The sequence below is a fragment of the Marmota flaviventris genome, chromosome 9, assembly GCF_047511675.1.
Source record: "Marmota flaviventris isolate mMarFla1 chromosome 9, mMarFla1.hap1, whole genome shotgun sequence".
Taxonomy (NCBI): domain Eukaryota; kingdom Metazoa; phylum Chordata; class Mammalia; order Rodentia; family Sciuridae; genus Marmota; species Marmota flaviventris.
Window position 1 is genome coordinate 70,820,383 of NC_092506.1, and position 144,179 is coordinate 70,964,561.

At 35.7% G+C, this 144,179-nt stretch overlaps 3 protein-coding genes, 1 long non-coding RNA gene and 1 pseudogene across 7 annotated transcripts; 2 read left to right on the forward strand and 3 right to left on the reverse strand.

Moving 5' to 3' along the window:
- Positions 1–10,648: 10,648 nt before the first annotated feature.
- On the forward strand, positions 10,649–36,677 carry Pcf11 (PCF11 cleavage and polyadenylation factor subunit). Of its 2 annotated transcripts, none has more exons than XM_027942539.3 (16): positions 10,649–11,147; positions 14,837–14,962; positions 16,791–16,979; positions 17,290–17,484; positions 18,533–19,650; positions 20,045–20,225; positions 20,329–20,812; positions 21,373–22,931; positions 24,597–24,696; positions 27,953–28,072; positions 29,006–29,111; positions 31,929–32,112; positions 32,684–32,839; positions 33,496–33,588; positions 34,135–34,170; positions 35,564–36,677. In XM_027942539.3, exons 1-16 carry the CDS (start codon positions 10,956–10,958, stop codon positions 35,777–35,779), a joined length of 5,055 nt encoding a protein of 1,684 aa, XP_027798340.2. In that variant the 5' UTR covers positions 10,649–10,955; the 3' UTR covers positions 35,780–36,677. The 2 variants fall into 2 exon arrangements, with proteins under 2 accessions (XP_027798340.2, XP_027798341.2); XM_027942540.3 differs by having other exon boundaries at positions 20,329–20,419.
- Positions 34,289–43,244, reverse strand: LOC114098525 (uncharacterized). 2 transcript variants are annotated; one of them, XR_011708583.1, is made up of 3 exons: positions 43,061–43,244; positions 41,488–41,600; positions 34,289–39,583 (listed from the first exon to the last, which is right to left on the reverse strand). It is a non-coding gene; the product is annotated as an uncharacterized lncRNA (long non-coding RNA). The 2 variants fall into 2 exon arrangements; XR_003583749.2 differs by lacking the exon at positions 34,289–39,583 and having other exon boundaries at positions 41,483–41,600.
- Positions 43,245–43,272: 28 nt separating this feature from the next.
- Positions 43,273–109,649, forward strand: Ankrd42 (ankyrin repeat domain 42). Its single transcript, XM_071616978.1, has 13 exons — positions 43,273–43,292; positions 43,324–44,267; positions 54,392–54,555; positions 56,087–56,194; positions 61,911–62,030; positions 63,355–63,490; positions 80,467–80,667; positions 85,085–85,210; positions 87,924–88,029; positions 92,386–92,561; positions 103,273–103,399; positions 105,778–105,922; positions 109,511–109,649. The coding sequence occupies exons 1-13, from the start codon at positions 43,273–43,275 to the stop codon at positions 109,595–109,597; spliced, it is 2,460 nt and encodes an 819-aa protein (XP_071473079.1). The 3' UTR covers positions 109,598–109,649.
- A 5,577-nt stretch (positions 109,650–115,226) lies between these two features.
- Positions 115,227–133,240, reverse strand: Ccdc90b (coiled-coil domain containing 90B). 2 transcript variants are annotated; one of them, XM_027942644.3, is made up of 9 exons: positions 132,741–133,240; positions 128,639–128,758; positions 127,439–127,542; positions 123,858–123,959; positions 123,282–123,323; positions 123,126–123,197; positions 122,966–123,019; positions 121,441–121,555; positions 115,227–115,798 (listed from the first exon to the last, which is right to left on the reverse strand). In XM_027942644.3, exons 1-9 carry the CDS (start codon positions 132,838–132,840, stop codon positions 115,737–115,739), a joined length of 771 nt encoding a protein of 256 aa, XP_027798445.1. In that variant the 5' UTR covers positions 132,841–133,240; the 3' UTR covers positions 115,227–115,736. The 2 variants fall into 2 exon arrangements, with proteins under 2 accessions (XP_027798445.1, XP_027798446.2); XM_027942645.2 differs by lacking the exon at positions 132,741–133,240 and adding an exon at positions 132,666–132,739.
- A 5,157-nt stretch (positions 133,241–138,397) lies between these two features.
- LOC114098410 (zinc finger Ran-binding domain-containing protein 2 pseudogene) lies at positions 138,398–139,337 on the reverse strand (annotated as a pseudogene).
- Between the last annotated feature and the right edge of the window lie 4,842 nt (positions 139,338–144,179).

Consider the following 144,179-nt stretch of genomic DNA (forward strand, 5'->3'; position numbering starts at 1 on the left):
CTTAGGGCCTGACTAAATTGCTGATGCCGGCTTTGAACTTGTGATCCTCCTGTCCCAAACTAGGATTACAGATGTGTGCCACCACACCCGGCTAACTTTGAGGCATTTTAAATGCTTGATCTCATAAGAAAAATGTTTTCAAGTTCTTCTTTTAAATATGGCAATAATATTTATAAATAGTAAAATTATTTTTTTAAGTCTAAAATCAATTACTACATTACAGTTTCTAATTTTATTTTTTTCAAGAGAGTGTTTTTCTATGTTGCCCAGGGTGGTCCTGAAATCCCGGGCTCAAGCAATGCTCCTGTTTCAGTTTCCCAAGTACTTGGGATCTGGGGTTATAGTGTTCTTCCTATGACATATAGATTTACTCAAGGAAATCACAGTTACCAGCTCACTGAATGAGATAGTTTATGGACCAGAGGGTTTTTATCTTTGGCTGCAGATAACGCTTTTTTTTTTTTGTACCAAGGATTGAACTCAGGGGCACTCAACCACTGAGCCACATCCCTATCCCTATTTTGTATTTTATTTAGAGACAAGGTCTCACTGAATTGCTTAGCAATTCACTTTTGCTGAGGATGGCTTTGAACTCACGATCCTCCTGTCTCAGCCTCCTGAGGCACATACACTGATAACTGGGAATTGTAAGGTTAACTGCTAGATTCTTTTATATTATTAAAATTATAAGTGGTGCTTTTTAACACTGATTAATATTCAATTTATTTAAATAACAACACTCATCTCAAATACAACTAGTGTTTTTTAAGCATATTATAAAAGGTATAACAGATTATCTAAGGCATGGTGTTAATAATTGTGGTTCATAAGTAGCAAATTCTTAGAGACTTTGATTGTTGAGGCCTTGATTTGTAACAGGAAGAGTAAAAAACATTTCAAGAATAGTACAGATAAGACCATAGAAACTTACAATCAAAACAACCTCTTTTTAAAATGAAGTGGAAGATAAGAAATCCAGGCTCTTTTGAGATCATAGGACAGCTGTTTTTTTTTTTTTTTTTTTTCTGGATTACAAGACTATTTTTAAGATAAGTGTATGTATTTGTTTATAGAAACCCCTCTGAACTGTTCTAGCTGATGAAGGTGAATAACACGTCACAGTTCTAAAAGAGGATTCATTCATAAACTGTTGGCAAAAAAATAAAATATGCACTGACTGAAAGAAAATGAAACAATAGTTCCTCTGAAGAAAAGATTTACTTAAGAACTAGAATGTATGTGTTGCCTACTCTGGCCAAGAACCCTGACTGGCACCACTATCTTGTTCCTTTCTCCTCCAAATAAGATTCTTAAAACATGAAATATGCACATTTTCTTCCTATACACATATAGATTTACACATTTTCTCCATTAACTAATGCAAGGAATCCATAGTTACCAGCTTGTCGAATGAGGTTCTTTATGGACCAGAGTTTTTATCTTTGGCTGCATATACACATAGTCATTATTCTGTTAAAAAACACATTTAGCTCTCTTTAAATGCTGTGAAAGATCGAATCATTGTTACCAATGCTTCATGACCTTCCTGTACTAGAATTCTATATCTTTGTCCTTTTCATATAACTCCCCAGAGGAGGCAGAAGACATCTCCCTTCCTTCCAACTAATGATGTGTTTGGCCTTGTAACTTGTTTTGACCAATGAGATATGGGCCAAACTAGCAAAGGTGCCAGTTCCAGGCCAAGACCTCAAGGGGCATCTTAATTTTCTGCTTACTCCCTTGGACTCTGGTGACCCTTCATGAGAATAACTTGTCCCAGGTAGCCACTGGTCCAAGGAGAATGAGGAAATATGTGGAGCACCTTGACCCTAATCACCAGCTGGACTCAAGCCCAACAGATTCCAGCCAAGCCTAGAAGAGCCACAGCCAACCACAGAGCCAGGAGAGATGAAATAAAACTTGTCGCTATAAGCTCCCGGAAGTTTAAAGTTGATAAAGAGCAAAAACTTTTCAAGCCAATAGTTAGCATTAAACCTTTTTTAAAGGTTTATGCTGATGTAGCTTTATAAAATCTTGTAATTAACTTCAGATTTCTTCAGTTGACTGTTTAAGTAGCTAATCTACTACAGCCTGATTGAATTAAACATTATTTTTTAGATTCATGTTTGCCTATCTTCACAATTGTTATGATCATTTTAATAAAAATATTTGAAGTAACTGCAATAATCGGATGTTTGGATTTTGTGTATTTCATCTTAAGGCAGTTTAAGGCAGTGTGTGCATTCAGAATAAAGATTTTTCAGCTTTTTAACATTTTTGTATAGTTAAAAAGCATTTTTAAAATAAAGATTTTTATCTCAGATAGAAAGACCCCATGTATAATTTATTGAACATCTTCCAGGCATGCATATGTGGAAAGCATGCATATATGTGTGTGTTGTAAGTGTGTGTGATACACATACAAAACATATACTTTTTTTAAAAAACAAATTTAATTTGATTAATTAATATTTTCATAAGGTAGAAAGATTCTTTTGTTTTTGTTTTTGTTTTGGTAGTAGGGATTTATCCCAGGAGCACTTTACCACTGAGCTACATCCCCAGCCCTTTTTATTTTTATTTTGAGAGAGGCTCTGTCTAAGCTGCTTAAGGCCTTGCAAAGTTGCTGAGGCTGGCTTTGAACTTGCAATTCTCCTGCCTCAGCCTCCCAAATCACTGGTATTACAGGTCTGTGCTACTGCAACTGACTTCAAAAGGTAGACAGTTTGAAAGGCAAGAAAGGGAATGAAAATATTTCTTCTTACCTTATTTACAGGTTGCCTGGTCCAGAGTTCATTGTTACCAATTTTTTGGATTTTTTGTTTTATATATTCTTCCAATGATATTATATTTATATAAAAATACATATTTATACATGTATGTAGCCTTTATCCTGATTTTTAAGAAACTAATGTAGTGCTAGAATACTATGCGCAGGGTCTGTACCTTAATTTTATTTTATTTTTTCACTTAATAAATCTTGAAGATTATTCAAGAGCAGCACAAAAAGATCTACCTCATTCTTTCAAAAAAGACACAAATAATACCCTGCTTGCAATACAGTTCTCAAAGTGACAGGGGTCTTGATGTCACAATTATTTTTGTAATAATGCTAAGATTTTATTTTTTTCCTTTTCACTTCTTTCACTGGAGTGGAATTTCCCAGAGGCTATGTGACCTGTGTTGTTGTAGCAGAGTAAACACAGAAGCAGACCTGAGAATCCAGCTGTCTATGAGGCCAGACAGTAAAGTGGTTTGCAAAAATATAAATAATGTTACTTTTTCACTTATTTTCTTGTGTTTTGGAAAATATAATTATTATTTCAAAAAAGTGTTATTTATATTAACATCTGAAAGATTTGTTTTTTAAATGGATAAAAATTTTTATAATTTCCAAAATAATCAATATTGACAAATGTAGTTCACATAAACTAAGCCTATTAGGATTCTCAATTTTTTTTTTTTTTAGTGTAAACTGGTCTTGAAACTAGTCTTGATAACTGCTGTTCAATTATATAGATTTGTCATGACTTAATTTGTCATCTACAAATTGACATTTACATTGTTTTCAATTTGTTGTAACTTGAAACCATACTGAAATCAAGAACCTTCTATGCACTTTATTTCCCACATTTGAGTAAACGTGTTTGGTGTTAGAAATGGAGTTGCTTGGTAAGGTCTCTCAAAAGCATATAGCATCATGTTCCATCCTTGAAAAAACCTTACGGGGTAAGAGTTGTCATTATTTCCTTTTTTTTTTAATATTTACTTTTTAGTTGTAGTTGGACACAATATCTTCATTTTATTAATTTTTATGTGGTGCTGAGGATCGAACCCAGGGCCTCACATGTGCTAGGTGAGTGCTCTACCGCTGAGCCACAATCCCAGCCCCTCATTATTTCCTTCTTACATGAGAAAACAGAAGCTTACAGAAGTTAAAATTCCTAAGAGTCATGATGCTAAGCAGTTGCTACAATGACAGAGTGAGATGGTTTATCAAACTCCATGCTTTGAACCACTATTCTGAGTTATGGTTTCTCCCTGCGAGTATATTCTCTTCCGTTTAATTCATTTATCTGATAACAGGCTCTATTCTTGCCTTGGCCTAGCTTATTTTCTGGCATAAAATAGTCCTGGAATAAGGTAGATGAATTGGTCCTCCTGAACAAAAGTCAGAACCAGAAAATAAGACTCTATTTTTATTCTTAAGTAATAATAATAATAATAATAATTATAATTATTATTATTATTATTATTATTTGGTATTGGGGAGTGAACACAGGGGCACTTGATCACTGAGCCACATTCCCAGCCCTTTTTTATGCTTTATTTAGAGATAGGGTCTCACTAAGTTACTTAGGGTCTCACTAATTGCGGAGACTGGCTTTGAATTCACAATCTTCCTGCTTCAGTCTTCCAAGCTGCTGGGATTATAGGCATGCACCATCACACCCAACAATGAACTAATTCTTAATTACTTAAGTAATTAAAAATTAAATTTGTTTTTAAAGAGATTATATATGTATTGTATACATATGTGTGTGTATGTGTATGCTTGCTTGATTTTATATATATATTACATTTATGCTTTCCACATGCCTGGAAGATGCTCAGTAAGTTATATATAGGGCCTTTCTATTCTGAGATGATCTCATTATTTTAAAAGCTTTTTTAACAATATAAAAGCATGTAAACTTAGGAAATTCTTAAGTTCTTATTTTGGCTCACAAGAATTTCAGCCACCAAACAATTTGAGAAATGAATTCTAGAATATAATGCAGTTAAACAATTTTCATTTTTCAGAATAAACTTTCTAACCAAATTGTGTGTCAAAATATCACATTTGACAAACAAAAATAATAAAAACAAAAATAACAATTAAAACCATGTCAGTCATATAAAATGAACTCAATAACCTTGAAAAAAATAACTAGAAAACAATAAAGTAACATGTTATGATGTATATGCACTTAAAAAAATACTTTTTAGTTATCAATGGGCCTTTATTTTCCATATGTGGTGCTGGGGATTGAACCCAGTGCCTCACACATGCTAGGCAAGTGCTGTACCATTGAGCTTCAACTCTAGCCCTGTATATATACTTTTTTTTTAACCCATGAAACTTATACTGCACACTTCTCTTAGCCAAGCAAGGTTAGTTTTCACTTAGGCACACACAAAAAAGACAAACCTAAGTATTTTTCAAGAAATCTAATATAATTTTTACTAAACCTGACATAGTAATAATTTTTTTTTGATACAAAAATGTGGCCACTACTCCTTAAAAATCTTTCCAAAGACTCCAATCTACTACATGATAAAGCTTTAAAAGAGGTCACTTGTGATAGGCTAATCTCATCCTTTCTCCTACACATCTTTTGATCTGCTTTGAAATACTCGTAGATCTCTGATACCTTCTTTAAATTGGTTTTTTGAATAGGCAGAAACACAGTGAAACCAATGAATGAAACCTCACTTATATGGGTCACATGTTTTGTATTTGTAACTTTGTTATCTTTTTCTTAAAGATCTTCTAAATTGTATGTACTTTGGGCCCCCAAAACTCAGGTCCTCCTCTATTTTTGTACCCGGAATTCCCTTTTCTTCTTTTATCTAGTTATTCCTATTCACTGCTTTGAAACTTGTGAACTGTCAATTCTTCAAGAAAGGTGTCCTGAACCATACCCAGTCTGATTTAGATGCCTATTTCATGCTCCCAGTCTATACACTGTTATCATGACTCTTGTCACACTGCAGCAATTATTGGTTTAATTGCTTAGCTAACCCATGAGCTCCTCAGAGCATAGTCCAGCTGAATGAATGATAAACAGCAACAGCTTTTTACCCCAAGCACATTTTTAGATTCTCTTTCTCTCCAAATACATATTTTTTCCAGAAAACAATATAAAATAACATGCTTTTTATATAATTTGTTATGAAATATTCTGGAAGTTAGTTCTATTAGTTTGGTTTTTCTATTCCCTATTTCTATGAGGGAGAGAGAAACTGAGCAGATAATATATATTATTATACAATATAAAATGTCTGTTATAAAATTATATTTTGTAATATAATTATGTATTATATTTATATAATTTGTTATATAAATATAATAATAGAGGCTTTCTGTTAGTATTCATTTGCTGTTTATATTTAGAAGGAAGACAATGGCTCAGCTAAACAAATGGGAGCAAAACTTAATATATAGAAATGTTTTGAGTTAAGTTATATTTTCCTGTAAACAAGTGAAAAGATTGTTGGCAAAATGCCATTTTTAAGCTTTACAACTTTGAACTGGTTTCACAGTATTTGAACTGTGAGCCAGACTCCCTTCCTGATAATCTCTCCTTAAACTTCATAACAATAAGTTCAGCTTTTGCCCTAGCTTCTCAACTAATGCTGTATTGACCTATTTGAGTTGGTGGGATATAACAGTGGACAAGCAAGATGAGATCAAAATCAAAAGGTCAGCAAATATAAATACTACATATCTACTACATGCCAGTTTTAGAGCTTTGTTTATGGCCAATACTAGAATAGCTTCTTTCTTAGTTATCCTTTTAAGCCACGAACTTTAAAAACAAATGCTTTAATTGTATAGCATTAGGACTATTCATGAAAGGATGTTCATGTGCATGAAAGGATATCCATGATAGCTTGAGTTTAAAGAGCAGGTTATTTTCTCTCTCTCTCTCCTATCTATCTATACACACACATATGTATGTATATATATGTATGTATGTCTATAAAATCATATAATTTATAATCTCTCCATATATACCCTTTTTTGTATGTGTGTGTGTGGAATTAGGGATGGAATCCAGGGGCATTCACCACTGAGCCATATCCTCAGCCCTTTTTATTTTGAGACCAGGTCTTGCTAAGTTATCCCAGCTGGCCTCAAACTTGTGATCCTCCTGCCTTAGCATCCAGAGTTGTTGGGATTACAGGTGTGCACCACCATCACACCTGACATACTCCCATTTTTTTGGTACTAAGGATTGAGCAGGAGAGGTACTCAACCACTGAGCCACATCCTCAGCCCATTTTTAATATTTTGTTTGGAGACAGAGTCTCACTGAGTTGGTAAGTGCCTCGCTAAGTTGTATATCCCCATTAAAAAAAAATAAGATGTGCAAATTGCATTTGTGTGTATGTTCATTAAAAAGGCATGGAAGAGCTGGGTGTGGTGGTACACACCTATCATCCCATCATCCCAGCCACTGAGGAGGCTGAGGCAGGAGGATTGTGAGTTCAAAGTCTTTAGTAAGGCCCTAAGTAACTTAGCAAGACCCTGTCTCAAAATAAAATATAAAATGGATGTATTTCAGTGGGTAAGCACCCCTGGGTTTGATCTGTAGTACCAAAAAAAAAAAAAAAAAAAAAAAAAAGCATGGAAGAATGCATAATTAAATTGTGAACTGTGGTTACCTTGTCTGCTAAGTGTAGAGAGGGATTTTTCAGTTTTTAATTTATATACTCGTAGTTTGAATTCCTCTTCTTTTTTTAAATTTTTATGTGTAGTTGGCCACAATGCCTTTATTTTATTCGCTTATTTTTATGTGGTGCTGAGGATCGAAACCAGGGCCTCTCCAGTGCTAGGCAAGCACTCTACCCCGCTGAGCCACAATCCCAGCCCCAGTTGTTTGAATTCTTTAGAATAAGCTTGAATTATTTTTGTGGTTATAAAACATAAACAATGAATAATGTTTAAATGGATAAAGGACTTGTACATGTTTTCAACAAGTATATATACATATTTATGTAATATATAAATGTTATCCCTACATATTTTTCTCACAGTCAGGATTCACATGTTAAAGGAGAAATTCTACTTGCAGGTAGTGCTAGATAACTATTTGTTTTTTAAAAGGATTGCTTTTAATTCTTATTCCCTTATTTCCTTTCTACTTTCTATGTTTAATATACACATTTCAGTCTTTCTGATGACATCGCAAATTTACATCAGAAGAGTGCATGATTGCCCAGAACAGAGGTTTTGTGAGGAATTAACTTCTCTTGTAAACATTCTGTGAAACAAGGGAAGGGTGTAGTTATTTTGCTCAAAAACAATGGAAAGTCTTTGTATTCTGTGGAAACACAATAATCAGTGGGCTTGATTTTTTAAATGCTTCTGGATATTATTCCATGGGATTATTATTGGACTATTAATTTCATCAAGGCAGGGCCAAGAGGGTTATCATGTTCACCAATGCACCTAGCATAGAGATAGGCAGATAACTGGGGCTTAATGTTGATGGCAAGTCAATCAATTGTATATCCTGATTAAAGAATTGACACTGAAAACCCATAGGAGAGGTTTTATGCATTCATTTGTAGATTTGTGTTTTCTTCATATTTAAAGAAAAAACACTGCTGTTGCAGTATAACAAACAATATGATTGCTAGTCACTTGAAGTTTTCCATATGCTTTGTGGGTATATAGGTTTGACAATTTATTTATTTATTTATTTATTTTTTAACTCATCTGCATTTATTACTGTTTAAAGCAGAATGTTGACTTGGGCACTACATATTTCCATTCACAAGCCTTACTGAGTTACTTTTTGAACAGCTTTGTAATACACCCAAGGGAGGTTTAAGCTTTGTCTCTTGAAATACTTTTCTTTGGAAAACAAGCCCTGTAGAGTTCCTCCCAGCCAGTTGTTTGTTTCACATACTTGGTTCTAGAGGACTAGTACATGCACAGTGGGTAACTACGGGGGATCCTAATGAGATGAAACTCAAGCCATGGCTTGAGGTTTGACAATTTATATATGAAGATATATTAATTGCTTACTCTGTGTATAACATGAGAGGGATACAATAGAAACTAAATCGGAGCTTCAAAAATGTTTAATTTTTTAGAAGTTCATTTGATGTTAAAAGGGTATAAAAAAATGAAAGGAAGATTTTAAAAGTTTAGTGACTAATTTGCATTTGACATTGCAAGGAAAGCTATCAAACTATTTTACTCAGGCTGTTTTCCTCCTGAAATATAGAAACTTCAAAATTTATTTAATTTTAACAATGTCCATTATAACTACATATCAATACTAACACAGGATGCAATTATTGAGATAATAAATAAACATTCAGCAGTATTTCTTAGCTTCTAATGGAAGACAAGCTCTCCTCCCCAGGTTTTACTTCTCACTCATATAATATCATACTAGAAACAAATGAAAGGCTGCAGGTTGGTGCACGTAATTCCAACCACTGAGGCAGGAGGATTGTGAAGTTCCAGGCCAGTCTCAGCATGTTAGTGAGATCCTATCTCAAACTAAAAGGCAAAAAGGACTGACTGGGGATTTAGTTCAGAGGTAAAGCTCCCCTGGGCTTAATCCCCAGTACCAACAAAACAAAACAACAAAATGGAAAACAAAAGTTAAAACTTAACCTGGTTGTATACTTTAATTACGTGCTGTTTTGTATATATCAGTCATATCTCAATAATGCTGCCAAAAAAGGGAAAGAAATGAAAAATGCTACTTTTTAGGGACAAATAAAGATCAAGTTTCTTCTGGGTTGCAACAAAGTATCTCCACAGTGCGTAATACTACAAGGGTAATGGTTATTATTAATTTATGTAATTAATAATCTTTTTAGCTTATATTTAGGCTAATATGTTTATTGAAAAAAAACTACATTTAGCTTATTGTTTTATGCCGCAGCTCCACCGTAGAACCATTTGAATGCTTTGTGTGTTTTGAAAACACGATTGAATCCTAGTCTTCAAATAGATTTTAGAAAACTGAGAAAAGATTCTCGGAAGTTGAATATGTACTGGCGCAATGTATACACATTTTTCTATGTGCACCAAATAAGGCTATTTTTCAGTGTAGAAGATTCAGCAGAACAGTTATTAGGCTCCGGGTTGGGTGTGGCTGTTGTGATACCGTTCCTAGAGATCTGACTGGGCTCTCCAACGATCTCCAAACCTCTAGGGAAAATGCTTTCACAAGCAACCTCTAAATTAAGGCATTTTTTTTTTTCCTGGGGATTTATCTCCAGCATGCAGACGTAGGTGTTTTTGTGAGTGTGGGAAGCTGTGGGCTCTCTAGTGACTCTTCCCTTGGTTCCGGGGTAAACTGGCCCTCCCTCTTCTTAGTTCGCGCTGGGACAGAAGGCCCGGCGTGGGACCCGCCCAGGCACTCGGAGCACCTGAGACGAAGGAGACAAGCGGGTGTGAAGGCCCAAGGGCTTAGCTCCCCCAGCGTCTCCCCGGGCCGGGGCTGTCTGGACAGGCGGGAGGGAGGATGATTGACTGAGCCTCTCAGAGGCTGCGGGACCGCAGGGAGGGACGGAAAAGCGAAGGCTGAGCTTTCATCTTAAACTGGTTGGGTTGGTCCTCCGGAACTGCCTTCCCCAGCCCTATTGGCTTCTCGGAATGGGTTGTTATGGTAACAAATGACCGAACAATCCCTTATGAATCAGCCAATCAGAAGCGGGGTCTTTTCCACCGCACCTCCGAGCAGTAGGCGTTGCGAAAGCCCCGACCCGGGCCGGAGAAGAAGGCGGTGCTAGAACGTCCTGCGGAAGGGACGGGGGCGGGGATTGTGACGTTTCCGGGCGAGCCAATCACTTTTGGTTTTATCAACGGCCCCGCCCTTTTACCGCACATTTCCCCTCCCCTAGTTCATTTCGCACGACGCAGCGGTTGGGAACAGAGACATTTTCGGAGCTGGAGCCGCCACTGCCGCCGCCATTTTGTGTCTGTGGAGAAAGAAGCTTCTGTGGCGGCTGGAAGTGGACGGAGATCACCCGTGAGACGGCGGCGTTTCATACCCGAGGTTTCCCCTGTGTCGTCCCCCAACCCCCCTCCGCGGTCAGCATGTGTTGAAGCCGGAGCCGCGAGAGACCCGGGGAGAGGAAGAGGAGTCGGAAGGGAGGCGGGGTACCGAGAGCGGCTTCAGCTTCAGCTGCGGCGGACCTCGGAGGGGGGCCGCGGCGCAATGTCAGAGCAGACGCCGGCCGAGGCCGGTGCTGCGGGGGCCCGGGAGGACGCCTGTCGGGATTATCAGTCATCGCTCGAAGACCTGACCTTCAATAGCAAACCGCACATCAATATGCTGACCATTCTAGCCGAGGAGAACCTGCCCTTCGCCAAGGAGATCGTCTCTCTCATCGAGGCCCAAACCGCCAAGGTTTTTATACACCCCGCAGCCTCCTATTCTTCTAATACTCCCTGATTTTAGTGTCAGCCTCATCCCAGGTCTCGCTTCCATCCAAAGGGGGACGGTGTTCCTCCTCTCCAACCCCCCCCCTCCCAACTCAGGCTCGGTCCTTGGCCCAGGCTTCGAGCGTGGGCCTCTGGAGGGGAGGGAGTGGGGAGGGTAAGGGTGGAGCCCCGTTTCCGCTTACCAGCTCCCGTTTAGGCCACCGCATTGTATACCCCGACACGCACACGCTGTGAATAGAGCCCTTTCGGGTGGGGGAGACTTTAAAGGCAGTTTGTGGCTTGGGGAACTAAGAGTTAAAGCAAATGATTCTAAGCCCCTGGGAAGGTGGGGAGTGGCTCTCCCGTTTTCCCCCAGTACCCTTTTGGGTAATTGTGCTCTGTGGGTTGGAAGGAGGTGAAGGGGGACCTGGGAGCGAGCTGTTGGTGGGTGGGTATAGGGCATTGGCCCCGAGTGGAGCAGCGGCCTGTTAGGAGCCCAACATGGCGCCTGAAAAGCACATGATGCGAAAGGGAAGAGAGGAGAATCCATTCCCTGCCAGCCAGGCAGCTGCTCACACCCGTCAGCCCCATTTTGGGGTGGGGGCGGCTAGATCAAACTTTATTCTCTTATCGGAGGGTCTAATTTACCCCCAAATATGGGAAATTGGGCTGAGGGTGGGGTTTGGGTGGAGGGGGGGAGAGATCTTATCCAACCTGTAGGTGGAGAACTGGCCCAGTGGGTACAGGCACTTGTAGTTTCTCTGAAAAGTTCAGTCCCTCCTCCTCTTCCTTTTCTCTTTTTTTCTCCCTTCACTGATAATGAAGGCGTGCTTTTCTTTACCCCTTGACAGAAGTGGTCCTCTGCCACCTTATATTTCCCTGTAGTCTTCCTCTTCTGTGGATTCATGTGGGAGCGATATGTCATTTAAGTTACTGTTAAACTTAGTTAATTATGAGTTTTAATAGCTTCCCAGTACTACTTTTTAAGTTATTTTTCAAGCTTGTATTTACGGTTTAGTTTTTTCTAGTTGTTAGTGTTTGCAATGATCCAGGATGAGCCTCCTTTTAGCAGAGTGAACCCCTTTTAAAAGGCCACTTTAACAACAACCACCTATATATTGTTTAGAGACGGTTTCTGTCTAGTGTAAAACTGAGTGGTCTGACTAATAAATGGTTTTGAAATGTGTGACTGGTATTATAAAATTTGTGAATAAAACATATAAAATATGTATTTGTCTTTTTTATTTACCTTTGTAAGGTGTAGAATTTGTTTCCAAGACTTATTTTTATCTATGTGGTTGTGTGTTTTAAACAAAAGTCTTTAAGTGACTTGGGTTCATTCTTCTTTAGGTTCCATCCACTCTTTTGGGTAAATCTGTTCACAAGATACACGGTTTCAGGCGGTCCTTTCATAACCTTAATTTGAAGTGGAAAAAAAAGCAAGTTTTTTTTTTTTTTTTTAACTTTTTAAGGACTCAACAAGTTTATTCTGTTCACTTTGACAGTTGTACAAGTTTTCATTCACCTTTTCTGTGAATGTCTGAGACAGCTATTGTTCTTTTTTTTAAAATGTGAGATTTAGAGGGAAAACTTCGTTCCTATATTCAACATCCTTTTTATTGATACCACAAACATTTTGGACATAAAAAGTTAATTTTTGCCCTTTTGAAGGCTTAAACTTGACAATGACTTTAAAAAAAGCACTACTCATTTTTCAGAAAATACAATTTTTTAAATCTAATTACCTCGTATTTTGGGCATTAATATTTCACAGCACCTAATATTTAGCAGCTTAGGCTGTCACTCAAAAGAACAGTTTCCTTGCTGTTTTTAATGGATCCAGAAGAACTTCGAGAGCTGAAAACTAAATGCTGAATGTAGTGACCACATAAAACTTGTATTAGTGTATTCGCTACACAGAGAGGTGAAAATAGATGGACTGTTTGCTGGTAAAAAGCTGAATTTTTTTTGGGCACACATTTCCTGGTTATTTTTGTAAAGCCAGACCAAGGAAAAGACGCCAAAGTCACTTTGGGGAAACTATCTTAATATGGGTTGGGATTGAGGGTGGTGGGAGGGTTTTGTCATTTGGTAGCAAACTGGCTTGGTTTTGTGTTTCTGGAGGTGAATGTTTGTGTCCTTATTCTTTAGTATCAGCATTACTGAACTTAAGGATTCACACCTAATTTGACTCCCCCAAAGGTAGCAGTAGTGAAAAAGAATATTACATATAGGGACTTCACTTGTACAATAAAAAATTGGCTTACTGAACAGATTTTGGTGTGAAGAGAACCTATTTATCTTCATAAGTACAATAATGACTTAAATGGTGTAAAACAAGACATGATAAGGTAAAGACACAGCAATAAAGCATTTGACGTGTCAGTACTTGTTTGCCCACATGCAGTGGCCTTGTGAACCCTTTTATTAGATAGCACCTTAAAAGAAATTTGTCATACAGAGTTACTCAAAGGTTTCTTTAGCCAACTTTGGGTTGTAAAGGTATTATCAGAAGCAAGAGCATTTCCACACACTTGTATGGGCAATTGGTTTTGTGAAAAGTATGATAGCTTTGTGTACTACAGAACTGCCCTAGCTACAGGTAGCTATGGGTAAGTGGTGTTGAGTGTTAAGATTCCTATACACGGGGTGGGTAAATGGGGATAACCTAAGTTTTGTCTTTGGATTTTAAAATCATGGATGCTCCTGTGGAGTCAGAGTTTAACACTTAGTTTATATGGTATATCTTAATGCTCCTCAACAAGTCTGTGAACCTGCTGATGCTTTCTGGAAGCTTGCTGTGCCTTCTAAAAGCCAGTGGTGGGTAGGCGTTGCAGTTGAACTCTTGGGCAACATTACATTGGAAAGGGCTACCTTTATCAGCATCACCACACTGGCTCTGCACAGATTTAGAGCCCCTGGTTTGTGCATGTCAGAGGAAAAAATATTTCGACGTCGAGTTCATGCTGTGAAGAAAATCTTCAGGACAAATCCAGGTTTCCAGAGTCAAGTTCAACCTGATTTACATGACTCAGCGGCTGCTCCTTCCAGTTTTTCTTGTATCAGTAGAACAAAATTGCAACTTCCTGCATGTTCATGTGCAAGTTTAAGTGACTTGCCATTAACTTCATGTGTGAAGTGTATTTAGTTTCTTTGTTCATTTGGATTATAGATAAGTAATCCTAATGATTTTACAGGTAACAAAAACTGCATAGACTTTAACATATAAAATATGCCTATGAAATTAGAGTTTCTACCAGAGGACTTTGTTAAATCTAGGCACACCATTATAAGTTAATACGGGTCCCAAAGCTGACACTTAAATTACAGAAAATAATTTTCCCCCTTTTTACTTCTCCCCCTTTAATTGTCACTTAAAACAGTCTTTTTTGCCACATGTACCTGAAATTCCATTGAGTGTTAAATGAGTACTAGAGATGTTTTTTTTTTTCTTCCTGATAATTCTGAGCTTTTGTGTGCCCAATTAAAGACCATTGTAAGAGATGAGACTTGATTGAACACCTTAATTTCAAAAAGGTTAATATATCGATTCAAAAGTGTTTAGTGCCAACAAAAATAGAGGTCTGTATTTTAGGTTTAAAAACTCACTTTTAAAAGTATTATTTGGTGACAATTCATTATACTAAACTTCTCAGTTTCTTTTTATTACCTCAGGCTCCTTCCTCAGAGAAGCTTCCTGTTATGTACCTTATGGATTCTATCGTGAAAAACGTTGGAAGAGAGTATCTCACTGCCTTTACTAAAAATCTAGTTGCAACATTTATTTGTGTGTTTGAAAAGGTATATATGCATTTAGAAACATTTGCTTTTTTTGAAAAAAAAAAAATGTGTTCCTGATTAAATAAATACCTGGCTTGTGTTGGGTTTTCTTGGGTGGTAAAATGTTTTATTGGACATTGATTTTCAAGTACTGTTTTAAAGAAAGTGGCTAAAACTGATGTTTTATGTTAGATCTTTAAAACAGATCTTACAGTTTTATATTATCCAAGAATAGTGTTTTTATTCACCTTTAGAAATAGGCTTTTTAGAGAAATTGAGCATTGTTCCATTTGAAGATCTGTTTCATCACTATAGGAAAAAAGATTAAAACTGTCAATTACTTCGAATTTCATTGTTTAAATTTCTAGTGTTAGAGGAGAAAAAGCACAATCTTCTACTGTCTCAATCTGTGATTGATTGGTGAAACCTCTGATATATTTCTTTTTCCTAGGAATGTTTCTTCTTTTGTTACTTTGTTCAAGTATTTTTGTGAATGTTGTAGGTATGTGTGAATGGTGGACAAGTTAATTAGGTTATTTTGGAAATATCCACCTCCTTAGTGTGTAGAATTAGAAGAAAGGCTTGCTAGTTTCTATAGCTAAAGATTGTAAATTTCTTACATAACATGTATCTGGTTGTTTGGTAATACAGTATTACCTTAAGGAAGATGAGGAGGTTGCCCAGCTAATTCTCTGGCTGCTAGACTTTATCTTTCACACTGAGCAAAAGGGCACTTATAAGATATTTAGGCTTAACGATTGTTTCCTAACAAATAATTGGTGGCAGTTCTATTTTAGTAGATGCACCTGTTGTATCTGGACACATCTACGGTTGTCAGATTTGTAGAATTAGTTTTTTTTTCTTTGAAAAATATTAGATACTACTTATTAGGAAATGTGTAGCTCCTACTTGAATAAATTTTTTAAGTTGTTAAAGAAGAAATGGTATATAGAGAAGTAATTTGGAAAGTAATTTAATGCTATATTTTCAGATAGCATTAAAAAGTGTGTTAATAGTCTATTTGTAGAACTTGGCTAGATACTTCTTAACTGAGGCTTTAGTCCTAAGAAGCGGCCAAATTCTGGTTTCAGTTTCAGTATATTCAAATTATTTGTGTATTTGGTAGCATATCTTTACTGAATTTAAGTGGGGATCAACTACAGTTGATGAAAATGACCTTATAGTAAATGGCGTTAACTGAAGACATGAATGCAGTTAAGGCTTTATTTCCTAAAGTTAAAAATTGTTTTCCCAAGTACTAGGTTTCTCTCATGACTAGTTTTTAAAAAATTGTTAATGCCCATCATACATGTGAATAGATAGTTATAAACTAAAGCTTATCAGTGTTTAAGATTTGTGAATTTAAATTAAATTAGGGTGCATTTCATACTATGAATAGTTTTTCATAGCTACCAAACATGTATTGCATTAGATTGGTTAGTGAGAGTTTTGTCTTGATTTTTAACTTTGTACTGCTATGTGAAAAATTTAAGCCATCAGGTAAACCATTTTCTAGTTGTTCTATATATTTCTCCAGAGTTAATAGGAATATTATTCCTAACCCTAAAATGTGAAGACTTTTGTACTTCCAGAAATATAAAAATGTATCTAATTTGCTTGCATGAAGGCTAGGTAATGATGACTGATTTTTCTAATTATTTTTAAAGGATAAATTTATTAACTACATTTGCAAACCAAATGTACCTTTAATAAATTACTGTTCTATATATTTACAAATGGACAGTATGGTTCTGTATGTGAAGCAAAACAGACTTATGTAGCTTTCTACTTAATATATGAAATATTCTATAGTAACTTAACAAGCCATAGAATTGTTCTGTTGTTCTAGGTGGATGAAAATACTAGAAAAAGTTTATTTAAGTTACGTTCCACATGGGATGAAATATTCCCTTTGAAGAAACTTTATGCCCTGGATGTCAGAGTCAATTCATTAGATCCTGCTTGGCCTATTAAACCTCTACCCCCTAATGTGAATACATCTAGCATCCATGTGAATCCCAAATTTTTAAATAAATCGGTAAGTTTTAGTGTGAATGGTATATACTATTAACTACCAAATATTAACTTTAAAACTTGCCAGAAAGCAAAAATATAATATTTTGTGCTAAATCAGTTTGAAAAGTAATAGTATATAATTAAAATTTTATTTAAAAAAATGCATTCACCTATTTAGTTACTATGTAACTAAACAGCTTTCTGTGTGCTTTTAAACATGATTGACTTCATGATTATGGTAGTATTAAGAATTAAACTGGTAGTTTTTAGTCAATCCTTAGCTTCCTTTTTAGATATGATATGTTTTCTTAACAAAGTATTTTTTCTTTTAGCCTGAGGAGCCTTCAACACCTGGCACAGTGGTCAGTTCCCCCAGCATCTCCACTCCTCCGATTGTTCCTGATATACAAAAGAATCTTACTCAAGAACAACTAATAAGGCAGCAGTTACTGGCAAAGCAAAAACAGTTGTTAGAACTTCAGCAGAAAAAGCTGGAGCTTGAGTTAGAGCAAGCTAAGGCACAACTGGTAAGTACAGAAGATTTGGCATTTTAAGTAATTTAAACCTGTCATCCAAAAGGGAAATAATTTTGATTTGAATTGTATCAGCATGTTATTTTATTGATATTGTGTTTTCCCACTTAGTTTGCAAATTATGGTGTATTTATTAGACCAAATTTTTATATCCTTATTGGAAAACACACGTTTATAAGCTGTATTGTATTCTCCAAATTGTTTTATCTTAGATTGCTGTCTTATAAGGTAGCACTTTAGTTTTTTTAACCATTATATAAATATGGATATAATATTTGCAGTCTCAAGATTGTAGGTGTACTGCGGTGAATGTTTTTGCATAGTTTTGCATAGAGTTTCATTGAAATAATTAGGCTTCAAAAAGCCTACAAAAGAAAGGCTATCAAAATTTAAAGAGAAGAATGTATTTTCATGCATGAATGACCTTACACTAAGCTGTTTTACTTATTTGAGAATCAAGAGGTATAGGAAGACAGAATTTTGCAAGATCATTAACAGTGTTGTTCTGGGAGAAACTAAATTTCATGACAGAATATAATGACTGACATAGAATTTAATTTAGTAGTTTTTAGGCATAATCTATTTTAGAATCCTGAGTAGTCAGGAAGAGGGAGGTTTTTTTTTTTTTTTTTTAAGAGAGAATTTTTTTTAATATTTATTTTTTAGTTTTCGGCAGACACAACATCTTTGTTTGTATGTGGTGCTGAGGATCGAACCTGGGCCGCATGCATGCCAGGCGAGTGTGCTACTGCTTGAGCCACATCCCTAGCCCCGAAAGGGAGGTTTTTTATTTTTTTTGGCAAAAATGATGATGTCTCCTTATCTAGGTATTATAAAGCCATAAAAGAAAGGACTCATGAGAGGTAGTGAATCACCTATATATATGGGCTTTCTTTTCATTATATATATATACTAGAAATGCCTAATATAAATATGGCATCAAGTAAATAAGTTTGGAATATAAGAATTCTTCATAATGTCAGGAAATTGAAATAACGTGTGTGTTTATAGTATAAACATGAACATTTATTTTGTATTTCAGGCAGTTTCTCTTAGTGTTCAGCAGGAGACATCCAACTTGGGTCCTGGATCAGCACCATCCAAGTTACATGTTTCACAGATTCCCCCTATGGCAGTTAAAGCCCCCCATCAGGTTCCTGTGCAACCTGAGAAAAACCGTCCATGTCCATCCTTACAAATTCAGGATTTGAAAGGAACAAACCGGGATCCTCGTCTTAACAGGATGAGCCAACATTCTTCTCATGGAAAAGATCAGAGTCACAGGAAGGAATTCCTAATGAACACATTGAACCAGTCTGATATTAAGACAAGTAAAACTGTACCCTCTGAAAAACTAAATTCATCCAAACAAGAAAAAAGTAAATCAGGTGAAAAAATAACCAAGAAAGAACTTGACCAATTAGATTCTAAATCTAAATCTAAATCTAAATCACCATCACCTCTGAAAAACAAATTATCTCACACGAAAGACTTGAAAAATCAAGAATCTGAAAGTGTGAGATTGTCAGATATGAACAAGAGAGATCCAAGATTAAAAAAACATCTTCAAGATAAGACTGATGGCAAAGATGATGATGTGAAAGAGAAGAGAAAAACAGTAGAAAAAAAGGATAAAGATGAGCACATGAAATCATCTGAACACAGACTGATTGGAAGTAGAAATAAAATCATAAATGGCATTGTACAGAAACAGGATACAATAACAGAAGAATTGGAAAAACAGGGGATAAAACCAGGGAGATCGAGTAATAGAAAGCGTTCACGATCAAGATCACCCAAGTCTCGGTCACCAATTATACATTCCCCAAAGAGAAGAGATAGGCGGTCACCCAAACGAAGGCAGAGAAGTATGTCTCCAACTTCAACACCTAAAGCTGGTAAGATTCGTCAATCTGGAATTAAGCAGTCACATATGGAAGAATTTACACCACCTTCCAGGGAAGAAAGAAATGCTAAGAGAAGTACTAAACAGGATGTTCGAGATCCAAGGCGAATGAAAAAGACTGAAGAGGAACGACCACAAGAAACTGCAAATCAACATTCTACAAAGTCAGGCTCTGAGCCAAAGGAGAATATAGAAAATTGGCAAAGTTCTAAGTCTGCCAAAAGATGGAAATCTGGTTGGGAAGAAAATAAAAGGTATGATGTTAACATTTTTGATCAAGTACAATAATATATGTATTTTAAAGATAGTATTAATGAAAAATTAGGAAATGATTATTAAATGTTAAGATTAGTGCTTTTATTTTTTTCATTTAATTGTTAACAGTGCTACAGTTTAAATACAATCAATTATTCCTATTTTACAGATAAGGAAACTGAAGTTCAGAAAGGTTTATAAATTCACCTAAGGCTACAGTCCAGGGCATGCAAGAATCAGAATTCATACCTGAATTTTCTTGACTTGTTTTTACTTTTCATGGTTACTTATGTATCTATTTAACTGAGTCATTTGGAAAGGATTGTTAAATATGGTCTTGAGTATTAAAAAACAAACTAACTTGGAAGTAACACAGTGCTTTTATGGTTTCAGTTTACAACAGGGTGATGAACATAGTAAATCTCCTCATCTAAGGCATAGGGAGAGCTGGTCAAGCACTAAAGGAATCTTGTCACCTCGAGCCCCAAAGCAGCAGCATCGATTAAGTGTAGATGCCAATCTTCAGATTCCTAAAGAGTTAACTCTTGCAAGCAAAAGAGAATTGCTTCAAAAGGTAGTTACTATGGTTAATCCCTTGTAGTCATTATTCTGTTTTGTACTTAATAAGTAGTTTTTATATTTAAATTATTTAATTTGCTCTTATCATCCCTATGCAGACGAGTGAACGTTTAGCATCTGGTGAAATTACACAGGATGAGTTCCTTGTTGTTGTGCATCAAATTCGACAGCTTTTTCAGTATCAAGAAGGTAAACATAGATGCAGTGTACGGGATAGTCCTACAGAAGAAAATAAAGGTGGATTAAAAAAGAAACCTCTCTTATCTGATGCTGAATTAACCTACTATGAACATAAAGCAAAACTGAAAAGGACACAGGTTCAGCATTCATTTCCAAGACTTGATCTCTTAGATCCTGATATTTTTGACTACCCTTTGACTGATGCCTTGTTGTCTGGAATAGAATGTGAGCCATCCAAAAGTAAACATGCAAGTAGGAATAGTGGAGCACAGTTTGACAGAAAAGAACAATTTAGTGAAAGAGCAAGACGTCTTTCTCCTATATCTGGGAGTCGTACTTATGCTGAGAATCTTTCACCCCATGAGGGCCGGAGAAGACATGACGAGCAAGTCTCTGCTAAAGGTAGAAAAAGTTAAATCAGATTATGCCTATTGAATCACACAGCAGTGAAGGGAAAATGAACAAGCTAAGTGGGGATGGATTTTATTACTGTTCAGACTACCTTTTTTTGTTTGTCTGTGTGTCTGTTTTGTTCCCTTCCCTCCAACCCCCATATGAAAAGGGAAGGGGAAGGGAGTTAGTATTTATAAGGCCAGTTGTGTATTAGGGATTTCACTAGGTTCTTTATATATGTAATTTGATTTAATACAACAACCTGATAAAATATATATTATCCCCATTTCAGATAAGAAACAATGGAGAGGTTAAATAACTTGCACTCAAAGTCAAATAATAAGTTGATAAGGTGGGGATTTTTTTTTTTAATCCATGTGTGTTTGAATATAGAGGGCATCCTCTTACCTGTATTGCTTGATGCTATCTTGTCTCTTCCCGCCCCTCTAATATAGTGAGATAGATCTTATGTCTTTGGATAAACATTTACATGAATAAAAAAGAAGACTTTTAAGGTAATTTAATGTAAACTCAAATTTAGTGAAAATTCTTTTTTTTTTTTTTAAAAGGTGTGCGAGAAGAGCAGAGATCGCCATTCAATGATCGTTTTCCACTTAAGCGACCTAGATATGAAGATTCAGATAAACCATTTGTAGATAGCCCAGCATCAAGATTTGTTGGCCTTGATACAAATCAGCGGCTTACTGCTTTAGCTGAAGACAGACCATTATTTGATGGACCTAGTAGGCCATCAGTAACAAGAGATGGCCCAACCAAGATGATTTTTGAAGGACCTAATAAATTAAGCCCTAGAATTGATGGACCTCCTACACCAGGTTCTCTTCGGTTTGATGGGTCACCAGGACAAATGGGGGGAGGAGGCCCTTTGAGATTTGAAGGACCACAAGGTCAGTTAGGAGGTGGGTGTCCTTTGAGATTTGAAGGTCCTCCAGGACCAGTAGGGACACCTCTGAGGTTTGAGGGGCCAATTGGTCAAGCAGGAGGAGGTGGTTTTCGGTTTGAGGGTTCCCCCGGTCTAAGGTTTGAGGGATCTGCAGGTGGTTTGCGATTTGAAGGACCAGGGGGTCAGCCTGTGGGTGGTCTCAGATTTGAAGGACATCGTGGTCAACCTATGGGTGGTCTTAGGTTTGAGGGACCTCATGGTCAGCCTGTGGGTGGTCTTAGATTTGATAATCCCCGTGGTCAACCTGTAGGTGGACTTAGATTTGAGGGGGGTCATGGTCCATCAGGAGCTGCCATTAGATTTGATGGACCTCATGGTCAGCCAGGAGGTGGGATCAGATTTGAGGGGCCTTTGCTACAGCAAGGAGTTGGAATGAGGTTTGAGGGCCCCCATGGTCAGTCAGTAGCTGGTCTGAGATTTGAAGGACAACATAATCAACTTGGTGGAAACCTCAGATTTGAGGGTCCACATGGTCAACCAGGGGTTGGGATCAGGTTTGAAGGACCTTTAGTCCAGCAAGGTGGTGGAATGAGGTTTGAGGGTCCTTCGGTACCAGGAGGTGGCTTGAGAATTGAAGGGCCTCTGGGTCAAGGTGGTCCAAGATTTGAAGGTCATGCTTTAAGGTTTGATGGTCAGCCAGGTCAGCCATCACTCTTGCCAAGATTTGATGGATTGCATGGTCAGCCAGGTCCTAGATTTGAAAGAACTCCTGGTCAGCCAGGCCCACAGAGGTTTGATGGACCACCTGGACAGCAGGTTCAACCAAGATTTGATGGTATACCTCAAAGATTTGATGGTCCACAACACCAGCAAGCATCAAGGTTTGATATTCCTCTCGGTCTACAAGGCACACGATTTGACAATCATCCTTCACAAAGGCTTGAATCTTTCAATCAGACTGGTCCATATAATGATCCACCTGGTAGTGCTTTTAATGCCCCATCCCAGGGACTACAATTCCAAAGACATGAACAAATGTTTGATTCACCTCAAGGACCAAATTTTAATGGACCACATGGCCCTGGAAACCAGAGTTTCTCAACTCCCCTTAACAGAGCTTCTGGACACTATTTTGATGAAAAGAATCTTCAGAGTTCTCAATTCGGAAACTTTGGCAATTTACCTGCACCATTATCAGTAGGAAATATTCAGGCATCTCAACAGGTGAGTCTGTTGTTACTCTAAAATTATGTGGTGTGTAGATAAGTCAACTATTTTTAATATTTCTAGGGTTTGTGGAAGTCCTTCAGGACATAGTTTATTGTGTAGAGTGAAATGAAGTTCTTAATTTACTTCATTTACACTAGGGATGAGTGTCTTCCAGGGATATTTGCAACTTATATCCAAAACTGATTTTAGCTCTTTCTTCCTGCTCCAGGGAAATATCTGTCTTTCTCCTTTTTCCATTTTCATCCTTTTCTCTCTGCTTTCATACACACATGCTGTTTTTTGTTGATTTCTGTTTTGTTTTTTGCTTCAAAGCTTTGAAGTATTATGTTTTATAGACCTCTGTTACATTGAACAACTGTTGAACCCTGTTATGCTATAAAGTAACTATAGAGCTGATTTCTTAGATTTTTTTGGCCAAGAACTTCCTTAAATAAGAAAATGAAATTGTCCGCATTTTTACAGTGTATACAATCTCTTCATTTTCTCTTCCTGTGTTCACCGTCTTTCCATTCACTCCAGTCAGATAACAATTGCTTGATATTAAATAATAACACAGCAAACTTGCTATCTGTTTTTCAGATATACTCTAGTTACCTAAACATATAGTCATTCATTAATGCTCATTCATATTTATTCTGCATACATTTAAAAATGCATATTGAAATAATTTTAAAGCAATATGTTTACAATTTGTGATGAATTCAATTGAAAATTTAATGACTGTTCCTTGCTTGCTGAAGTTCTCCTGGACTAAATTTACTTTATACTGGGTGCTGACGCTTTACTAGGACAAATTCATTTCATAGTAGTAAGACTATTTAGAAGAAAATGAAAAATAAGAAAAATCTTAAAAGCACATTATGAACTTATTGATAGAAAGTAGTCTCCTGTTTATATATCCAGTTATTTGGAATCTATTCTTATATGTTCTTAAAGAAATGGTAGTGTTATTGACAGATACTCTAAAATGGGACTTAATTTAGTTTTGTTTCTATGTTATATAGAATTGGTGGTTTTTTATTATCTTTACAACACTGAAAATTCACATGGATACTGACAAGGCTTATAAATGGGTATTTATTTTATGTAGTAGCAAGAATTTGAAGTCCTGCCTCCCTATGATCTACAAACTAGTATGCAAGTACAATACCTGTTTCAAAACAGGTCTCATTTTTAATTTTTTGGGATGCTGGGGATTAAACCCAGTGCCTTGCATATGGTAGGCAAGCAGTCAACCTCTGAGCCATAATCCCATCCCTGACTAACATTCCCTTTGACATCTTTTATGATCTGCTTTCTACTCCAGTTATAAACCTTATTCCAAAATGATGACCATGAAGGATAATAACCTGGAGTTCAGATTGGTAATTAAAGGCAGGCTTTGGACTGTGGAAAGAAGTCAAGGGTTTGGAGTTTTGGCCTCAGCTTTGCCAAGTAGCCCCATGATTGTATACAAGTTTTATTGTTGTATGCCAGTTCTTCTATTTGTAAATAAGGGAAACCTTCCCCAAGGTAAAGTGACTTGTGTAAGGACACAGGGCTAGTTGATATCTAATATTTGTATGGTATCTTAAACTTTTCAAGTAAGTTTCAACTTATTCTCAGTTCCTTATAACTGTGAGAGATGTAAGAGAAGATACTGTTTCTTTTGTCTTAAAGGTTATGACTGGTGTTGCTCAGCCAGTAGCATTTGGCCAAGGACAACAATTTTTACCAGTTCATCCACAAAATCCTGGAGCATTTGTTCAGAATCCTTCAGGTAGGTACTTTCTGAACTCTGTTTTTTTAAAAGACAATCGTTGTTTTGTTAAATGGCTAATTTTGTCAGTTTCAGAAAATGGCATTGTTGAGAGGGCATATTAAATTTAGAGAGATTTAAATCTGGCTGAAATGTTTTTGTTCCCTTTCTGAGTTTATTAACATTGTTGATGTGTATCCATGTTGACCTTATTTACAGCTAGAGATGGTTAGCCTGGACTTGTAGAACAGAAAAAAGAGGGTAGAAGTGGAATGTTTGTGTTAACATAGAGTAAAATAAATGACAAACCTCAGAAGTCTCAATTATTTGAGCTATTTTATATATATATATATATATATATATATATATATATATATATATATATATATTTATTTATTTATTTATTTTTATTATTATTTTTGGTACTGGGAATGTGCTTAAACCATTAAGCCACATCCCCAGCCCTTTTTTATATTTTATTTAGAGACAGATTCCCTGAGTTACTTAGGGTCTTGCTAAGTTGCTGAGGCTGGTTTTGAACTTGCATTCCTCCTACCTCATCTTCTTGATCTGTTGGAATTTGATATTTTGAGTTGTTTTGTGTGTATACATGGATTATGATTCAGGTGAACATTTATTAAGCGAATACTGGGGAACTCTTATAAAATTGATTCATTCATATTTTTGTGGGCACTAAACTAGAAAAACTGATTTCTTAGCCAGGTCTGTTGTTACACATTTTTGTTGTTGGTGAGTCACAACTAACAATGGATAAAAAGAGTTTTTAAATTTTTTTGAATTTTAGTTTTAATATGTGGTAAATATATAAATTATGGTGACTTGTAACATAACTGCAAAGTTAATGTGTTGAGATCTAACCCAACCAAATAGTAATGACATTTGTTTTAATTTCTAAATAATTTAAAAAAGCTATTTTCAGAAACATACTTTATCATAGTATTCAATTATTCAGTTTACAAATTTAAGGTATTTTCCAAAACTTAAGAAGAAAACTGGGGAAGTTGTAGCCAAGCTCTCTTATGCATTAGTTCGTAAATTGTGCCACTTAAATTCATTTTATTGATATGAAAGCCTTTTGATTTTAATTTCTAGATGAACAATTAGGATTAATTTATATATATATTTTTGTCATCACTTTAATGAAAAGGGAAGGAAAGGATTGGATTTTAAATTTAGAAGACCAGGGTTAGAATCTCTACCCTGACACTTTATAAGTGAACAGGGTATAAGCAAATATCCTGTTTTTCATTTTTTTTTCATCTCTGAACAGGAGATGGTAGTGTTATTTGCCTGGGATATTTTTTTTAAGAGAATCAAGTGAGGTAGTATATGTAAAAGTACTTTGTAACTTTTTAAGTTCTCTATTAATGTGTTTTCCTCTATAAACCAGTTTTCCTCGTTGAGTAGGGATGTCTTGTATTGGGTTAGTGGCATGAGATAGTATACAAAGACTGAATTTTCTTCTTTTACAAGGTTGGGCTATATGTGTGTTTTTGTATGTGTGTGCGCACAGAGTATAGCAGTATCACAGAGGAAATCAGATTTGATTCCCCTGGGTTGAGAGTATTGGATGAGATGTTAGGAATGTTTTTCAAGTGTGCTTATTCTTTTTTTTTTTTTAATATATATATATATATATTTTACCTTTATTCTACTTATTCATTTGTATGTGGGCTGAGGATCCAACCCAGGACCTCACATGTGCTAGGCAAGCACTCTATCACTGACCTCCAGCCTCAGCCCCACAAGTGTGCTTATTCTTATAAGAGATGTGACTAGTATTCAGTGAGCTATCTTCAGCTTCTCTGAAGGTTCCTTCTCTGATTTGAAAGTGAAAACAACACTTTCCTAATGGTTACTCCTTGTTCATTTATTCATTGAAACATAAATTGATCATTTGCTGATGCTGGGTATTGTGCTAGGAGGAATTTAATAAGGTTTCATCCTTCAAAGAGCTTTTTAGTGTAGTAGATAATTATTGATTTTTTTTTTCTTAAATAATGTGTATGGTGCCAAATATTCCAGGGACTTAGAAATATTTAATTCATTGGATCCTTATAACAGCTGTAGGTAGGAACTATTATTAACAGGGGAAATTGATGCAAAGATAAGAAACTTGATCATGTCCCCAACTGAAAGTGGTATTTCTAACTTTCTGGCAAGGGGATCTGACAACATAATTTGTTCATGCTCTTGATCACTAAATGGAATGTAAATGTTAAACTAGTTGCGAAATGCTATTGTAATTGATTAACTACTGGGATTGATTTATTCATTCATGCATTCAGATATTTAATTTGAAGATATTAGCCTACTGTGATAAATGTACAGCATTATAAAGGTTAAGGGTAGGGATTGTGTGTATTGTGGACACAAATAGAATTTCTGCTGGCTGTTAAGAGGAACATTTAGTGGTTCAGAACAGTTTTTTGGAGGTGTAGGCAGATGTATAATAGTGACAAACACATTTTATTTTCCCATTTTTGCAGTGCTGAAACTCAGTGCCTTGAGCATGCTAAGCACTACCACTGAGCTACAACCATAGCTTATTTTTATAGTTAAAGAATCACAATTTTTATCAGAATAGTGCTTAGCAAAATATGGGATCAGATTGAGTTTGAGGAGAATTTTGTTATGCTTGTCTCTTTGATTCAAATTATCAAAGCTGTAATAAGCCTGACACTGTTTAGCAAAATCCTGAACTGCTTTGCAAAATTAAGCACAGGCCATAGGGGCAGTTGTATTCTGAGCTAGATGGTCATCTCCTTGCATCAGTTCCTCTGGGGAGCAATGGGGTCAGGAGTACTTCCACTTTGGCCTTGGGTTATTTTTCCCTCCTAGAAATCTTTGCATGAGATGTTATACTACTTCACCTATACAAAACAACTTTTCTCAACGTGGTTATAATTAGATTAGAACATTAGAAAGGTTAAAAATCGGACCTACCTATGGCACTGTTTTGCATAGGAGATTGAGGCTTTTGGTTCTCTCTACACACTTTTTCTTGGTATCAATTAGATAAAAGTGGGTAGTACTGTTTTTTTTAAAGATAACATATGTTTAATAGTATTCTAGAATATTTTTTGTTGGTGATGATTTGTCAACTTAAATGAAAAATTAACTTGAGCTTTTGAAGTAATAGATCCAAGAATAAGATTTTTTGTTGGTAGAACATCTTGAAGAAAACTTAGAAAAATGCTTAGTAATGTAATGCATCTTTAAGTTCTTTTACTTTAAGAATGTTATTTTTTCAAAGGCGCTCTTCCTAAGGCATATCCTGATAATCATCTCAGTCAGGTGGATGTTAATGAATTATTTTCAAAACTGCTAAAAACAGGAATTCTCAAATTGTCCCAGCCTGATTCAGCTACAACACGTAAGTGTGATTTTATTCTTTATGTACTAAGCTTCATTTAGTTACAGAGATGTGTTATTTGATATAACAATATTATACATGTCCTTATAGTTGAATTCTCAAGCATACCTTGTATTTATTTTAAATTAGCAATTTTATTTCAGAATTTCTTTTCATTCCATTGACTTTATAAATCTCATTTTATTTTTCATTATATTGGGGTTTGAACCCAGGGTTGCTCTACCACTGAGTGGTTTTTTTTTAAAATATCTTTATTTTACTTATTTATTGTTATGTGGTGCTGAGGATTAAACACAAGACCTTGCACATGCTAGGCAAGCACTCTATCGCTGAGCTACAGTCCCAGCCCCACTGAGTGATATTTTTAAAAATTAGTTTGACACAGCTTCACACTATTTCCCAGACTGGCCTCAAATTTGCAATCCTTTTGCCCAGCTTCCCAAGTAGCTGGGATTATAGCTGGGATTACAGTGTGCCACTGTATTCATCACTACTTTTATTTTAAAAAAAAATATTTTTAAAAATCGGATACAATTGGTTTATTATGACAATTAAAAAAATTGTCTAAGATTGAAAGGTTACTATATGGTGGACATTTATTTTAGTTAACATTCCTGCAGATGTCATATATAGTTTTAAATTAGTTATTCTCCATCAGTGTTGAATGTAAATTGATTTAGAATTTGAATATAAATTGAATATTTATGAAATAGAATTTCAAGAATTGAAAGTATACTAAGTTCTTGGCCAAATTTGAATATAAATTGAATATTGATGAAATAGAATTTCAAGAAGGTATACTAAGTTCCTTGGCCAGATCAAAGCACTGAATAGTTGGGTTTCACTGTATGCTTATGACATTATAATGTTCCTCTGTGAAGAACATATATGAGTAAATGATATTCAGAAATTTGTATCTTTTCTCAATTGAAGAAGTAAACGAAGTTGTTGCTCAGCCTCCCCCTGAAGAAGAAGAAGATCAAAATGAAGATCAAGATGTTCCAGATCTCACTAATTTTACAATTGAAGAATTGAAACAGTACGTAATCTAATTTTCCTTAAAAGAGACAATGACTCTAATAACAGTATATGTTATTTCATTATTACTATATTATTTTCATTTTATTACATTTTACTGTTCTAAATTTTAGAAAGCTCCCTCATATCCACCTGTTTTTTGGAATATGGTAAACTATATAATGTAATCTTATCTTTAGGAAGCCTGTTTTTAAATCCCCTTTAAAAAAGTCTGTGCTGTGCAGGTATTTAGGTCAAAAGGCCACCACAACATTTCCATTTTTTAAATGTTTGGTGTAGAAAATATAAATAAAAGGTATTAATAATTCATGTTTTCCTTTTTTTTATTGGTACTAGGGATTGAACTTAGGGGTGCTTAAACCACTGAGTCGTATGCCTACCCCCGCCTTTTTTTTTTTAAGTATTTTTTAGTTGTACTTAGACACTATACCTTTATTTTATTTATTTTTATGTGGTGCTGAGGATTGAACCCAGGGTCTCACATGTGCTAGGTGAGTGCTCTACCGCTGAGTCACAACCCCAGCCTGCCTTTTTTCTTTTAAGACAGGGTCTCGCTAAGTTGTTGAGGACCTTGCTTAGTTGCAGAGGCTGGCTTTGAACTTGTAGTCCTCCTGCCTCAGCCTTCCAAGCTGTTGGGATTACAGATTTGCACCACAATGCTTGGCTCATGTTTTCCTTTTTGTCTTAATAATTTTTTCTGGATTCTTACACTATGGAATTTCAGAAATTTAGGTCTTTATAGCTCAATCTTATAAGAAATGTTATGGTCATTGTGAAAATGTAGGAAATACAGGTAGCCCTAAGTATCTGCAGGTTCCACAACTGTGGATTCAACCACTTTAAGAAGATGGGTTGGTTCTGAATATGTACAAATGTTTCTCTTGTCATTATTTACTAATTAGTTTGTATAAGAACTACTTACATAGCATTGTGTTACGTATCATAAGTAATCTAGACATGATTTAAAATATACAGGAGGATGTGTAGGTTATTAATACTGTGCCATATCTTTAAATAAATTTGTTATCTTTATTTTTTAATTATTTTTGGTACCTGGGGATTGAACTCAAGGGCACTCAACCACTGAGCCATATCCTCAGCCCTATTTTGTATTTTATTTAGAGACAGGGTCTCACTGAGTTGCTTAATGCCTTGCTTTTGCTGAGGCTGGCTTTGAACTTGTATTCCTCCTGCCTGAAGCCTCCTGAGCCACTGGGATTACAGGTGTGCACCAGTGTGCCTGGTGATATGATATATAAAAATTTAAAGCTATTTTCTAGTAAATGAATTCATTATATTCTTTTATCAGAAAAACAGCTAACAGGTTTACCGTTTTAAAAATCAATATTTTGTAGTTAAAGGCTTAAAAGATGGCATCCCTTTTCCTGCTACTATTCTTCATCTAGCTCTGTCCTTTAAAGGCAACTTTTTTCACTCAAACTTTTTTTTTTTAAACAAATGCATCAAAGTTCTTTTATATATATATAAATTTTTTTTTTTTAGGTGTAGATGGACACAACACAATGCCTTCATTTTTATGTGGTGCTGAGGATCGAACCCGGGTCCCTCCTGTGCTAGGCGAGTGCTCTACTGCTGAGCCACAATCCCAGCCCCTTTACTCAAACTTTTAACATATTTTTTCTATCATTTATATCTTGATTTCATAATATATGCTTTTTTTCCTCCTTCCTTCCTTCCTTGGTGCAAGAGACTTAATCCAGGGGCGCCTAATCACTGAGCCACATCCTTTGCCCTTTTTATTATTTTGATACAGGTTTTGCAAAGTTGCTGAGGCTGACTTTAATTTGTAATTCTCCCAAGTTGCTGGGATTATAGGTGCGCACCACCACACTTGGTTGCTTTTTGATTTATTATGTTTAGATGAACTGTAAAATTCTTAAAAGTAAAGATTTGGCTAGCTCTTACTTTTTTTTTTTTGAAGTATAAGGTCTTGTTATGTTGCCCAGGATTGCCCCAAACACTTGGGCTCAAACCATCATCTTGCAATAGTTTCTTGAGTAACTAGGACAACAAGCATGTTAGTGTACTTGGTTAGCTAGCTCTTTTATTGTCCTACTAATTCCCTCCATGTAATTATGAAATTGTTTTTCATTAAATTGTCATTCAGTGTTAATAGTATGACTTAAGTAATTTTTCTAGAATGCATTCTAGTTTTCTAGAATGCAAAGTATCCGTTATCCGTATTCTAAATTTTGCTTTCTTTTTCATTTGGAGTTAATAACTGCTCTCTGTTTTGTATTTTCTCTTACTTGTTCTGTGTACTTATTACTTCTCAAATAGGGAGTCTAGAATTTAAAAAATGGATTATAATAAATTTTCTACAGATCTTATAATTTTTAGTTAGCTATCTATTGTTATATAGATGGCTGTTTCACTGTTCTTTAAATCAGTGAAGCAGTTGAATTATTCAGAACTCCAAATACCTATTGGGGTGAAATCTAACTATTCTGCAGTATCTACTTTGATATTAACTCCAAACTGAGAATCAGCCAGCCACTATGATCTCATTAGCTAGCATAAGATCATTCTATTTTTAGCTAAAAGGAGGTAAGTAACTGGGACAAGGCCATCAATAAGTTTACCTAGGCTCCATGTTCCATTATTCATCAAAGTTTAGGTAAAGTGAGCCAGTGATACTAGTAGGTAAGAGTATTGATGTCTGGATATTAACTGTTTCAGCCAGCCTTCTTGGTTTCACCCTTGTTAAAATATGGCAAACTGAAGTTATTTGTAATTGATTTTGTTCTTTTAGCCATTGAGATATGTTATCGTAAAGAATTTTTCTTTTTCAAAACAGACGTTATGACAGTGTTATAAACCGACTGTACACTGGTATTCAGTGTTACTCTTGTGGAATGAGGTTTACAACATCACAGACAGATGTATATGCAGATCACTTGGACTGGCACTATCGGCAAAATAGAACTGAGAAGGATGTTAGTAGAAAAGTCACTCATAGACGTTGGTACTACAGTTTAACGGTAAGTAATTCATATGCCTCCGAACTTTCTTTTAGGCTTCAGTTTTTGGATATTCTGAATAAACTTCGACACCTAGAATATAAGCAATTGTTTACATAAAGTTATTTTGGAGAGTATTTGCTTTTTGTTGAGTTTTGAATAGTATACAAACCTGTTCCAGGTTTAAAATTCCAAGGTACAGTGAATGAATTATTTTTGTGAAAAACTGTATATGAACTTTTTCTTGTTTAAATTAGTTGTAACTTTAGGGCTCATGGAAAATAACATTAAGATACATACATGTGTATATAATTTTGTTTGTGGTGTTAGGGATTAAACACAGGGCAGTCATGCATGCTAGGTTTTGTGCTTCATTACTGAGGTATACCGCTAGTCCTAACATTAAAATCTTGGTTGTTCATCAGTTGTTGTTACATGTTGTCCATTAGTTATGGGGCTCAGTGAGAAGATATAATATTTAAACAATATTGTAGAAAAATACACCTTTACCTTTAAGTGGCATTATATTGAAGATAAGCAGTAAAAGTTTAGGAACAAATGAAATATTCTTTTTAAATCAACTCATTTTAAGGACTGGATAGAATTTGAGGAAATAGCTGATCTGGAAGAACGTGCAAAGAGCCAGTTTTTTGAAAAGGTGCATGAAGAAGTTGTGCTCAAAACTCAGGAGGCTGCTAAAGAAAAGGAATTTCAAAGTGTACCTGCTGGACCAGCTGGAGCAGTTGAGGTCAGAGAACAATGTTTAAATTTTATCCTTCACTTCTTTTAATAATCATAAACATATCAATTTATTTATATCCTTCTAATGATTTTAATATTTCTTATAAGCTCTATCATTCTATTGTGAAATGTTAACTGTTTTCAGAATATTTAAAACTTTTTTATATGTTGGACATTGTTAAACTTTTAACAACATTCTAAGTTTCTTAAAAATATATATTTCGGGGGCTGGGGATGTGGCTCAAGCGGTAGCGCGCTCGCCTGGCATGCGTGCGGCCCGGGTTCGATCCTCAGCACCACGTACAAACAAAGATGTTGTGTCCGCCGAAAAACTAAAAATAAATAAATAAATTCTCTCTCTCTCTCTCCTTCTCCTCTCTCTTTAAAAAAAAAAAAAAAAAAAAAAAAATATATATATATATATATATATATATATATATATATATATTTCTTTAATGGGATTAAATGTTCTATTATGTAAATTTTATTTATTTTTTTAAATATATTTTTTAAAATTTGTAGTTGGACACAATACCTTTATTGTATTTATTTTTATGTGGTGCTGAGGATCGAACCCAGTTCGCAATTTCTTGCTAGGTGCCAGCTCTACTGCTAAGCCATAACCCCAACCCCTAAATTTTATTTTTTATGATTCTATTTTAGAGTTGTGAAATCTGTCAAGAACAGTTTGAACAATACTGGGATGAAGAAGAGGAGGAATGGCACTTAAAAAATGCTATCAGAGTAGATGGAAAGGTAAAATTTCAGTACTTTATAAGGAATGTTAAAGTTATATTTTTTGTTGGAGTAGCTCAACACTCTGAAAGAAGATTCTTAATCGATTATTTTTGGATTTTGGTCAATAAAAAAGGCACTGACCTTTAGAGTCATAGAATGTTTGAGTTTGGAAGGATCTTAGCAATCATCTGGATGCTTATATAGCAAATGTCATAATTACTGCAAGACTCAATACTAGGTCTTCTAAACCTACTTAGTTATCTTTCTGCCTAATTATGCTATTATGATTCTGAATTTATATTTCACTATCAAATTGTTATTGCCATGAAACCAACCCATGTTATAGTAGGTACTTAAATGTAGAAGGCAAGTTTAAAGAGAAATCAAGTTTTTCATATTCCTCTAAAATTCCGTAAGGGTAAGGATAATTTGGTTCATTAAACATTGTTCTTTCAAAAGAACATCACCTTCTGGTTTAAATTTTAAGAGAGAAATCATTTTAGAATAGTCCATTAGAAATGAATATGCATGAAATATTTATTTACCATTTTCTTTTTGTTTTAGATATATCATCCATCATGTTATGAAGATTATCAAAATGTAAGTTTTTTCTCGATTCTGTATTTGTTCTTATTTACATCAATAAATTTTAATTTTCAGTTATTTTTTGCATCAGAAAAAGTAGTTAATCTTTTTTTTTTTTTTTTTTTTAAGAGAGAGAGAGAGAGAGAGAATTTTTTAATATTTATTTTTTAGTTCTCGGCGGACATAACATCTTTTGTATGTGGTGCTGAGGATCGAACCCGGGCCGCACGCATGCCAAGCGAGCACGCTACCGCTTGAGCCACATCCCCAGCCCCAAAAGTAATCTTACTGAGCTATTTATTTTTAAAATTTTTATTATTTTTTGGTACCAGGGATTGAACTCAGGGGCACTTAACCCTGAGGCACATTCCCCAGCCCTTTTTATTTTTTGAGAATGGTTTTCAGTAAGTTGCCGAAACTGGCTTTGAACCTGTGATCTTCTTGCATTAGCCTGCTGAGCTGCTGGTGGTATTACAGGTTCTCACGCTACGCCTGGTGCTGTTTAATTTTGATGCAGCAGTTAGGTTGGTCACCAAATATTGGTGTTCTATAGGATCTAACATTAGTATATCATCTGTTATATATAATTTGAAATTATGAAATATTTTTATTAATCCTTGTAATTTACTTGAATCTTGATGTCTTTTACTAGCCCCAAGGAAATGTGGAAATCTAAAGAGAAGGCTCATGATGCAAATAGCATTCATGACTATGGGAAGCATTTACTTTTTTTTTTTTATATATTCCTTTTAGCCATCTGATATTAAATGATCAAATCTTAAAAAATTGACACCAGTCGGGTGGTCTTAAGTTTAAATTGTTATATTTGTGGCTTGACCATTTTTGTAACCAAATGATGGCACACATTGTCAAATTTGTTTAAATCACCATAATATTAGTTTCCTAGGATTTTTGAAGGTGTGTGAGATTCTCAATTGCCAAGTGTCATAGTATAATGCCTATATTCCCAGCTCCTTTGAAGGCTGAAGTAGGAGGGTTGAGAGTTCAAGGCCAGCCTGGTCAATTTAGCAAGACCCCCTGTCTCAACAACAAAAAAAATCCCCCATATCCTCAAGTGTTTATAGTCACAAAAATCCCAGAGTATTTGTATAAGGGACTACCATCTTTATAAGGGTTAAAGACAAAAACATGTCTAATCAACTTCTTTTGGCTATATATTTGATAACAGATCAGCTGTTACTGGACAGCTCATTGCTAAATACGTATTGAATATTCAGTGTTTTTAGTATTTGGCTGCCTTTGCATGTCTTGTGGGGAAGGGGGGAGGTATTTTAGTTGCTTTTTGTTATGTGTGTTCCTTTGCCCATACAAAGGTCTTATAAAACTGTGATTTAACGTGATAATTTTGAACTTTCATCAGTACTTATAGGGCTTTTTCATTTTGTAGACATCTTCATTTGATTGTACACCGTCTCCCAGCAAGACACCAGTTGAAAACCCTTTGAACATTATGTTGAACATTGTAAAAAATGAATTGCAAGAACCTTGTGAAAGTCCCAAAGTTAAGGAAGAGCGAATTGATACTCCACCAGCTTGTACAGAGGAGAGCATAGCAACACCTACTGAAATTAAAACAGAAAATGATACAGTCGAGTCAGTTTAAATAAAATGAGAAAGGTATGGTTTTCTTTTTTAAAAAAAAGCTGCTGTTGGATCTAGAAGGTGAAGAATTTTTTATGTATATATAGACATATATCTATATAAATTGTCTAGCTGAGGCAGGGCCTTCAGCTATAATTTGGTTAATAAATACATTTTAGTATTTGCATTTCCTACTGCCTGCACAGTTTCAGGTGCTTGTTGTGTGAAAGTTCTGTAGATGTGTGCAAATTTAACAAAATGAAATTGTATGTGTAAAAATGTACGATTTTCACTTGTGAAACTGTAAATTATAAATAAAAATATTTTTGCTATCCATGGAGTGTAATATTTATGCACACCATCAAATAAAGACAGTGTTTCTGTACTTTTTATTGGGTAAAAATGGAAATGAACAGCAACCTCAGCATAAAGATTTTTTTCCTAATAGCTTCCCATGATTATAGCAGCAAAGTCTGAAGTTAATTTTATCCTTCAAAAGGGGATTGAGAGCACTGTAGGACTTTTCTCAAATAGAAAAGCCAGATTTGAAAAAATTTTAAAAACAATAGGACATATTTGCCTACATATATATAGGTATGTATCTCCCAACTATAGAAAACCACCCAGATGTCCATTTTTGGAAAGTATCCAATGACACGACTTTTGTTCTTGGACATTGATGCCATCAAGAAATTAACAAATATATTTAAGTACTAAACATGATTTTTTTAAAGATATTTTTCAAATTGTCAAATGATTTAATGCAGATGAACATATTTCTATTTTAAGTTACAGGGGAATCTGTAAGAATGCTCATTTGCAACATGGTTAACCTTTTTCCTTTGTTGGTTTTGATTGAATTAGATGGATACCATGAGATGTTAATATTCATACATGTAATAAATAGAATGATGAAGAAATTTCTGGTTTGTATTTCTTTATTTCTTGAGTGAGTTTTTGGAATGTGCTTGCTTTTTTCTTATGTCTTTTTCATCACTTGTTTTTTAAAAACATATGCGCGGTACCTGCTATGAGCCAGGTACTCTGAGACATGAGATGAGTACCTCCTGCCATTTATTCGGAGGAGATAGGTATAAAACACTGAAACATATTTGTTTATTGAGGTCTTACTATGTGGTAGGCACTGGCAGACTTTCTATAAGTAATTTCTTTGATACTTAAAACTATGCTACATGATAGATGATATTTCCATTTTATAGATAAAATTCAGCTACTCACTTCAGATGTTATACAAAATTTGAACCTGCCTTTGTCTTATTCCAGTACTAATGCAATAAAAATAAAAAACACAAGATAAATGCTAAGATAGAAGTAGGCATACCAAATCACCTGGAGGTGGGTTAAGGAATACTTTACAAAGATGGTAATATGTGAGCTTCAAGGATAACTAAAAGTGAAAGCCATATTGATAGGAAGGATATCTTTTGGAGAATTAATAGCAGATGTAAAGGATTCAAATGGGCCATGTGTTCTAAAAAATTGATTTTCATGACTAAAACCTGGTAATTTTCAAATAGATGATGAACTTTTTTGGACATGCAGCCATTATACATGTTAAACAAAGTGATATATTTCAGTATACATGAATGCTGCAATGGAAGAATTTTGGAGGTCTGTGAATTAAAAAATGTAGGCTGAATTTTCTGTTATACATTTTTCTGGAGACACTGCATAGGTTTAATCAAACACTTACAGGTATGGAGTGTTCAAAAGGAAGGTGATATTCAAACCTATCAGCATACCAAGTGTATCCATAAGAGAGAGAAGAGGGCCAAGGACAATTCCTTGGGAAATAAAAAGCTGGCAGCTGGGAAGATAAGGGAAAAAAAGTGCTGAAGAAAGAAGGCAAATATTCATGTCAGCAGCTCAACTCACATTAGCCAAGCTATGGAACAATGTAGGTGTCCCTCAACAGATGAATGGGTAAAGAAAATGTGGTATATACACACAATGGAATATTATTCAGCCATAAAGAAGAATGAAATTAAGGCATTTGCTGGTAAATGGGTAGATCTTATTTCATGCTAAGAGAAATAAGACAATCCCCCCCAAAACCAAGGGCCAATTGTTCTGATTTATGGATGCTAAACCACAACAAGGGAGGGTGGGGAGGGGAAGAATATAGAAGCCCACTGGATTAGACAAAGGGAAACAAGGAAAAGGGACTAGGAAGGGGAACAGGAAAGACAACAGAATTAGAGACCAGGGTAACTCCACATCATGTATGACCACACCTAAATAGAATTAAGTTATACTCTATGTATGTATATTCTGCCCAAATACATTCTTACTTTCATGTATAATTAAATTTTTGGTTAAAAATGAGAGATTTAACATGGACTCTGTCCTGAAGAATGTAAATATTATAAACCACAAATTCAAAGGGGGAAGGGAAGCAAAACAAAAAGAAACATCCCAATTAAAAAAAAAAAAAAAGGCAAGAAAAGTAGAGGAGGAAAAACTTGGCAATAGGGAAAACAAAAAAATCAACACCTTTAAGGGATGGGCTAGCCAACAAATTAAGTCACAAATATATGGTAAGACTGAGAAATACTTTAACTGCTGAGTATGGGGTGCCAAGTCTAGATACAAAGGTTAGTGTGGATGTGAGTTAATGAAATGTAAGGGTCTAACTTTGGAATGGAGGAAGGACAATGCTTTTTGTGAGATGGTCATTGGTAATTACTGTTGGAATTCAGAGTTCAATTCCTATTTTTCCTGAGGTGGGAAGCCAGATGTGGGGTAATGATCTAGCGCTGCCCTAAATTTAGCTGCCTATTAGAATCACAGTGAAAGTTAAGAGATTCCTCATCTATCAAGTCTCATTTAGTTGATTCTCATTCAAGGGCACCTCAAATATTTAGAAAGCTCTGCAGTCAATTCTAATGAACAGCCAGATAGAGTAATCAATTTAGAAATCAGCCACCTTAGATTTTGGTACCAACTAATATTCAACACAGCACTGGGAGCTAGAATTAGTAATCAACACTGAAAAGTGCGCCAAGAAAAGCTAAAGGAAGCCCCAGAAAAGGTGGAACATTATATTTGAAATTTGAGAGTTCAAGTTTGCAAAAGAATAAAAGGAAGATTGTTGTGTATGCCCCAAAATGTAGACATTTCATTAAGTTTATACCTACTTTATAATATTATCTGGTCTTAGTGTAACTTTTCCAATTTTGATGGTCTGGAAAATACAAAGCAATCTCAAAGTAAGTTAAAAAAACAAGTTAAAAATAAGCATTGGGAAGAAAAAAATCAGGACTTATAATTTACAAATTTAGTAATTCCTATGTAACAGTTTAACTCAAAATGGAGGTGTCTATATTCTAGTTATGTTTTTTTGGCTGGCCGGCTGGTCTTGCAGACTAGTTAAGCACCCTGAAAGAGGTTTATGAAAAATATTCAGGAAAACCTAAAGAGGTATCTAACCACACCTGCAAATAGAAAGATGTAGTTGACTAAATAGGTAAATTGGAGGCAGAAATGGAAAGTCAAGAGCTTTTGTCAAATGCCTGAACTTCTGTGAAGCTGGAAGTTCTCTCCTAATCCTAAATGGGGTCAGTTCCCTGAGATAATGGGTATTTTTTTGGGCAGAGGAGGACAAGTTAAGTTAAATAGGAACCAAAATGTATTCACAGGGTACCTCAGAGAGGATTTGGAGGTAAGCACCAAAGAGAGAACAAGAATGCCTGGGAGTAAAAGAGAAGAGTACATGGGCAGTCAGGGTGATGCACATCTGTAGTTCCAGGTATCCAGGAGAGGCTGAGGCAGGAGGATCACTTGAGCCCAGGAGTTCCAGGACAGCCTGGAAAACAGTGAGACTATCCCATGGGGGTTTAGAGTACATGAGCAGAAAGAGATGGTAATTAAAACCCAAGTAACTTATATGACTATAGCTGGCCCTGCTCCCTTCTGTGGAACTAGATATCAAAAGGTGATTTGTGGGAGATGAGAGAGAGAGACCATACTTTATCACTTTACTCTGGAAAAGTTGGTGAAAGCAATTTTTACAAACTGGACCCACAATCTCCAACTCAAAAACAAATTTCTATTCTCTGAAATGCTAGATGTCTCCTCTAGCATGAATTCTGAACCTTGTTTCAACTGAGAAACTTCCTTCATTTTCTGGTACCAGAGATGGAACCCAGGGTGCTTAACAATTGAGCCAGATCCCCAGTCCTTTTTATATTTTATTTAAAGACAGGGCCTCCCTAAGTTGCTCGGTCTGGCTTTGAATTTGCATTCCTCATGCCTAAGCCTACCAAGCCACTGGGATTATAGGCATGTGCTACCATGCTCGGCAAGAAACTTCCTTTAAAATTAGCCACTTACCTTGAAATATTGTACAAATCTGGTTTTTATATCTTTAATACACTGTTTTACTAAAATTTCTCTCCTCAGTATATCAATGATTTTTTTGCTAAAACTAGTGTCCTTTTCTTAGCTCCTTAATCTCTCTTGGCTCATTATTTCTTAAACTACCTTCTTTGCTTTATGTGACAGTAAATGTTTTTCTTTGCTTCTATCTTTAATTTGGTAAGGATTTAAAGTTTTTTCCTAAATCAAAAGAACAATCATAAAAAATTGAATACTTTCATACCCTCTCTTCACTTATGCATAATCACTGAGTTAACAATATGGTATAGATCCTTTCTAAGCTTATGATTCTTTTAAAAAATTAAATGGGATTTCATATATATATATAATTTTTTTTAATTTTTAAAATATTTTTTAGTTGTCAATGGACCTTGACTTTATTTGTGGTGTTGAGAGTTGAAACCAGTGCCTCATACATGCTAGGCAAGCACTCTACCACTAAGTTACAACCCCAGCCCCCACATACATATATTATTTTACATCTTTTTTCACTGTTATCTTACAATTCTTTTCATGCTGATTAATTCATTTAGATTTGCATTTCTACCACTCTGAAATATTCTGTATTATAAATGTAGTAAAATTTATTCAGCCATTCTTTTACCAATGGATATTCAAGTTTTTTCCTAATTAATTATAATTACAAAGTGTTGTAATGACTATCATAAGATATGTATATCAGCAAGTTATTTTGAAGACTTTACAACCAGACAGTTTCTAATTCATAGCTAATGTATATTTAAATTTTGACAGAGGGCTGGGGTTATGGCTTAATGGCAGAGCACTTGCCTTGCACGTGTGAGGCACTGGGTTCGATCCTCAACATCACATAAAAATAAACAAAATAAAGACTTAAAAAATAAAATAAAATTTTGAGAGAGTTGGTTAGGGTTACGTTAGCTTCATAGTTGGGAACACTTCTGTTTTCTTAATGTTTTGTTTCTAGTGACTTTTGTCAAAGAATACTTTAGGATATTCATTTAAAAAAATTTTTTTTTTTTTTTTTTGAGATAGGGTCTTGCCAAGTTGCTTAGGGTCTCATTAAGTTGCTGAGGCTGGCTTTGAACTTGCAATCTTTCTGCTTTAGACTCCTGAGCTGCTGGGATTACAGATGTATGCCACCACGTCTGGCTCATTCTTGCTTTTATTTTTAATTCCTCTTAAGTTTATTTTGGGGGATTTAACCTTATCTGTTTCTCTGCTACTTGTTTCTGCTTCCTGTTCTGACTCTTCTTGGTATGTGTGTATCCTTTAAAGATTTGTCATGTGCTGCCTCATTCCCTCCATGAGTTCTTTCACCCTATATAACATAGCAAAAAGTAAAGCCTTTACCATTATTACAGAAGTGGCTACAAGCACTGTATTAATTTGGAGTCAGTTTTAGTAGGTTCCAACTCCCCAACTTTTAGTTATGCGATCTTGGCCAATCTGAATTGTTTCTTCATCTGTAAAAATAAAAATAATAGTAAAGATTAGGTTTAAAGTATCTGTGAACCATTTAGCATAAAATTGCTCATATTTATAACTCAATAAATATGAAAGACTAATGGCCACAGTTCCCCATTTCTGAAATCAGATTGGAATGAAGACTAATCCCAAACTTCTTTTTAATAATAAAAAAACCTTATTTTCAAACTTTATCTGTTCATCCACCTGACAATCTTTCAAGCCACCCCACTCATCCACCCAACAGCTTCCAACTAAGCCCTTTCCTTGAAGTAAATATTCCAGATGTTAAGAATGCCAAGATGGATAAGATATAGTCTCTACCTTCCAGAAGCTCAGAACCCCTGGAGGTTGGGGTGGAAGTGAGAACTGTTAAATAGGCAATTACAATACAAAGGTGATAAGTGATCTAATTGATATAGGTCGTGGAAATTAAGACTCTGAGAATATGTGCAGCAAGACTGAAGGACCTAAGTTGGACTCTTCACTCAGATATTTTTACTGTGTATCCTTAAGCAATAAACTTTTGTGCCTTTTTTTTGGATCTGTAAAAAGGAATATCTATTTTGGAAGGCTGCAGTATGAATTACAGAAGAAAACTAAAATAAAGCACTTCATATAGTGGGGGCGGAGTGATTTATGAATTCAGTAAATTTATTATTAATTACAAGATGCTATGTTCAAGAAAGGCAATTGTACCTCAAAAGAGAAGAGGTAGTGTCTGCAGAATTCCCCAAATGTGTCCTCTGGACAAAGCTGGAGGGTGGGATGATGGGTTTGGGGATGGGGGAGGCAGGGTAGTTTTGGGTAGTAGGAACAGCACAGCACATATATGAAAAAGTGTTTCCAGGACCCCAGTTCATTATTCTTGAAGGGAGAAGATATGTGTGGTAAGGCATTAATAGTGGAAAAAACAGCTGAGAGGGGAAGCAAGGTGGGCCATATCCCTGAAGGGCAGAAAACTCTTAGTATTTTCTGCTGCTGGCACAAAACCTGACCCATAAATTTACAACAAATAGTGAATGGAAGCGATTGTGTTAATCAATGGAGTTGGAGAGAAAGATTTTAGTCAGATTGTTGAATAGGAACATGTTACAGTGAAAGAAATCTGGATTTGAGGTTAGAAGACCTGGAGCAGTCTTTTGACGAATGAATGACCTGTGTTTTTACACCGGCTTTACAACTTACCTGCTGTCCGACGTTAGAAATTTACTGATATATTGAGTCTTGACCTGTAAAATGGGGATTAACACCTAGCGAGATAATCACAGAGCCCGGCATTAGTAGGCACTCAATAACGCCAGCGGCTGTAGCTGCTAAATTCTCTCTTAGGTCTTTTTCAATATTTGTGAAATGACAGGATAAGAACAGATTTTCTTCCAATCAGCACTGAAAAAGTATATTAGGTTTGCCAAGGACGAAAAGGCCCCACCCGGCCCGCTATACACAGGTCACCTACGCAGATTGCAGTCCTGGGGCCTCCATTTGGGTCGCTGAGCGATAGAGGGCGAGATGGATGACAAGCTGTTCTCAAGATGAACCTCAGGCTTCGATAGGTTCTTCAAGACGGATCAAAAATCTCACCGAAAACTGATCCACACCTCCTTCCCACCGCTCCAAAAGCAAAGCCTTGAAAAAGGTGAAAGGAAGGAAGTAGGAAGTGACGTATCAATGAGCAATCGGAAATTACCGCACCACGCCGGAAGTTTACTCGTTTCCAAGGCAACGGCTCCGCCACCACTCCCTCCAGGTGGCCGGAGTCGGGACGCTGGAAAGCGACTCAGAGGAAAGGGCTTCCGCCGACGGCGGCCGCCGCCAGAGCGACTCGCGGGGAGTAGTAAATGAAGACGGCGGCCGCCGTACCAGCCATCATGCGTGGAAGGTAAACGGCCGACACGGTTCTCACGGCGCCCATTCCAGGGGAAGAGTTGCCGAAGCCCAGGGACTTTGTCTCACCGACAACAGGGAGAGAAAACGTGAAGAAGGCGACAATCGCCTCAAGGTCTCCTTGGGAAGAGTGGGTGAAGACGTCGGCTTCTCCCGCAGGGACTCGCGGAGAGTCGTTGGAGACTTAGGCCACCACCGCTGTGCCTTTCGGGAGAGAGTCAAGGGAGATGGTGGTCACCGTCACAGCAGCTCTTGGGTGAAAGTGAGGGGAGACCGCGGCTTCCCCAGCAGCGACTTGAGTTCAAGTGACGTCGGCGACCCGCACTCGAGCGACTCTGGTGCTACAGTCAGAGACCACAACCGCCAACTCAGTGGCTCTTGGGAGAGAGGGAGTGTGGATGGTAGCCACTACCCCAGTAGTTCTTGGGACGGAGTAAGTGAGGACCGCGGCTATGTGGCCAGCGACTCCTCGGGGGTGAGCGTTAGCGAAAACGCCAGTCGCCGTCTCCGTGGCTTCCGGGAGAGAGAAAGTGAAGACGAAGGTTCCCGAGGTAGGGTTTCTTGGGAGAGAGCAAGCAGGGAGGACTCTGGCTACCGTCCCAGCGACGACGACGAAGACGGCTGCAGCCGCTACAGTGGCTCCAGGGTGAGAGCAAGTGAAGACCGCCGCAGCAGCAGGGGCCTGGATTCCACTCCTCCCGGGAGTCTGAGGGATTGCACCATGCCTGGGGTGGCCAATTCGGGCCCTTCCTCTTCCTTTAAGGAGACTGCAAACACGTGTGAGTCAGACTATTTTGTTGGCTCTTGACTTTGCCACACTTCTTTTCACACATCAGCCCACAGCAGCCCTAGCCTCTGCTGGCATTTTCCGTTTAGAGTAGTCACGCCTTCTTTCCCCTTCTTTATTTTCATTGATTCCCCAGACTATTCACCCATCCGTCATCCTCCTTCATTTCCCCCTTTATTTTGATCCGCATCCTTTGAAACTTCTTGCTCAAATTGACATCAACTCTGGTTTAATCTTTTGGATCCTTTTAAGTTATTACCTGATTTCTCTGCAGTATTTGATCCTGTGGAGATAATAATTTAGGCTCACCTAGTTTTTTTTTTCTTTTCACTCTATTGGGTCTTCCTTTCCTTTGCTGACTTACTTTGCTCTATTCTTAAGTGTTGTTTTCTTCCCTTGATGGTGCCGTCTAAAAGTGGTCCCTTTTTTTTTTTTCCCCTGTCATGTACGGTGGCTTCTGTTCTGTGTTATTCATTCAACTCTTCATAAATATTTAGTGTCTACCGTGGGCAGTGTTGCAAGGAAATAGCATTAAAGAAGGCAGGCGCATAATCTGTCTTATACTGACTCATGTGATAAGTATTGGAAAGGAATATAAAGTTCCATTGGTTTCATTATGGGGTGAGAAGAGGGTCAGAAAAAGCTTTCTACAGGCCAAACACTGAGGCCTGAATTCCACATCTCTCCTCTGAACTGCAAACTTAAGTATGCCTCTCTTTTTTGGAAAACTTCCTTGGGCACCTCAAGATTATGATACCCCAAATGTAATTTTTTTTGGCGGGGGCGTGCTGGGGATTGAACCCAGGACCTTGTGCAGCAAGGCAAGCACTCTACCACCTGAGCTATATTTCCAGCCCAAAATGCAATTTTGTATCCATAAACTCTTATATCCCTTAATGTTTTCTATCTCAATGGCAAGATTGCATTCAAGTGACTAAGATACCTTGGATTTATTCCACTACTCTTTCCTTATCTCACCCACTATACTCATCCAAGTTCAGGTCATCCTTTTTCCATTACTATCTGTTGAATCTGTTTTTGTTTGTTTCATTGCTACTGTCTTAGTTGAGGGTCTCAATTATTCTGGTCTAAAGTGGTGTTTATGTTCTTACATAGTCTCCCTGACTCGCTAATCTTGCCGTTTTGCTCCCTAGTCAATAATTTTCTCACTACCAGCCATATAAACTCAGTGTTAAAAACCTGATCATTTAATTCCTTTTTTTGAAAAGATAGTACACTCTGTCTTTATATTTTAACTTTCTATTTCATTACCATCATACTTCTATCTCATTCTCCCACTTATTCTTCAATGTAGATTTTTTTTTTTTTTGGTAGTTAGGGAAATTGGAACAGTTTCTGTTTGTTTAGTGTGTATGTTTTAGTTCAACTTTGCTATAGCTTAAATCTGGAAATAGATCATCCTGGTTTCAATTTATCTTCTCTTTGACCATTGGGAATCCTACTTGAAATCTCTGCCTTCAATTTCCTTAGGTATAAAATAGTATCAGACTTATCTTGCAGGGCTCAGATAACAGGCATAAAATGTCTGGTACAGTGTAGGTGATTAATGGATATTTGTTGAAAAAAGTTAGCAGAAAATGATATCTCATTACATCATTATGCTGGATTTTTGTATAATTTGCCAACAATTCTGTCAGATGATGAAAGGAGTGCAATTTAATAGAAATGTCCACTGATGAAAGGAGTGCAATTTAATAGAAATGTAACTGAATTGTGCCTGAGGTACTTTGGATTTTGTTAATAACACACACTAATTATACAAATTAATGGGATTTATGGTGATATTTCCATACGTGCACATATCACATGTTCATAGTGCCCATCCACTCTCCATTCAATCCCCCCACTCCCTGCCTGTGGCACCTTTCTCGTTATATTTTTCTACTTTCAAGTAACTTTTTTTTTCTTTAAGTTCCTTGTATGAAATACTTTCTGTGTCTGGCTTATTTCACCTAACATGATATCCTTCAGTTCCACCCATTTTGCTGCAATGATAGGATTTTATTTTATTTTTTTAGTACTTTTTTTTTCTTCACCCCTGCCTCAGACTTCTGAGCGCACAGCTCATTATTCTTCATTACCGAACAATACTCCATTGTGTATGTATACTGTATTTTCTTTATCCATTCATCTATGGATCGGTACCTAGGCTGATTCCATAGCTTGGTTATTGTGAATAGTGCATCAGTAAACATGGGTATGTTGGTATCTCTCTCTTTTTAAAAAACACCTTCTTTTTTATACCTTTATTTTATTTTTATGTGGTACTAAGAATTGAACCCAGTCCTTATAAGTGCTAGGTGAGTGCTCTACCACTGAGCCACAACCCTAGTCCTGTGTAGGTATCTCTTTTTGTTATGATGACTTCAGGTATATACCCAGGAATGGTAAAGCTGGATTATATGATAGTTTCATTTTTAGTTTTTTGAGGAATCTCCATATTGTTTTATATAGTGACTGTACTAATTAATTTTCCTACCAATAGTTTATAAGCATTCCTTTTTTTTCTACATTCTTGCCAGTGTTTTTTGTTTGTTTTGGTAATATTCATTCTAACTGGGGTAAGATGGACCTCATTATAATCTGGTTTTGCATTTCCTTAATGGCTAATGATATTGAGATTTTTTTCATGTTTATTGGCCATTTGTACTTCTTTTTTGAGAAACGTCTATTCAGTTCATTTGCTCATTTAAAAATTATATTACTTGTTTTTTATTGTTAAGTTTTTTTGAGTTCTTATATATTCTGGAATTATTCATCTTCTGTCAGATGAATAGCTGGCAAATATTTTCTTTCTTTACTATGTTGATTGTTTCCTTTGCTGTGTCGATACTTTTTAGATTGATGTTATCCCATTTGTCATATTTTGCTTTTGTTGACTGTGCTTTTGGAGTCCTGTCCAGAAACTCATTTCCTGTACCATTGTTAAGTACCAGTATCTTGAAGTATTTCTCCTATGTTTTCCTCTGGTAGTTTTAGAATTTCAGGGCTTTCCTTAAGGTTTTTGATTTGTTTTTGAGTTGATTTTTGTACAGGGCAGGAGGAGTTAAGTTTCAATCTTTTGCATGCAGATATCGAGTTTTCCCAACACTTTTTGTTAAAACATTGGGCTCTGTGTTCTGTTCCATTGGTTTATATGTCTATTTTTATGCTGTTATACTGCTGATTTGATTACTGTGGCTCTGTAGTGTGTCTTGAAATCAGGTTGTTTTGGCCACTTGGGATCTTTTGTACTTCCATATGAATTTTAGGATTGTTTTTCCTAGTTCTGTAAAGAATGCCATTAGTATTTTGAAAGGGATTGCATTGAATCTTTAAATCTCTTTGGAGAGATGAACATTTTTTTAAATATTTTTTTTGAGTTGTAGATGGCCACAACACCTTTATTTTGTTTATTTATTTCTATGTGGTGCTGAGGATGGAATCCAGTGCCCCACATGTGCGAGGGAAGTGCTCTACCACTGAGCCACAACTCCAGCCGACAGTATGAACATATTAATGTTTATTAATTCTTTAAATCAATGAACATGGAGATCTTTCCATCTTTTAATGTCGTCTTTAATTTCTTTTATTAGTGCTTGGAATTTTCATTGAAACTTCTTAGTTAAGTTTATCCCTAGGTTTTTTAAAATAGTTTTTGTGGCTATTGCAAATGGGGTTACTTTTATGGTTTGTCAGCAAATTCATAATTGATAGAGAAAAACTACCCATTTCTGATTTTTGATTTTGTATTCTGCTATTTTATTGAATTCATTTGTTAGTTTCTAATAGTCTTTTGGTGGAGTCTTTAGGTTTTTCTGTTTAGAATCATATCATCTGCAAATTTGACTTCCTCCTTTCCTATTTGTACACCTTTTATTTTTCTTGCCCAGTTGCTACAACTAAAACTTCTGGTACTTTAGAGCAGTGAGAATGGACACCCTTGTCTTGTTCTTGACTGTTTTTTTTTCATGGTGCTTGTTATTGAATCCAGGGGGCACTCTACCACTGAAGCCACATTCCCAGCCCTTTTATTTTTATTTTGGGATAGTGTCTTTAAAAGTTGCTGAGGTTGGCTTTGAACTTGAACTTCTCCTGCTTGAGCCTCCTGAATAACTGGTTTTACAGGTGTGCACCAATGTGTCCACTGTAGTTCATAATCTCAGAGGAAATGTGTTAGAGTCTGTAAACAAGTCTGGATGGCGCCTGGCAAAATGCTAGAGGGAGTGGTTTGTGAGGTGGAGCCAGCAAGCCATTAAGTGTGGAGATTCCTTATTGGTTGACTGCTGTATCTAGTTTATGCTAATTAAGATAAGCTGTGTGGAATGTATAAATACTGCTCCTGTCCTACAATAAATGGCTCCCACTCCTGCTGTATCAATCTACACAAGTTGTTCGTCACCCCCCGGTTATTTTGCTGCAGCCGGACTGTGGCAGATGGTGGCCCGTTACGGGGAGCCCCGGGACACTTGGGGGTAAGTGACGAAAAAAAGCTGCCCGTCCATAGATAGGACGGGAGCAATCTGCTTGTCCCTAGACAGATAGGGCGAGAGGAAAAATGGCCATTTTGAGAAAATGGAGAAGATTGATACAGTATGTTTGTGTCTTGTTTTGTCTCAGTGTATTGTATTGTCTTTGTGATGAAAATATGGAAGGGGTATTAAGTAAATTACTAAGGGAAGAAAGCACCCCAATGGAACCAAGAATAGTTAGGGCATGTGTTGATAAGAGCCCAGGAACTCTAGTCAGAAAGAAAAAGAAAGTTCAGAAGAAGAAGGATTATCAGGAAAAAAGTTGCAGCAAAAGGCTATTAGTAAATACTTTTCGTTACTGGAGGGTGCTGCCACTTGCGGGAGCTGGTCATGGTGCAGCAAGGACTTTTCAAGTGGCGACAGCCGGCTCTTCCCCGCCCCCACCCGGGGAGCGGGACACCACTGCAAGAGCCCAAATCGAGACCTGATCTGGAGGCACAGTCTCGAAGGCTCTTGCTCCCTGTGCCCGGTGGCAGTTTGAGTCCCGGACTCTCCCCAGGGCCATCTGGGGCTGCCCAGGCACTACAGCCAGCAGAAGAAGCTACCAGCGTCCCTGATGTTTGGTCATTTTCAATGCCAATAACTAAGCTACAATGGTTCTCCCACACCTGGAGGCTGATGAGTAATGAGCGCCATTAAGGCTTATTTCAAATGTAAAAAACCTTGAGATAATGTACTAAATTGTTCAGAAGGTTGTTTTCTTAGTGGAATGCTACAGGATTTTCTTTAGCCTTCCGGAGTTCCTGCCTTGTCCCAGTGCCAGTGAAGACGAAGGTGGAAGAATTTCCAGTGTTGCTGAGAACCGGATGAGACTTCGGATCAAGCTAGCTGCCTGCAGAACTTACCTGGACTGTGATTTAAGCTAGCTGCTGCCTGCAGAACTTACCTGGACTGTGAACTTACCTGGACTGTGATTTACCTGGACTGTGAGTTAATCTATTGAGACACTGCTTTACCTGGACTGAGACAACAAACTGTAATCTACAACAAAATGTAACTCGGTATCTTTGCTAACGGTGTCATTGCTGGTATAATTTTTCCAAGGGCTTCTTGCATGAAGCCATCAATTGGCTTGGTATTGTGGCATTTTGTATCCTCCCTTTCTGTTTGTAGCAGGTTATTTATGGTGTTTATGTAAAAACCACCATGGTCCTTATTTAAATTAAACAAAAGGGGGAATTGTTAGAGTCTGTAAACAAGTCTGGATGGCGCCTGGCAAAATGCTAGAGGGAGTGGTTTGTGAGGTGGAGCCAGCAAGCCATTAAGTGTGGAGATTCCTTATTGGTTGACTGCTGTATCTAGTTTATGCTAATTAAGATAAGCTGTGTGGAATGTATAAATATCACTCCTGTCCTACAATAAACAGCTCCCACTCCTGCTGTATCAATCTACACAAGTTGTTCGTCACCCCCCCCCCCCCCCCCCCTTATTTTGCTGCAGCCGGACTGTGGCAGAAATGCTTTCCATTTTTCCCTATTCAGTATGAGGTTGGCTATGAGTTTGTCATATATAGCCTTTATTATGTTGAGGTATGATGCTTCTATATCTATTTTTTTTTCAGGAATTTTATCATAAAGGAATGTTGAATTTTATCAAATACTTTTTTCTGACTCTTGAGATGATAATATGAATTATTTTTTTAATTAGGAAAAAATTTTTCTTTTGTAGGGTATTATTACTATGTCACCTTAGCTAATCTTGAACTCCTGGGCTCAAGTGATCCTTCTGTCAGCTTCCCAGATAGCTGGGAGTAAGGTATATATACCCAGCTGATTTTTATTACTTTTATCCTTCATCTTATTTGTATTACATTTGTTGATCTGCATATGTTGAATTTATTTATTTATTTATTTTTGCTATACTGCTATACTGCTATGCTATATCCCCAGACCTTGATTTGTTTATGTTGAATCATACTTGTATCCCTGAAATGAAACTGATGTGATATGATATATGATCTTTTTGATGTGCTATTAAATTTGATTTGCTAATATTTTGTTGAGGACTTATGCATTTATGTTTATCAGAGATATTGGTCTCTTTTTTTGTTGTGTTTTTGTCAGGTTTTGGAAACAGGGTTATGCTAGCCTTATAGAATGAGTGTGGAAGGATTCCTTCCCTTTCAAATATATGGAATGGTTTGAGAAGGATTGGTGTTAGTTCTTTAAAAGTTTGGTAAAATTTAGCAGTGAAGCCATCTGGTCCTGGGCTTTCCTTTGTTGGGAGACTTTTTTTTTTTAGTAATTCAGTCTTATTCTTTGTTAATTGGTCTAGTCATGATTTTTATATTCTCTTGGTTCAGTTTACTAGTTCATGTATGTCCAGTGATTTGTCCATTTCTTTTAGATTTACCAATTTGTCAGCATAGAGTTTTAAAAAATTATCCCTAGTGATCCTTTGCATTTCTATGGTAGCAGTTGTAACGTCTCCTTTTTCAGATCTAATTTTATTTATTTAGCTCTTTTTTTTCTCTCTTGTGTAATCTAGCTAAAAGGTTTGTGGATTTTATCTTTTCAAGAAACAACTCCTTGTTTCCTTGATCCTTTGTATTGTTCTTTTAGACTCCTTTTCCTTTATTTATTTATTATTTCTTCCCTTCTACTAATTTGGGGTTTGGTTTGTTCTTGTTTTTCTAAGACAATGAGATGTACCATTAGGTTTTTTATTTGAAATGTTCCTATTCTTTTGATGTAGGCACTTGATGCCATAAACTTTCAGTATTGCTTTTTCTGTATTCCACAGATTTGGGTGTGTTTTATTTCATTTTCATTTGTTTCAAGGAATTTTTAAAATTTCCTTCTGACTTTCTCAATGACCTACTGTTCATTCAAGAGCATGTTATTCAGTCTTTATGTATTTATAGAATTTGTAAAGTTTCTCTTGCTGTTGAGTTTTAGTTTCATTTCATTGTGATCAGGTATAGGACATGATTTCAATTTTTTTTTGAATTTTAAAAACTTGTTTCATGGCCTAATATATGATCATTATAATTCTTCTGTTTAAAATTCCCCAGTGAGTCAGGCATGGTGGCGCATGCCTGTAATCCCAGCATCTTGGGAGGCTAAGGCAAGAGCATTGCAAGTTCAAAGCCAGTTCCAGCAACTTAGTGAGGCCCTAAGAAACTTAGCGAGACCCTGTCTCAAAATAAAAAATAAAAAAAGATCTGGGGATGTGGTGAAGCTCCTCTGGGTTCAATCTCATGTATTAGTCAATCAATCAATCAATCCATCAATCAGTTAATCCTCAATGATTCTCCACTGTATGCTCAAGGGGAAGGTTTTTTTTTTTTTTTTTTTTTTGTTATTTGTATTTTCACAACTTCTACCATAGTCTATCTCTTGTCTTGTTCAAGCCTCTTCTACTTTATGCTTCAGCAATAGGACTTTTTTTCTTTATTTTTAAAATTTAAACCATATCCTAATGTTCATTTTGTCTAGGATGCCTTTCACTGCTCCCAACCTCACTTGATAAACTCCACTGCTCCCACCTTACTTGGTAAACTCCTGATAATTCTTGAAGTTTCATCTAAGATTTTACCTTCTCTGGGAATCTTTTTCTATTCCCTTGCCCTCCTGTTCTAGCTGAGTTGGAAGTTATCTGTGGTTACATATGTTCCTGTAAATATTTTGGTCATTGCTCTTATCATGTTATGTTTTTTTTTTTTTTGGCACCGGGGATTGAACTCAGAGGTACTCGACCACTGAGCCACACTCCAGCCCTATTTTATATTTATCTAGAGACAGGGTCTCACTGAGTTGCTTAGCACTTTGCCATTGAGGCTGGCTTTGAACCCGCGATTCTCTTGTCTCAGCCTCCCAAACTGCTGGGATTACTTACAGGTGTGTACTACCATGCCCGGCCCTACCATGTTATTTTCTAAATGTGTTTATTTCTTCTCTACTAATCTGTGAATTTATGTCTTCCATCTTTTATTTTATGGTTACATTAATTCTGAGTGAATGGTGTATGAATTAATGAGTGAATTTGGAAAGGAATGTGGTGATAAAAATTCCATAAAATCATATGGGTCCAAATTATGGAAGAGCACAGATCATCATTCAGAGATTTTGGACTTTGTTCTATAGACTAGCAGTAGTCAACGAGTAGCAGTTTGGAATCAGGGCTTGAAATGATCAGGATAGTATCCTTGTACAAAATGGGAGTAGAGTGGGTAGAACACCATTTGTTGGTCTTGCTGTACTGGTTTAAAGAAAATGTATTTAATCCATGTCTATTTTCCATCATGTTTTTGTAATGCTTGGTACGAGATAGATACTCAGAAGGATTTTGAGTACATTTATACTGTTTTGCCAAGAGTTAGTATAAGATGTGATTCTAGTACAAGATAAGATTCTAGCCTTACCAAATTAACATTCTACTGGATATGGTGGCATGTGTCTGTAGTACCAGCCACTTGAGAGACCGAGATAGGAGGATTGATGAATCAGCTTGTACAACATAATGAGACCCTATCAAAAGTAATTAGAAGAAATTAATATTCTGATTATAAATATGTCAATACAAGTTAGTTTAGATTAGTTGTTTTCAGAGTAACTTTTCAATAATTTTTTTGGGTTAGTTTTGCTTAGGGAATGCTTGAATTGAACTATGTACTCCTTCTTGCTCCTTCAGTAACTGTCTCTTCATACTTAGATAATTTTTATTGCCTCTGGTTCACAATGCACATTAAATATTTCGCAGAACAGTAAGCCTGACAATGCACTCTTGATGTTTAATAGGTTGAATTATAGAATATAAACCACTAGAGTGTATGCAGTAAAAATTGTGACCAGCCATTTCTTTCTTAAGACAAATAAATTAGAAAGAAAAACATATTGATAAAATATATCCATATGTGAGATAAGGCTCTGGTAAACTTTTCTTCACTGGAAAGTAGGTCTTTTTCCCCCCCTTACAGTATCAGGGATTGGACCAGGACCTTACCTATACTAGGCAAGTGCTCTACTTCTGAGCTACATTCCCAGCCCAGGGAATCTATTTTTTGTTTTAAAGAAAACACTGAGCATATTTCAAAATGGTCATGTTCCCTTCCCCCATATCAAAGATGTGAGGAGATTGTTCTTCGCTTCTCGTAGTAGTATCCTCATGTTGCTTCTGAAGGTAAAATATATGAAAGTGTAGGGGTTTCCTAAGACTTCCTAAGTCCCTGCAAGTTTCCCACTTTTAGGATAGACATATTCAGCCTGGGCAAGTCATCAGAATTACTGTTCAAGTGCTTCTGCAGTTTATGTCTCCAGCACCTTATGTTCCAAGTAAGTTGAACTCGACTATATTTCTCTGTATTTAACTTTCTCCCCAGATTTATAATAGCAGTTTTCCCTGAGGCCTCAGCTTTCTTATGGACACAAGGAAAGTTGTTTATTTTCAGTGTATTCAGTTTTTTTCCTATAAGAATATGAGTGTCAACCTTCATGCTCTTTTCATGTCAGAGCTAAAGCCAGAAGTCTAATGAAAATGTTAATAATAAACATCTTTGCAGTAAATTTTTACAAATTTACTGCAAAAAAACTATGAAATGATTCATAGTTTGTAATAAGTCTCAACCAATTTGATTTTTTAATAGGTGCCAGGAAGAAGGTACATTTTGGTAGCATTCATGATGCAGTACGAGCTGGAGACGTAAAGCAGCTTTCAGAAATAGTGGAACGTGGAGCCAACATTAATGAAGTTGATGTTCTCCATAAATTTACCCCTTTGCATTGGGCAGCACATTCTGGAAGCTTGGAGGTAAGAAGCTATGCATATTATAAGGTAAGTTTACACCTATAGCAGTTTTGTAAATTTAGCAGACCAGGATGAGACCTTATGCTAGGCACTGCAAATAATTTTCCTTTCAATTCAGTCTAACATTTGGATATTCTACTGTATTAGGACTTTATAACAAATTATCCCAAAACTTAGGGTCATAAAATAACTGTTCATACTCATCAGTGACCAAGAATATGGATTCCAGGGACAGTTTCTCTCTTTTGTATTACATCTGTGACTTTAGCTGAAAGATTTATGTCTGGGGCTAGACTTTTTTGAAGGCTTGTTCACTCAGATGCTGGTGGTTATTCTGGCTTAAATGGGGCACTTTAATGTGGGCCTTTCTGTGAGATCTTGCCACTTGGGCTAGTTTGGGCTTTGGATTCCAAAGGTAAGCATAGAGCATAACTTATAGAAGATAATATCATGAATACCCATCAAAACATTTTTTCATGTAATTAATTCAGATTTTTAGAAAAGAGGTAGAATATTGTGGATATATTTAAAGTCCCTGAGCACTCTTCTCAGTTGTAATTCCTTCTAATTCCAGAGATAAATGTTATACAGATTTTGGTGTTTATTAGTTCTTTATATAAATGACATCATGTTATGTGTATAATTATTTAGTTTATTTTGTTTGTTCAACAATATGTTTTTGAGTTTTAACCATGTAGTTATATACATGTATTCTCCTTCATTTCATCAGAATTTATTCATACTTCTATTGATAGATATTTAGTTGGTTTCAATTTCTAGCTTGTACAAACAATGCTTTGTGAACATTTTTATGTAAATCTTTTTATTTTTCTTTTTAGAGAGAGAATTTTTTTAATATTTAGTTTTAGTTTTCGGTGGACACAACATCTTTATTTTTTTAAAAATTTTTTTATGTGGTGCTGAGGATCGAACCCAGCACTCCGCGCATGCCAGGCAAGCGCGCTACTGCTTGAGTCACATCCCTAGCCCTCTTTTTATTAAACTGTGTACAAGGCCAACTAGAATTTTTCTTTTGATTCAATGTTGTATGTGTGTGGTGGGGGGCAGTATTTACCTACTACATTTTCTCAGCCTGTAGGCCACAATATGTCTATTCACACTGCTGTTTTTCTTTTTTATCCCTGACATACGCACATAGACTGCTTTCATAACTATCGCTATTATTTGTAGTTTCTTTTTTGTTTGGACTTATCTACTTCATGTAATCAAATCGGGTTCAGAGACTCTGTATCAGTTTGTATGTCTCAGTTCAAGTAAACAAGCAATTTCACTTTGGCCTGTTGGTGGATTCCTCTCACATTCGAGAAGTATGTCTCTCATGTGACGTGTGACCCCGGGTGGGTGTTCTCCTCATTGTATCCTCCCATATCCCTGTTTGATCTGTACTGTTGGCACCATTTTCATCATTTGTGGTTTGGGTTATAGATTTCTCCTAATTTCATCAAAACTGGAGTTATCAAAATGCTAAAAACATCTTCCTTATCACTTGTTACATGATTGTTTTCCTAATTAGTGTCTTCATTGGCTGCTGTGGCATGGAGCTGATATCACACAAGTAACCACAAGAGGCTGGACAGCAGCTCACATAGCAGCAATTAGAGGTCAAGATGCTTGTATGCAGGTATTAATATTCCAGTTACTTTTTAAAAATTCAGTGAGTTTAATTACTTTAGCATAGTTCTGTTGGGCTATTGCTATTATTCTAAATATTTTATCTAATAAACATAGTTATATATTCTAAACAAAAACAGTGGATTCCATAACTCAGATATTTTGATACCAACTATTCACTTAAACAAATGATATGTGACTAGAGATCCTTTATCTCTAAAATATTTGGCTGCTTGGGTTGTTTCAAGTGATGTTATAGTTGTGCCAAGATTATCTCCTTAAGTTTGCTGCTGTAGTATGAATGTGCCCGCCCCCCAAATAAATATGTTGAAATCTTAACCCTCAAGGTCATGGTATTAGGAAGTGGAACCTTTGGGAGGTTATTAGATTATGAAGGATCTGGCCTCATAAATGGGGTTAGTACCCTTATAGAAAATACCCTTATAGAGCTAGGTAAAAATAAAAGTTGCTGTTTATGTGGAAAAGTCCCTAACCAGACACACAATCTGCTAACATCTTAATCTGGGTCTTCCTAGCACTCAGAACTGTGTACAATAAATTCTGTGTTTATAAATTACCCAGTTTAAAGTATTTTCTTGTAGTAGCCTGAACAGACTAAAATACTTGCCATGCTTGAATCTTTACTAATGTATTTCATGGCTAGGGTAACTCCTTAGTATGTGGTAGAATCTAGTTTATTAGAGAAACTAGATTTGATTAATGTACTGGTATTTTATAGAGTCATATAAAAATATTTCCTTCCTATAAGACTACTGAGATTATCTTTGAAGTGACAAGAGCTCTACTCATTAAATTACAAAACAAAGTCTGTGATTAAAGTTCTGATGAAAAGTATAGATGAGAAGAATTGTATGATTTAGGAGAAGGTAGAGGAATTATAAACTGAAGAAATAAAATGTCAGCTAAGCCAAAAAGAATAGGTTGATCTTAGGATGGGGCATGTAGCTTAGTGGCAGTGTGATTGCCAAGCAAGTGCAAGCCCCTTGATTCAATTAAAAAAAAAAAAAAATAGGTTGATTTTAAAGAGGTGAATAGTAACAAAGCATTGTAGGCAGGGACTCTATTAGGAGCAAGTGAAAAATAATTATTTATTGAAGATTAATGTTAACTCCGAATGCATCATTCCATTTAACAAAACTATTCTATGAGCTTCCTTTTTTTATAGACTATGATTAATAGTCTATAATTAACAGATTCAGTGTTAAGTATGTTACCTAAGCAAGAGGCAGAGCTGTGATTTGAACTTAGATTTGTCCTGTTAACCCCTATATTGTATCTCTAGTGTGAGGGTCTGAATTGGAAAATTGATGTATTCTGTGAGTTGACTGAGTATGGGTGGTTTGTGAGGTGAACTGTTATGAACACACACTATTGTTTATACACATTGATGTATATATGTATATCTGCATATGCATACACACACATATATATATGTGTGTGTGTATATATATATATATTTACACATACACACACAAATATATTTAGTATTTGGGCATTAATAGGAGAATAAGGTAATAAATCAGCATTTAGAAAATTAGCAAAATATGTCTGGTTTTACCAGGGATGAAGAATTCAAAGGCAAGAAACTACACACACACACACTCACACACACTCTTAGCCTCCTAAACCCCTGGGATTATAGGTGTATGCCACCATGCCCAACTTTAAATATTTATTTGTTTGTGGTTCTGGGGATTGAACTCAGAGGCACTCGACCACTGAGCCACATCCCCAGCCCTATTTTGTATTTTATTTAGAAACAGGGTTTCACTGAGTTGCTTAGTGCCTTGCTTCTGCTGAGACTGGCTTTGAGCTCGTGATCCTCTTGTCTCAGCCTTCCGAGCTTCTGGGATTACAGGTGTGCACCACTGCACCTGGCTTAAGTATTTTTGCTCTAGTTACTAACTAAAGAGAATGAAATTAGGTGGTGGTGGAGGGGAAAAAAAAAAAAAGAAGAAAATAAGTCAGACATCTTGCAAAGCAGGCATCAACAGAGTATAGTGAGGATTTAAATTTTAAGTCCAAATGACAGGTAATTGTGACACAGTGATTAGGGAAATCTGAAAGGCAGATAAGATGTTGAGTTCAGTTTGATCACATGTTGATTTTAAGGTGTCTATAGATTGTTTACATAGGTAGAGAATGTCTAGGCAGTTAGGGTGCTGAAGAGAAGACTTCAGGAATAATAGAGAAGAGTTTAGAGTGTTACAGAATGTTGAGTGTTGACAAATGTTACTGTGTAGGCATGGGAGAAAAGAGACATGAATAAAGACCTCAGAGATTAAAGATCATAAAGATAGGAAAGCCAGGATGAATTAGGGCTGTGGAAGTGAAGGAAGAAGTTTATTTTAAAGTTAGGCAGAATGTCGGGCTGGGGTTATGGCTCAGTGGTAGACCACTTGCCTCACATATGTGAGGCACTAGGTTTGATTCTCAGCACATATAAATAAATGAATAAAATGAAGTCCATCAACAACTAAAAAATATATTTTTTTTTTAAAAAAGAAATTAAGCAGAATATCAGTTACAGGAGAAAGCAAGGGTGTAAAGTTAAAGAAATGCCATTGAACTCATTATAGGGGGGAAGTTGGTTATATTTCTATGCAAGAGTAGGAATGGCACCCTGTTTGGAGAGAGATTTGAAGTTGAGACATTGAGGTATTAATTTGATAAATGGGCAGTGAAAGAAAAAACGCAAAATAACTTCTGAGACATTAGGATCAAAGGATGTTTTCCTTTCTCCAAGCATTAGATCAAGTCACTCCTTATGCCTTCATTATCCTTCTCTTCCTCAAAATGATCAATTCCTTCTCAGAGCCTTTGTGGTGCTTTGTGATACTACATCATGTAGTTGTTCTTATCAAGGAGTGTTTTTTTTGTATAGTTGATTATCTTTGTTTCTACATATGTCCTAACTCCCTAAGTTGATAAGTCTCTTCATATTCTTCATGAATACTAAAATACAGTAAGCACTCACTATATCATTTATTATTATTGACTATTAATGGGAATCAGACAAAATCATGAAATTATTTTTTTCTAAAACCCTTGATAGGAATTATGATTGAGTAATCCTTTGCTGAGATACTGGGAAATGTGGGCTGGTTTAAAAAAATAAAAAGGCTGAGGAAGAAAAGAACTAAAAACATATTAACTGGTGACTGGGGGTATAACTCAGTGGTGAAGTGCATGCTTAGCATACACAAGGATTAACATACACCAGGATTCAATTTTTAACCTCCAAGGAAAAAGAAATTAACTAATAGTTGTTTAACAAAAAAACAATTTTTAAAGCAGTATTACGTTCAGCAAAATTGAGCAGAAGGTACAAAATTTCTTATTGATTAATTGATTTCACAGTTGATGAATAAATAGTGATATTTCATAACCACCCAAAGTTCATGGGTTCATTCTTTGTATTTTACATTTTGTGTTTGGATAAATGTATGACATTTATCCACTATTATGGTATCATTCAGAATAGTTTCACTACCCTAAAAAGCCTCTATGCTGCACCTATTTGTCCTTCCCTTCCCCCTAACCCCTAGCAACCATGAGTCTTTTTATGACCTACATGATTTTGCTTTTTTCAAAATAGCATATAGTTAGAATCAAATGGTATGTAACCTTTCCAGACTGCCTTCATTGACTTGATAATATGCATTTAGGTTTCCTCCATGTCTTTTCATCATTTGATAGTTCCTTTCATTTTAGCACTGAGTAACATTCCGATTGTCTGGATATACCACCATCTATCTATTTACTGAAGGGCATGTTGGTTTTTTCAAAGTTTTGGCAATTATGATTAAAACTGCTATAAAGATCCATGTTCAGGTTTTTGTGTAGATGAAAGTTTTTAATTCTTTTGGGTAAATACCAACTAGTGTGATCGCTGGACTATGATAAGACTGTTTAGTTTTGTAAGAAACTGCTATGTGCACGGTGGCTGTACCATTTTGCATTTGCTATCTGCGGTAAATGCTAACATTTGATTTCAATGTTCTGAATTTGGGTCATTCTCATAGGTAGGTAGTAGTATCTTGTTTTAATTTGCATTTCTGTACATTTGATGTGGAGTATTTTTACATATGCTTATTAGCCACCTGTATATCTTCTTCGGAATGTTCAGGTTTTCAGTGCTTTTTTTTTTTTTTTAGTTCTAGGGATTGAACCCAGGGCCATCTACGTGTTAAGCACAAGCTTCACCATTGAACTACATCCCCAGCCCTAGTCCATTTTTAAATTGGATTATTTTCTTATTGTTGAAGTTTAAGTAACTTTATCACTGAGGTACATCCCTGTCTTTTTTATTTTTTATCTTGAGACAGGGTCTCACTAAGTTGTTGAGGGTCTTACTATGTTGCTGAGGCTGGCTGGAACTTTCAGTTCTTCTGTCTCGGCCTTCCCAGTCTTAGGGAATACAGGCATGTGTCACTGTGCCTGGCTTTGAGTTAATATTTTTGTGGGGCATATTGTCTGTGTCTATATTCATTGATTTTGCGTGTGGACGTCTGTTATTGTTAAGATATGAGGTGTCCGCTAAAAGCTCGTACGTGAAACAATGCAACAATGTTCAGGTGAAGTGATTATGAGAGTTTTTTTTTTTTTTTAAACCTAATCAGTGGATTAATCCACTAATGGATTAACCAGGTGGTAACTGTAGGCAGGTAGATTGTAGGAAGTAGGTCATTGGGGGCTGACTTTGGGATTTATATTTTGTCCCTACTGCGCAGAGTTCTCTCTGTTTCCTCGTTGCCATGTCCTGAGCTGTTTTCCTCCGCTACATACTTCTGCCATGATGTTCTGCTTTATCTTAGGCCCAGAGCTGTGGAGTAGGTCAACCATGAACTGAAACCATGAACTAAAACCATGAACTAAAATAATTTTTTTCTCCTTTAAGTTATTCTTGTCAGATCTTTTGGTTATAGCTATCCAAAAGCTGACTAAAATAATGTCTAATGTTCCAATAACATTTGTTAAAAAGGCAATCTTTTCTCCATTGTATTACTTTTACTCCTTTGTTAAAAGTGAGTTGAGTATGTTCATATGGGTCTACTTCTGGGTTGTCTGTTTTTCTCCTTCAATATTATGTTGACTGTTCTGGGTATTTTGCCTCTTTATAAAAACTTTAAAATCTGTTGATATCCATAAAATAAATTGCTGGGATTTTGATTGGGACTAATAATTATTTTAAAACAATTACTCTATATTATATAGAGGGGTGTGCTGTGTATATGATGCAACCTGTATACAGAAAACTGGGCCAGTTGCAAATTCAGATGAAACTTCCTTAGAAGCTTGATCTGGAGTACAGAAGTAGTTACTTTAGTAATTAAATCCTTTGATTGAGTTTAAAGGCAAGTAATGAATGATTCTACTTTTGAAATTATACAAGTGTTAAGTTTTATTAGCTTATCATTAAAATATTTAACTTAGTGGTAATTAATCTGTTCATGAAATTTGTGCATGCTCAAATCAGAATATAAATTCCAGTATTATAAATGTCTCCTCGGCAATGTTAAAAAATCTCAAGCATTTTCTTAGTATTAGCTAAGAGTATCTCACAGTTTGCCTGTCGCATACATATAAAGACATGTATAATAATTTAGCTATAGGTTAATAAATTGCTTATTTTTAATCTGTACCTACATGCATGATTTGACTTTTGTACACTTGTAAACTCATTTCCATTTCTCTATTTTTAGGCTCTTGTAATAAATGGAGCAAATCTGACAGCTCAAGATGATTATGGATGCACTCCTTTACATCTTGCTGCAACTCATGGACATTCTTTCACTTTACAAATCATGCTCCGAAGTGGAGTGGTAAGGGACTCCGTTAATATGATAGTGTGTAACCATAGGTGGAATAACATTTGCTAGTCCATTTATCTCTTCCTAACTTTTAAAATCCCTTACTTTACTTTGGGGAGGTAATTTAACTATTTTTTTAGCTTTTTCATCTGTAAACATGGGAGCAATAATTCAGACTAATCTCACAGTACCCCTCCCCCCACTTCCCAAATAACAGTTAAGTGTAGTACAAAGTATTTCAGCAGTTTTTCATGCCAGATTGGAGTTTCATTAGGAAGATTCTAAAGCTTTTAAATGAAAGTTAACCAGGGAATTATAAGTCTTTATAATTTCTGAATGTTTCTATGTGTTTATTTCTTTCCTTTTCTCCCTCTTTCCCTCTCTCTGTCCTTCTTTTGAAACTCTTTCATACATAGATTTAGAAAGTGATTTATTTCTCCAGAAATTTTATTTATGGAAATATTTATTTTTAATATTACCCATTGGTCATAAAAATAGCTATAAGAAAAGGACTACCTGTATCGAAGACATTATGGTAAGAGTTGGTGTTTCTGTAGTTAAAGAAAAAGTGTCTTGATATGATTTGATCATTTAAACCCATCTTTTTATTTTTTCTTTTGTGAAAATATTTTATTTATTTTTGTTTAATTCCTTTAAAGTCCTATTGAATAAACTTGATAATCTACAGGTTGTGGAAAATGTATCTGAAACTGAAAGGATTAAGTTTTATTCAAAATAGCAAAGTATAAATAAGTAGAGCCAGATTCAGGACTGAAATACAGGTTGACCAACTCCAAATTTAGTTCTGAAATCAAAGTATAAATATGTTTAGTGGTAACAGTTTCAGGATGACATGTGGAGTCTCTGTCAGAAGGAAGCTATCTAAGTGGAAATGTCAGGAGTATAAATGAAATGAGTGGGTCCAGCTGCCCTACAACTCTATCAGAGTATTGTGTGAGGTTACGTATATCACAGAGTAACAATGATTAAGAAGTTTTAAAATTTTGTATTTATTTATTATTCTTTCTAAGACATTATTATTATTTCATCCTTTTCATTTTATTGGTCAGGAATTTGTAGTTAAGTTCCTTTATAAAAACTATTATTTGACTTGTTATATTCTTTTAAAAAGGCTATTTTATAAAAACTTCATTAATATCTTATGAGCTCATGTGTTCAAATCAATGGTTGCAGTAAATTTTTCTATTATATTCAGTGCTGACCTGATAGTTTTATGAACAGCCTCCAGCTGTCATTTGCAGAATTAAGCTGCTAGGCTTAGTGTTTTTCCTACAAAATGGAAAGAAACTTGAGTCCTTGTGAATGTTACCTGTAGGATCCTAGTGTGACGGATAAGAGAGAATGGAGACCTGTACATTATGCAGCTTTCCATGGGCGGCTTGGCTGTTTGCAACTTCTTGTCAAATGGGGATGTGGCATAGAAACTGTGGACCACAATGGAAACCTTCCAGGTATTCTACAAAAGCAAATATTTTATTTTTGCTAATATACTCTTAAATGTTTGAGCATATTTAAGAAATTTAAACTGTAATAATTTAAAATAGTAAATATGTTAATGTGAACATTTTTTAATTTGATGTCTCACCTATGTTATGCACCCCTCATGTTACTGATTTTTTGAACCATATTAGCAAAAGAGAAATTGGCAAAATTAAGCATGGATTCATTCTTCCCAGCAGCTTTTTCTTTCATCTACTGTCTAGTATTCTTATCTTTTAATTTCATACCTCTCTGCCCCATAGACAATATTTTTTTAAAAATATTTTTAGTTGTTGATGGTCCTTTATTTTATTTACTGTATGTGGTGCTGAGAATCGAACCCAGTGCTTCAAACATGCTTGGCAGGTGCTCTATCATTGAGCTACAACCCTAGCCTATATAGGCAACCCTTTGACGTTTTAAATGATATAAATAGAGGACACAAGTGTACTTAAATTAACTTGCTAATGCAGTTGTATATAAACAACTGCAATATACTGGCCAGTTTAGACCTAGGTTCTAAGCACTGTTTTCTTTAAGGAGTACTGTAGCAATTCAGAAAAGGGATAGATCACACTGATATTACAATGAAAACGATACATGAATTACATCCTAAAGAAATCTTAAGAAGCAAACACATGGAGGGGAAGGCTAGGCAGAATAATATAAATACGTCTGATCAAATTACTTTGCTGTTTAGAACCTCTTGGTATCCCTGTAGAACCTTGATTACTTTGTCATATTAGACCTTTATAAATTGGCTCCTATATATCTCCTGGCCTCATCTATGCCTTTGCATTACTATCTGAAATCCTTTTGCTTCTTTCTAAAGAACATCTGTTTTTTTTTTTTTTTTGTTTTGTTTTGTTTTTGGCTGAGGGTAAGTTGCTGGTGATTAAGTTTGTGCACATTAAGCATGTGCTCTACCACTGAGCTACACCCATGGCCATCAAAAGAACATCCTTTAGTGTTCATTTAGTATGAATGCACTCTTTTTGTGCATATCTGAAAGTGATTTTATTTTGTTCTTTTTATTTATGTTTCTTAAGAGAAAAACACTTTACTTTTTATTAATAAAGAATTTCATGTATTCATTTGCTCTTTGTTTCCACATTTTTATTGGTGCATTATAGTTGTACATATTGATGGAATTTGTTGTTACATATTCGCATATGCACCCAATATAACAATATAATTTGGCCAATGTCACTCTTGAGCACTTCCCCTCTTCTTTCCCATCTCTGACCCCTTGATGCCTTTCTTCTACTGATGTCTCTTTGATTTTTAGAACTACCCCACCTTTGTTTTCCCTTTTCTCTCTCGCTTCCGCATATGAGAGAAAACATTACAACCCTTAACCTTCTGAGTCTGACTTATTTTGATTAACATGATGGTCTCTAGTTCCAACCATTTTCCTGCAAATGCCATTTTTTTCCATGGCTGAGTAAAACTCCATTTTGTATATATAACACATTTACTTTATCTATTCACCCATTGATGGACACCTAGGTTGGTTCCATAGTTTGGCAATTGTGAATTGTGCTGCTACATGCATGGCTATGCATGTATCATTGTAGTAAGATCACTTTAATTCTTCAGGATAAATACCGAGAAGTGGTATAGCTGGGTCATATGGTGGTTTCATGCCTACTCTTTTGAGGAGCCTCCATACTGATTTTCATAGCTGTTGTACTAATTTATATGCTGTACTAATTTATGTCCCACCATACGTGTAAAGATGTTCCTTTTTCTCCATATCTTTTCCAGCATTTCTTATTATTTGTATTCTTGATGACTATTATTCTGACTGGTGTGAGATGTAATCTCAGTGTAGTTTTGATTTGCATTTCCCTAATTGCTAATGATATTGAACATTTTCATGTATTTGTTGGCCATTTCTGTTTAGTTTATTTACCTATTTATTAATGGGGTTATTTGATTTTTTTGGCATAAAGTTTTATGAGCTCTTTGTATATTTTAGATATTAATCCTCTGTCAGAAGAGTAGCTAGCAAAGATTTTGTCCCATTCTGTGGACTCTCTTTTCACATTCCTAATTGTTTTCTTTGCTGTACAGAAGCCTTTTAGTTTGATGCTGTTCTTTATATTAACTTTTGGCATTGTTTCTTCAGCTTTAGGGGTCCTATTAAGAAAGTCACTGCCTGTGCTTAAAAGCTGGACTGTTGGACCCTACATTTTCTTCTAGGAGTTGCATAGTTTCTGGTCTAATTCAAAGGTCCTTGATACATTTTGAGTTGACTTTTGTGCAGGGTGAAAGATACAGGTCTAGTTTCATTCTTCTACATATGATTAACCAGTTGTCTCAGCATCATTTGTTAAAAGGCCCTCTTTTTTTCAATGTGTGTCTTTGGCATCTTTGTCAAGGATCAGATGACTGCAGATGTGTGGATTTATCTTTGTCTCTTCTATTCTGTACTGTGCTCTACGTATCTATTTTTATGTTGCTACCACACAGTTTTTGTTACTATAGCCCTGCAATATAATATGAAGTCAGGAATTGTGATGCTTCCAGCATTACTTTTTTAGCTTAAAATTGCTTTGGCTATTCTGAGTTTTTATTCTTCCAAATGCATTATAGAACTGCTTTTTCTAGTTCTGTGAAGAATGTCATTGGTATTTTGATGAGGATTACATTGAATCTGTATATTACTTTTGGTAGTATGGCCATTTGAACTACATTGTGTCTATCCATGAATGTGGGAGATCGTTCCATCTTCAGAGGTTTTCTTCAATTTCTTTCTTAAATGTTCTATAGTTTTCATTGTAGAGGTCTTTCACCTCCTTGATTAGATTTATTCCTAGGTATTTTATGGTATTTTTTTGAGGCTATTATGAATGAATTTGTTTTCCTGGTTTCCTTCTCAGCAGATTTGTTGTTGGTATATAGGAAAGCTATTGATTTTTGTATGTTGATTTTGCAACCTGCTACTTTGCCAAATTTGTTTATTAGCTCTAATAGTCTTTTAGTAAAATTTTTTGGATCTTCTAGGTATAGGATCATATCATCTACAAACAGTGATAATTTGATTTCTGCCTTTCCTATTTTTATCCCTTTTATTTCTTTCTCTTTTCTAATTGCTCTGGCTAGAATTTCTGGAATCACATTAGATAGAAGTGGTGAGAGTGTATAGCCTTGTCTTATCCCAGATTTTCAAGAATCTTTCAGTTTTTCCCTGCTTACCATGATTTTGGCTTTGGGTTTTTCACACATAGCCTTTATATTGTTGTGGTAGGTTCTTTTTCTCCCTAGTTTCTTCAGTGATTTTATCATGCATGGGTGCTAAATTTTGTTAAAGGCCTTTTCTTTATCTGTTGAGATTATTAAGTGATTTTCATCCTTAATTCTGTTAATGTAATGAATTACATTTGTTAATTTGCATATATTAAACCATTCTTGCATTTCTGGAATAAATCCAACTTGGTTGTGGTATGCAATCTTTTTAATATGTTATTGAACACGATTTGCTAATATTTTATTGAATATTTTTGCATCTAAGTTCATCAGGGATATTGATTTGTAGTTTTCTTTCTTTGATGTGTCCTTTTATGGTTTTGGTATGAGTGTAATACTGGCTTCATGGAATGGAACTGGATTTGTTCCATACCTTTCTATTTCATGGAATAATTTGAGAAGTATTGGTTTAGTTATTTTTTAAAGGTTTGATAGAATTCAGCTGAGAATTTATCTAGTCCTGGGATTTTCTTTGTTGGAAGGATTTTTATTACTGCTTGTATCTCATTACAAGCTATTGGTCTGTTTAAGTTTTCTATGTCCTGTGGATTCAGTTTCGGCCGATCATATTTGTTTAGAAATATACCCATTTCTTCTAGGTTTTCCAATTTATTAAAATATAAGTTTTCAGAATAGTCCCTAATGATCCACTGGATTTGAGATGTCTGTGATGATTTTTCCTTTTTTAGTTCTAATTTTATTATTTTTAGTTCTAATTTTATTAATTTGAGTTTTCTCCCTTTTTATTTTGGTTAGTTTGGCTAAGGGCTTATCAATCTTGTTTGTCTTTTCAGAGAACCCACTCTTTGTGTCATTAATCCTTTGTATTTTTTTTTTCTCAAGTTCATTGATTTTTGACTCTGATCGTAATGATTTCCTTCCTTCTACTGGTTTTGGAATTGGTTTGTTATTTTTTTTCAAGGGCCTTGAGATGCATTATTAATTTGTTTATTTGGGATTTTTCTTATGTAGGCACTCATAACTATAAAATTTCTCCTTAGACCTGCCTTCATAGTGTCCCAGAAGTTCTGATATGTTGTATCACTATTCTCATAGTAATTTTTAAATTTCTCACTTGATTTCTTTTATCACCCATTCATGTACAAAAAAGTATTGTTCAATCTCTATGTGTTTATATAGTTTCTGTAGAGTTTTGTCATATTAATTTCTAATTTCATTTCATTATGATATAATAAGATGCAAGGAATTATATCAGGTATTTTTTTTGTATTTGCTAAGAGTTGTTTTGTGGCCTGCTTTATGATCTTTTTGAAGAAGAATTCATAAGCTACTGAGAAGAAAGTGTATTCAGCTGTTGGTGGATGAAATATTCTATAGATGTCTAGTAGATCAATTTAATTTATAATATTTTTCAGGTCTGAAGAGTCTTTACTAAGTTCCTGTCTGGATGACCTATCTAATGGTGAGATAGGTGTGTTGAAATTGCCCAGTATTATTGTACTGTGTCTATCTGGGCCTTCAGTTTGAATAGCGTCTCTTTTATGTAATCGAACCCATGCTTGGGTCATAAATATTTATTACTTTTATATCTTTTTGTTGGATTGTTGTCTTTACCAATATGAACCTTCTTGTTTTTTGTGATTCACTTTAATGTGAAATCTGTTTTATCAGATATGAGAAAATCTGCTTCTTTTTTGGACTCCATTCACATGATATGTCAATTTTTATTCTTTCACTTTCAGCCTGTGGCTGTTTTTGCATGTTAGATAGGTCTTTTACAAACAACATACAGTTGGGTCTTATTTCTTTAATCCATTCTGCCAGCCTATGTCTTTTAATCAGAGAATAGAGACCATTTACATTCAATGTTATTATAGAGAGATGTTAATTAATTACTAATATTTTGGTTTGTTTATCATGTTTAATTTGGTCCTTTTTCTCATTTGGTTATCTGTTTTTAAAATGAGATTTTTTTTGGTGCTATTTCTTCTATGTTCATCATTTCTTTAAGTAAGTTCTGTAATGGTGGTTCAGCAGTCATGAATTCTTATATTTTCTGCTTATTTTGCAAGATTTTTATTTCATCTTTGCTTTTGAATCATAGCCTTGCTGGATCTTGTAGTCTTGGTTGACAGTTATTTTCTTTCAGGCCTTGGAACACATCCTGACTTGCAGAGTTATGAGAAATCAGAAGTGATTCTGAATCACTTACCTCTAAATGTGGCCTGATGTTTTCCTCTTGAGGCTTTTAAAATCCTATCCTTGTTCTGAATGTTAGACATTTTAATTATAATGTGTCATAGAAAGGTTCTTTTTTTGATCTTGTCTATTTGGGGTCCTGAATGCCTCTGGTATCTTGATAATCATATCCATCTTATTCTTAAGGTTTGGAAAATTCTGTTATTATTTCCCTGAAGAGTTTATCCATTCCATTAACCTACATCTCACAGCCCTCTTCAATTCCAGTGGTTGTTAAACTTAGTCTCCTCATATCCCAGAGTTCTTGTATATTCTGTTCATTGTTACTTTTTTTTTTTTTCCCTTTAATACTGTCTGAATGTTCAAGGCTGGCCAATTTATTTTCTAGCCCTGAGACTTTGTCTTCAGTATGGTCTACTCTATTAGAGAAGCTTTCAAGTAAAAATTTTATTTGTTTTATTGTGTCTTTCATTTCTAAGATTTGTGTTTGGTTCTTTTTAAAAAATATTTCTATCTCCTTATTGAATTTATCATTCATAATCTGTAAACTTCTATAATGCATTCAGTTTTTTTTGTATTCCTTTAGAATTCATTGATCATTTTTATAATAATTCCTTTGAATTACTTAGCTGATATTTCATTCACTTCAATATTTTGGGGGTCATTTGCTGGTGAACTATGAATGTTAGGAAGTATTGTGTAGCTTGCTTTTTCATATTTCTTGTATTTCACGTATTGGGTTTTATGCATCTGTTGGAATGTGTTTCTCCTCCACTCTTCTGTGTGGGCCTTGATAGAGCACAATCTTCACTTGCCAAAGTGTCCTAGAGTGTTCTGGATTGAGACTCCCTTGTAGGTATCCACAGCCATCATGTTATTTCTCTCTGTTTTGGCTACAGTAATAGATGTCCATAGGTGAGATGTTGGTGTCCACCTCTAGTCATTTTTACTTCAGGCCTGATCATTAGTTTGGGTTTTTATCTCTTCCATTCTTTGTATTGAAGTGTACTAAAGATTGTCACTAATTTGTATATGGAGCGAGGTGCATCTGTCTTTTGGTTGAGTTTAGTTCAGCAGCAGAGTTTTACCCTGTGAATTGTAGTGTCCCTGTAGGTTCCCAGCATCTCATAGGAGGAACAAAGAATTGCAACAACCTATGCAAACAATATACAGCATTAAACTAATACTTCATTCCTATTATGGCATCTACAATGTTAATTGCCACAAAAACCAGAAATGGTAGGGTCAGTTATTGCCATCAGCAAAAACAATAAGTAACCATATATTATATTTGGTGTTAAATCAAACAACAAGTGTCAACTATGGCATCCACAGCAGTAATCATTGCAACAGCATTAATGGTGGGGACAGGAGTTATATAAGCCAGTTAGTGCTAAAAGATGGTAAGAATACAGTTAAGTAAGAGAAAAGAAAATGTGATAGGAAGGTAGAAAAGAGTTTACAATTTCAAAAAGTGAGATGCAGAAAAGATGTAGCTTGTGATGGTTATAAGGAAGGAGGAGAAAAAAAGTAGAAGTAACATAGGAAAGGGAGAGTGAAAGAACAAGAGGCTTGGCTGTTAGCAGAAAAAAAGAAGAGAAACAAGAGGAACAGACGAATGAAAAACAATACAAAACAAATCCAAAATATTACTAATCAAAACCCCTAACCCTTAAAAAACAAGGCAAGGCCAGGTGTAGTGGTGCATATTTGTAATCTAGTGGCTTGGAAAACTGAGGCAGGAGGATTGCAAATTTGAGGCCAGCTTCAGCAACTTAGCAAAGCCCTGAGGACTTGGTGAGATCCTGTCTCAAAATAACAAATTTTAAAAAATTTAAAATATGTGGCTCAGTGGTTAAGTGATCCTAAGATCAATTCCCAGTACCAAAACAAAACAAAAATAACAAGGCAAAGAAAAAAAGAACATTTTAAAAATGCTAAAAATCTGAAAAAAGAAATAAATATGTATGTCATGAACTAATCAGCACAGCAAAAGCATGCACAAAAACAAAAAGAAAAAAAGATTCTTAATAAAAAGGAATTGTTTCCACTGAGGTGGTCAAAATAGTCAGTCAGGCATCGATAGTAACCATCTATTCTTATTATCTTTTCATTTCTTCTTGAGTTATGTACTGAGTGCAAGAACAAGGGCTGAGGGTTATTAAACCTTTCTTCTTTTTGTGTTACTCACTAAGCTGCCAGTTGGAGTGGCCTATGGTTGAAGCTGGTTCAAATAATTCTCAGCTTCTCTTCTCCTCAGTACGAGGTAGGATGGAATGGGAAGTACTCTCAGCTGGAGTTTTGTCTGTACAGACCAAATTGATGTTCTTCCTGGGTGGGGTTGCTGCAGAATTCTGTATGTGGAGTTCCAGCAGGTGGGGCTTAGTTCTAATCAGACCTCAGGGGCTTTGTTGGCTTGTGTCTGCTCTGGAGAGATTAGATCGACATACCCCTAGGCCCTGGAAGTTGCTGATCTCTGCTGGGAATATTGCTCTCCAGAGCCTCATTAGGATTCTACTTATGAGGTGAGGGAGCCAATCATTCACCTCTTCTGCTGCCCTTGAACACAGCCTTTCCAGGCTTCCCAGGCTTAGTCCCTGAGTGTATGCAACTCCCACCTGTTCAGTTTTCCAGCCTGCTTTAGCTGGTCACATGAGTCACCAGACTCAAAAGGGGAAGAGATCCCCTTTGCTAAAGCGAAGAAAACTGACTTGAATTCCCCTGGGTGAAATATTCTTGGCCTGTTCTACAGCTCCAGCCCTTCCAATATAATGTTTCTTCTTTGTTTAATGTACCCAAATTTCTGAATCTCTAAGACACTGTGACCATCCAATTTTGAGATTTATTGAAATCTCTCTTTCACTCACCTCACAGAGAAAGCAGTACTCCTGCTGCTTGAATCACGAGCCAAGCAATGTCTAGGAATGCCAGCCTTCTTCCAGCCTGCCATCTTGAATCTCCTATTTGCTTTCTTACAAAACCAAAGGCCGAATGTTTTCTCTAATATGTGGATGCTAATTCACTATAAGGTTGGATGGGGGGTAGAGTGGGGGGGAGGAGTAGGGCACACTAGGGAAGAATAGCATTACCTTAGATTAGGTAGAGGGAAGTGATGGGAAGGGAGTGGAGGGGAGGGGATGTGGGGATAGGAAAGATGGTAGAATGAAACAGACATTATTACTGTATGTATATATGTGACTGCATGACCAATATGATTCTGCAACATGTACACAGAAAAATGAGAAATTATATCCCACCTATGTATGATATATCAAAGTGCATAAATGTGATCTCCTGTCATGTATAAATAATTAAAACAAATAAAAAATTATTTAAAAAACCCACTTTTTATTTCACTCACTTTTTTAAAAAACAAAAATTTAAACTAACACTCATCTATAAAAGTTTCCAATTCAAATGCACAACTCATTGTATTTTCCAAAATGAACACTTCTCTGTAACTGTCATTCAGGTCAAGAACAGAATATTACTACCATCCAGTAATATTTCCCTTCTTCCTCCCCCTTTTTTCTTTACTTTTTACTTTTTGAACTCTATATTATCAAACAGTATACAGGTATTCTTTTATATCTGGCTTCTTTAGCTTTCCCAAACTAATTGTGCCAATTTACATACCACACTAGACATGTTTAAGAGTTTCAGTTGTTCCATTCTCTCATTAATACTTGATATTACTAGTTTTCCTAGTTTTAGTCATTCTGATGGGTGTATAGTAATCTTTCAGTGTGACTTTAGTTTATGTTTTCCTGATGACTAAAAATATTCAGTATGGGCTGGGATTGTGGCTCAATGGTAGATAGAGCGCTTGCTTAGCACTGGGTTCCATCCCTGGCACCACATTTAAAAAAAAAAAAAAAAAAAACCAAACCCAAACAAACAAAAAAACAAATAAAATAAAGGTATGGTGTCCATCTACAACAAAAAAATTTTAAAAAATATGCAACATCATTTTTTAACGGTTATTTTGTGAAATACTAGTTTAACTCTTTTGCTTTTTTTTTTTTTAATTTTTTATTGTTGGCTGTTCAAAACATTATGTAGTTCTTGATATATCATATTTCACACTTTGATTCAAGTGGGTTATGAGCTCCCATTTTTACCCCATATACAGATTGCAGAATCACATCAGTTACACATCCATTGATTTACATATTGCCATACTAGTGTCTGTTGTGTTCTGCTGCCTTTCCTATCCTCTACTATCCCCCCTCCCCTCCCCTCCCCTCACCTCTTCTCTCTCTGCCCCCTCTACTGACATTCATTTGTCCCCCTTGTATTATTTTTCCCTTTCCCCTCACTTCCTCTTGTATGTACTTTTTTATAACTCTGAGGGTCTCCTTCCATTTCCATGCAATTTCCCTTCTCTCTCCCTTTCCCTCCCACCTCTCATCCCTGTTTAATGTTAATCTTCTTCTCATGCTCTTCGACCCTACTCTGTTCTTAGTTACTCTCCTTATATCAAAGAAGACATTTGGCATTTGTTTTTTAGGGATTGGCTAGCTTCACTTAGCATAATCTGCTCGAATGCCATCCATTTCCCTGTAAATTCTATGATTTTGTCATTTTTTAATGCAGAGTAATACTCCATTGTGTATAAATGCCACATTTTTTTAATCCATTCATCTATTGAAGGGCATCTAGGACGGTTGAGCTGCTATGAACATCGATGTAGCAGTGTCCCTGTAGCATGCTCTTTTTAGGTCTTTAGGGAATAGACCGAGAAGGGGAATAGCTGGGTCAAATGGTGGCTCCATTCCCAGCTTTCCAAGAAATCTCCATACTGCTTTCCAAATTGGCTGCACCAATTTGCAGTCCCACCAGCAGTGTACAAGTGTACCCTTTTCCCCACATCCTCGCCAGCACTTGTTGTTGTTTGACTTCATAATGGCTGCCAATCTAACTGGAGTGAGATGGTATCTTAGGGTGGTTTTGATTTGCATTTCTCTGACTGCTAGAGATGGTGAGCATTTTTTCATGTACTTGTTGATTGATTGTATGTCCTCGTCTGAGAAGTGTCTGTTCAGGTCCTTGGCCCATTTGTTGATTGGGTTGTTTGTTCTCTTATTGTCTAATTTTTTGAGTTCTTTGTATACTCTGGATATTAGGGCTCTATCTGAAGTGTGAGGAGTAAAGATTTGTTCCCAGGATGTAGGCTCTCTATTTACCTCTCTTATTGTTTCTTTTGCTGAGAAAAAACTTTTTAGTTTGAGTAAGTCCCATTTGTTGATTCTAGTTATTAACTTTTGTGCTATGGGTGTCCTATTGAGGAATTTGGAGCCCGACCCCACAGTATGTAGATCGTAGCCAACTTTTTCTTCTATCAGATGGCGTGTCTCTGATTTGATATCAAGCTCCTTGATCCATTTTGAATTCACTTTTGTGCATGGCGAGAGAAAGGGATTCAGTTTCATTTTGTTGCATATGGATTTCCAGTTTTCCCAGCACCATTTGTTGAAGATGCTATCCTTCCTCCATTGCATGCTTTTAGCCCCTTTATCAAATATAAGGTAGTTGTAGTTTTGTGGATTGGTTTCTGTGTCCTCTATTCTGTACCATTGGTCCACCCGCCTGTTTTGGTACCAGTACCATGCTGTTTTTGTTACTATTGCTCTGTAGTATAGTTTGAAGTCTGGTATCGCTATACCGCCTGATTCACACTTCCTGCTTAGCATTGTTTTTGCTATTCTGGGTCGTTTATTTTTCCATATGAATTTCATGATTGCTTTCTCTATTTCTACAAGAAATGCCGTTGGGATTTTGATTGGCATTGCATTAAACCTATAGAGAACTTTTGGTAATATCGCCATTTTGATGATGTTAGTTCTGCCTATCCATGAACAGGGTATATTTTTCTATCTTCTAAGATCTTCTTCTATTTCTCTCTTTAGGGTTCTGTAGTTTTCATTGTATAGGTCTTTCACCTCTTTTGTTAGGTTGATTCCCAAGTATTTTATTTTTTTTGAAGATATTGTGAATGGAGTGGTTGTCCTCATTTCCATTTCAGAGGATTTGTCGCTGATATACAGGAATGCCTTTGATTTATGCATGTTGATTTTATATCCTGCCACTTTGCTGAATTCATTTATTAGCTCTAATAGTTTCTTTGTAGACCCTTTTGGGTCTGCTAGGTATAGAATCATGTCATCTGCAAATAGTGATAATTTAAGTTCTTCTTTTCCTATTTTGATGCCTTTAATTTCTTTCGTCTGTCTAATTGCTCTGGCCAGTGTTTCGAGAACTATGTTGAACAGAAGTGGTGAGAGAGGGCATCCCTGTCTTGTTCCAGATTTTAGAGGGAATGCCTTCAATGTTTCTCCATTCAGAATGATGCTAGCCTGAGGCTTAGCATAGATTGCTTTTACAATACTGAGGTATGTTCCTGTTATCCCTAGTTTTTCTAGAGTTTTGAACATAAAGGGATGCTGTACTTTGTCGAATGCTTTTTCCGCATCTATCGAGATGATCATATGGTTCTTATTTTTAAGTCTATTGATGTGGTGAATAACATTTATTGATTTCCATATATTGAACCAGCCTTGCATCCCAGGGATGAATCCTACTTGATCATGGTGCACAATTTTTTTGATATGTTTTTGTATCCGATTCGCCAGAATTTTATTGAGGATTTTTGCATCTAGGTTCATTAGAGATATTGGTCTGTAGTTTTCTTTCTTTGAAGTGTCTTTGTCTGGTTTAGGTATCAGGGTGATGTTGGCCTCGTAGAATGAATTTGGAAGTTCTCCCTCTTTTTCTATTTACTGAAGTAGCTTGAAAAGTATTGGTATTAGTTCCTCTTTAAAGGTTTTGTAAAACTCTGCTGTATACCCATCCGGTCCTGGGCTTTTCTTAGTTGGTAGTCTTTTGATGGTTTCTTCTATTTCCTCAATTGATATTGGTCTGTTTAGGTTGTCTATATCCTCCTGACTCAATCTGGGCAGATCATATGACTTAAGAAATTTATCGATGACTTCACTATCTTCTAATTTATTGGAGTATAAGATTCAAAATAATTTTTGATTATCTTCTGTATATCTGAAGTGTCTATTGTGATATTGCCTTTTTCATCCTATATGCTAGTAATTTGAGTTCTCTCTCTTCTTCTCTTCGCTAGCATGGCTAAGGGTCTGTCGATTTTGTTTATTTTTTCAAAGAACCAACTTTTAGTTTTGTCAATTTTTTCAATTGTTTCTTTTGTTTCAATTTCATTAATTTCAGCTCTGATTTTAATTATTTCTTGCCTTCTACTTCTTTTGCTGTTGTTTTGCTCTTCTTTTTCTAGGATTTTGAGATGAAGTATGAGATCATTTATTTGTTGGTTTTTTCTTTTTTTAAGGAATGAACTCCAAGCAGTGAATTTTCCTCTTAGAACTGCTTTCAATGTGTCCCATAGATTCCGATATGTTGTGTCTGTGTTTTCATTAATCTCTAAGAATTTTTTAATTTCCTCCTTGATGTCTTCTATAACCCATTGATCATTCAGTAACCTATTGTTCATTCTCCAAGTGATGTATTCTTTTTCCTTCCTTCTTTTATCGTTGATTTTCAGTTCCATTCCATTATGATCAGATAGGATGCATGGTATTATCTCTACTCCTTTATATTGTCTAAGAGTTGCCCTGTGACATAATATATGATCTATTTTTGAGAAGGATCCATGTGCTGCTGAGAAAAAAGTGTAACTGCTTGATGTTGGGTGGTATATTCTATATATGTCAATTAAGTCTAGGTTATTAATTGTGTTATTGAGTTCTATAGTTTCCTTATTCAACTTTTGTTTGGAAGATCTGTCCAGTGGCGAGAGAGGTGTGTTGAAGTCTCCCATGATTATGGTATGGTGGTCTATTAGACTCTTGAACTTGAGAAGATTTTGTTTGACGAACATAGCTGCACCATTGTTTGGGGCATAAATATTTATGATTGTTATGTCTTGTTGGTGTATGGTTCCCTTAAGCAGTATGTAGTGTCCCTCTTTATCTCTTTTGATTAACTTTGGCTTGAAATCTATTTTATTTGATATGAGTATGGACACTCCTGCTTGTTTCCGAAGTCCATATGAGTGATATGATTTTTCCCAACCTTTCACCTTCAGCCTATGTATGTCTTTTCCTATCAAATGCGTCTCCTGTAGGCAGCATATTGTTGGGTCTTGTTTTGTGATCCATTCTACTAGCCTGTGTCTCTTGATTGGTGAGTTTAAGCCATTAACATTTAGGGTTATTATTGAGATATGGGTTGTTGTTCCAGCCATATTTGTTTATTTATGTTACTAAACATGGTTTGTTTTCCTCTTTGATTATTTTTCCCCCCTTTACAGTCCTACCTCCCACTGTTGGTTTTCATTGTTATTTTCCATTTCCTCTTCCTGTAATGTTTTGCCAAGGATGTTTTGAAGAGATGGTTTTCTAGCTGCATATTCTTTTAACTTTTGTTTATCGTGGAAGGTTTTAATTTCATCTTCCATCCTGAAGCTTAATTTCGCTGGAAACACAATTCTTGGTTGGAACCCATTTTCTTTCAGTGTTTGAAATATGTTATTCCAGGATCTTCTAGCTTTCAGAGTCTGTGTTGAAAGATCAGCTGTTATCCTGATTGGCTTACCCCTAAATGTGATCTGCTTCCTTTCTCTTGTAGCTTTTAAAATTCTCTCCTTATTCTGTATGTTGGGCATCTTCATTATAATGTGTCTAGGTGTGGGTCTCTTATGATTTTGCACATTCGGCGTCCTGTAGGCTTCTAGGATTTGGGATTCTGTCTCATTCTTCAAGTCTGGGAAGTTTTCTTGTATTATTTCATTGAATAGATTGCTCATTCCTTTGGTTTGAAACTCTGTCCCTTCCTGTATCCCAATGACTCTTAAATTTGGTCTCTTGATGTTATCCCATATTTCTTGGATGTTCTGCTCATGGTTTCTTAACAGTCTTGATGAGCTGTCTATGTTCTTTTCAAGTTGAAATACTTTATCTTCATTGTCTGATGTTCTATCTTCTAAGTGTTCTACTCTGCTGGTAGTATTCTCAATTGAGTTTTTAAGTTGGTTTATTGCTTCCTGCATTTCTAGGATTTCTGTTTGTTTGTTTTTTATAACCTCTATCTCCCTGTATAGTTGATCTTTTGCTTCTTGGATTTGTTTATGTAATTCATTGTTGAAGTGATCTTTCATTGTCTGATTTTGCTATCTAATGTCTTCCTTGAGACTCCAGATCATCTGAAGCATGTATATCCTGAATTCTTTATCTGACTTTCCATCTGCTGCAGCTATTACCTCTTCTAACGTTGAGTTGACCTGCATTGCTTGTGGTCCTTTCTTTCCTTGTCTCTTCATACTGTTCGCGTTCCTTTCTACTTGGTGAAACTGTTGTGCTATTGAATTTTCCCCCTATATATTTATATTGGTCTTGTATAGTTGCAAAGTCTCCCTCGCAGGCGCGGGCGGCGGCTCTGCCCCTCCTCCAATTGGGGCAATGTGCCTACCACGCCGGCAGGCTGCTGGGCCTGCTACCCGGTCGGTAGCAGGTCCGCCTACCTTGCAGGCGCGGGCGGCGGCTCTGTCCCTCTGCGGGCCGCTAGGCTTGTTCTGTTGGTGGTCGCAGTTCTGCCTACTTTGCAGGCGCAGGCAGCGGCACTGCCCCTCTGCAGGCCTCTGGGGCTGTTCTGCCAGTGGGTCGCAGGTCCGCCTACCTTGCAGGCGCGGGGGGCGGGGCGGCTCTACCCTTCCTCAGGCCACTGGGCCTGTTCTGTGTGTCGGTTGCAGGTCTGGCCTGTTCTGATGGTGGTCACAGTTCCGTCTACCTTGCAGGCGCGGGGGGAGGGGGCGGCTCTGCCTCTCAGCAGGCCGCTGCTCCTCTTCTGCCGGTGGGTCGCAGGCCCGCCTATCTTGCAGGAGTGATTGGAAGCTCTGTCCCGCCGTGGGCCACTGGGCCTCTTCTGTTGGTGGTCACAGTTCAGCCTACCTGGCAGGCGCGGGGGGTGGGGGGCGGCTCTGCCCCTCAGCAGGCCGCTGGGCCTGCTCTGTGGGTGGTCACAGTTCTGTCTACCTTGCCGGCGCAGGGGGAGGGGGCGGCTCTGCCTCTTAGCAGGCCGCTGCTCCTCTTCTGCCGGTGGGTTGCAGGCCCTCTTTTGCTTATTTTTTGTTGTATCTTCTTTTTCTTATTGAAATGTAGAAGTGCTTTATACCGTACAGATATAAGCCATTTGTCAGCTATATACGTTGCAAGTATCTTTTCATGCAACTCTTTTCTGCTGTATGGTTTGCGTTTTCATTTTTTCTTTTTGTATTACTGTGGATTGAAGGACTGAATCACTTTTTTATTCTTTAAGATATCTTTTTTTTTTTCTTTTTTGTGGTGCTGGGGATTGAACCCAGGGCCTTGTGCATGTAAGGCAAGCACTCTACAAACTTAGCTATATCCCCAGCCCTCTTTAAGTTATCTTTTGATGAGTAGAAGTTTAAAATTTTAGGCCAAGTGTGATTATAAGTGCCTGTAATCCCCGTGAGTCAGGAGGCTGAGGCAGGAGGATCATAAATTTGAGGCCAGCCTGGGCAACTTAGAGAGACGCTGTCTCAAAATAAAAAAATAAAAAGGGCTGGGAATATAGCTCAGTGGTAGAGTGCAATCTCTGGGTTCAATCCCTAGTACTGGGGTGGGAGGAGGGAAGAACACAAACCAAATTTTAATGTTAACTAGTTAGTAATCTCTTCCTTTATTGGCCAGTGCTTTCTGTATCCTGTTAAAAAATCTTCTGTGGTCATGAAAATATTTGTTTATATTATCTTCTAGAAATTTTATTATTTTACTTTTCATATTTAGATCCCTAGTCCACCTGGAACTGACTTTTCTGTGTGTAATGCAGGTAGGGGTTAGTTTTATTCAAAATATGCCTGATTATTTTGATTAGTCTTTTGCTGTCTCAGTTAAAAAAAACCTAACTTTTGTTTCTTTAAATATCTAATTATTTTATAACCAGTAGTATATATTTTTAATTGTATAATGTAGAGATTAAGACTGCATCCTTGGGACTAGACTGCTTGTGTTCCACCTTCTCAAAAAAATTATTAACTTGGAGCTGGGATGATTGTACACACCTGTAGTCCCAGCTATTCATGAGGCCAAGGCAGGAGAAAAAGTTAAGCCCAGGAGATTAAGACCAGCCTGGGTAACAAAGTGAAATCATGTCTAAAAAAAAAATCATTTGACATATTTATTGAGCACCTACTCCATGCAAATCCCTCTTCTAAATTCTGGGTATATCACAGCATGTAATACAAAGTCTTGTCTATATGTGTAATTGTTCAACCAGGTGGTCTACTGCTTTTTCATGAGGAGAAGGCTGATTGCATAAAAAGATAAAGACTGGAAAGAAGGTCTGTTCTCCTTTCTCTGGGAAAGTCCCTGTCATATGAGGCAGAGATGGTCATTTCCTTATGAGGATTAGAGCTTGAATATTATTTATTTTTTTTCAAATTACTTCAGTTTCAATTTTACAATTATATTGTTCTTTTTCCTCTTACTTATAGTTCACTTAGCAGCCATGGAAGGCCACCTTCATTGTTTTAAATTCCTACTCAGCAGAATGAATAGTGGAACACAAGCTTTAAAAGCCTTCAATGATAATGGAGAAAATGTATTGGACCTGGCCCAGAGGTTTTTTAAACACAATATTTTACAGTTTATCCAGGGGGCTAAATATGAAGGAAATGATTTAGGAGATCAAGAAAGTAAGTAATTAACCTGAAAATGTTATTATAATATAATGGTAATAATAAATAGAATCAAATGGGAAAAGAAAAGAAGTTATAAGGCACATGTTTCATTAAAATTTGTAATATATCATTGTTCAAACATTAATCCAGACTATTTATTATGAAATAGTTTAGACAAAAGTATGTTGAGATAACATAAGGAACACTGTTATTACTGAATTCAAGAATAAAATATTACAGAGTTTGAAATCTCTTGAACTTCTCTCTGTAATACTATTATCCACCATGCGGCCTGCGCATTGGTTTCATTAATGAGGTTCTTGGCATAAAAGTTAGCTAGCAGAGATCGAAATAAAACACACAGACTCAGTTACCTTTTTCTATGACCAGGTCTGAGACGGCTCCCCTCTCTGGCTCCAACCTCGAACCACCCGTAGGGCAGCAAGGATTACTCGGGGCTAGCAGGAGAGAGAGTGAGTGAGCACGCCAGGGAGTAGCCTTTTATTGGGGAACAAGAAATTCAGGGGATAATTCCATCCAATGAAGGTTGGGGGGGCGGGCCGCACTCCAAGGTCAGGGTCAGTGATTGGGCCCCCCGGGTCAGTGGTCAGTCACACCCCCACACGGACGGGTTCTCTCATCAGGAGAGGGCCGGGAAAATTCCGACATAGCTAGAAGCCTCAGGCCCAAACCGCGAGTCACCCAGTCACGCGTGAGAATGGCTCTCCACACTATTATTTTTTCTTCTTCCTCCAGGGTAAAATATTATGTTGATTTATTATTCCATTCTCTGATTTTATATTTTAATTATGAATGTATCTATGTGTGTGTACTATATCATTAAAATATATAGTATTATTTTGTATATTTGTTATAATAAGAGGCTAAACTGTTGTAGTAAAGAAATCCTAAAATACAATTACTTAAATGATATATAAGTTTATTTCTTGTATTTGACAGCCTGGGTTAAAGAGTGAATCTGTTATATCTGTTTATTCAGAGCCTACTATGCTATTAACTCCCTCTAGTTTTTGCTAATCAAGCAGGGGTGAGATGATAGGGGAGGGGAAGAGGACATGATATAAGCCTAGGACCACTGATTTCCAAGTTGGAGATTGCTAACACTGAGTTGGAAAATTAGTCACATGGCCATAAATAGCTTTTTTTTTCTTTTATAGACATCATGTGGTCTGTATTTACATAAATAGCTTTTAAGGAAGCCTGGATATTTCATTACCTAGCTGGGAAGTCTCATCTCAGCAGCAACTCTAAAGCTACTGAAGGAAGAGTATTTTGGTGGACAACTAACAGTCTTTGAAATTTCTTTTAAAACCTTTAAAAAATGGCATAAAAAGTACATAGCCTTCCATGACTTTATTTTTTCATAAAATCTTGTGTTTTTGAAATTATTATATTAATGGATATGTTCAGTCTCCATTTGCCATGTAGGTTGCTTACAAAGGTTTTACTATTATATTTTTGTATATTTCTCCTTAGTTTTGTTTATAAGTTTCCTTAGAGATGTGTTTCCCTACATTTTTCACACACAGCCTACATAGGAAGTGATAATCTTTGCATGGCAAGCTGGGATCATTGGATGAATCTTCTTAAGGTCTTTCTTATTTTTTCAGAAAACTCAGAGTTAAGAGTTCTGCTTTTATGGAGCTAGGGTGCCATGGTAAAAAGTTGGAAAGCCAAGTACCTTGTAAATTGTTACCTTTATGAAGAGTCTTGGTAAATAGTTGGGAAACTTTACTTTAGGTTTGCTTGGTGGGATATGCCCATTTTCAATATAAAAAGTATTGCTACTTTCTTCATGAAAATGGTTAAAATCTACCCTATTTCCAGAAGTTTGGGGTGAGGATGTAGAAAAACACAGTATATCTATTATTAGACTTTCAACTTTTACCAAGCAGTTGGGTATGAAAAGGTTTAATTTGTGTTTTGATTTGCATTTTCTTGATTACGAATGAGGCTGAACATCTTTTCATAAAGTTATTGACAAAGTGTATAGAGATTAATATAAAGAGTGCTATTTATATCAGTAAATTTAAGAAGAAAATATTAGGAAGTTGAAGTTACTTGGCTCTCTCTCCATAAAACCATTACCTTTTTTTTCTCCTCAAGAGTGAACTATTATTTTGGGTTTATCATTTCATTCTATGATACTATATTTTAGTTATATAATGCATATTAAAATATAAAAGTTTCTTAATTGCCTACCTATATTTTTCTCCTTTCTTAAAAATTTCATTCTTTTTTATTTTCTAAATAATTTGAGTTCTGTATAGTCTTGAAACCAATCATGTATTGATTTTTATCTGCTACAGATATTTTCTCTCAAGTGGCTTGTTTTTTTCACTTTGATTATGGTGTCCTTTAAAAAAATCAATCTTATTAGAGAGTAATTTACTTAAATTGTATTAAAACATGCATTTTGATGAATTTTGACATAAATATATACTCATGAATTCACCACAACCATAAAGGTACAAACATTTCCATCAGCCCAAAGGTTTTTTTACATATCCTCTTCAAGTTCATCCCTCTTTGTATCCTGACCCCATAGAACCATTAGTCTACTTTTTTATCATTATGGATTACATTACATTTTCTAGAGTTTTATGTATCAGTGATTTTGAGATTCATCCTTGTTGTACCAATAAGTCATTCCTTTTGGTTACCATTGTATTACATTGTGTTTATCCATTTACCTGTTGCTGAGCTTTTGTATGGATTCCAGTTTTGGCGTATAATTAATAATTGCCATGAATTGTAGACACATATTTGCATTCCTTTTGGTAAATACCCAGGAGTAGAATGTATGGTAGGTGTATGTTTATTGTTTAAGAAGCCATAAGAATATTTTCCAAGTAGTCATATCTATTTTTTATCTCTGAGCAAAAATATATGAAAATTTCATATTCTCCACATTCTGTCAGCACTTGGGAAGTCTGTTCTACTTTAGTCATTCAAATGGATATGTAGCATTATTGTTTATTAAAGTACATTTCTTTTTTAGCTAAGGATGATGAACATATTTCCTATGCTTGTTGATTAATCGTATATCTTCTTTTATGAAGTATCTGTTTAGTTTTTTTTTTTTTGCCCATTTTAAAAAATTGGGCTGGGCATGGTGGCATATGGCTATAATCCCAGCAGCTTGGGAGGCTGAGGCAGGAGGATCTCAAGTTCAAAGCCAGCCTCTGCAGAAGCGAGACACTAAGCAACTCAGACCCTATCTCTAAATAAAATACAAAATAGGGCTGGGGATGTGGCCTATTGGTTGAGTACCCCAGAGTTCAATGCCTGGTTAACCCTCCCACCCCCACCACAAATTGAGTTGGTTTTTTGCTTACTATTGAGTGTTCAGGGTTCTTTGCATATTCTAGATGCGATTTCTTTGTCAGGTATATGAATTACAAATATTTTCCCATTCAAATCTTGCCTTTTTGTTTTCTAAATGGTGTTTTTCAAAGAGAAAATGTATTAAGTTTTGACTAAGTACAATTTATTGATTTTTTTTTGGGATAGTGTTTTGTGGTCCTATTTTGACATGTTTGCCTGTCCCAAGATCAATTTGCTATTTTCCTAATTTTTTTCTGAAATCTTTATTGTTTTAACTTTTTCATTTAGACCTCAATTTAATTTTGTATATAGAATGAAATGTGTCAATTTGTTTTTTTAAAGTATGCATAATCAGTTGTTCCAGCCTTATTTTTTGGAAAGACTTTACCTATTTACTTTTCCTTTACTCCCTTTTACTTATTGAAATGTCTTAGCCCCTTTATCAAAAACCAGTTGCCATAAATGTGTGTGTTTGTCTATTATTAATTCTTATAAGTGCATACTACTGTGCCTGGCATTTAGCAAGGGTTCACTATATATAGTTTTATAATTCAAGACATTTTATCAAGCATCTATGTTCAAGGCACCAGGTTAGGTACTTTTACATACATGTGTTTGTATGTATGAGTATATATATTTATTTATACATACATATATACATAGGAACACACATACTTCTTATCCATTTTCAGGATATTTCGGTATCTTCACTTTAATGCAAGCAAAAGAGGGAATGGTCTATGCACATGTAGGCCTTGAGACCTGTGTCTTCATGCAAAGAGTTGAAATGACCATCCTTTTGTGTTTTGTGGTGGGATGAGGGAGAAAGGGAATATGACTAGTAATATATCTGATTCAATACTTTTGGCAAGTTTGAAGTCTGGAGGAGAGGAAGAGTAGCACAACTGGTAATAATCTTATTTTATAATTTTCTTTTTATTACTTGCCACACATCAGCTGAACTCATTCTAATATAAAAACCTCACATTTGAGATAATATTGGAACCTGAAATATATGACAGCTTAAGGAAGGGAAAAGAATAATTCATGTGTTTACTTAAATGTTGAATTTTTTTCTCGACAGCATTAGCATTTCCAGGTCATGTGGCTGCCTTTAAGGGTGATTTGGAAATGCTTAAGAAATTAGTAGAAGAAGGAGTAATCAATTTTAATGAACGTGATGATACTGGATCCACTCCTATGCATAAAGGTGAACTATTATATTCCCACTCATTTTTAGTTCTGATAACAATTGCAGCTGAGTTATTGCTATTTGAAGTAATTATCCATCAGAAACACATGAAAATTATTCTTTATGTCTTAGCAGTATAAGTCTACGTTATATGACTTTCATATAAAAAAGCTATGAAAATCAGAATGACTGATTTTCAATTCAAGTGTTTTGAACCTTTTATGATGCCAGACACCTACACATTGTCACATGTAAGGTCATTCCAATGAAATTTCTATTGTGACATTATAATGTTAGTGAAGATGTGAAATGCATGGCTAGACAAATTTTTTAACATATTTAAAATGAGCCTGTCAGTTGGTGCTAAAATGGAAATATATTTCTTGAAAAATTTTATAGCAGCATTTTGTTCTTTAGACCTGTAAATTTTTTTTTTTACTTCCATAGAAGTAAAAACTTTGTTAGATTTGAACATATTTCAAAGGTACTCTGCCACTTTATTGTCCTTCCTTCCATGTGAAATTCTATAATGTTGATTAGAGTTCTTTTGGTTTTTAATCATACTTTGTCAAATTTTCAACTTGGTGTTGAGATTCTAGAAATTATGTTTGTTAATCTCCCCTTTTGGTTTTAGCCAAAAATAAAATCTTGGAACCCATTATGCTTGAAACTTCTATTCTGTTTTATTTCTAGTATTGTGTTAAAAGTTTCTTCATGATCTGATGGAAGGTGATGTTTGTGAAGCTCTTAGGAAAAAAAGATAGTAGGCTTGCTAATATAATCATGTGTTTAAATTGAACTTTATTTCATAAATAACTTTTGGACATCCCCAAATCATATATTATCTTCCCATTGGTTAGGTTTTTAGTTTGTTAAACTTTGTTTGATCTATAATGCACCCCAAGTATAGAATCTAAGCACCATATGTACCAATAATTTTATAAGGTAATAGTTATATATTCAGCACCAACTATGTGTCTGTTTTCTGAAGACAGAATGCCAGGCCTTTCTGTTAAGGAGCTACAGACTTATCCCATGAAAAAAATTGAGATTTACGGGATGTAATTAGTGGCAAAAAATTGGCTGTTAAAATACACATGATAGGAATTTGGGAATAGGAGTTGAGGGACAGAAAAATTTGGTAAGGATCAAATTATTGAAGAAGTATCCATGGGGATTTAGTAATGATACCTGATGCTTATATGACACCTAACAGAATGCAAAGCTCTTATTATATTTTAATCTTTATTGTAATTTTATGAAATAGCAGTATGCTTTCTTTATAAATAAAACATCGTCTCTGTAAAGGAAGAGGAAACTGAGGTTAAGAAAGGTCAGGTACCTTGACTCAGGTTATGTAGTTAGTAAGAGCAAAGCTGAGAATTGCATTCATTTTTTTCATGCATTAATTCACTCATGAACTCCATAGACATTTATTGAGCATATATGCTAGCTACTTGGTGTGTTCTGGGGATGAAGACTACAGTCCTATTCTCAAGTCTCATTGTTTAATAGACTTAAATTCAGGTTTATCAAGCTTATTTTCCAAAGCTTCCCTGAGCCTTTGAATGGACCAAGAATAATGGGTAGAAATTAAATGAACACACAGTTTAGTGATGGGCTTTGGAGTGGGAAGAGCAGAGTTGTGGAGTGAAAATTAATATAGACAGCACATATTTTGAAGACAAGATTTAGACAAAGGTGATAACAGTTCATATAATAAGTATGGTTTAAGAGGTTACTAATTGTGAGTTGTGAGAGTTGGAGGAATAACATATAAATAATGGAATAAGATTTCTGAAAAAATCTATATAGGTCTCAGTGGTTGGCATGTACTCATATTCTGGTGTGATACAAGATTGGGTAGGAGTTCTATCGTAGGTGACAAGCATTTGGGTAAGGATTATAAAAAACTGGATTCTAGCTTCAAATTCATTAATTCTTTGCTGTGTGATGTTAAATAAATAACATTTTTGAGCCAGGCGTGATGGTGCAAGCCTGTAATCCCAGTGTCTCAGAAGGCTGAGGCAGGAGAATCTCAAGTTCAGAGCCAGCCTCAGCAAAAGCAAGGTGCTAAGCATCTCAGTGAGACCCTGTCTCTAAATAAAATACAAAATAGGGCTGGGGATGTGGCTCAGTGGTGGAGTGCCCCATAAATCCAATCCCTGTACCTCCCCTACACACACACACACACACAAAACAACAACAACAAAACCATCTTTGAGCTTCATGTTTTATGTCTGTAAGTAAAATTCTCTATATAGAGACTAAGTACAGTATATATTTGATTACATGTGTGTCTAAAAAATAAATAAAGGAAACACAGCAAATAACATTTGCTTAATCTTCTTTTCTTAGTTACTACAAGGATCAGTACTTAAGAAAGTCCTCTAGCTGGGTGCTGTGGCACATGCCTGTAATCCCAGAGTGTTGTGAGGCTGAGACAGGAGGATCACAAGTTGAAAGTCAGCCACAGCAACTTAGTAAGGCCCTAAACAATTTAGTGAGATCCTATCGCTAATTAAAATATTTTTAAAAAGGGCCAGGGATATGGCTCAGTGGTTAAGCACCCCTGGGTCCAATTCCTAGTACCAACGAAACAACAACAACAATAAAAAACAAAAAAAAGTATAATAGGATTGTCCCTAATTTTTGAAATTGTTATTAATAACAACTCTTTTTTCTGTATTTCTTGTTTGTTTCCTTTCCTTTTATTTTATTTTTAAAACAGCTGCTGGACAAGGCCACATAGAATGTTTGCAGTGGTTAATTAAAGTGGGAGCAGACAGTAATATTACTAACAAAGCAGGGGAGACACCCAGTGATGTGGCTAAGAGGTATAGATCCCTATCTCCTTTGTTCCTTTCTTTTGTTTTTAAAGTTTTAATTATACCTTCTTATTTAGAAACATCTGAGGATTTAATGGAATTAAATAAAATTCAAAGATTCATTCAAATGCAGATGAAATCACAATTTTCAAGCTGAATTGACATTTGCTATTGTATTAGTTCCTTTCTTTAAGACTGTGATTCTCACCTGGAAAGTAACATTTGTCTCCTTTCCTGGGAGGAGGGTATTTAGAAATCAAGGGGAGGATTGTCACAGTGACTGTTAGAATGACCATCACTAATCTTTAATGGGTTCAGATCTAGGAATGCTAAATATTCTGCAGTGTTCAGAATAGTAGTGTACAATGAATTGTCCTGCCCAAGTGTCTGTTGTAACCTTTTAAGATATATTGTGGTACTAGTGTGATAAAAAGAAATAATTAACATTAATAATACAAAAGGAAATTACAAGGGGTTTTAAATGTATTTTAGGATTTATAATTGAATTAAATATAACACCTATTATTAAACACTACCAGCTCATTCAGGTCAGATCTTCAAGGAATATTTACACACATTCATTTTTTCATTTGATTATTCTTTCATTCTACTACTAGTCTATTACTATGACCCAGACGGTTAGTCAGATTATAAAGATGAGAAAACAACCCCTGATATCATGGAGCTATTAGTAATGTGGGGAGAAAATATTCAAACAAAAGTTCTTATTAATTATCATCCTTGTACCATATTATATACTGTGTAAAGGTGCTGTAAGAACATATGAAATCCTCCAAAAGGATGAAGCAGGAGGATTGCAAGTTTGAGGCAACCTGGGAAACTTAGCAAGACCCTGTCTCAAAAATAAAAAAATAAATAAACAAAAAGGACTGGGATGTTACTTAGGTTCAATCCCTAATATTGTGAGAAACAACAAGGAAGGCCCAAGCCTTCCTGTTTGTAAGTTGTGTGTGTGTGTGTGTGTGTGTGTGTGTGTGTGTGACATTTACATCATTACATATGATGGTAAGAGTTATGAAGGAAACTATAGGGGGACAGAATTTAAATAGAGGTCAGGGGAGGAGGAGTTATAAGATAACATCATGTATGTTTGTGGTTCAGAACTCCGTGAATGTAAAGTGTGAATATGGGCTAACAGTGGAAGGTGATGCTTGGGTGCAGTCATTCTCTAAATAATTGCAGATTTTTTTGTGTGCTCATTTAAAAAAATTTTATCTGTGGTGTTTCTTTGATGCCTTGGAATATGGTTTTATTGTATCATGTACCTGGGATCATTGCCAATTCAGGTGTATTTTTTTATTTTTATTTTTAAAAATAGTTTTAGTACCTTTATTTTATTTATTTATTTTTATGTGGTGCTAAGGATAGAACCAGTGCCTCACACTTGCAAGGCAGCCACTCTACCACTGAGCCACAACCCCAGTGCCAGGTGTATTTTTATTTTTTAAAAATAGGCTTATCAAGACATAACTGACATATAATAAAATGCACATAATTGTACAGTATAAAATGAATTTTTATATATGTAGACACCATGAAACCATCACTATAATTGAGATAGTAAACATACTCATCACCTCTGAAAGTCTTCTTTTGCCTCTTCATAATCTCTTTCCCAGTGCCAAAGTATCTTTCCTAAAGCAAACACTGATCTGCTTTCTTTCATCATAGATAAAATTGCATTTATAAAATTTTATATAAATGGAATCATATGTATACAGTCAAGTGTTGCTTAATGGTGGGGAGACAATCTGAGATAAATCACATAAACCAAGATGGTATAGCTTACTATACTATACATTAAGGTTACATGGTATAGCCTATTGTTCTTAGGCTACAAACCTGTGCAGCATGTTACTATATTGAACAACATAGGCAATTGTAACACAACATAAACATAGAAAAGGTCCTAGAAAAAGAGTACACAGAAAAATAGTAGATGGTAGAAAATTTTCTGCTCTGTTTAATACTATGAGACCACCAAAGTATAGGCAGTCTGATCAGTGTTGTTATGTGGTACTTAACTTGTACTCATATCTGTTTTCTTTCACTCAGCATAAGTATTTTGAAACCCAGCTATGTAGATTCATAGTTTGTTTTCTTCTTACTGTTGAGTGTTCCTTGTATGTAGAATTCCATAGTATTCTGTAGTTCAATCGTTTATTCACCCATTGAAGGACATCTCAACTGTATCCATTTGTTGGTGATTATGAAGAAAGTTGCTATGAATATTAATATGCTTGTTTTTTTGTGTCCGTATAACTTTTTAATCCCTTAGATAAACACCTAGAAGTAGGCTTGCTGGGCCACATGCTAAATGTATGTTTAACTTTAATTAAAAAATTGCCTACATGGCTTTAAAATGACTGTACCTATTTACATTTCCACCAGCAATGAATGAGAGTTTCTGTTATTCCACATTCTCACCAACATTTGATATTATCAGATTTTTGATTTTCATAATTCAAATAGGTATGATAGTGGTATCTCATTGTCATTTTAATTTGCATTTTTCTAAAGAAAAATGGTTTTGAGAATCCTTTTATTATGTATTTGCCATCTGTTTATTTTGGTAAAGTGATTCTTCAAATCTTTTGTCCACTTTTTTCCCCCACATTTTTTTAAATTGTTATTAGTTATATAAAATGATGGTTTTGTTTACTTTTAAAAATTGTATTATTTTCTTATTGTTGAGTTTTAAGGGTTCCATATGTATCTAGATGTTAGTTCTTTCTCAGATAATGTGCTTTGCAGATTTTTTTCCCTACTTGTAACTTGTGTTTTCATTACCTCAGCAATATCTTTGAAGAGCAGGGTTTTTTTTTTTTTTTTTTTTTTTTTATTTGTCCTTTAGTGGATTATGTTTTTGGTGTTAAAGAAATCTTTGATTAGTACAAAGTCAAAGATTTTCTTCTAGAAGTTGTATAATTTTGGACTTTGAGGTCTATGATTCATTTTAAGTTGGTTTTAAAAAATATGATATGAGTACATCCTAAGTTATTTTTCGTATACTCATATTCATTTGTTTTGACACTGTTTGTTGAAAAGTGCAGTGTCCTTTTTCCACTGCCTTTTGCCTTGGTCATGTATGTGTGGGCTTATTTCTGAACTCTGTTTTGTCTATTTTATCTAGGTCTATATATCAGTTTTTATATGAATATCACATAGGTGATTGAGTACCATGGCTGTATCTGGAGCTATCTGTAATTTTGGGTTCACATTTTTCATTTATACACTAAAATTCTAGGTGTGAAAAATAGTGTTATTACAAAGATAAATTTGAATCTAACATAAACATTCAGTAAATGATAGTTGTTAAATTAATGGCTTAGTAGTAGATATAGTGAATTCTGATAACCTTACAATTTTCTATGTGAGTTTTATTACTGTTATTTTTTTAAAAAAATTTTTTGGTGGTGCTAGGGATTGTACTCAAGTACTCATGGATTCATGCATGTGTCTTTGGCAAGTGTTCTACCACTGAGCTACACCCCTAACCCTTATTATTATGTGTTTAAATGGTTTGTAGTACCTGATAAAAGATAATGATGTATGTATGTTTGTACGTGTGTATGGTTATGTAAATATGGGGAAAGATTTTGTGTTTAGTAATTCTTTATGTCTTAAGATAAAGTACTAAATATTCCAATTAGCAAAATTGTGGAAAAAATATGCAGATTACATCTAATCACAACAACAGAAGCTCCCAAACCAAGAGTATATTGCAGAAAGCTTTGCAGAGACATGAGAAAGAGTGAAGAGAATAGAAAATGTCAGTGGGAAGGTCATTATTTTTCTATTAAATTTCAAGCCATGCAAATGCTTTGGGTCGAGGAAGGATAGATTAATGAGGGTAGAACTAAATCTGGAACCAGAATTAATTTTACAATCTAAATTGGGCCAATAAAAGGCAGCAAAGACAGGGAGTGAAGTTAGGATAGTTTTGTGCTCTCTGAGTTAAGTAGTTCTATTTGGGGGCCTACCAAATTATTATTATTATTATTTTTAATTGGTTGTTCAAAACATTACAAAGCTCTTGACATATCATATCCTACCAAATTATTATTTTGATAGTGAATCTCCTTTCCCAGTGAGATTTTGCCAGGAAAACTTATGGAATCTGTTTTAAATATGAGTACTTGTCTTTTTTCTCCAGTAACTGTTTTGAGTTTCCTACAAAATTGAATGTATATTAAATCTGACCTTCAAATACAAACATTCTTCTTGACTAGTGTGGGTGGGTTGATGGAAGAACATTCAGAGTAGAATTGCCTAAATTAAGAGCAAACTGCAATTTAAATTTGAAGATTGTGCATCTGGTTAATTATTAATTCTTTTCTACAGATTTGCCCACTTGGCAGCAGTGAAGCTACTAGAGGGGCTGCAGAAATATGATATAGATGATGAATATGATATTGATGAAAATGATCTAAAGTTTTTTGTAAGGCATGGTGTTGAGGGAAGCACTGATGCCAAGGATGATTTAAGTCTGAGTGAATCAGATAAAACAGATTCTAGAAGTAAGTATGCCACCTCTGTTGTGTGTTATCTTTTCAGAAATACCATAGCCACTTATTACCATGGATGTTATTCTAAAAACAATTACTATATATAAAGTACTTTAATGTTCTTGGGGAGCCAGAACTAATATAAGTTTTTATTCTTGGGTTGGGTTGTGAATATATATAGAAGTCTAAGACCTGGTTGTTGTCCCTAAAGTGGGGAAAGTTACATAAAAGAAAAAAATCTTTGAATGTATCATAAGAAATAGGGGAAAAGATAATGCAAGGATTTCCATGGTTCCTTGGCTGATAATTTTTACAAATGATAATATAAAACATTTATTGATTATCTAATATGGACTAGTTATTGGAGAAATAATAAAGAATGCAGAGGAATTTACATTCTGGTGGGGTTCTCAGAGGGAAGGGTAACAAATAATTGATAAGAAAATATATGCATAAATAGAATAAAGTAGTGTGGTAGGGTGGTCCTGTAGATAGCTCTTTGAGGTAAAATTTGAGAAGAGACCTGAATGAACCACATGAACCACAGAGTGAACCACATGAAGGTCTCAGAAGAACATTCCAAGCAGAGGGAGCAGTATATGTAAGATCATAAGTGTATTGAGTGTGATTAGTGGGTGCTGGAGAAAAATCATTAAGGAACTGGTGGCAGATAAAGTTGGAGAGGTAAGCATGGGCCCAACAAAATCATTAAGGATCTAATAAGGACTTTAGATTTAAATTTATTTTTGGTACTAGGGATTGAACTCAGGAGCACTCGACCACTGAGCCACATCCCCAGCCCTTTTAAAAAATTTATTTAGAGACAGGGTCTCACTGAGTTGTTTAGAGCCTCACTTTTGCTGAGACTGGCTTTGAATTCTCAATCTTCCTTCCTCAGCCTTCTGTGCTGCTGGGTATATTTGGATTTTATTTTAGATAGAAAGCCATTGGTGGGATTTGGGGTTATGAATAATGTGACCTAATTCATGTTTAAAACAATAATACTGTAGCTGCTTCATAGATAAAAGACTGGGGAAGAGCATAACATTTCAGTTTGGGTATCAATTAGGTGGGAAGAGAACATATTCATCAAATGGATGAATCTTCTGATATTCATTTATTTATTTTTGTTTGTTTTTTTGTGGTGCTGGGAACTGAATCTAGGGCCTGGCACATGCTAGGCAAGCATTTTTTTTTCACTGAGCCATGCCCCAGCCCTACAATATAATTTAAATTTGCCACAGATACTAAATTAGAATTTTTAAGAGTAGATGCAGCATATCTGCACAGATTTCCTGATGTAGACCTGTAACTACCACTGACACTGGGATTCTCCATTCTTGTTTTACTTCAGTGTTTTTATAATAGAGGCCTTTATCACCATTTCATAGGAGCTTACTTTACAATTATGTGTTTCCCTTTAAGGTAATATATATAATTTATTTCCTGCTTCTTTAACCAAATGGCATCAGTAAAACTATACTTTATTTGGAGGATGGTGGGGGAGAAAGCAAAAGTCAGGATCCAGGCAGCCTTGAGATTGTTTTTACATCCAAATGTGCAGTGGTGTGGGAAACCCGCTTCCCTTCATAGAACCAGAATGGAAGCAGGGAGATTAGGTAGGAGGATACTGCCTTAGTTCAGGAGAGAGTTGATGATGGCTTAGACTAGAGTTTAGATGATGGAGATGGTGAGATTTGAATATATTTTTGTGAGAGATGCTAGGATTCATTGACAGATTTGGATTCAAGGTGTTTGAGAATGAAGGTAACCAAGTGTGTCTGTTAGATTTTAGACCTGGAAAACAAGGTGAATAGTAATGAGTTTCTTAGAACTCAGGGTAGAGTAACAGTGAAGACTTTTCAGAAGCAGAATTTGGGCTTCACTTTGAAGGCCAGGATTTAAGTAGGCAAATGGATAAGGAAGGGATTCTGTTCACCCAATAAAATATATCTGCTGTGTTCACAGCCCTAGGCTAAGGGCTATGGCAGTGTGTCAGAAATAGTTCTGTTTTCTGAAATTCAGAAAATATTCTGAATTGACTCAGTGTATTACTAAAAAGAGTCACAAAATTGTGCTTTATCAGTTCTTTTTTCTCATCATTGAACATGTTTATAGATTACTGGTTATGTATCAGGCAGGTTCTAGGTGCTAGGATTACATTGGTAAACACAAATATATAAGAATTTAATTATCATCTTCTAACAGCAAAAAGATATTTTAGTATATTTAAATATTTTATTGTTTTTTTAAGATTTTTTATTTGTTGTTTTTGGTTACGTATGACAGTAGACTTTATTTAGATTTATTATATATACATGGAGTATCACTTCCCATTCTTGAGGTTGTATATGATGTACAATTACACTGGTCGTGTATTCATATATGAACATAGGAAAGTTACGTTGGATTCATTCTACTACTTTCCTATTCTCATCCCCCCACTTTTTTCATTCTCATTTATCTAATCTAGTGAACTTCTATTCTCACTCTTCCATCCCCTCTTATTGTTTGTTAGCATCCACATATCAGAGAACATTTAGCCTTTGTTTTTTTGGGTTTGGCTTATTTTACAGCATGATAGTCTCCAGTTTCTTTCATTCATTTACTGGCAAAAGTCATTCTCCTTTTTTTTTTTTAATTTTTTATTGTGGGTTGTTCAAAACATTACAAATTTCTTGACATATCATATTCCACACTTTGATTCAAGTGGGTTATGAACTCCCACCTTCACCCCATACACAGATTGCAGAATCACATCAGTTACACATCCATTGATTTACAAATTGCCATACTAGTGTCTGTTGTGCTCCACTGCCTTTCCCATCCCCCACTCTCCCCCCTCCCCACCTCTCCCCTCCCCTCCCCTCCTCTCTCTCTACCTCCTCCACTGTATAACCCTGAGGGTCTCCTTCCATTACCATGCAATTTTCCTTCTCTCTCCCTTTCCCTCCCACCTCTCATCCCTGTTAAATGTTAATCTTCTTCTCCTGTTCTTCGTCCCTACACTGTTCTTAGTTACTCTCCTTATATCAAAGAAGACATTTGGCATTTGTTTTTTAGGGATTGGCTAGCTTCACTTAGCATAATCTGCTCTAATGCCATCCATTTCCCTGTAAATTCTATGATTTTGTCGTTTTTTAATGCAGAGTAATACTCCATTGTGTATAAATGCCACATTTTTTTTATCCATTCGTCTATTGAAGGGCATCTAGGTTGGTTCCACAGTCTTGCTATTGTGAACTGTGCTGCTATGAACATCGATGTAGCAGTGTCCCTGTAGCATGCTCTTTTTAGGTCTTTAGGGAATAGACCAAGAAGGGGAATAGCTGGGTCAAATGGTGGCTCCATTCCCAGCTTTCCAAGAAATCTCCATACTGCTTTCCAAATTGGCTGCACCAATCTGCAGTCCCACCAGCAATGTACAAGTGTACCCTTTTCCCCACATCCTCGCCAGCACTTGTTGTTGTTTGACTTCATAATGGCTGCCAATCTTACTGGAGTGAGATGGTATCTTAGGGTGGTTTTGATTTGCATTTCTCTGACAGCTAGAGATGGTGAGCATTTTTTCATGTACTTGTTGATTGATTGTATGTCCTCCTCTGAGAAGTGTCTGTTCAGGTCCTTGGCCCATTTGTTGATTGGGTTGTTTGTTCTCTTATTGTCTAATTTTTTGAGTTCTTTGTATACTCTGGATATTAGGGCTCTATCTGAAGTGTGAGGAGTAAAGATTTGTTCCCAGGGTGTAGGCTCCCTATTTACCTCTCTTATTGTTTCTTTTGCTGAGAAAAAACTTTTTAGTTTGAGTAAGTCCCATTTGTTGATTCTAGTTATTAACTTTTGTGCTATGGGTGTCCTATTGAGGAATTTGGAGCCCGACCCCACCGACTGTAGATCGTAGCCAACTTTTTCTTCTATCAGACGGCGCGTCTCTGATCTGATATCAAGCTCCTTGATCCATTTTGAATTCACTTTTGTGCATGGCGAGAGAAAGGGATTCAGTTTCATTTTGTTGCATATGGATTTCCAGTTTTCCCAGCACCATTTGTTGAAGATGCTATCCTTCCTCCATTGCATGCTTTTAGCCCCTTTATCAAATATAAGATAGTTGTAGTTTTGTGGATTGGTTTCTGTGTCCTCTATTCTGTACCATTGGTCCACCCGCCTGTTTTGGTACCAGTACCATGCTGTTTTTGTTACTATTGCTCTGTAGTATAGTTTGAAGTCTGGTATCGCTATACCGCCTGATTCACACTTCCTGCTTAGCATTGTTTTTGCTATTCTGGGTCTTTTATTTTTCCATATGAATTTCATGATTGCTTTCTCTATTTCTACAAGAAATGCCATTGGGATTTTGATTGGCATTGCATTAAACCTATAGAGAACTTTTGGTAATATCGCCATTTTGATGATGTTAGTTCTGCCTATCCATGAACAGGGTATATTTTTCCATCTTCTAAGATCTTCTTCTATTTCTCTCTTTAGGGTTCTGTAGTTTTCATTGGATAAGTCTTTCACCTCTTTTGTTAGGTTGATTCCCAAGTATTTTATTTTTTTTGAAGATATTTTGAATGGGTCATTCTCCTTTTTGGCTGAGTAATATTACATTGTATATATATATATATATATATATGTATACACCACATTTTCTTTTTTCCATTCATCTGTTGAAAGACACCTAGGTTGGTTCCATAGCTTAGCTATTGTGAATTAGCTGTTGATGTGGCTGCACACTGAAGTATGCTGATTTTACGTTTTTTGGGTATATTCTGAGGAGTCGGATAACTGGGTCAAATGGTAGGTCCATTCTAAGTTTTCTGAGGAGTCTCCATTACTGCTTTCTAGAGTGCTTGCACCAATTTGCAGTCCCACCAGCAATGTATGAGTGTACTTTTTCCCTCACATCCTTGCCAACATTTCTTGTTTCTTGTATTCTTGATAATTGCCATTCTCAGTGTAGTTTTAATTTGCATTTCTCCAATTGCTATAGATGATGAACATTTTTCATATATTTGTTGACTGATCATATTTCTTCTTCTGTGAAGTGTCTATTCAGTTCCTTTGCCCATTTATTGATAAGGTTACTTGTTTTTTTGGTGTTCAAGTTTTTTGAGTTCTTTATATTTCCTAGAGATTAATGCTCTGTCTCAGGTGCAGGTGGCAAAATTTTCTCCTATTCTCTAGGCTCCCTCTTCATGTTCTTGATTGTTTCCTTTGCTGTGAAGAAGCTTTTTAGTTTGATATCATTCCATTTATTGATTCTTGATTTTACTTCTTGTGCTTTAGAAGTCTTATTCAGAAATTTGGTTCCTATGCCAACAGTAGAGATCCAGGCCTACTTTTCCTTCTAGGGTCTAATGCCTAGGTCCTTGATGCAGTTTGAGCTGAATTTTGTGCAGGGTGAGAGATTGTGGTTTAATTTCATTTTGCAACGTATAGATTTCTAGTTTTCCCAGCACCATTTGTTGAAGAGGCTATCTTTTCTCCAATGTATGTTTATAGCACCTTTGACTAGTATGAGACTAGTACTTATGTGGGTTTGTCTCTGCGTCTTCTGTACCATTCATCATCATGTCTCTTTTGATGCCAATACTATGCCATTTTTGTTAATTTTTTATTTTTAAAAGTATGGAACTGTTGATCATCTACTCTTTGATTCTCACAACAAGGTTAATAACCTCCCTTATTATTTCATGAAAGAGTTTTAGCTTTTTTTTTTGGTGAAGAGCAAGGGTTTATTTCGCGGCATTCCCAACACGCACCAGGACAGGCCCAGCATGGTGTGGCAGGCGGGCGAGGGTGAGGGTGGGGACACAAAGGGACCTCCGCGACGGGCCACAGGTGCAGAGGGAGTGACAGGCGCTGAGCGGGAAGGGAGCAGACGCTGCGGGAGCAAAGCGCCTGGGGTCCCAGGGCCCTTAGCTTTTAATTTTATACTGATTGCATTAAGGAGATATGCCAAAATTTAATTTTTATGATTACCACTTAAAGGACAGTCTTATTCCATTACATGATATCTTATTGTGCTCACACCACCATAACTAAATACCGGTAGACTGGGTGAGTTAAACAACAAATTTATTTTCTCATAATTCTAGAGGCTAGAAGTCCTAGATCAAAGTCCAGCAGTATTACTTTTTGTGAGGGCTTTCTTTATTACTCTGAGATGACCACATCCTCAAGTGGCAAAGAGAAAGAGAGAGAGGGAGGGGAGAGGTAGGGGAGAGATGGGGAGAGAGAGAGGGGGAAGTATACTAATCTACAGAACCAGAACCCTACTCTACTCTCCTGTCACCTAACCTTAATGATTACTTTCTAAAGACCTGTGTCTCCAAATAAGGTTACATTTGGAGGCTAAGGCTTCAAATAAGAATTTTAGTGAGATGCATTGAGTCCATAACAAATGGATGAACATAAGTATTCTAAATTAGCAAGTGAAAGTGGGAGTGCTTTTTTCTCTCTAGGGGATGTGTTATTAGGTTGATGCAAATGTATACCCTAAAGCCAGAAGGACAATAGCTTTTCTTAGTGTTTTGTTTTTTATGGAATTAAATTCTAGTATTGGGAGAAACCTTTAATTTTGGTATCATTTCTGCTGATGGTTCAGCTACTGATATATAACTCTCCTGTCAAAATTTTTATTCTATAAAATTCTAATAATAATGGTTTACATTTCTATAATATTCTACAATTTTTACAACTCTTTAATATCTCTGTTTTATATTTTAAGAAGCACTCATTTAGTATAATATAATTTGATGAATAAAGAGCCTGAAGTTCAGAGAAACTAAGTTAGTTACTCAAAATCACACAGCAGCTGGAAGCAAGTCTTTCAGACTTCCTTTTCCAGTGTTCTTTCTGGTCACCACATACATTGCCTCCTGAAAGGAATAATTTCATGCCATATAACTGTAATTTTACTTCTCGTGATATTTAGTCAGAGAGCCATGGTTTGTACTAATGAATAAGAACTGCTTCTGTGGAGCTCTTTCCTAGAAGAAGGGTGAAAAGAATCTGAACTGAGGCTAACCAAAACAAAGGCATGTGTAGTGGGTGAATAGAGTTCGGCAGTGAATTCAGATACTAGAGCTTGATCACTTCTTAGCTGTGTTACTCTTTGAAGCCTCACTTTTCTCATCTATGAAAATTAGAATGTTAATATTGTATTACCTGATGGAATTGTTAACACACTAGAGGATGGAAAGTGCCTAACCCATGTTAGAGGCTCAAAAATGTCAGTTTCTTTTCTTTTGATCTCTGTAGGGTGTTTTCAGTTATTCTGCCAGAAAGACCAAGTTTACCCACACTGTATTTTTTTTTTTTATTTCTAATTCATGGATTTCTTCTTTCTTTGAAAAAAATTTTAAGAACTCCCAGAACACTGTGGGGAAGAATCTTACTCTCCAGGGAGAGTGGAAGACTCTTTCCTGGTGAATCTAATCAATGGAGAACTTGAAGATGCTGAGATCCCCCAACGGTGGCGCTGAGAGTTAACAGTCTCTTTAGAGTTTCCTAACGTCTTTATTTTAAATAGCTTATTGAAATATAATTCATATACCATTTCATTTGCCCATTTAAGGTATACCATAAAATGATTTTAGTGTATTCACATATTTGTTTACAAATAATCACCACAAATTTATGTTATTTCTATCACCTCTGAAAGAACTCTCGGGGCTAGGGTTGTGGCTTAGTGGTAGAGCGCTTGCCTAGCACATGCGGGACACTGGGTTCGATCTTCAGCACCACATAAAAATAAATAAAATAAAGGTATGGTACTCTGGCAAAGAGTACCAACTACAACTAAAAAATATTTATAAAAAGAAAGAACTCTCATCCCTCCCTAACAGTAGTCACACTTTTTTAACCCTCAACTGCTGATCTACTTTCTGAATCAATAGATTTGCCCATTTTAGACATTTTACATAAATGGAACTGCACCATATTTGGCTTCTTATTTCACTTAACAGTGTTTCAACATGTGTACACATTGTAACATGGGTTAGTACTTCATTCCTTTTTATTGCCAAATGAAAATTATCTATTTTCAGATGGATATCTCTCTCTCACACACACACACACACACACACACACACACACACACACACATCAGTTGATGGACATGAGTTGTTTCCTCATTTTGGCTATTACGAATAATACTGCTATGAACATTCATGTACACTTTTTTGGGTGGAAATATATTTTCATTTCTACTGGGTATATACCCAGCAGTGGAATTTCTATGTCATCTAGCAACTCTATGTTTAACATTCTGAGAAACTGCCAAAATGTTTTGTAAGTCAGCTGCACCATTTTACTTTTTTTTTTTAAACCATATTTCCAGGGACTGGGGTTATGGCTCAGTGGTACAGCGCTTGCCTCACATGTATAAAGCCCTGGGTTCAATCCTCAGCACCACATAAAAATAAATAAATAAAGTTATTTTAAAAAAATGTCAGTCTGCTGGTCTTCAAGGAATAGTATTTAAAAAAATAAATAAAAACCACTTTTCCATGTTTAAAGTGATAATGTCAGATAAGAAGATGCAACATGTTTTTCATGCTACTAGTAAAGCTCATTTTACATTCTTACCAGCAATCTTTGAGTGCTTGAATTTCTCCACACCCTTACCAACATTTGTTGTTATTTGTCTATGGTTATATCTGTTTTAGTGGGTGTGAAGTGGTATCTTATTGTAGTTTTAATTGGTGTTTCTCTAATGACTAATGATATTGACTGTCTTTTTTTCATGTGCTTACTAACCACTTGTATATTTTATTTGGAGAAATTCTCTTCAAATCCTTGGTCTGGTTTTCAACTGCTTGGTTTATCTTTTTATTCTTGTATCGTAAAAGCATTTCTGGATGCAAATCCCTTTTGACCTATGATTTGAAGGTATTCTTTCTCATTCTGTTGGTTGTCTTTTAACTTTCTTGATGGTATCCTTGGCAGTGCAAAAGTTTTTGATATTGATGAAGGCCACTTGATCTGTTTTATAAGTTGTTGCTTGTGCTTTGGTTTCTTTTTGTTTGATATTTTGAGAATGTAAAGGACTGCAGGAAATGAGTAATTGATCTTGTAGGATTTCAGTTTCTTATGAAATTTTTTGAGTAGAAGATACTTACGAAGAAATCACTGTCAAGAAATTTCAAAAAGATGTTTTGGGAAAGACCGAGAACATGACTAGAATAGTTCCTTGTGGTATGTTTAATACAAATGAGATTGTAGCATTCTTGCTATATTGTGACACTCCCTGGTACTCAGCTGGAGTGTTGCAGCTAGTGAAGGGATACTATATATGAAATCATATGCCATTGTACTATCCCTATTTAATATTATTCCAAGGAAACCTACAAAGAACTAGATGGTCCTTTCTTTGCCAGAGTACCAATAGGGGACTGGTTGAATTTATTGTGATCCTAGACGTCACTGGAAACAAGTCTCAGTTCAGAGCACATTTTAGTGAATTATGTTTAGGTCTATGGCATCATTGAGCCCTATAACCATTTGAGGTTTGATAATTGGTTCAAGATTCCCATCACATGTCATCTGGCCTCCTGTCACTTTCAGTGACAAGCCACTCACTATTATTTAGAGAGAAAATTTCTTTTTAGAATTTCTCTGAAGATTAAAATGGGTAAAGTTCTTAGTATCTTGTACGTCATAGACATTCCTTAAATACATGATAATTTTAATTGTTTTTGTCCCCAGCCATATTTCAGTGTTTTCTTATGTGGCATTTTTTACCCCTTAATCTCCTCTACCACTTTGTTGATGATTCCCAAACCTATCTGCCCCTCAGAATTATCTGGGGAATGTTTATTAAGTACAGATACCTGAATTTGTGGGTCTGGGATGGGCTTCAAGTATTTACCTTTTAAAAAAATACTCCAGTTGATTCTGGTGGTTGTATTTTAGAACCTGCAGCTCCAATCGGTTGATAGATAAATCAGAGTGGTGTTAGGAAAAAGAGGCTGTAATTTGCTAACCTCGTCCTGTAAACAAAAGAATTTCTCATCTTTTATACTCTTGATATTTAGGTCCAGAGAATTACTTTTGTTGAAGGGGGCTCTCCTGTACATTATAAGGTGCTTAATAGCATCCTGAACTCATTAGGTGCCAGTAGCTGAATCCCAAGTTGGGATAAGCAGAAATGTCTCCAGACACTGCCAGATGTCCCTTGAGGGGGGAAAACAATCACTCAAGGTTGAGACCCACTATCTTTAAGGATGAAAAGAAAAATCATAGTTTTGGTAGTTGAAGGATGATTGAAACTAATACTTCTTCCTCTCAGTATTCTCTTTCATAGATATTACAAGTGACTAACCAAAATTTGGAATGGATTAATTCTAGGTTATTTTAAATTAATAAAACATTTAATTTCTTCTGATTTTCTAATGTATAGTGGATTATACATAGTCATGTAATATACTACTGTTAGTTTTCTTTAAACCTTCTTGTCCATAGCATTAATAGTTATAATAGTCTGATATATGCTCCAATAGCAGAGTAAGAACCCTATGTTTAGGTGTTTTATTGCTTGCTCATCTAACTATTCTGTCACTTATGTTTTATCCTCTGTATATATACCACCCTTTCTTCAACTGCCTTCTCAAACCACACAGGCAGGTGGCTCAAAAGAAAATGCTTGAGAGGACCATGACTCTGAGCATATGTGCTGTTACACGTCTAAATTAGGTTCTTATTAAATTGTGTCTTGCAGTAAGAGCTTATAACAAAATTACAGAATTGAGACACCTTCTGGAAATTGCTGAGAGCAACTATAAACATTTGGGTGGGATAACAGAAGAGGATCTAAAGCAGAAGAAAGAACAGCTTGAATCTGAAAAGTAATGTCTTTAAAACTTTAATTATTTGTATTTAGTTACCTCTCTAGATGCCACGTGAGGGTTTGTTGTTTCATCCTGTCAAAGGGTGTTGGGTTCTAAAACCTCCTACTAGATCTCTGATGGAGAAAGAGTTAAAGTTTTCTTTTAAAGAAAATGTGATAATGTATACACAACATAAAATTTATCATCTCAACTGTTTTTAAATGTACAGTTCAGTAGCATTAAGTATATTCACATTGTTGTGCAACTTGAATATAGAACTCTTTTTCATCTTGTAAAACTGGCACTCTTTAAGGCATTCGGGTTTTTTTTTTTAATTTTTTAAATTTTTTTGAGACTACAGCTATTTTAATCTTTTCAACCAGCATAGGTCTTTGAACATCCCCATCAGACTGGACTGCCTACTCACAAATATGAGACCCATTCCTGGGTTGGCCAACAAGAGTACCCATCAGAGAATGTGCTCAAATCTAGAGGCAGTGAGCAGTTGTACAGCTATACATACTTACCTTTTACTCCCTGCATCTTAAATTCACTCTCTGGACATTGGGTATCTACCTCTCTAGGAATCAGTGGCTGCAAGAATAAAAGATGGCCGCATGCTTCTTTCCTCCCACTGCCTGTATGCCTGTCTGTTTGCTTTCTAGAGTGCACAGAGAACAAAGGGGGACAGGAGACATGGCTCTGTAAAACAAGGGGGGGGGACAGGAGGCATGGCTCAGTGAAACAAGAGGGGACAGGAGACATGGCTCTGTAAAAGAGAAACTCGAACTGCACATGGATTTCCTTCCTCTTCCTCTACTTTCCCTGCCCTTCCCATTGGTTTTATCTCTTTCCTTTACTCTCTTAGAACTGCCTGTTTTCCTTCCATCCCCTTCTGGATCTAGCCTCACTAAGAAAGCTGGTAAAAGTATTTAGAGTAACATTTAAATATTTGATAAAAATTTAGCATGTTTTCCTTCTATGGATAATACTTGGGGTTTAAATAGAAGACAAAACATGTTGCCAGAATACTCTTAATGGGATTTTAGTTGTTAGGAAGCTGTGGTAGAACTTTTTCTTTTTGAGTCAGGGCTTCCTTGGTTTCTCACAAATCACATCATATAGGCAGCTAACCACTGCCTCTATACTCTTGAAGCGTTTGAGATGTAGAATATTTTTAGTACTGGCTTTAGCCTAAGATCCTAGCTGAAAGTTCTTAGATCCTTTCATTTATATTTTGGGTACAAACTCCTGATATTAGGTATATCTGTAAAAAAAAAAAAAAAAAGATAAATATTGATTTGAATGATGCACTTTTGGTTTGTTACTTATTATTTACATCAAATTCACAATACAACAAAACATAGTTGTATTACTCTGTCCCAAGGATCATCTTCCCTTCTTATTTGTTGAACTTCTGGGCTTCCACTTCCTCCATCTTAACCCCACTCATTTTTCTACCAGAAAGAACTACTTTGGTGTACTCTCAGACTGCCCTCCTTGGGGACCTGGAATCCAAGCCAGCATGCTTTGGGAATTCTAGACAAAAAACCCTGGTTTATATCACAGTATCTCTTGTCTGGATTATTATAACCTCCTCCTGACAGGTTTCCCAGTCTCCTGTCCTTGTGCCCTCACCCCACCTTCTACTTTGTTGTCTGTTCCCAAGAGAAATCACATTAAAACTTCAGCAAGAGCATGCTGCTTCTCTCTTCAAATCCTCCAGTGGATTCCTATTTCACTCAGTAAAAACTGAAATCCTTACTATGACTTATAAGGCCCTACCTGCCTGTTCTGGCTTTTTTTGACCTCTAACCTATACTACTTTCCATTTTATTTATTTATTTTTAAAACTACTCCAGCCAGATTGGCCTCTGATTTTCTTCTTTTCCTTTTTCTTTTTTCCTTCCCAGGCATATTTCTGCCTTAGGGTCTTAGGTCTTTCCCTCTCTGGAATGTTCTTCCCCTGATGTCTAGCTATCTATTTTCTGCAGAATTTTGCTCAAAGCACCCTTTTCAGTAAAGCCTTTCCTAGCCACTGAACATGAAGTGCTAATCACCTCTTCCACGACATTTTATATCACTGTTTCCTGCTTCCCCCTCCCTTAGGACTTATCATCTCGGAGATACCAATGTGTTTTACTTTTTTTCCCCCTTCTACTATCTGTTTTCCTCCACTACTAAATTAAAGAGGGCAGGTCTTGGCTTTTTTTTCACTACTTATCTCTAATACACAGATCAGTGCTGGTTCAAGTAGACCTGAAATACAATAACTATGCCTTTGATTTAATTTACTTGTCTTAAATGGGCACTTTCCACTGTTTCCAAAAATGTTAGTAATGGTATTGGAGTATATAATGATATTGGAGGATAATTGAATAAAATTGTTTTGACAGGACCATCAAAGAACTGCAGGACCAGCTGGAGTATGAACGACTCCGTAGAGAGAAATTAGAATGCCAACTGGATGAATATCGAGCAGAGGTGGATCAACTTAGGGAAACAATGGAGAAGATTCAGACCCCCAATTTTATGGATATGGTTGGTATCCTTAACATGTTTATTTTTATTGAGGAAATAAATCAGAGTGTAAACTTTGGGCTGGGACTAGTTGAGTTTGAATTCTGGTTACAATAATTTTTGATTTGGGAAAATCATTTAACTGCTTTGTGATTCAGTTGTAAGTTGAAGAGAATAATTTAGACTTTTTAGAGCTGATGTCAAGATAAAAGGAATATACATCTATATGTATAGCTCTATTTATCTCTAATAGTTTCTTTCTCTTCACACACACATTGTCTACAGTCTCTGCATAAAATTTTCCATTTTTTTTTTAGCTATTTATAAATTCTCTTTTTATGTTCAGAAGCATTCTGTTTTCAAGTTTGGATCTGATTTCCTTCTGCACAATCCAGGTTCTCTAAAATGCCACTCTCCTCTAACAATGTGTAGACTTTCAGGAGAGCTGACTCAGGCCTTGGACTGAGGGCCCGTTTGTTGTGCAATCTTGCTTTAGATTATTCCAAATTAAAAAAAAATTAAATATATTTTGGTTAGTTGTTGATGGACCTTTATTGTATTTATTTTTTTATTTTTATGTGGTGCTGAGAATTGAACTCAGTACCTCACACATGCAAGGCAAGCACTCTACCACTGAGCTACAACCCCAGCCCAAGTTAATCCCAATTTTTTAAAATGAGCTAATGTCATTAACAGCTGTAACTCGGGCACTTCTTATTTTCTCTTCTGAAAAGCTTCTAATTCTCAATCTCTTCATCTATAAGATGGGGGATAATAATACCTCATGGGATTGTAGTGATTAAATGAAATATTATGTAGAAACCCTGAGCAGTTTGTGGCACACACAAGCTATTACTAGAAGTATTGTTTGTATTATTTTCTCCCTTTCTTGTGTCTTTTTCTCTTTTTTCCTTCCTATGCAGCTAAGGATTGGAAGAGTTTATTTTGGAGTCTGACTAAATCTTTCTCCCACTACTTTCTGATCAGGACTTATGATTGCATAAAGTTGTAACTTTAAATCTCTCCACCCAAGAATCTGCAATAGTATAATTTTTACTCAGAGAAGTTCTTAGGAGTTACTTAGGATAGTTTGACATATTTTAAAAAATTTAAAAAAAATTTTATACCTTTATTTTATTTATTTTTATGTGGTGCTGAAGATTGATCCCAGGGCCTCGGATGTGCTGGACGAGTGCTCTACCGCTAAGCCATAACCCCAGCCCTAAAAACTAGTTTTTTAAATAACTGTTTTTATAGTGCTTTCTTAGATATTATCTCATCTTCTCTGTATCAACACTGAGGAGGTAGATTCCATTTTATGTTATGTATGAGGAAGCTAAGTATCTTGTTAGAGCGTATAGCTAGTGTGAAGCAGGAACAAACTCAGAATCTCTGCCTTCAGATTATACTTCTCTAATCTTTCTGTGTAAGTGATTATCAAACTCATATTTTAGTACTATGTCCCCAGCAGGACTCCTCAACTATTTCTCACTGCCAGTAGCACATTTCCACTTGAAATTTTTGATGGCACCTAATTTAAAAAAATGTCTAGAACCAAACTCAACATAAAGACCAGATTCCCCTCTATGTTCAAATTCATGGCATCACCGTTTTCTCAATTACTGTCTTGAGTCTTGGATTCTTTTTTCTTTTTTGGTGGTACTGGGGATTGAACCTGGAGCACTCTACTAATGGACTATATCCCCAACCCTTTATATATGTGTGTATATATATATGTATACGTGTGTGAAAAAAATATATATATTTTTCCAACTTCCTAAGAAATTGGGAATACAGTTGTGCATCACAGTGCCCGGCTCAGTCTTAGATTCTTAGTCATGACTAACTTTGTTTTCTCCAGCCCATAAAAAGTGGGCCATCCCACAGATAGGAGCATATGCTCTATTTTTCTTGCCGACCTTGTAGGTGTCTGTGAAGGTGTCTGTGTCTGTTTGAACTATTATGACAGAATTTCTGTGTAGACACAGAAATTATCAGCTTGATTTTCACTCTCCTACCCTGAATGAATGAATGAATGAATGAATCTTCAGTTTGTCATTTATTCCTAAACTATCTTAACAGTCTTATTTCTGTCTGTTTTCCTACATGTATCCTGTCTTTTCTAATTTTACCCTACTCTTTCCCATCACCAAGCCTTTGTTCATTTTGTTCTTGGGCCTGAAGGCTCCCTATCAACTCTGCCTCTTAAAAATCCCCAGGAATCATTGCTTTTGTTACCTCTTTTCTAATGCCCATGACCACATATGATCTCTCCTTTCACCAAGCACTTTTTACTGCTCTGAGGGCATCTCATTTACATTTCAGTTTGATTGAGTACTTACTTTATCCACAGTACTAAAAATTTAAGTTTCATAAGATCATCTGATTCATCTCTATAATATTTCAAGTCATCATCAACTTAGGTATTGAGTACTTGAATGCTGGGCTTTGTGTCAAGACATTCTAATTTCAACCTAACAGCCCAGCTTCAAGTTCATCCTGTCCACATTACTTGCTGCTGCCGTTATAAACTGCATACCCTCATTTTCTTACTGTGCTTGTAAGAAGATTTATTTTGACAAATTCATCTTTAGAAACTTGGATGATAGCAAGTTTGCAACTGAGAGAAGAGGAGGGAACACAGAGAAAAGACTGTTTTTCCAGGTGGTGTTGGAAGATAGCTTCCAGGTTCATACACTACTATATATGAATAAAGCTAACTGAGCTCATTAGCAAAAGTGTCAGAAGGAACACCTTCAGGAATTAATTCTAGCCATGGGCTTTTCCCATGAACATGTGCCTTGTCCTGTTCATGGAGCTTCTTTATTCAGATTCTGTCCTAACTAGGTACACAGCATTTTTTTTTTTTTAGTTGGTCACAATATTTTTATTTATTTATTTTTATGTGGTGCTGAGGATCGAACCCAGGGCCTCGCACGTGCTAGGCGAGTGATCTACCGCTGAGCCACAACCCCAGCCCCCCCACAGCATTTTTTTTACTTGAAGAATTACTCAAAAATGACTAAGAGCTAGTGAACATCTGCAGTGTTTCCAGCCTTATCCCTGTTCCTTTCCATAGCATTTTATTGATTTTTCTGATAGGTCATGAGAATTACCAAGATGATTAGAAATTTTCAGGAACAGTGGAAAATGAGACAAGGGCAGTAAAGAGGTGCTGTACAAACATAAAAGGGAAGAAAGGAGTCAGCAAATATAAATCCTAGCCCTGTGGGCCTTGCAAAAAAATCCAGAGGATGACATAGTGACCCTTTCTGCATTTCAGTTAGCAGTGTATTATGACATGTTAGTCTAAGATACAAGAATAAAAAACAAGGTGTTCTCTTTGAGGGATATTTTAGGTAGAGATAGGACTGAATGATTTTTCAAGATGCCTTCCAGCCTTAAGATTTAGCATAATATGAAGCACTGGTACTTCAGATTTGGGAACTTATTTACAAAAAGAAATTTTTGTAAATTTTGTAAAGAAATTTAATCAGAGTTGAAAAATACTTAGCATGATTAATTATTTTTCTTTTGAACAGTCAATGTAGAAAGATGAAAATATGTGCTAGAATGAAAAATCTCATTTCTTTTTTCTTTTGTTGATAGGAAGATGACTCATGTGAGTCCAGCAAAGAGAAGAGGCGAGTGAAAAAAAAGGTGCCTTCTGCGGGAGTGTTTGTAAGAAGGTACTAACTAGTCTGTGAAAAAACTTTAAATAAACTTGCTGGATTTTCTCTTTAAGAAATCAGTATAAATATAAATCTATAGCAACTCTTCTCAGAATTGTTCTGATATGCTACTATCCCATTTCTGAAGGTGGGAATATTTTATCATAGTGATTTAAAAAAATTTTTTTTGTAGTTGTACATAGACAGAATGCCTTTATTTTAAAAAATTTATTCTAATTTGCTACATATGATAGCAGAATGCATTATAATTCATATTAAACATATAGAGCTCAATTTTTCATATCTCTGGTTGTACACAAAGTATTTTATTTGTTTATTTTTATGTGGTGCTAAGGATCAAACCTAGTGCCTCATGCGTGCTAAGCAAGCGCTCTGCCACTAAGCTATAGCCCAAGCCCTATCATAGGAATTTTTAAAATTATATTGATTTACTTGTACACTCCCTCCCAAAATTAATTTTTATATACCTACTTAAGGAAGTTAAAAGTTATGAGCAATTAAATTTGTAAAATATAAATTGTCCAGTCTAATAATTAAAGGAAATCTAGTTCTAGATATTAAATTTATTAAAAATTCTGTTATGACTCCATAATAGGATTGTATTTCTTTCACTTTCTAAAGTACTATTTACAGCTGCTGTTGTGTTTGTTTATTTGGTATGGGAACTGAACCCAGGGGTGCTTAACCACTGAGCCACATCCCCAGCCTCTTTTGTTTTTTATTTTGAGATAAGGTCTCACTAAGTTGCTGAGGCTGCTTTGAACTTGTAATCCTTCTGCCTCAGCCCCCCAAATTTTGCTGGGATTACAGGTACGTGCACCATGCCTGGTGTGCGTATAGTTTTAACATTTTTCTGTTTTTCAAATGATATAACTAATTTTACAATAGCAACCAAATATCTCACTTGGCAAAGTTTTATGCAAACTGAAAGTTTGCTATTATTAAAAAAGCATAATATGTGTTGCTAAGAATACCCATTTACATAATCTGCTTCAGAATTCAACCTTTGTATGTCTTGCAAGCTTTAGAAGGAGTATAGTTAAGAAGCAGCCTGGACAGGATAAGAAATACATGGCTTTATTATTTTTCTTCCCTTTAACCCCCACTTCAAATTAAGATTAGTTGTTCTTTGCTGACTTAAAAAAATGTATGATATATAGTTAGGTTCTGATTTAGTTTCCATATTTTACCTGCCCTTTCTTTCCCTTTTTTCCTTTCATGAACTAGCAAAGATTGTGACTATCTTGGGGGCTCTGTCTAGATCTTATCTTTTTCTGAATATCTGATCACTAGCTTTTGGCTTCATTGGCAGTAGCATTCTCAAACCACAATATACCAGCTTGTCCATTCTTGGTATCCTTACATATACTTTTCATAGATGCTAAAGGACAATTTAATCTAGTATCATGAGGACTAGTTTGCCTTCAGAAGAGTACACTGGATTGCTAAGACAAGTTCAGGCTGGTTAATGGTGTTAAAATAGATCAGCTTGAGCTGGGAATGTAGCACAGTGGTAAGGGGCATGCTTAACATGTGTGAGGTCTTGGGTTTGGTCCCTAGCACCACAAAAAATAAAGGAAAAAAGACTTAGCTATTCTCTTGATACTCCTTATATTCACTATTGTTAAGTTTCTCTGAAGTTTCCAATGGACTTTGAATTTACAATAATATGAAGTAGATATATTTTATAGACAGATTAAGTGGTTGTACCTAGGATCACATATTGCAGAGCTGTGGTTCTAACCTTAACAGCGAAAGTTCAGTCCTCATTCTCATTTACCACTTCTGGAATTCCAAATGCAACATTTCTCTCATCTTCTGGGATTATACAGATTTATTTTCCCCCTCTAATTATTGACTCTGGAGTTAATCCCAATAAATTGTTTTATTTGCTTCTGTTTTTTTCAAGTCTATGTCTTTCTTATCAATGAGGTAGGAAATACCAGAACATTGTAATAGAAGCATGTACCTGTGGTAGAGGTTTCCTGGTTGTCCCCAACATCTATTCTTCTCTCTTCTATAGTTATAGTACCTCCTGGGGTTTCTTGCTGCTCAGGATAAGAACTTAGCTTCCCTAGCATCAAATCAGATGGAAGTTGTGTCCAATAGGATGTGAACAAACATAGTATGTTATATACCTTAGGGTCATGCCCCTAAAAGGGAAAGGGTTTTCCACCTCCTGCCCATTTCTTCTAAAATGTAGATGTGGTGGTGAGTCACTGGACATTATAAAAATGAGTAAGATGAGGAGGAGTCAGGACCCTGACACCATGGAGCTGACACATTAGCCCTTAGGATTCTTACACTGGACTGTAAGAGAGAAGTACGCCTGTTTGCCATAGAAGCAGAATAGAATGTATATTCTCTATAGGGTGTTTCCAAATAAGAATAGGGATGAACTGAGCTTCTACAGCCTGTTTCTCCTACCAAATTTACAACTGGATAAGTTACTTTAATTCCTTAGAGCAGAGTGGATGACAATGTTATGATGTTCTTCATGTGCTATTCCTTCTCATGGAGGAAGTCTTCCATCTGGTTACAATTAAAAATATATTATTGTTTAATATAACTTATTGTTTAATATCTCCACTAAGATTATTAAGTTCTATGAGAATTAAACATGTTTACCGCTGTGTACACAGGGAGCTCACACTCTTTGGCACATAGCAGGTTGTCATAAGGATTAAGTGAATGAAATGCACTGTAGTTTATTACAGTGGACTTTAGCCTAGATGGTCTTTATTAATGTAATAGAAATTTATAATGTGTTAAGAACTTGTAGATAAGAGATTTTGGAGATAATGAATCAGAATGTAATAGGATAATGTTAAGATATAGAGTTTTGTTTTGAAAACAACTCAGCAGTTAGATCTTTGAAGAAAATCCTTTGATTCTCACTCACTGGACCATGTGCATGAGTCTCTTCTGATAAGTGTCCAGTTACTTAGCCTATTTATTGATTGGGTAGTTTGTTTTTTTTGGTGCTAAGATAATATTACTCAGCATATTTTCTATATTTTTCCTATCTAAAAAAAAAAAAAGGCAGGTTTCAAACTATCACTATTTGCTGATGACATGATTCTATACTTCGAGGATCCAAAAAATTCCACCAAAAACTTCGATATTTAATAAGTGAATTCAGCAAAGCAGCAGGATATAAAATCAATACCCATAAATCAAATGCATTTCAACACATCACTGATGAATCCTCTGAAAGAGAAATTAGGAAAACCACTCCATTCACAATAGCCTCAAAAAACAAAAACAAAAACAAACAAACAAACAAAAAACAAAACCTGGGAATCAATTTAACAAAAGAGGTGAAAGACCTCTACAAAGAAAACTACAGAACAACGAAGAAAAGAAATTGAAGAAGACCTTAGAAGATGGAAAGATCTCCCATGCTCTGTATAGGCAGAATTAATGTTGTCAAAATGGCCATACTACCCAAAGTGCTACATAGATTCAATGTGATACCAATTAAAATCCCAATGTCATACCTCACAGAAATAGAAAAAGCAATCATGAAATTCACTTGTAAAAATTACAGACCCAGAATAGCCAAAGCAATCCTTATGAAGAAGAGTGAAGCAGGAGGCATCACAATACCAGACCTTAAACTATACTACAGAGCCACAGGAACAAAAATGGCATGGTATCAGCACCAAATCAGACAGGTAGACCAGTGGTACAGAATAGAAGACACAGAGACAAACCCACATAAATATTATACTATTATACTAGACAGAGGTGCCCAAACACACATTGGAGAAAACATAGCCTCTTCAACAAATGGTGCTGGGAAAACTGGAAATCCATATATAGCAAAATGAAATTAAACCCTTATCTATCTCTCACCATGCACAAAACTCAAAGTGAATCAAGGACCTAGGAATTAGACCAGACACCCTAAACCTAATAGAAGAGAAAGCAGGCCCAAATCTTCATCATGTTGGATTAGGCCCTAACTTCCTTAACAAGACTCCTAAAGTGCAAGAAATAAAATTAAGAATCAATAAATGGGATGGATTCAAACTAAAAAGCTTCTTCTCAACAAAAGAAACAATCAGTGAGGTGAAAAGAGAGACTATAGTATGGGAGCAAATTTTTACCACACACATATTAGAGCATTAATATCTAGGATATATAAAGAACTCAAAAAACTTAGTACCAAAAAAACAAACTACCCAATCAATAAATTAAATAGGCTAAGTAACTGGACACTTATCAGAAGAAGATATACAATCAATTAACAAATATATGAAAAAATGTTGAAATCTCTAGCAATTAGAGAAGTGCAAATCAAAACTAAGATTTCATCTCACCCCAGTCTGAGTGGCAGTTATCAAGAATACAAGAAACAAGTGCTGGTGAGGATGTGGGGGAAAAATCACACTAATACATTGCTGGCAGGACTGCAAATTGGTGCAACCAATCTGGAAAGTAGCATGGAGATTCCTTAAAAAATTTGGAATGGAATCGCCATTTCATCCAGCTATCCCACTCCTCAGTTTACACCCAAAGGACTTAAAATCAGCATACTATAGTGACCCAGCCACATCAATGTTCATAGCCAAATAGTGAACACAACCAGGATGGCCTTCAATAGATGAATGGATAAAGAAACTGTGATATATATTCACAGTGGAATATTACTCAGCATTAAAAGAATAAAATTATGGTACTTGCAGGTAAGTGGATGGAGTTAGAGAATACCATGCTAAGCAAAGTAAGCCAATTCCCAAAACTAAAGGCTGAATGTTTTCTCTGATAAGTGGATGCTAATCTATAATGGGGGGGGGGGGACACAGGATGAGTGGAGGAACTTTGGGCTGGGCAGAGGGGAGGGGAGGGGAAGGGGTATAGGCATAGGAAAGATGGTGGAATGAGATAGACATCCTTACCCTAGGTACATACATGATTGCATGAATGGGAATGGCATGACCCTACTTCGTGTACAGAGAAGTGAAAAATTGTGTTCTAACTGTGTTCTACAATGAATCAAATAGCATTCTGCTGTCATGTATAACTGATTAGAAATAAAAAAGTTTTTAAAAAAGGTAGGGTTATTTTGAATAACTGGTTGACGGATTACCAAACTTTTAAAGCCGTTGCCAAGGAATTATGAAATATTCTGAAGTGTTTAACATTTTCTTACTGTGGCTTCTTAATGTGGCTAGAACTATAGAACTAAGATAAAAATGACAGTTTGTAATTTTAAAAAAATAACATATATATTGTCATGAGACACTAAATTAGAAAAAATATAGGGTTCCCAAAAGCAACAAAATAAAAACCTGAAACCTGGATTTCCATATAAGTTTCCTGGGAGTAGGCTCTATATATACCAACAGATGTTTGCTGAATTTAAATGAATCATTCGAAAAAGTTTTGTCTTATAAGTTTAAGATGGGTTGATTTAAATTGTTTTAAATTGAAAATCAAGGATAAACCCTGGTTTTTATATGAAAAATTTAAAAAATAAAAAAGTAAGTGTAATGATCAGAATAACTTCATAGATTTTTATACTAGTGGTTAGATACTGGAGCACACATTTTAAAAATTATTGTTTACTTTTCTTATAAAAAGAAAATAATCTCCTGTTATACAGTGAGACACTTTCAAAACCAAGCTACTTTATTTTTTTTATTTGTTTTAATTAGTTACACATGACAGTACGATGACCTTGACATATCATACATTTGAATCATATTTTCTTATAATAATCTTTTATTTGATATAAAAATTTAACTACAGTACTTAAAATCAGGAGAGTTAGGTCCAGTAAACATGTAGGCTAAGGCATAGTTTTCAAATTTGCAGCACATACCAACAAAATTCTATTTGATTTACAAAATTCTTGAAGCAAATACAAGAAAATTTTAGTTCAGTTTCTATGAACTATCAAAAGGATGAGGACAAAATGCCCTTCTATCTCAAATAAATCAGGGTTTGGATGACAGTTTTTCAAACAAATAAAATACAGACACATAAAATAAAGATAAAATACTTAAAAATACTTCTCTTTAGTCCACGCATACTTTGAATAATGTTGTTGTAAATTTTCTGCAGCAACTGAAAATGTTTAAAGAAACTCCTGGTGTAGTATTCTACGAAGTCAATAGCAGCCAACAGTAGGATAGTTAGTAATACTTCCAGAATCTATAAAATCCCAATGCTATTGCAAGACAAGTGAACACTGAGGCTGTAAAAAAAAAAAAAAAAAAAGAAAAAAGAAACTATATTACAAGTCAAATATTCGTTATTATTTTGCAGGGATTAACAGAATAATATTATTTTCAATTTAGATGAAGAAAAAAATAAAGGAAATAAATTCTGTACCTTGTTTTTGTTTCCTTAGAAAACTAAGATAAAGATAATAATTAATAACACAGTATTAAAGCCAGTTATTTTTATTTTTGGTAACAGGGATTGAACCCAGTGGAATTTAACCTGAGTTACATCCCCAGCCCCTTTTCACATTTTATTTAGAAACTAGGATTACAGGCATGTGCCACTGTACCTGGCAATACATTATTTTTAAAAGCTTCCTAAATTTTAAGACAGAGTAAGGATAAAAATAAGTTAGAAATGTAGATGATAAGTCAGAATCTATAAACAGTATTTAAAGTCATTGACAATAGTGTAACAAATGACTAAAAAATTATAAACTATTTCATATTACAATAAAATCATCTTTCTTATGTTAAAAATTATGTGTTTTAGGTTAATAGAACAGGCATTAATATATCTATGGGAAAAAAATTGTATGTGGTTCTGGGGAGAACCCAGGGCCTTGTACTTCCTAGGCAAGTGTTCTCCCACTGAGCTACACTGCCAGTTGGAGAAGAAAATTTATATTGTCTTTTCCGTGCATTTTAAAATAATTTCTCAGCTGGGAACGGTGGCCCGTAGTCCCAACTACTTAGGCTGAGCCCAAGAGTTTGGGGAATCCTAGGTAATAAAGAACCCATCTCTTTTAAAAGAAAGAATTCTCTCATAATTACTAAAAACTTAAATTTTAATGAAAACCCTTAAAAAAAAAACTTCAGAGAGTAGAGGGCAGAAAAAGCATAAGGCTTTTTGATTAATATACCACCTGCTTTCCCCCCTTTATTTGTGGTGCTTGTGCATGCTAGGCAAATGCTCTACCACTGAATTACATCTTCAGCCCACATACCACCTGCTCTTTATGTTATATCATTTAAAAAAAATAGTTTTAGATGTTGATGGACCTTTATTTTATTCATTTATTTAGGTAGTGCAAAATCGAACCCACTGCCTCACACATGCTAGGCAATTGCTATACCACTGAGCCACAACCCCAGCTCCATATTACATCATTCTAAGAGAAAACGTTTCAGCCCCCTTTAAGAAGTTAAGGGGGCTGGGTATGTGGGTCAGTGGTAGGGCTCTTGCCTAGCCTGCACGAGGACTTGGGTTTGAACACAGCACCTTTAAAAAAAAAAAAAAAAGGCTTTTAAGGATTCTCTAATCTCCAGTTTGTTTAAAAGGCCATGAAAGCATCTTTAAATGGAGAATCTGAGATAAAGGACAAACTTTTATGACTAAAGACACAAGAAATTAGCTATATAAAATAAAGCGATTTTATTTATAATGTATAAATCTAATTTACACTATTCCACTTAATTGGGCTATTTAATGTAACTTAGTTAATGATAAGATCAGTTCCTCATTTTTAAGAAATGAAATTAGGCCTAAGATACGTAGGGAATCTGGACATTTGAGAAGAAAGAATAACATTAAGAATATATTAGGCTGGGGCTGTAGCTCAATGGTAGAGCACTTGCCTAGCACATATGAGGCCCTGGGTTCAATCCTCAGCACCACATAAATAAATAAATAAATAGGATAAAGGTATTGTGGTAAAAAAAAGAATATCTTGTCTTACTGCAATTAATTATACATTATCTAATTTGATCCTGCTACTATTTACCATGTGTCAGGCAGTGTGCTAAGTGATTCCATACATTACCTTATTTAGATATAATTAAAATCCTATGAGATTAGTAGTATTATAGATGGGGCAACAAGCCCAAAGCTATATGACCAGCAAATGGTGAAGCCAGGATTCAAGAATAGGTATACCTGACTACAAAGCTTTGTTTTTTGAAAACCATTCTGTTAGCCTTATTTGTACTGTGACATTTGTAATTTTTTTTTAAAAAAAGCTGTTTTGTAGTTGTATATGGACAGAATGCCTTTATTTTCTTTATTTTTATGTGGGGCTAAGGATCAAATCCAGTGCCTCACATGTGATAGGCAAGGGCTCTGCTACTGAACTACAGCCCCAGCCCTGTAATTTTTTTTTTTTTTTTTTTTTTTTTTGAGCCACATGTGGCTATCTAGGTGATTTTTATTTTTTGCTAATTTAAGAGCTGATGAATTTATTGTAAGGAGGAAAGTATTTCATTTCTTTGTTAGAATACAGAAGTGTTTCCAAATTTAGTGTCTCTTTATTTCTTGTTCCTATTATTTTGGCTTTTATTTCTTCTTGTTGTCACTACTAATAATCATGAAGACATACCAAATTATTTTTAAGTTTGCTGTTTATCTTCTATGGACTGTCTAGCAGTAAACTTACATATATGTAAAATGCTTAAATAATGCTTTTGACAAGTGGCTCCTGAATTGTGCCCAGCCAGACTGCGGCATTTGGTGGGCCGCAAAGTGATAAGGTAAACTGCTTGCCCCTGAGGGCAGGGCGAGAGGATGGGTAGCCATTTTAAATTTATTCTTTTGTTTTGCTTCACTTTTGTTTTAAGTTGCCTGTCCCTTGAGATGTGTAAGATGGAAGAAAAACCACTCACATCTGAGGAACAGATAGGGAGAAAGTACGGATGGATATTTCAGGAGGCTATTATAATGATTTTGTGTTGTTCCAATTTTGTTTCACTCTGTTTGTTTTGTTAGGCGTTATCTTGTTGGGTTGTATTATAGTAGAAATATGGGATCAGAAATTAGTAAAAAACAAACTGAAAGAGTGTTAAGTAAATTGTTAGAGGAAGGAGGCATCTCAGTAAAATCAAGAGCAGTCAGGGCATACGTTGATACAATACAAAAATGTAGCCCATGGCTTTTTAAGGAGGAGTTGTTAAATATATCACAATGGAACCATCATGGTGAAGATTTAAAAAGAATAGAAAAGAAAAGCCCAGGAACTCTGCCAGTTGGCACACTGACATTGTGGGCGTTGGCATCTTGTTTGCTTAGTCCAAAGCCTTCAGTTCAGACAAAGGTAGAGGAAGGAGAAGACATATTGATTCAAGTAAAAGAGAAGGTCTCTCAAGTTAGTCAGAAAGAGGAAAAGATTCAAGTAAAAGAGAAGGTCTTTCGAGCTAGTCAGATAGAGGAAGAAAGCTTAGAGCAGAAAAAGCCATCAGGGGAAAAGTTACAACAGGAGACTGCTACTAACACCTTTCTATCACCAGAGGGCGTAAGTGCCCAACCAACAGCGCCACCTCCATATGCTGGGAGGCCCCCCAACCCCTGCAGTTGATAGTTGGGATCCTGAGACAGGATCTCAAATATTAACATGCCCTGTATTTGAGGCAGGAGGGCAGCGAATTCACCATGCTTTAAATTTCAAAACAGTGAAGCAGCTAAAAGAGGCTGTAACAACCTATGGTCCTCAAGCACCCTTCACTGTAAGCATGGTCGAATCCATTAACAACTTGAACATGACGCCAGCAGATTGGGCTAATATGTGTAAAGCTGTGCTAAATGGAGGACAATACCTGTTATGGAAGGTTGCTAATGAGGAATTTTGCAAGGAGACGGCTAGGCGAAATGCAGCAGCTGGTTATCCTCAGTGAAATCTAGATATGTTGTTAGGAAAGGGACCTTATGAGGATCAGCAGCAACAAATTGCATATGATCCTGGTGTATACGCACAAATTGCTGCAGATGCAGGTAAGGCATGGAAGACTTTACAAGGACATGGAGGTTTACAAGGTCAATTATCTAAGGTAATACAAGGAGCTAATGAACCTTATGCTGAATTTGTAGATAGGCTTTAGTGTCTCTTTATTTCTTGTTCCTATTATTTTGGCTTTTATTTCTTCTTGTTGTCACTACTAATAATCATGAAGACATTCCAAATTATTTTTAAGTTTGCTGTTTATCTTCTATGGACTGTCTAGCAGTAAACTTACATATATGTAAAATGCTTAAATAAGCCATGTGCCTGGTAAATTTCCCACAAATGTTAGCTTTTTATTACTATTTATCTGCCCAGAACAGAATATTCTACAATAACACAGATTAAACAGAACTACCATTACTTTACAGCTGTTGCTTCCTCGGCAACAGTGATCTGGGCCAAAAGGAACTGCAACCCCAAGAGGGGGCTCTTCAGACTATTTCCTGGGATTTTTTTGTATTTGTTGGTGAGAGTAGAATGACATTAATGTAGGAGCTACTGGTGGTAATGTTTCCAACTCATAAAGTTAGTGTGGAGAAAATGAGGACATTCAGAGCAGAATACAGAGTAAATTCTGTTTCCAGTTATCCTTGTTAGGATATGCCTCTGACTTTTCAAAATTTATTAATAAGCCTAAACTAGTTAAAGTTGGATATATAATATTTAAAATTAAAAGATTACTGACTAATGTAAGCTGGGATACCGATTAACCAAAGTGATTAAGATACATTGATATCTTCTTCAAGGGAAATGCAAGATCTTTAAAGCTGGGACTCTGACAACTGAACTAGGAGTTTTTATTCCCCTTTTATGACTGAATTTAATATGTGAATCTCAGATAAACTGGGTCTTACAGGCAATTATCTCAGGTATTCTAGAACCAACAGATCCACTCATGACATTACCATCCCACTTGTTCAAAGTATGAGATTTTTAGCTTCTTAAAAGGCTTACCATTAACAATACTAGTAAGTAGTACATATTTATAGATGGATAAGGATGGAGAAAAATGCCTCTGTATTGTATTGTTGGCTTTAAACCCTCAGTAAAAAACAGAAGGGAGGATGACTTAGAACGAAGTTTTTCTAAATGACTAACTTGTTAATTTTATTTATTTATTTTTTTTGCTATTGCCACTAAGTCTATTCAATTCTGCTTTGTATATCTTCACTTCTGAATGAAAGCTTTTTGGAACTCATTACCATCTTATGTTATTTTAAACTAAGATTACAGGTAAACACTCTGTAGGAAGCTGAGTCCACCTCAACACATTCCTAACCTTTGTAACTTTGTGATCAATTTTGAAAGAGGGAATGAACACTCCAAACTGGGCTGTTTTAGAATTTTCCTGGGTATTAAAACTGATGTCTTTAGGTCCAGAGATGTTTTAGTAGAGTTTGTTTTAGTTGAGTTATATATAATTGTTATGTCAGATAGTAATTAAGGAGCTTAGTACATGACAAATAATCTAATTTGGGGGTAGTATCTGTGCTCAGGCAATTGAATGAAGAAGTTAGTTTCAACCCTCCATTACCCTTTGCTTGGTATGGTTTTTAATGGCCTGTATCTACTTTAGTGTTCTTTTTCTCTAACCCCACTCAAATCCTTAAGGAAGAATATAAGCAATAAAAGAAAATTTTCATTGTATCTTTGTATCATTTTGTCCTTGGGTTTATATATTTCTTTGCTACCCATGTGTTTTTTCCTCTCAGTAAGTTGCACAGAGTTGCCTGGTGAGTTATATCTTGGGATTGAAGCCTTCTTCAAGCATTACAGGGGACTAAGCACTAAAAGCATTATTATAGCTTCTCCTTTTCTTCTGCTACCTACATGGTTACCTTGAGAGGTAGGAACTAACAGGTCCAAAAATTGAATGACAGTATTCCTTTCTTTGACAGTCTTACCTGCAAGATAACGAATTGTCTCAAGTTTATTAGACTCCATCAGTGTTTTTAAGGAAGCAATTTCAGTGTCAATTTTATTACTGGTTTCTGAAATAACACTTTTGGTTTGAGTATCCTGTAGTAAGCAGGAATAAGAAAGACAACTAAATTTTGTTCCTCTGTAGAGATATTTATGTGCTAATTTTGCATTATAAACATTTTCATTGGGGAAATACAGTAAAAGCATAGTGGTATTAAAAAAATTCAACGGACACAAAGGTACAAACCACATTCCCCCAATTTCCACACTGGAAATAATTTCTATCACATGCTGGGCATATTCTACTAAAAACCTCACATAAGACACTTGAGACATAAATATATAAGATGATAAATGGAAAAGCGAAAATTTTAATACTAGAACTATCACTTTATTGTGTAAAGTGCTTAGGATGTTATGGTTAAAATTTTAGATATTATCTGCAAAAGGAAAAAAATCCCAATATGTAATATGAACTGACACCAATATAAAAGGAACTAGCAGAAATATCTAATGGTGAATATATAGGAGCCAGAACTCAGAAATCAGTTGTGAAACAATTTGCTTAATTCCTTATCTACTTTCTCTGGCCAAGAAGTAAGAGTACAGGATTCTTGAAGACATGTAGCCTTCCCGTCTATTAAAATTTGAGCATAGTAATGTCTCTTCTATATTAGAAAGCCAAATGACTTATAACTTTTTAAAAAAAATTTTGTTCTAATTAGTTATACATGACAGTAGAATGCACTTTGACACATCATACATATATGGAGTATAATTTATCATTCTTCTGGTTGTACATGATATAGAATCAAACTGGTCATGTATGTACATAGGGTAATAATGTCAGATGGCTGTTAAGAAAAAGACTAGGCTGGGTCAGAAAGCTGGGGTTTACTCAAGCCACAGAATTTAAATGATGATTAAATTTAAGGATTATTGAGAAGGTAAGGTAAGCAGTAGTTTTAAATATAGGGTTTAGAATCCAGGTTCTTATCCCAGCTCCACCAGTCATTAACTCTGTGATCTTAACTTGTCTCATTTTCCAAACTGGTAAAATGGGAATAATAGTACCTACTTTCCACAGGCTGATACAAAAATTAAGTAAATTAGTAGAAGTAAAGCATGTAAAACAGTATCGGCAAGAAATATTTGCAATAAATATTTTTTTAACAAATTTTTAAGATAAGTATTTATTTAAACCTAGGCACTTAAATACCAATAGTGAATAGTGAATCTTTGTCTTTTAAGACACAGTCACTGTCTCTGCAAAAATAATTTAGGTAAAAAAAAGTGTGCTATACAAAAATCTTGATTCTTAGTGTAATGTCAGAGCTCATGTACAACCACTTATTTGGGGGCAGCTTCCCACAAAGTGCTGGCTAACTATAGTAGCTATGAGGAAATCATGGATTTTATAGGGCTAGCTTTATAAAGTCTAAACTTATAAACTGATACATATAAAGAAAAGTATGAAAGAGAAAGTTCTACATACTACTCCCTTACCTTTCTGGTAAATTCTGTGGTTGTTTCCATAAGTTGCTTTTCTTGATCTGTAAACTAAAGGATATGAAGCAGCAGGAGATTAAAAAAAAAAAAAAATAAAAGACTAAAAAGAATTAAAAAGGAATAAGTAACCAAAAAACTACATTTACAAGCTTATTACCATATCTGTTACCCTGCTCCTTTCCAGGTTGATGTCCAATTTATTATCTGCTCTGATTCTACTGGTTTCATTCTTTAAAGAAAGAAAATATTTAAAAAACTATATTGTAATCAATATTTATTTGTCTGATACTAAAATGGGAAAAATTTCACTTACCATTAGTTGTTGTTTAACTTGGTCTAATTCAATTTTCATTTTCTAGGTAAGAAAGATCATAAACAATTAGCATGAAACCAAAACCCATACTGATTCATTTAAAAAACATCTGAGACTCTAGATTAGCAAAATTTGAATATCTATCTTTCTATATACACTCATACATACATACATATATATTTATATAAAATATAAAAATATATACACTAGTGAATAACAACACATTTCTGATTACAGGAACATACTTTTAAGTGAAAAGACAATAGAGGATCAAATAAAATGGAAAACATATTATTTTCAGCTTTGAATACATTATATTATGAGCTATACAAGAAATTGTATATAGTATGTAAGCTCAAAGACTTTTATGTGAATTTTATGTACATAAAATGCAATTCTTGTTCTTCAGTATGTAAGAAATTGATTTACACATAAAGATTAGGCATTGATAAAACAGTGTATTTTTAATCTAAAAACTTGTTTAGTAACCACATAAAGTTATTTGGTCTTATTCACCAAGTAACATACTGAAGAGATCAGTTATTTGTATCAATAATAAATTAAAACTTATATCACCTCATTCTCAGCTCTCAGATTTGCAAATTCACTTTTCTCTAGGATGACCATATCTTTCCTGATGGAATCCAAATGAGCCATTAGCTGTTGTACTGTTATTTCCTAGAAAATAAAATAAAAATAACCTAGTGATCTAGGAATGACACTGTTTTATTCATGAATTATTTTCATGAAATTTAGAATAAGTTAACCAAATGTTTAAAAAAAAACAACAAAACAACATATAACCCTACAGAGATTCAAGAAGAAAAATGCATTTCCCAGTGAGTAAAATTAAATGTTTAGGTCTAAACATTCTAAAAAGAATTCCAATAAATTACTTACTTAGCCTCTAAAAGTTCCTCACCAAAGGATTTATTTTGTTTTTTGAACACATAGATAGAAAGGGTTTTATTACCTTTTGTTACTTTTTATTTGAGGGATTTTTTTTTTTTTACCATTGGAAAATGGTAAAAGGTATTGAAAAAAAATTAATGTCAGGGACTATAACAAAATACATAGATACTTGTTTAAAATAATTATTCTTTATCGGCACAATATTAATTTTGTTTAAATTCTCTCATATCTTTCCTATGTTTGGCACTACCAAGAATATACAAAAGAAAAGGTGGCTTCTATCCAATATACTTAAAAGCTTTTGCTTTGCTAAGAAGGGAAATTTTTGTAGTAATAATTTAAGGCGGCTTTACAAAAAACCATAATGGTTACCATTAATCTTAAAATGAGGTAGCTTACTGACATAATTTATTGCTCTTTATTAAAAGATAAATCAGATAATTGTATATAACCTTTTGAAGAACCCTGTGTAATGGGTTTATAAATAAAACAAAAAAGCCCAAACAAGAACAGGATCATTAATCCCATTTTTAAAGTTACAATCTGTGATTGGGGTACTTTGTTGGGGTTGCAAGTCATTTTTTGATTGGCATGAGATAGAAAGACCATTTGAAAGCTGATGACTTTTAGACAGCAGAGGCTGTAACATTTTCAGATATAGCTCAGTGTTCAAAGGGTCTGGAATGCACATCTCTCCAAAAACAACTTTCAGATGAGACACACTCATAAAGCAGAGTTTAAAAGTGTGAATTGTGGAGTTAGATTCTCTGAGTTTGAACTCAAATTCTGTCATTTTCTTTTGAGATTCTGGGCAACTTACTGAACTTCTTTCATCTCCTCATTGGTAAATGGAAATAACAATACCCACACCTTACAGAGTTTTTTATTTTTAAGATTAAGTAAATACTGTATATAAAATACTTTAAATAGTTCTTGGCCTACGGTTAGTATCCAGTAATTGTTAGCTATATATTATTAATGACATAGTGATCTAATGGCTGAAGTAGAATAGTCTTTGACTCCAGTATTTTTATGTTGAGGATGTTTTGACTTAAATATGAATCCTACACAATATAAATGTTTTCAACTGTGTTCAACAAATATCTGATTCCTATGCCTTCCCTAACCCTCATATATTATTGGGAATGGGGTTCATTTTCTTTTACTCATTTCTGCTTGAAGTATTTATGAAAATTACCTGAGAGGTCATTACAGATGTGTCCTCTAGAGGCTTTCACACCTGTTTCCCCAATACCATTATAAAGGAGTTCTATGACATTAAATATAATGCATTTTTATTATTGAAAATACATATGGAAGAAATGTAATTACAGATTTCTTATAGAGTTTGAGCTCGAGAATAAGGGATTGTATAGTAGCTGCTTTTTACTTCATTCTTAACATACAGCTGTGACTCATACAGCACAGTGTCTATCTTCCAGAACTTTAAATAGGCCAGGTATGGTGGTGCATGTGTGTAATCCCAGTGGCTCAGGAGGCTGAGGCAGGAGGATTGCAAGTTCAAAGCTAGCCTCAGTAATTTAGTTAGACCCTAAGCAACTTAGTGACATCCTGTCTCAAAAAGTATAAAGGGCTGGGGATGTCGCTCAGTGGTTAAGCACCCCTGAGTCCCATCCCCAGTACCAAAAAAACCAAAAGACCCCCCCCCCCCGCATTTAAATGGAAAGATATTATTCATTATTAAGTGGTCAAACTTATTAGAAGTATGATCTTTATAACTTTTGTGAAGTCATCAGAGGTTGAACAGATTTAGTGATCTGAAGTAATCAAGTAGTTAGCTTGTTTGCTTGAACTTAGCTCTATGCTTCATGACATCATCTTTGTGCCTTATTATACGCTAAAGGTCAACAATGATGTTAAGTTCAAGAATGGAATGCGATTTTAACTTCACACACTAGAAATTTGAAAAAAGCCAAAAGTTTAATAGTAATATTCCTATACATAATCCTATATTTTATATGTAATATTAAATGGTCTTGGAAGCATGATGATTCTTCAAATTAGTTTTAATTCCCTGCTTATATTATAGGCAAGTTTAAGAACTTAAGAGTAAATTACTTTTTATTTAAAATGTCAGTAGCTCCTTCTGACTCTGTTATGGATGCAATAATTGTTGGCTTTTTCTTTAGTGGATTTACTAGTCTGCTATGAACATGAAAAATTAAGCTAAAATGATGCAAACGCAAATTTGAAGGATATGAATGTTTTAGTTTCAATGTCTAATTAATAGGAGATGATAGTAAAAATCTTTGTTTTAAAATATTTTTTCAGCTGTAGATGGACACAATGTCTTTATTTTTATTTATTTATTTTTATGTGGTGCTGAGGATAGAATCCAGTGCCTCAGCCCATAGTAAAAATCTTTAATAGATTCTAATATTATGTAAAAAATCCTATCTTTTTGTGTTTATGTTTTGAAATATTTATCTGAGGGAAGAAGTCTAAATTTGAAAAACTAAAATTAAAAAATATAAGTTCAGAAGAAAATGGATTTTTTTTTTTTTTTTGGTAGTAGAGATTAATCCCCGGGGTATTTGGCCACTGAGCCACATCCTCAGCCCTTTAAAAAAATTTTTTTTTTTTTTTCACTTTGAGACAGGGTCTCACTAAGTTGCTTCATTTAATTGCTGAGGCTGGCCCTGAACTTGTGATCCTCCTGCCTAAACCTCCTGAACTGCTAGGGTTACAGGCATGTGTCATCACACCTAGCAGAAAACAGATTCTTAAACAGTTTTACTGTGCTCCTTACATCTTAAGTTTTTAGTAAATAGTTGACTTTAAGAATTTGTATATCCAGACTTCTTAGCCAAGCAATTTATAAAGTCTTTCCCAGCCATGTTAGTTTAATCCTTTCTAGCTTTTGTCTCTGAACTACAACATATATAAGACACGAGTAAAATGTATCATATAGTAAAGAAAGGTTAGCTCTTCTGTGATAGGCTTTCCAGGGGAAAAAACTTTTAATAACAATCTGCTACCATCTCATGATTTAAATAATTACCTCACACAATGGAAGATATGACAAAATTCCTTCTTTGTATTATGCCATAATCTTGTTAGGACTATTCTAACTTTTCAGTCTGTCTAGAGATACAGACTTTACTAAAGATCTTTCTTCCCTTCCCTTCAATTCTTTCTCTTCCCTCTCTTCCTTTTCTTTCTTCCTTCGTTCCTTGAAAAAAAATCATCTATGAAACTGTCGGAGATAAAAATGAATATAGTACCTGTTGAGCTTGAGTGACCATCTCTTTATAGATAGTATCCAGGCTGACATTTGATAAAGTGGTTAATGCTGATACAATTGTTTCTGCTTGTGCTTTGTCAAAACCTGTAGGCAGCAAATAAGTATGTCTTTTTAAATGTACACATCTTTATCAGAACAGACCACTAGAATAACTTTCCTCAATATTTAAGATTTGTTTTATTTTTTTTAAATGGTTATAATTAAAAACTTGATAATGCTAAATTACTCTCTAAAAGTACTTTATAATTTTACTATTCTAAATGCCTCCCACATCCTTAGCAACTTTAGAATATTACTGGTCTTTGTTTTTGAGTATATAATTGGCATAAAAATGGTATTGCATTATTTTAGTTTGTATTTAATTCTGTATGTCCTTGGTTAGTAATGAGGTTAAACACCTTTAATATATTTTTGGTTATTTTTTAAAAAATTGTTTTTTTGTAGTTGTGTATGGACACAACTGTTCTATTTAATAAGTAAGATATAATAAATGACTAGCCATTGGATGAAATATATTAGATTTCCTTAGTGAAATTCCAGATAGATTAAAAGCTGAACATAAGAATTCCTAGGAATCAATAAGAACAAGTAAAAGCAATTAGAGGAAAATGGGCAAAATATAAATATATAAGCAGCACACAAAAAAATATAACCAGGGCTGGGGCCTGTAGCTCAGTGGCGGAGCACTTGCCTAGTATGTCTGAGGCACTTCCTTTCCCTCATGTGAAATGCCTTATCATATGCTACATTCATATCCATGTGACTTTGAATACTATTTTGTTCTATTAATCAATTTCTCTATTCCTGTGATATCACATGTTAAATTGCCACTTTTATATTTGGTAATTTTTGTGCTTGACTTTTTGTGATCCTCGAACATTTGTATTTCCATTCAGATTGTATTATCAGCCTCTAGTTTTTTTCTTTTTCATTTAATTGGAATAATTTTGCACCAAATTTTTTTACAGCCCTTTTTCATTAATATATCTTTAGTATTTCCCATATCAGTAAATATTCTTCAAGCAATACCATTTTTAATGACTGTAAAATATTCTATTGTGTGAAATGTTGTAACTACTTAAATAGTTACTCTTAATTGCTCATAATAGCAATAGTCTTACCTAGGTGATTCATAAATGCTATTAAGTTTCTTCCTTCAAGAGGTATTCCTGTATCTTACCGTGAGTTTCCAAGTCCTGAACCAATGCATGGGTATCAAAAGTTAATTTCCTTTGTTCTAAAGGAGTTATGTCCACTGGCCTTCTGTCATATCCTTCCTTGGTTGTAGTGGTCAAGAAATCTGAAAAGAAAAGATAATTTTTTCCCTCCTTTTAATAGCAGATAGAGGTATCATACTTTGGCTTCTAAACCATTTTCCCCACATATTTAAATATAGTTCTAACTCTTCTATTTAGGAGTTTTGTAACCTCACACAAGTTAATTGGACCCCTCCATGCCTTTCTTTTATCTAAGTCTATTTTATTATTCTGTACATAGCAAACATTCAATGTTTTTCTTTTAGTAATTAAAAATGTTTTGTTAAGAGCTTGTCTAAAATTGTAATATGATACATATCAAATGCTTTTGAGATCATTGTCTCAACTCTTAATTACCAGAGAACAGAAACTGCCCAACTCTCTGTAGTCTTCAGAAATTTCTCAGAGCTATGGAAAATTTTTATACCGATATTCCTATTTAAAGTAGCTTTCCATATTCCCACTCTCCTATATATCCATGGTTTATTTCCTACACAGTTTTCAGCTCTAATCTACTTATTGTTTGCTGTTTGTCTCTGAACTAGAATTTAAGTCTTAACTGTTTTTCATTACTGTATCTTCAGCACCTAGTGCTTTCGCACATAATTGTATCACATTTTGTCATCAAATCAATGAATTTGAATTAAAATCCTGAGTATTTACTACACAAGCCCTAGGAAATATGTATCATTTTTGAAATAACTTGGTTTCCTGTTTGAACAAATTTCCAATTTTTAGCCTAGACAAAGTATTATCCTTTTTAATAAACTGATTATGAATTTTTTAATAAGGTCTTTGCTTTTGGGGAGAAATCTGCCCATATACAACTTATTTAATATTATTATGTATTAAGAAAATAACTGCCTGTTAGTATAACACAAGATACTATCCTAGACTGTTTATATTACTAACAAGTCAAGGCAGCGTTATTTACATTTTTAGATTAAAAAAACCACACCTAGGAAAGGAGAGGGGTTTGTCTATGGTCAGAGAGCCAATGACAGATTTAAGATTCAGACTTGTTTTTTTTAAAGATTATTTTTAGTTGTAGATGGACACAATAATTTATTTTTTTAAATGTAGTGCTGAATATGGACCCAGTACCTCATATGTGCTAGGCAAGTGCTCAACCACTGAGCCACACCCCCAGCCTCCAGACTTAGGTTCTTTTGACTTCAAAGCTCATGTTCTCTCCATCACCCTATGTTGTGTCTCTTATTTATCCTAAGCCACTTAATAGGTACTTAAAAAGCACAGCTGCAACTCCAGGCACTACTTTTCTGCTAGTGTACAGAAAATGTGATTCCTTTCTAGATATCTTCCTAGCCAACAAATATTTATTGAATTACAGACCATGTACTAGGAACAGGGGATAAAACAATGAACAAAACCAGGCATACCTTATGTCCTCAATGATTTTACAAACTAGCAGGCAGAAAACAGATGTTATTAAAACAGAACAACAATTCTAAATTCAAATGATAAAAAGAAGATTCAGTAATATACTCAGAATTCTATTTAACTGAAGGGATAAGCGGAAGCAGTTGTAAAGGTGGAACAATTTTTAAAAAACACACATATTATTATCACAGCATCAGCATTCTTTTTGGATGAGTGCCACATGGAAATGGTAAAATGATATGTGCCTTTGTGTGTCAGTGTCAGACATAAAAGCAGGAGAAAGAAAAATTAGTTCCAATAACAATTGCATTGGGAGTAATGATTTGGTATCTTTAATTTTCTATTCCTAATTAAAAGGTCATTCTTTTATTTGGCATTTAGAAAAAAATAATAATATATGATATTTTATTGTTTTTATATTTATTATTCAGTCTTTAAAATTCTCATTTTCTGGATGTGGAAAATTGAGGCTCAGAGCTAAGTGATTTGTCTCATATCTTAGTTTTATTGATAGGCAGATTAATGCAGTTCCTCGCTTCAATAAACAAACATTGACTACCTCACATAAACATCAGTTTCTCAAATTTGAGATAGAAAAAAGACTTTAACACTGCCAGCAAATCTTGCAGAGCACAGCTCATCTCATCCCACTATGCTTCCTTCATCTCTTCTTTCAAGGGCTCTTAATTTTACAAACATGCCTTGTGCTTTTCCTTCTCCAAGACTTTGCTCAGTCCATTCAGAAAGCTTTCCTTTCCTTTGCCTGCTCATCTTTGTCCTTCAGAGCTCTGCAGGAAGTCTCTTCCTTATCTGCACCAAACCCTAAACCTTTCATTATTTGATTCCTATCTTGTATGTGCATGTGTTTTACAGTAAGAAACAAAGTTTAAAGACTTACCCAGCTTTCAGAGCTACTAAATTGTACATCATGGATTGGTACTCTGGCCTATCTTGCACCAAGCTCCTGTTTTGCTGGAAAAGGCCAGACTTTACTTTAAAAAAACATGTAAAATGGTGTCTCATTATATCTAAGTCTCAAGTTTTATATTAATGTGCTTAATCATCTTAGAGCTAAAACACTTCCATAACATGACTGATTTTTTTTTTTTTTTGGTAAAGTACTCAAAGACAGGCATTACAGCTCATATTCTTATATGCTGATCTATGCTATAATGGTTGCATCAAAATTACTAGGGTTAATAAATAAAGTTCTGGGCTCCACCCCTAGACACTAACTCAGTAATTCCAGGATAAAAATCTATATATAAAAAAAAAAAAAAAACATCTCCAGTGTTTTTATGCTCCGTTAAGTTTGGGAAGTAGTTATTAACAAGGAATATAACACTACTGGGTATAAAACTTAAGACAAATCGCATCACTTTCCTATGCCTTCACTCATTCATCTTTAAAAAGGAAATTGGACTTAATGATAACTAAGGTTCTCCCTAGGGTCTGAAGTCAAAGTTTTCAAATTCTTTGATATTATTAGGGAAATTTAAACTACTTGTACACAGCATTCAATAAATATTTGAACAGTGAAGAGGGCTATAAAAATATATTGTTGTAAGGGGAAACTTTAAATTTCTCCAAGAATATTAAGATTCAAGTGGGAGGATATGTTGAAACATTAAAAATTACTGTGCTGATGTATTTTCCAGTATGATATATACTTCAAAGTTTAGTCTCTAAAAATATTTAATTTTTAAATTTCATTTAGATATTAAGGTTATCTCTCAAAGTTTACAAAGATGAGATTTATCAGGGTTTGAAAACTGTTACCATCACAATGTGTATATATGTTCAACACCCAAACTATGTAATGGAAAACTTCCTGAATAATCCTGGCAGCTAAACAGCAAGCTTACAGATGGAGGATCAACAAGTACGGGTTTTTGACGCAACTGGTGTCATTGGTGTCAAAGGAAAAAACAAAACAAAAAAACAACACAGCGTGGAGGTGGGAGAGATGTGTTTGTGTACTGTCTCAGTTCACCTAGTACAAAAGATTCAGGAGGTGCACAGAGAATGCTAATGTTGGTATGAAGTGTCTACTTTGTGAATAACCTTTTTAAAGAGTCAAAAAATTGAAAAAGTTGGGGAAAAAACACAACACACAACCCTGTAAATATTTATCAAAGTCAGATGTTCTTCAGGACACACTGCGAACAGAAGTACCAACTAGTTCTAAACTTGTTGGTGCCAGCTTTTATTTATTTTAATGGCTACTATGTGATTGCAAAGGACTGAACATGTACGTGTGCCTGATACGTGTGCGCGGTCTACCAAAAACTTAGGCTACAGACCAACAACTGAAGAGACTTATTTCTGAACGGGTCCTAAAAGAAATAAGGGTTTCCCCAAACACAGATCACGTTTGCTCCGAAGTTACTGGCCTCATGTGACAGAAAAAAAGAAGAGCTCAGAAGGGAAAAGCGGTCACTTCCCAGTACTGTCTTCCGCGTTCCAGTCCCCAGCGGCGAGCCAGGGCAGCGGGGTTGCCAGCGCCAGACGTGGCAGGAGGAAGGCGTGGCACCCCCGCCTCCGGCTCACCCGAGCAGGCGCGACCCACCGGAATCATCTCTCTAGACAGTACTCCAGGCATCGTGGCACGATACTCCAGCTCACCTCTCCGCAGGGCCGGCGAGAAACGCCCGCGGGGAGTTGAAACCCAGTGGCCCCCGCTGCCTCCAGACCGCAGGAGCCGCCAAACGCAGCGACTCCTCATGTTCCAGAGATGTCCGGTAGGCCAGAAGAAGCGGAAAACCAGATGAAGCTCGCTTAGGCTTTCGGGAATAGTTCTGGTACCGCAAGAATGCTGGGAAATGTAGTTTCCGGTCTGTCACGCTCTTCGTGTATTTGAACCTGGATCCCGCGAAGGGTGTTTTTTTTCCCCCAGTCGGACCTACAATCCACTAGCATAGTTCAGAGGCCCTACTTTTCCCATCACTTCGTCCCAACCTATGTATGCCTTCACCGCCCTAAGAAAACCGGATCTCGGAGAACATTCTGGCACCTGTTTTTTGACATCAAATATAATCCAACAGCAGTCTCCCCACATAGGGGCGGCGGCCATTACGCCCTGCGGAATGGTGGCTGACCCAACTATCTAAATGCACAGCAGCCTGGGACCTGCAGTCCGCGGCCGCGAAGCGTTCTGGGGAATGCGTAGCACGTAGCCCACGCCACTATCAGGGAAGCTTGGTTGTCCCGTTCGCGGCGCGTTCTTGCTGCTTCACGTCCTGCTGCTTCGCCCTCTGTAGCACTGGAGGACCAACTGTTTTAGACCGTGTGGTTCCTCTCCTCAGGAAAACGGATTTCTTCTTCCATTCTTTATCCCTCTCAGACCTCAGTTACTCCGGCCTTGCTTCATATGATAAAATGCTGAAAATAATGTACAGTAACTGTGTTCGGAGGCTTTAATATAGATCCTAAAATGGTTCACAATCTTTAGGATTTTAGCGATTAATTAGGTTACCTATCTGTATATGTTCAAAACTTCGCGAGGACTACTTAACAAGTACCATTCTAAGCCCTATAGCATAATTAAAGAACAAAACTTTAATTCCGCCAGTACGTATTTTAACAGACAATTCATGGAGAGAGATATAAATAGCTCTTTTAAAAATTGGGATGTGGGGGCTGCGGTTGTGGCTCAGCGGTAGAGCGCTCACCTTGCACTTATAAGGCGCTGGGTTCGATCCTCAGCACCACATAAAAATAAATAAATAAAATATTGTCTCCAACTACAACTAAAAAAAATATAAAAAAAAAATGGGGTGTGCCCAAATCAAGATATGCTATTTTACCTATCATTTTTTTTTTTTTGCTTATCAATATGATTTTATTTTTTTTTCTTTTTTTTTTAATTTTTTTTATTGGTTGTTAAAAACATTATAAAGCTCTTGACATATCATATTTCATACATTAGATTCAAGTTGGTTATGAACTCCCAATTTTACCCCAAATACAGATTGCAGAATCACATCGGTTACACATCCACATTTTTACATAATACCCTATTAGTAACTGTTGTATTCTGCTACCTTTCCTATCCTCTACCATCCCCCTTCCCTCCCCTCCCATCTTCTCTCTCTACCCCATCCACTGTAATTCATATCTCTCCTTGTTTATTTTCCCATTCCCCTCACAACCTCTTATATGTAATTTTGTATAACAATGAGGGTCTCCCTCCATTACCATGCAATTTCCCTTTTCTCTCCCTTTCCATCCCACCTCATCTATCTGTTTAATGTTAATCTTTTCTTCCTGCTCTTCCTCCCTGCTCTGTTCTTAGTTGCTCTCATTATATCAAAGAAGACATTTGGTATTTGTTTTTTAGGGATTGGCTAGCTTCACTAAGCATAATCTGCTCTAGTGCCATCCATTTCCCTGCAAATTCTATGATTTTGTCATTTTTTAGTGCTGCGTAATACTCCATGGTGTATAAATGCCACATTTTCTTTATCCATTCATCTATTGAAGGGCATCTGGGTTGGTTCCACAGTCTAGCAATTGTGAATTGTGCTGCTTACCTATCATTTTTTAAAATGATAATCCTTAATGCGAGAAAATTATTATGAAATTAACATAATGTATGACATAAATTATTATGAAATTAACATATTATATGACAATGATATATATGAAACTCTAAAGTAATACCAAAGTTTTATGTCTAAGAAGCTATCTTAAGAAAATAATCACGTATGTAAGGTATTATAAAATCATGAGTATTGTGATGTTAGTCATAAAAATTGGAAATAATCTATTAAAAATGATTCAATAACTCACAGAAATGTCTCAAGTTGATATTTATGCAGTCATCAAGTATTTTAAACTTACTGACTACATGGATTTACTGTCTTAGAGACAGAAAAATTGACACATTTTTTTTGACTTTCCATGGTGTTACAGCCCTGTACCCATTGCAAACTGAAAATAACATATCTTAAAATGCATTTAATACAGCTTCGGATTTAGGATAGTTTGATATATAATTTTGTGATTTGGTGGTGTAAAGGGATATGTATTCAATAGAAATATGCTTCACATTTCAAATTTTGATCTTTTCCCCAGTCTTAAAACATTCTGTAGAATACCCTTGTAATGCAGGCCAGCCTCAGCTGTCAGTGGGAAAGTGATGAGCCTGTGACAATAGCATTCCCCTCATTCAACAGTTAATTTTAACAGTGCTTCAAACATTGTTCAGGTCCTGTGTGCTTTCACCTGCATAGTTAATGGGGGGTACTCATACTACCGTTTTTGTTATTTTACTTTCAATATAGTATTCAATAAATTACATGAGATATTCAACATTTTATTATAAAATAGGCTTTGTATTAAATAATTTTGCCCAACTTACAGTTAAGTGTTCTAAGCATGTTTAAGGTAGGGGAGACTAAAGTAATATTCAGTAGGTTAGGTGGATTAAATGCATTTTTGACTTACGATATTTTCAATTATAATAGATTTGTCAAGATATGACATCATGGAACCTCCAGAAGTATCTCTACACATAACCTACTGAGCATCATAGCTAAGCCTCGCCTACCTTAACGTGCTCAGAATATTTTCATTAACCTATATTGGGCAAAATCATCTGACACAAAGTCTGTTTTATAAGGTGTTGAATATCTCATGTAATTATTGACTGCTGTACTGAAAATGGAAACAGTGGTTATATGGGTATGCTTTTGCACCATTTTTTTTTCTTTTGGTACTGGGAATTGAACTCAGTGTGACCACTGAGCCACATCCCCAGCCCTATTTTGTATTTTATTTAGAGATGGGGTCTCACTGAATTGCTTAGCACCTCCCTTTTGCTGAGGCTGGCTATGAACTGATGATGCTCCTGCCTCAGCCTCTGGAGCTTCTGGGATTACAGGTATTGCCACCATGACCTGTGCTTTTGCTCTGTTTTAAAGTTGAAAAATCATGTAAGTTTAATCATTGTAAATGGGGACTATACCTTTGAGAATAATTTTGTTAAGTGAAATGATTTCCTGGTTTGGAAGAGTCATAGTTTAGTGGATGATACAGGCTTGTGGAACCACAATATTTTTATTTCTCTTAAATTAAATAATGGTTATAAAAGTTGTCTCTTTAAATATTAATATATATTGGTTCTTATTTATACTGTTATAAAATTTTATCTCATCTAACACACAATATTGGTTATTTACCTGACCAAAGTTGGGCCAATCATGTTCCCGTTTGTGCATTTGGCAATTAGATTAAGGGGTTCTCAATTATCTTCTGAAGCTGGCTGAAGTGATAACAAGCAAACTCAGGAGCTGAATGTAACCATATTTTACTAAGTGGGCCAGAGAAAAACAGTGAGGGAGAAGCAGGGATAGCAGATGGAGGGAGAGTCCAGATGGTATTCTGCTAATAGATATAACTCCTCCCTGAGATCTTCATAATGCTTCTATGTGTTTGAAAATCTCCATTGTTGCTAATACTTGTATGCTGAAGGTCTTAATTTATAAAAATATTTTCTTAAATATTAGGTGATATTTTCTACTGTTTGTTGAAAGAAATAAAGGAGATAGTGCATATAAAATGCTTGCATAGGGCCTGGCACATGTAAGTACCAATAGTAATAATGTCTGATGACTTTACTGTTGGGAGATAATTCCCCATGAATCTCTTGTGTTTCTGTAAACAGAGGCCTTCTACGTCCTTTGTTACTGACTCTTTTAAAGGTAGTTTGTGTAATAAACAAAATTGGAAAACACTGTCTCCCTCTGGAGCAAAAGGCTTCATGCTAACTATTAGAAAATATTTAGGCTGCCCTAACTCAGGGTTCTACTCCGTAATGCAACCCATTGCATGCTCAGGAATCCACCTGGGCCCGTCTGCATCATACTGTGGGACTCTGGGCCCAGGGGATCTGGCACAGATATACTGGCGCTCTTGCTGTGCTATTGGTAGTTGCATCTTTTGTTTCTAGCCAAGGAATCTTCATATCTTCTAGTAGAATCCATACAACTGTGCAGGCTAACTTGATAGGTAGCACAGCGGGTAAGATCTCATACACTTTACAGTATGATTCTTCACAATCATTACCTTTTTCTGGGCTTGACATTTTTTTTTTTCAGTTTCACTCACAGAAATATCTGAATACCAGCTACCTTTAAGACTAGATGTGCGAAGAATCTAAAGAAAAGTAATCCAGTTCAATAATTATTTGAATTCCTTTTTTTATGCAAGAAATTCTGTGAGATATGTAATGACTGCAAGGATTTCTGCCCTCCAAGAATTTGGAGTATAACCGGGAGAATAGAACATGTATACGAATAGACTTCTGCATAAAGAAGTAATAGATTAGTGTCATGTAAATGTTAAAAAAGTCTTTAGTTCAGTTAAGAATGAGATACTCTTTGGCCATAGTTATCAAGAGAGAGGATTTGAACTTTTAAAAGGGTTTCTGTTAAGAGATTGTGAATGGGCATGGTGGTGCGTGCCTATAATCCCAGCAATTTTGGATGCTGAGGCACAGGATTGCAAGTTTGACACCAGGCTCAGCAGCTTAGTGAGGCTGTAGTCAACTTAGTGAGACCTTGTCTCAAAATTAAAAATAAAAAAGGCTGGGGTGTAGCTTAGAGGTAGAATGCCCCCGGGTTCAGTTCCTAGTACTGAAAAAAAAAAAAAAAGATTGTGGGGCAAGAAGTCTATGAGTGAGCAAACACACTTTACTAATCTTGCTGCTTCCTACTCACTGCCTTTGCATATAGTGCTTTCTCAACTTGGAGCACATTTTTCTCATTATTTGGCCAATTCCTTCATATTCTTCATATCCCAGTTTAAATGCCACCTCTTTAGAAGCACCCATTTCTTCACTACACACACATACAACATGCAGATGTGGTGCTTTTTTTTAATGGATTCCTAGAGCAACCCAGTCTCCCCAAGTCCCTGAACTTACTCTTTGTATTCTTCATGGTGATGGAGACCACATTTGTTATTGTGTCTGCAGCACTGACCATAATGCTTGGCCCGTAACAAGTCTTTGATGTATACATGTTGAATGAATGAGCAAATGTTCAGAACATGGTCAGAGGTTGGCAAGGAAACCTGGAAGACTGGGGCAAAGGAATTTTATGGAGTTTGGGTGGAATTAGTGGAGATAAAAGGTGAATTAGGAAGGCTAAGGAACTTGGGCTTTTTTTTTTAAGATGTAATTTTTAATACATTATTTATTTTTGGGACTATTCAGAAGATGACCTGTGGAGCCTGGGTGAAGTAGTGGTGTTCCGTAGGAGTTGGCTGTGGGCTTAGGGTTATTTAGTGTTTTCACCAATCACCTTTCAGGTGGCCGTGATCTTGTTCATCTTTTTTTGCCATCACCAGGTGAAGAAGATCTAGAACGACTTCTCTTTCTGTTCCTCTCAGGAGAAGATGATGAACTTGAATAAGGTCTTTTTCATGGGGACCTGTGGGACCTAGAGCTGGATCTTGATTTCGACCCTCGAGGTCTTGAACGTTCTCTGGAACTGGAATGAGATCTTGACTGTGAACTGGAAGAACTTCTTGAATGGGACCTGGATCTAGACCTTGAACTTGAGGGGGATAATGAGCGTGATGAAGATTGTGAATGTGAAGATCGAGACTTTGAGCAACTTCGTCTATTAGATTTCTTTTTATTACTATCTTCTTCTTCACTGGCATCAAGATTATATTTTGAGAGATCAGCATCATCTTCATCCTCATCCTCATCTAATTTATATTTAGAAAGATCTTCATCCTCACCTCTTCTCCCTCTGATTGTTTATCTTCAACTTCCTTTAATATAGAGGCAGGACCCACTGCCTTTCCTCTGTAATTTTTCTTTTTACATCCAAACTCATCATATTCTCCATCAGATTCTTCTCTTTCTATATATTCAACATTTTCTCTTTCATTAAAACCACCACCATATCCCGTTCTTTCTTCTAATTTAGCATACTTTGGAATATTGCACATGTTACACTCTGATCTTCTGGCCCAATTTACATTACTGCAAGTTTTACACTGCCACTCATTAGCACTAAATAGGCCTTGGCTCTTTTCTGCAAGTTTCTTTCCTATTTCAGTACCCCTAGCCTTCATCATTTTTGCTTCAGTTGTTTTCTCCCGACCACATCGATTATAGCTGGTTCTTCTAGCAAAGTTTACATTTCCACATTTTTTGTCGGGGCAAATCCAGTGCCCATCACTGACTTGGAAATTCTTGGTCTACATCTTGGACTCCACCACCACAGCCATCCGCAGCTAAGTCTTCCAGGAACTTGGGCTTTATACAATAGATTCATAGGAAATTTTGAAAATGTATGAGCCCAGATGGATAAATCATTTTGGGTTCCTTTCCAGAAAATAACTATTTGCCATTCACTAGTATGGGCAAATGAATGATTTCTTCTTCCAATGTCTTGAGATGACCTGGCATAGTTTATAGGATAAACTTTATCTCTATCTCAGAGGCTAGTAGGATAGGAGGGGGTAGTGGGTCCCAGTTTTTTTCATTATGAAGGAGTACTTGAATTATTTTTCTATCCTTATCAGCTCCAAATTTTAAAACGTCTTACTTTTTACTAACTGTACCCATTAAGCCATTATTTTTGTATTTTCAATTAATTTAAGTGAAACTAGTGGGAGGAAAGCAGTGTTACTCCATCACTAAGCTGATAAATTTCTAGCTGAAGGCAAAGATAATTACCAATTTCTTTGGTGAGTTGCCAGTTTCATTTCTAATGACAATACAATTTCTTTAGGCATTTAAAATATCAAAACTCTCAAAAAAATACTCTTCTCTGATGCTCAGGGGCCTAGGAACCCAGGTTGGGCAAAATTGCATGACCCACTATCCCTGCTACCCTGTTGGTCTCTGAGGTATGGCTAAACTAGGCTGCTTTCTGAGTTGCATTTCTCATAGCCAGATCACCACATGACATTGGGAGAAGAAATGATTGATTTGCCTGAACTTGTTGAGCACAATTGCCAGAGGCCACCTAGCACTGTAACTGTAGCTTTGGCGTAACTTCAAGGAGAAAGTATGCAGCTTGGACCACTGACATTTGTCTATCCTTTTCTCTCAGAAGAGGTGATGTGAAGGAATGCCAGTGCATTTTTTTAAAGCACGTTAGTAAAGCATAGTAACAGCTCTGTACCTTATGGGTTTAATTTTCTTCCTTAGCTTGGAGTTCTTGACACTAGGGGGAGTATGTGGAAAGGAAAAGAGGATAGTTCTTTGTTCTTATTTCTGAAGCTGGCTTAATAGTTTTTTTTTTTTTTAATCCCTGAGTCAGAGAAAACCATTTTCACAAATGCTTTGGTTGGCCTTATGTTAAATCACGTTTTTAAAAAATGGCTTCAAGATGACCACCATTCCCTGTCTCTGAAAATCTGGAGGAAACTTTTATCCTAATTATACTAGGAGGCTGACAGTGACACTCAAGTACAAGTTTGTCAATTAGAATGAAGCAAAGGAAAGAATGATTAAAAGAAAATAAAATAAAAGACTTGTCAAAACATTATATAGTTGCAATATTACATTATATCTTGGGGTGTCTCATTTGATTATTCATTTATTTTTCAAATAATCCTTATTGAACATAATTTATGGTGGTAGACACTATGGTAGGCCAGGAACATATAGACATAAAATACAATCCTGTCCTCAGGTTGCTGTTGGTTTAGTTGTAATAATACTAGAATGAAAGGAAGTACAGGTTGCCAAGAGAATGGGGAGCCTGGGCAAGGCTTTACTTTGGAAAGATAAGTACACAGTTGTTCATTTAAATGGATTTAATGGATGGTGGTGTGGTCTATGTTGTGTGTGAAAGGCAATTGCAAATCTGGGAAAGTATGTATGAGGAAACCTGGTTCACTTGGGAATGGAGAGAATGAAGAAATGGGTTTGGGGTAGATTTGGAAGATGAGGTTGGAAGAGGTGTGTCTGGCTCTCAAGATTTCTTTTGCTTCATCAGTGAGTAAGAAGAATCACTGAAGGCTACTAGGCTGGGGAGCAGCATTGAAAAGAAAGAATATTTGCCTGCTTAGTCCTCTCATCTGGGCTTTTCTCTTAGCAGTCAAGGCCAGGCATTTCATGTAGGTCCCCTGTCCTAGGTAATGACCCTGGGAGATCTTAGAGATTCCCTTCTTTCCTGTCCAGGGGTAACCTCTTGCCTAGCAGAGCCTATAGCTCCTGCTCAAGATACCTGATCAGAGGAGCCCTCTTCATTTTACTTCTTGGCTGACTTGAACCTCAAAGGGACATAAATGGTTAATAGAATTCTGGGGCCTTGTTGGAATAACTTTCGGTTTACTGCTAGCAGCTAGCAGCTATGAGCAACTCGGAGTGCTTGAAAAATCTATGCTCATTCAGGCCTGACAGGAACACCTGCAGGATGGGGTACTCTGCTCTAGTGAGTCGTAAGTGAAACCTCATCCTCAGCATTTGTGGTTAGCATTGCCAAACTACCGGGCCAGGAAACCAAGAGTCAGGAAACCCCTGACTCTGAAGGCCCCCTCCCCTAGGGACAAAGACCCTTCCAGACTGCTTTCCACCACGACAGCAATATTTAGAGCTTCCTCATAGTGCAGTTACATTAGGCATAAGATGATTGGCTTATGGATATTATCTTGATTATTTATGATTGATGGGCACACCCCACCTGAATCCTATAACAGTTGTATGCATTCCAAAAATAAATGAACTCTGGACATCGACTGAAATTGTCAACAGCCAGTTCTCACCAGCTCCTGTTGTCTGTGTGTTGACTCTGCATCTCTGCCCTCCATGACTGAGGTAGCTGAGTGATTAATTGACCACACCAGTGACCAGAATGACTGTAGGGCCTCATCTTTGGAGTCCAGTTCTTACACTGGGGCATGGGGGAGCTAGAAAAGTCTCACCAAAGTCTCATCCTTCCCCATTTCCCCAAAATGCAACAGGCTAGCCTTCCTCCCCAAACCCTTGATAGATGACATTTTATCTTTTTGGGGGCTTGTTTATGTAGAACAGTTCATTTGACCTCCTTAGTATATGAGCTGGTAATAACAGCCTTTATAGACAACAAAACAGGTTCAGAAAGCTGAAATGACCATCCCAGGTCATAGTGCAAGAAAATGTTGGAATTCAGAATTGAACAAGTTGCACATTCTGCACAAATGTTTCCTTTGTTCTTCCACCACTTATTTTCATTGGGCAATGGGCATAAATTGTGAAATTATGTATACTCTTAGAGATACATTATTTTTCAGCCCCCAATAAGCTTTTTCACTTGTTCTAGGAAATATGTGCAAGGAATGACAAATAATTTTCATCTCTTGTGTGTGTCTATGTTGTGGGGTACTGGGGATTGAATCCAGGGGTGCTCTACCATGAGATACATCACCAAACCGTTTTTAAATTTTGAGACAGGGTAAAAGTTGCTGAGGCTGGCTTCCAACTTGTGATTTTCCTGTCTCGGCCTCCTGAATCATTGTAATTATGGGTGTGTGTTGCCATGCCTGGTTAGGTTTCCCTTCAACTGACAGCGACTGCTTGGGAAAAAGCAGTGAAGATTGTGAGGTCACATCTTGGTGCCACAGACAAGAATACCATGATAGATTAGTAATGTATGCTATGAATATGCTAGAGGGAAAGAGCAGCACATGTACAGCTATCATAATTCCTGCACTGGTCATGACATTTCTGCTTCATCCTCAATACCCATTTTGCTCATTGTCTTTTATTCTTTCCCTTTCCTGCTAGAAGCTTCAATTTACTGAACATTTACTTAAATTAAAGTAGGTACTTTACATATATTATTTTCGGTCCTCAAAATAATTCTGCAAGGTAGGTAGGATAAAAAATTAGAGGGCGTAAATATCTTGTTGAGGGACACCCAACAAATAAACTGAAATTTGAATCCTAACCCATGTAGGAAACTTTGTATTTTTATGATGGGTAATGAGTTCCTTCATATTTACTATTTACTGGGAGCCCCACCAGGAAGCTCTCCAGGTTTGCAACTTGAGGCTCAGCTAGGGAGCTGATTATTTAGTGATGGAGCCATGGCTCTTAACATCTACTCTGGGTCTTTTCCTGCTATCCTTCTGGCTCTAAGAAGAAGCCCTGACTCTATAAAGCCAGCTTAAATAGCTGATATATACCAGTCTGGGCAGAACTGGGGGACTCTTGATTAACTTTACTCTTGCCATCCTTACCCTGTTTTCAACTCTTACCATTAAGAAGAGGTTTTAAAAAATTGTTAGTTCCTTCTTTTTATAATTTAAACTATATCTTTATTAAAATTTATTGGAGATAATATCACATAAAATTAACAATTTTAAAATCAACAATTAAGTATCATATTTGGTACAATTGCAATGTTGTGCAACTACCACTTTTTTTCTAGTTCCAAAGTATTTCCATAGCTCCAGAGTAAACTCCTGTACCTGTTAAGGAGGTTCTTCCCCTTCCCTGCTTCTCTCAGATCCTGGCTAACACTAATGCACTTTTTGTCTCTATGGATTCATCTAATCTGTATATTTCATATAAATCAAACCTTAAAGTATGTGACATTTTGTGTGTAGCTTTTTTCATTTAGCATAATGTTTGAGGTGTTTATCTGCATGTGTCAGTATTTCATTCCTTTGTTTAATATTCCACTGTATGTATATGCCATAATTTGTTTATCCTTTCATTTCTTGATAGGCATTTGGACTATTTCTACCTTGTGACTATTAAGAAAAGGATTGCTATGAACATGTGTGTACATATATTTGTTTGAAGACCTGATTTCAATTCTTCACACATATACATTGGCACAAAATTGTAAGGTCATACAGTAATTCTGTATTTAACTTTTTGAGGAAAGGCTCACTTCTTGTTTGATCCTATTGGAGGTAGATTTACACGTTGATAGTGAAGAAAACCAGCCTTTCTTAGCTACATAATTTCTATGTTTTTATTTTTATTTTGGAAAATTTTAAGCTAGGTTCACCAATTCCAGCTACCTCCCTGGGGCAACCACTGAAACAGGAATTTAAAATAATAGAAGCTCTCTTTTATCACATGCATTCTATGTGCCAATGAGA

What these genes read in the sequence shown, in the direction of transcription:
- Pcf11 (XM_027942539.3), top strand. Translation starts at nt 10,956, where the DNA reads ATGTCAGAGCAGACGCCGGCCGAGGCCGGTGCTGCGGGGGCCCGGGAG. An exon ending in ATATTCAGGCATCTCAACAG is followed by an intron (nt 22,932 to 24,596) that starts GTGAGTCTGTTG and finishes TTTGTCTTAAAG; the next exon opens with GTTATGACTGGTGTTGCTCA. An exon ending in CTATCAGAGTAGATGGAAAG is followed by an intron (nt 33,589 to 34,134) that starts GTAAAATTTCAG and finishes TTTTTGTTTTAG; the next exon opens with ATATATCATCCATCATGTTA.
- Ankrd42 (XM_071616978.1), top strand. Translation starts at nt 43,273, where the DNA reads ATGAGCAATCGGAAATTACC. An exon ending in ATGAGCAATCGGAAATTACC is followed by an intron (nt 43,293 to 43,323) that starts GCACCACGCCGG and finishes CTCGTTTCCAAG; the next exon opens with GCAACGGCTCCGCCACCACT. An exon ending in GTCAAGATGCTTGTATGCAG is followed by an intron (nt 56,195 to 61,910) that starts GTATTAATATTC and finishes CTCTATTTTTAG; the next exon opens with GCTCTTGTAATAAATGGAGC.
- Ccdc90b (XM_027942644.3), bottom strand. Translation starts at nt 132,840, where the DNA reads ATGAGGAGTCGCTGCGTTTGGCGGCTCCTGCGGTCTGGAGGCAGCGGG. An exon ending in CTCGCCGGCCCTGCGGAGAG is followed by an intron (nt 128,759 to 132,740) that starts GTGAGCTGGAGT and finishes TTTTCTTTTCAG; the next exon opens with ATTTCTTGACCACTACAACC. An exon ending in AAGTTAAACAACAACTAATG is followed by an intron (nt 123,198 to 123,281) that starts GTAAGTGAAATT and finishes CTTTCTTTAAAG; the next exon opens with AATGAAACCAGTAGAATCAG.